Source organism: Perissodus microlepis, chromosome 9 (assembly GCF_051167445.1).
Source record: "Perissodus microlepis isolate ML-2025 ecotype Zambia chromosome 9, ASM5116744v1, whole genome shotgun sequence".
In the NCBI taxonomy this organism is placed as follows: Eukaryota; Metazoa; Chordata; class Actinopteri; order Cichliformes; family Cichlidae; genus Perissodus; species Perissodus microlepis.
The window spans coordinates 28556143-28657442 of NC_140469.1; the positions used below are offsets into that span (position 1 = coordinate 28556143).

Sequence of the window (101300 nt, forward strand, 5' to 3'; positions counted from 1 at the left end):
ACCTGGGTCTGGGTGCAGTTTCCCCCTCCAGGGGCAAGGGTACCTAGACCTGGGGCATAGAGTAAGCTTGGGGAGTGTGATTGTGTGTACAGTGTCTCTCTATGTCTGTCTCCACGTTGGGTGAGTGTTGAGTAATTGCATATGAGAGCATGAGGGTGGGAATGGATGTTTGTTTCTGTGTGTGCCTGTATGTCTGTGTCTATATGTCAGGTTGGGTATCAGACGCCACCTCTCTGGGGACATCTCAGGCCCTCCAAGGTATGGAGGCCTATCTCCCCCCACCACTTCCCCTGCCAGTGGCAGACGCCCTCAGACATCGGTGCGTTGGTGGTTCTTTGTGTCCGGGGATGGGCGTCCAGGTACACACCGGCTCACTCCTGGTGGCTGCTTGTCGGGGCCTGGATCCAGGGGCTCGCTCGGGCCACTTCGGGGGTGGGGTGCCCTTAGCCTCTTGGCCTGGGGCTCAGTCACTCTGGCACAGCTGGCTGACGGCGGAGCTCACGGGCACGTCACTGCAACCCCCCCCCCCCCCTGGCTTCTGCTCCGCGGCTGCTGAGTGACCCCTCATCTGGGACTCTCCTCAGCTCTTTCTGGGATAGTGGCGCGGCTGCCCCTCTGTTGGTCTTCCTTGGTCTCTTGTGTTCTGAGGGCCTCTGGATGTCTGGAGTTTTGATCTCCTCCATACCTGCTCCTCCATACCCAGACATTTCTGGGGTTTACCTGAGTTTTTGAGCAGAGAGGGCAATATGTCTAGTCTTAGCCTTGCAATTTTCTCTTGGTCAACAGAAGACTGTACTGTTATCCCTGATAGAATTTGTTCTGCAAGCTGACCATTTTTTATTAATTAGAATCTGTGTTTATTCAATACAATACATTATAGCTACAAAGACATCACAGAACGTAACAGTCTGGTATTTGGGATGTTTGTGGAAATATGATAACCAAGACAAATTCTACATATCGTTGACTCTTGCTGTCTCGTGAACAGCATCGGCGTGGTGACGAATATTTGTTTGATGTTTTTGCAGTTACCTCATAGATAGGAATACCATCAGGTAAACTCAAGAAAGTTTTTAACATCAAGAGCAATAAGACTCCCAGGCTATGTTTAGATTAACCTCACAAATGAAATGCACAGCATTTATTTTCTGGTTTGTTGGTAGCAGTTCCTGAGAAGCAAGCATCAGTTTGACCGTCACCAGTTAATCTGGAACACCAGTCGCCCGTGTCCATGCCAGTTTAAATGATTTTCTGGGATTATTTTCATGTTGGTTTGAAATAAACAATCTTCCTCTGCTGTCGCTGCAACTTACAGCAATTTCTGCATGCTTCTGATATTAGCAGTGTGTACCTATTTCAATGGCTGGTGAGTGTCGCCCATGATTGTAGTGTGTGTGTGTGTGTGTGCCTGTGATGAGTGAATAGTTTGTGACTGCGGCGGGGCGTGGTCTGCGATGCCGCTGCAGGTGAGATCGACAGACCTGGACGGCACGTGCAATCACCAAAAGCTGTTCTCGCCTGTTGTTGTTGGTGTGTTGAGCTGGCAGTGGGAGAGCTGCAGCTGTGTGTGTGTGTGTACTTACAGCAACCTTGAGAAAAGTGTAAATAAAAGTATGCTGAAAAGTATTAAAATATCATCGATGTGCTGTGGTCACTTACAATAAGTAATATGAACCAAAAGATCAGAGTTCACACTGCTTTTTGTACTGTTGAAAACCCCAGTTCTTTGATCTTCGGGCTGAAGAAAGAACAACACTCGTCGTTTAAATGCTCAATCAACAATTACTTTAATCAATACAATTTTCTTTATACCATACAAAAACTTTGACCAGTACAATAATCCAGATCGGAGATGTGCATGGGAGGACGTTAGCAGATTTCAAAATGTCAGACGGTTACACGAACCCTTATACCCTCGGTGGCCCCCACCTAGTCATAAAAACTTAAACATTCACATTCTTTCTCCCTCAGTGAGCCTTAGTTACGACCTAGGCTTCCTGTTTTTCTCCTTCTGTGTAAGGTGGGGAGAATCTCTCATGTAGTATGCTCTGTTCTCTTTGTAATCAGAAAAGCAAGGCCATGATTCTCTGCAGACAGTATTTCTTTATAAATCAGCAGTATGAAGTACCATAAAACAGTGTGATCCATTCACAGTAGTATAGTGTAATACAAATCAGTCTGATAATTTTCACTTTCTTCTAAATCAGGAGTATAATGCAACCTAAAACAATATAATGATTCTACAATTCTTTAATTAGAGGTATAATGTAGCATAAGACAGTGTAATAATCCCACAGTTCTATGGAGCCTATATGATGCCATCATAGAACGAGGATACAATATGATCACCTCAGACACAGAAGCCCAGTCCACCTGCTGGTCAAACGTCTCTTTTATTTGATTTTATTCTTAGGGATGTGTTCAACTTTATTTGTCAAGATACACAATGACTGCACATTAAAATACGCTGATAAAAGGTCAAGTACTTATTTAACTTCTTTACTCAAGCAGAGATATTTGAAAGATCTACTTAGGTGAGTAACAAAGTATTTGTACTGCATTTCTTCCCACCTGTGAAATGCACAGAAAGAAGTAAAAATATTTTTAACTCAGATTGTTGTATTGGTCCGCTAAGGTTACAATAATATGACTGGATGTGCATGTTTTGAGTAGGTGGGTACTTTGTCCCTGGCCTTCTATAGGATTCAAGCTCTGAAGTCATTCAAGGTAAATTAGAAACAATGATGAAACAAGAACAATGAGGTAAACACCAATGTGAAATTAAAACGTTATTTATGTTTATAAAAAAGATGCACATAATATACAATGAAAAAGCATGATTGAAAATTAACAATGCAAAAACAGAATGTAATCAATTTACTAAATTTAGTAAAATCTGTAAAAACTGTAAAAGTTTCAGTATTAGTTGAGAATGTGAAAGAGACTTTGAGTAAAACATGATTTATATTTCAGAGATTGTCACGGGTCGGTTTGACCCAGCATTTTAATTTATTTATTTATTTTTTATTTATTTATTTATTTTTATTTAGGACAGTGCATGTTAATGAACATAAATGTAAAAAAAATTTACATGAATGTAAACATACCAGATTATAGCCAAGGGCTAATTTCCATCTGTTGTCCTTAAGCATAAAAAATAGACATAATAATTCATAAAAATTCATCATTCATTCATAATAAAAACTCCATCACCAAACTTACACATACACACCATTCTGTTCCCAAATAAAACATTAAAACTATACAACTCATAGATGATCACACACTTGATTTGTCCATAACCAGTTTTTAACCTTTGCCTTAAACAAATTGAGTGTAGAGCATTCTCTAATGGGTTGAGGAAGACTGTTCCACAGATGGCCTCCCTTGACAGAGAGGACGTTCTGCCCAAATGCTGTCCGTCTGTGGGGTATAAACAAGTCTCCTCGGATTGAAGCTCGAGTGGTCCTGTCTGAGCTTTCTTTATGCCTAATGAACTGCTTTAGTGGTGGTGGAGCAAGGGAGTGTAAGACTTTATTTAAGTTCTTATATTTTGGTTTATTTTTTAAATGATGGATCGTATCGTTTCCCTGGTGCCTTGTTGATTATTATTATTATTAACCTATTTTCAGTGATTCTGGTTTAGGGGTTTGTCTCATGTTTAGCATAGTTTGAGTTCCATGTGTTATATTCTGTCTGCCTCTTTGTGTCGAGTCTGCGTCCTTGTGTGATGGTTTCTTGTTTCCTGTTTTATTGTGAAGGTCTGCGTCTCATTTGAGTGTATTCAGTTTTACCTCCCTTGTCTCGTCTTGTTAGCCTAATTTCCCCCAGCTGTGTCTCCCTCCTGTTGCCCATTCCCTGATTACTTCCCAGTGTGTAAGCCCTGCGTTCTCCCTGCTCTGTGTCGGATCCTTGACGTCCGCTTCCTCTCTGTGCTGTGTTTGAAATTCATTCATGCTCTTGGTTCTGTTCCTGTGCATTATCTCGTTTTAGGTTCCAGTGTCCAGTCTAGTGTCTAGTTTCGTGTTCACCATTTATCAGAATCAGAATCGTGTTTATTGGCCAAGTATATGTGCAGACACATACAGGGAATTTGGTTCCGGTAGATGGTGGCTCTCAAGCACAGCAATGTAAATCACACACACACACACACACACACACACACACACACACACACACACACGTGTCTATATATACACATTACACATACATACACAAAGCTGTGTAAACCAACAATAAATAACGAATCTAAACTTATATACATAAAATACAGAAATGAATGAGGTGGAATGAATACTACAAAATGTACATAAGGTGCAGCTGCAGTCTGGCAGTGGGAGCAGTGTGACAGGTCAACTGTTAAGAAGGGAGATGGCGAGGGGAAAGAAACTGTTCCTGTGTCGGGTGGTCCTGGTCTGCAGGCTTCTGTACCGTCTGCCAGAGGGCAGCAGATCAAAAAGTCTGTGTCCAGGGTGTGAGGGGTCTGTGATGATTTTCCGGGCCCGTTTCCTGGTTCTTGAGAAGTACAGATCCTGGATGGAGGGCAGGGGGGTGCCGATGAGCCTTTCTGCTGCCCGTACAGTCCGCTGCAGTCTGCTCCTGTCCTGTTTAGTGGCTGCACCATACCAGACTGTGATGGAGGAGCACAGGACAGACTCAATGGCCGCAGTGTAGAACTAGATCAGCAGCTCCTGTGGAAGACTGTACTTCCCCAGTTGTCTCAGGAAGTACATCCTCTGCTGGGTCTGTTTGAGGATGGAGTTGATGTTGGTCTCCCACTTCAGGTCCTGGGAGATGGTTGTACCCAGGAACTTGAAGGTCTTCACAGTTGACACAGGGCTGTCTGATATGGTGAGGGGGAGCAGAGTTGAGGGATGTCTCCTGAAGTCCACTGTCATCTCTACAGTTTTAAGAGTGTTCAGCTCCAGATTGTGCTGACTGCACCAGAGTACCAGCCGCTCAACTTCCTGCCGGTATGCAGACTCATCACCATCCTGAATGAGGCCAATGACAGTGGTGTCATCTGCAAACTTTAGGAGTTTAACAGCCGAGTTCTTGGAGGTGCAGTCGTTAGTGTAGAGGGAGAACAGTAGTGGTGAGAGGACACATCCTTGAGGGGCACCAATACTGAGGGACCGGGTTCCAGAGGTGATCTCCCCCAGCCTCACTTGTTGCTTTCTGTCTGTCAGGAAGCTGGTGATCCACTGACAGGTAGCTGGTGACACGCTGAGCTGGGAGAGTTTGGAGGAAAGAAGTTCAGGCACAATGGTGTTAAAAGCCGAACTAAAGTCCACAAACAGGACCCTGGCATAAGTTCCCGGGCGGTCAAGGTGTTGCAGGATGTAATGCAGCCCCATGTTCACTGCATCATCCACCGACCTGTTTGCCCGGTAGGCAAACTGCAGAGGGTCCAGATGGTGGTCTGTAATGTCTTTCAGATGGGCTAACACCAGTCGTTCGAAGGATTTCATGACCACAGACGTCAAGGCGACAGGTCTGTAGTCATTCAGTCCTGTGATGGTGGGTTTCTTGGGAACAGGGATGATGGTGGAGCGTTTGAAGCAGGAGGGAACTTCACACAGCTCCAGGGATCTGTTGAAGATGCGAGTAAAGATGGGAGCCAGCTGTTCAGCACAGGTTTTGAGGCAGGAGGGTGAGACGCCGTCTGGTCCGGGGGCTTTCCTGGGCTTCTGTTTCTGGAATAGTCGGCTCACATCCTGAGTGTGTATTCTGAGTTTCAGGGAGGAGGAAAGGGGGGTGAGAGGTGTGGTGGAGGTCGTTGAGTCTGGATTGGAGAGGGTGGTGGTGGTCGTTGAGTCTGGATTGGGGAGGGTGGTGGTGGTCGTTAGGTCTGGATTGGGGAGGGTGGTGGTGGTCGTTAGGTCTGGATTGGGGAGGGTGGGGGTGGTCGTTGAGACTGGATTGGGGAGGGGGAGGGTGAAGGGGGGAGAGGTGGAAGGTGTGTTGGGGGTCAATGTCTGAAGCAATGTCCCTGGGGAGGGGAGGGTGGGGCGTGGGAGTCTGTCCGTCTCAAACCTGCAATAGAAAGTGTTTAACTCGTTGGCCAGGTCTTTGTTTGCTTCAATAGTGGGTGGGGGGCATCTGTAGCTGGTGATTTCCTGCAGGCCCCTCCACACTGACGCTGGGTCGTTGGCTGAGAGCCGTTCTTCCAGCTTCTGGGAGTAGATGCTTTTAGCTGCTTTGATCTCCTTGGTCAGTGTGTTCCTGGCTTGCTTGTACAGGGCCCTGTCACCACTTCTGTAGGCGTCCTCCTTGGCCTTACAAAGATGTTGGAGTTTAGGAGTGAACCATGGTTTATTGTTGTTGTATGTGCAAAAGGTCTTTGTTGGCACACACACGTCTTCACAGAAACTGATGTATGATGTCACAGTGTCCGTGAGCTCATCTAGGTTCTCAGATGCAGCTTCAAAAACAGTCCAATCAGTGGAGTCAAAACAGTCCTGCAGTTCCTGCTTTGCTGCGTTAGTCCACTTCTTCACAGTTTTGACTACAGGCTTGGCACGTTTGAGTTTTTGCCTATAAACTGGAATAAGATGGACCATGCAGTGATCAGAATGTCCCAAAGCTGCCCGGGGCACAGAGCGATGTTTGAGTAATGTTTATTTCTCTGATGAGTTATCCCAGTGAATAAACTGCACTTTAAGTTAACCTCTTGGTTCTGAGTCCGGCGTGTGGGCCCTCCATCCTACCTGCATCACAGCACACTATGACTACTCCGTGACAGAGATAATGTTTCCTGCATTTAGTGTTTTTAGTAAGATATGACTTAACAGCTTGGACAAACAGAATACATTTGCACTTTAGAGAATTAAAAAAAATACTACACTTGTATTTGTGAACACTTCATTACACAGGGTCCTTTGTCACGACTAGCAGTGCAAGCTGTGTGGAAATTATTAAAGGACCAGAGATGCAGGCAGCTTCTGAAGTGAGTGAGATTAAACCTTGAGACATGAAATGGAGATGCAGGGAGACGTAGAGAGGATGCAGGGAAACCACACCAGAAAACACAGGGCTGAAATACACACAGGGCAATCAGGGAATGGGAGACAGGAGGGAGACAGAGCTGACGGGTGTTGAAAATAATAGACTGCTTGGTATACATTGGAGTTAGAGACACTGTAGTTTGTGATTGCTTGCAACATTATAATATGGCGGTTAATGGGTGTAAGAATAAAAAATAGAAAATAGGCCTGGATTGGGAACAAAGAACTGGGGTGCAGGGCAGGAGGACAACCAACCGCCACCCCAGGACAGTAGCACGAGTTACTGAGGGTGAGGGCCGACAATTGCCAGTGGACACTACCTTAAAAGGAGATGGGGGTCAGGGTGTCAGCACCCCTGACCACTGTACCAGTGTATTTCCATTGTGGGGGTGTTTACTGTAGGGGGAGGAGACCAGAGGTTATAACTGTAACTGTTGTGTGGAATTCTTTAGATCAGCCTTTAGAATAGGACTGCAGTGTGCTGATCTCTGAATCAGAGCGAGACCAGTGTTGTCTCCTAACAAAGACTAAGTAGAGAAGTAAAGAATACAATAATCTGAGACACTGACCTTCAAAATATAACAGAAACTCACACATTCAAAGACACAGACTAAGAAACATGGACTTTACACAGAGGAACACAGGCAGGAATGACTAAACACTAAACTGAGGAATGGTCCTTGGTCGGTTACCCAGTGTTTTGAGTTTATTGTTGTTATTTTCTAGTTTCTTCTGATTTTGTGTTAGTTGTTAGGATTTGGTTCTGGTGTTCAGTGTTTTATTATCCCTACCTGTGTTCTTCCCCCTTGTGCTCTGTCCGTGTCCCTGAGTTTGTGTTTGTAAAACAGTTTGTCTTCTTCTTCTTCTTCTTCTTCTTCTTTGTGTTTAACGGCGGTTGGCAACCAACATAAAGGAGCATTACCGCCTCCTACTGTTCCGGAGTATGGGTCTTCTTCTTCTTCTTCTTCTTCTTTGTGTTTTAAAACAGTTTGTGAGTTTTCTGTTTTACTTTGAAGGTCTGTGTTTCGTCGTGTCTAATTAGGTTCAGCTGTGTTCCCCTCTGGTGTGTCATTCCTTCATTACCTTGTGTGTATTTATAGTGTGTGCCTGCCTATGTTCCTCGTCACTCTGTCTGTGTGATTTGGTATTCCCCATGTCTATCTACTCTCCTTTCTCCGTGTCTTTCCTGCATGATTCCCCGTGTCCTTATGGTTTCAGGTTTGTTTACTAGTTTACCCAGTATAGGCTTTAGTTGCTCCCTGTTCCTCATTTCCTGTTTTGTACTGTGTTGTTGCATTTTGGATCCTTTTCTCACTTCACCACACGACTGCTGCCCCAGCGTGACAAGAACAGAGTCAAAAACCAAAGCGCTAGAAAACCACAACCAAAATACATCACAATAATAGAAAACACAAAACGGTGGGTCAAAAGACCCAGGAGCATGTACAAACACTCCTCATTGTCCAGGTATGCTAGTACTAATCATTTGAATTGAACTGGACTTTTACTTTTGCTTTGTGAAGATGTTTTGCCTCCTGGACTATTGTAGACATTGTGTGTGCATCATATTCTAGTGAAATGTTTTTATCCATTATTTACATTATGGACTAAAGTGCAGAACTGACTCTTTTTTTCAGTGTGAACAGCCCGACATCAGTTGGTTCAGAAGTGAATGTCTTGCTTTGTTACTTCTTGAAATTTACAGGAAAGAACGAAGATGCTTTCAGACATACGAGAGAAAAAAAAAAACTGAACACTGGTGCATTCAGGCAACAGTGCCTTACTTTTGGTAGATTCTTGTCTCCATGATAAGAAAGTCACATGTCACATGACTGTTTCACAATATTGTCTTAATTAAAAAAATGTAATTTGTCATTAGAGAACTGGACCTTTCCTGGGGGTTTCGCATTCACAGCATTGCTGTGGTCATCTCTTTGCCTTGGCCTTCTCTGTCTGGTTCAGAATTTTCTCTGCAAGCAAAAAGGTGCTAACGTTTAGCAAACTCAAACTTTTTCCTTTCATGTGTATTGTCGTTCACTAATCAAAAAAACTCAATGAAGCTTTCGTAACAGTTGTTCTGATCTTATCTTGACTTTGCCATACAATTTTTCAGAAGTCCTGCTTCCAAAAAAATTTCAACTTCATTTAGTGAAACTCAGCACATTGCAAGAGGTTTTATGACACCAACATTAGTTTTGAGTCAGCATCTGTAAGCAACTTACCAAGTTTTGAAATAGATCTTTAAACATTTAAAAATATTTAACACTTACATTTAAAAATGATTCTGCAGAAAATAATAATACTCTATATGTTTTTGAAGTTTAAATTCAAGTGATGAAAAAGGCTGCCAAATGATTAGACAGTATATATTGACTTGCTTCAGTGCATTCCAATACAAAAGGAAAACTGCCGGCTTACATCCGAGTCACTTCTCACCTCTTTGCATTTCTCGCCTCCTTGCCTGTCTTCTGATCTGAAAAAGGAGAAAAACCATCAGTACAAACGGCTTATACCTCAAAAGTTAATTCTTAATAAAGTGAAGGGAGAAGATTATTTTACCTTTCATTTTACAGTACCAGATTAGAAGCACTACTAGTAGCAGTACTACTACTATAGCAATGATAAGCCACACTGGAATGACTCTGTTGTCTGAAGATTGGAAGACAAAAATACATTTAAAACAACAGTACCTAGAGCCTGCATGATGCTTGTTTGCTAATGTTTTTATTTTCCACAGATTTTACAGTTAATAACTTTAATACTGACCAAGAGTTGTTAGCTTATGTTGCCTTACCTTTAATACTATCTAACTTGAGAAAGGTGTTTGTAATGTGTGTCTCCACAGCGTCACCGATTTCACACGTGTATGTTCCCTTCTGATCTGAGGATAAGTCCTGCAGTGTGAGGCTGCCTGACTCTGACACATCCTTTACATGCTGCTTCCACTCCTCTGAGACTGTGTAGCTGGCATCAGACCCAGTCTGGCTCAGGATTATTTGACTGTGGTTGAATCTCCAGACAAGATTGGTTAGTGAAGAGTTTAAGCTGGAGCAGGGAATTGTTGTTGTTTCAGAGTAGGTACCCCTAACTGAAACTGAAAAACACAAGCAAAGACAAAAACAAAGCAAATTAACTGGAAGAAATCAGGGATTCAAGGAGCTTTACTGTCATTTGCATCACATGTTAATATGAGGTGGAATGAAATTATGGACACACGGTCCCGGAGTAAAAAGACGCAAAAAAAATTCTGTTTCTTCATTATTAAATCTAAAGTAATAAGTAATAAATAAAATGAAATGACAAGTAACAAAACAATACAATAAATATTACTATAAATACTACTATAACTAGAGTGCAACAACCTTAATACTAGTATGGAGTATGGGTATAGCGTGTATGTATAACTATAGGTGTAGATAAATACTTTAGCAGCAAACGGGCATGATGACCAGCATTGATAAAGTGACAGTGTCAGTAAGTGTCAGTAGTGATTAAGGTGCTACAATAGCAGTTCTTGTCCATTTATGCATTCAGAAGTCTCACAGCTTCTGGAATGAAGCTGTTTCTTAGTCTGGTAGTTTTGCATTTGATGCTCCTCAGCCTCCTGCCTGAGGGGAGCGGGACAAAGAGTGTGTCTGCTGGGTGAGTGGGGTACTTAATCATACAGGTGGCCCTCTTCCTGCATTTGGATGTGTGTATGTCGAGGCTGCCTCCGACAACTCTCTGTGTAGCGTTCACCACCCTCTGTAGAGCTTTCCTCTCTGCCACAGTGCAGTGTCCATGCCACACGTTGATGCCAGAGCACAGAACACTCTCCACCACACATCTGTAAAAGGAGATGAGGACTGAGCTCTCCATTCTTGCGCGCTTCAGCCTCCTCGGGAAGTAGAGCCTCTGGTGAGCCTTCCTGATCACCTTTTTTTCCTGGGTGAGGTTGCTATCTAAGTATATACCCAGGAACTTGTAGCTGGATACTACTTCGACTGCAGATCCTCCAACGTGCAGGGGTTTGTGTGTGTGCGCGTCTTCCCCTCCTGAAGTCCACAATCATCTCCTTCGTCTTCTTCTCATTTAAGCAGAGATTGTTTTTCCTGGACCAGTCCTCTAAATGTTCCACCTCCTTCCAGTACATATGCAAATGTGCTGTTTATAAGATTGGGGAAACCCACAGTCAGCTGAGACTTAAGAAGTCACTCGTATGAGTGACGAAATGTTTCTCCCACAAAACGCTACGTCCAGATGAACAGAATCAACTTTTGGAGCTTTACTTACCTGGATGATTGAGCATGCATCAAGAAGTGGACATCTATGTCACTGCCTCTATTCAAAGATGCTCGTTCACAGTGGACAGAGAGGGCAGTTCACAGTTTGACCCTAGAACTGAAGAAGCTTCTCAGATGAGAGATGAAATGTGTTCAAGCAACTTAAAGAGGTTCAGATGCTTTTCTTTCCAAGCTCCTTAGACCTTTAGCAAAGTTGATGAAAACTTACATAAAGTCCAGAGGGATGAGTCAAAGAAAACAGGAATTCAGAAAAGCACATGAAACGCATAAAGGACAAGGAGCAGAGACAGAAAAAACACATTATGAGAAAGAGAAATATAAATACACGGAATAAACTGGGAGCAGGAATGTGTGAATATAGGTACACAAAGCTGTGATGACGTATCCAAAGAAAGTGCTGACAGTTTCTAATGGAGGAGCGAGCCTGACATGAGGGTCAAACGCCTCCATTGTTTGTATTCCTCTGCGATCAGGTGTCCTCAAAGTGTTTCGCTCAGCTGGCGCAGTACTGAAGACGCAATCAGTGTAGCAGTTCTTCATCAGATGATTATTGTAGCCTTTGTGATCTCAGTAGCACACTAAAACTCTGAAACTTTAAACTTTATTAGTTTAAAGATTTAGCTTTTCAGTTAATTAAGATCTGACACTATTCTATAAACTAAATAAATCCTAAAGAAACCCTAACTTTCCTGTGTGACTTCCATAACATTAGTTCTGCATGTTACATACAGTGGTCCCTTGCTATAACATGGTTCTGTCATGGTCCGGAGTCTGACGACTCAGTGTTTTGTGTTTCTTTATAATATTCTGTGTTCTTGTTTATTCTGTTATGTCTTTGGGTTCCGTTTGCTATTTGTTAGGGTTTTGTTTTGTGCCTGCCTGCTCCCACTGCTCTGAGTTCCCTCTGTCTATGGCATAGGTGTCAAACTCTGGCCCACGGGCCAAATTTGGCCCGCAGCCTAATTACATTTGGCCCGCGAAGCCATACCAAATTACTATTAGAGCTGGCCTACTGGTATTATACAGCTAATATATATATTGTTTAGTATTAAGCTTTGCTTGTTCCATATTCAGTTTTTCAGCAAAACGTGTTTGAGTCCATAAGAAAAGATTCATTCTTATATCTGGAGGAATAAATATATTTCAATAAATATTAACGTTAGCCCGCGACTTTGTTCCAGTTTTGAATTTTGGCCCACTGTGTATTTGAGTTTGACACCCCTGGTCTATGGTGTCACTGTGTCTGCTTGTGAGTCTGTCTGTTCAGTTCAGTGTCTTGTCTGGTTCTCTGTGTCTGTTAGTTTCTGTCACGGCAAGTGAGATGAGCCGTGTGGAAAATAAAGGAGGATCCAAACGCAGGCACTTGTAAAGGTGTGAGGGTGGTTTATTAAACACAAAATAAAAATGGACAAAAGGCGAACGGAACAAAGACTAAACTATACTAGGAACAAACTGACTACAGAACACGAACATGAACATGAACATGAACATGAATGAGAGCGAGCAGAAACAGCTGGCGGTCGACAGCAGGGAAACACACAGATGAAGCAGGGTGGATACACAGACGGACCAGCAACTACAAAGACAGAAGACGCGACTTAAATGCACACAGAGAAACACAGGGAGATTACACACAGGTGGGAGACACAGCTGGGAGTAATCAACGAGACGAGACAAGAGGTAAAACTGAACACACTCACATGAGACGCAGACCTTCACAATAAAACAGGAACAAGAAACCATCACACAAAGACGCAAACTCAACACTGAGAGACAGACAGAAAATGACACATGGAACTAGAACTAAACCTGCAAAAAACACGAGAACACAAAACCTACGAACAACTCCCTAAACAAGAATAACTGAAACATAGATTCATAATCATCATCATCACCATAAGAAAAGAATCCAAAATGCAAAAACACACCAAAACATGACAACTCAAAATACTGGGTCAAACTGACCCAGAACCGTGACTGTTTCCTGTTTTATTCTGAAGGTCCTTGTCCTTGTGCAGTGAGAGGTTTTACAGCCATAAAACATCAATAGTAATTGTAAAAAATGTAACTACCGCGATAAATGAGGGACCACTGTATATAAAAAGTTTTCCTTCAGCAGAAAATTTATAACATGCTGAATGTGTTGGAAAAATGAACACAATGTTTGAAAATACTCACCTTCCAGCTGATGTTAAATTAAATTTGTGAACATAGCATGTTGTGTGTTCAGCCGGGCTAACCACCTTAATAGTGCTGTAAACTCTGACCTTGAGCTAAACTCAGTTAACTAACCCATTAATCTTGGTTCATGGTTGCTCCCATCTGGTTTGTGACGGGTTATTCCACATAATGAAATATAATCTGTTCTTTTTGCATTCTCGAAAGAAAATTTCAGAAGTAAATAGTTTGTGGATTTGGACTCAATACTTACTCAGCTGCCTCCAAGTTGCCCTCCTGTTGTTCCTGTGTGTGCTGACTGTGCAGATGTAGACCAGATCTGTATCAGTGTGTGGAAATATCAGGAAACTGCTGATGTTGTAAAGCTGCTGTTCAATCTGTTGGACTTTTGTGTTCTCGGTGGTGATGCTGGATGGAGGCCTGGTGGACCAGGTGAGCTGAGGTTCAGGGTAGATCCCCTCTGAGCTGCAGGTGAGTCTGTTTCCTACCTGCTGGATAATGATTTGACGCACCAGAGCTGTAAAACAAAAGAGAAACTTGATTCGCCAATAACTGGGGTTTGAGGACAAGGGTGTATGCACCATTCAATAACAGTTGTTGTTTTTAGTTATTAGAAGGCCAAAGTTAGGCCCACTATCTACTCTTCCCAGACTTAAAAGGTGAACTGTAAACAAAAAGAACTATTCTTTAATTCTGTCACTGCACAGAATAAAATGATGCACAGCTGTAATTAGACTCCATTTTGCAGTTAACTAATGCTTCAGTATAGCCAACGCATGTTGTTCGTGATCAGCTATTTCTTCTATTGCATATTACATTTAAACGTCAGCCTCCTCTGGGAGCTGTTACTGATGTCATTGCTGTAGATCCTGGTGGTGTGGTCTGGATCAGTGAGTTGTTTCCAGCCCTGTATTCTCATCCCTTATGTTCCAGGAGCTTTTCTCAGTGTGTCCTGTCCATGTCAACTGACATGGACCTTGTTAATCTAGGGGACATAACTAGTATTGTTTCAGTTACATATCTCTTCTTATTCCGAGGTAGGCTTCAACGGAATGCACACCCATCATGTGGCCCCACTGCACTATCCATCCATTATTATATATCCAAAAAATGCAAGTCCTGAGTATATATTGGTCTGAGGGAGCCTTTTGTGTAATACCTGACTAGATCTAAAAACTTCTGTATGCCTACAAGAGACCTTCTTGACTCTATAGTTTTAAGTTATACTGCATATTTTTCATACCATTCACTTTCAGGTTAACAAATGACTCCTGGTTTCCTTCGATGGTGCTTATGTGGCACTTGTATCTGCCCTGGTCCTGGATTGTAACCCCTGTCACTTGGAGTGAGGCATTTCCAACTGAGATCTGATCCTTGAACAGAGAAGTCCTGTTTCTGAAACGCTGGTCCTGATCTCCAAGTTGGTCTTTGTTGTGGTAGAAGGAGTGGACATGGATTGTTGCTGTCCCCTGAACCCAGTGGATGAAAACATCAGAACCACTCTGGAAACTGCACGGTAAGACACATCTCTCCATAAAAACACAGGACGCCTCAGGATCTGAAACATCTGGTAAGAGAACACAAGTCCACATCAACCTTTTAATACCAATTCAATTTTATTTATATAGCGCCAAATCACAACAGCAGTTGCCTCAAGGTGCTTTATATTGTACAGTAGATTGTACAATAATAGATAAACCCAACAATCATGTGACCCCCTATGAGCAAGCACTTTGGCGACAGTGGGAAGGAAAAACTCCCTTTTAACAGGAAGAAACCTCCAGCAGAACCAGGCTCAGGGAGGGGCGGGGCCATCTGCTGCGAGCGGTTGGGGTGAGAGAAGGAAAACAGGATAAAGGCATGCTGTGGAAGAGAGACAGAGATTAAAAACAGATATGACTCAATGCAGAGAGGTCTATTAACACATAGTGAGTGAGAAAGGTGAGTGGTAAGGAAAAACTCAATGCATCATGGGTAGGGATGGGTACCGGTATCCGGTGCCATGATGGCACCGGTTCTGGCATAAACGGTAGTAACCAGACCGAAAAGCAGCGCACATTTCGGTGCTTTATTTCGGTGCTTTTTTTCCCCTGAGATGTCATACACTTTGAATTGTAGCCAATCATTTTACCATTCTGAGGATAGTAGGTGGGCCCAGGTACGTACGTTCTTTTAGAGCAGAGCTACAGATTAAAAATGCCCAAGGCGAAGCGGTCAAAAGTCTGGCTGTACTTCACAGCAAAAGATGCAAACTCAGCAGCCTGCAACAAGTGCTTTAAGGTGATACTGTGATACTGTCAAAGGAGGTAACACCTCGAATCTGATGAAACACCTGGCGACGCATAGCGTTTTTTTAAAAAGCCGAGAAATGCACCATATTTGATAGCTTGCTGCGAGACCTCACACCGAGCACATCTCCTGCGGGTGTGGTGCCTGTTATCGGACCCGGAGTTAGCAACATCCCCCAAGAATCCGAAGAGGAGAGTCCTGGCCCCTAGCCCTGCCAGTGTAGCAGAAATGATGACGGATGATGATGGCAGCAGCAGCCGTTCTTCTCTGAGTGAGTAGCTTAATGTTGTTCGTGTGTAATTTACGTTGAGTAAGCTAACCACGTCATTAAATTAATGCATGTAAGGTGAACTAGCAAACACTGTCGTAGTTACATGCGACTGTCTTCTTGTTTGATGGCAGATACTCCCTTCACCCTGGCCAAAAAGGCTAAAATGACCAAAGAAAAAGAGGGAAACAGCTAAACATGAGAGGTTTTTGGATAAAGTTTGTGTTTTTTTCCATTGTTTAAGCACTGTTTCCAGCCAAGAGTGATACCATATATCCTCTATAGCTGCAGAAAAGGCTAACATTGTTATCTTTTTACAAAAAAACAGCTAAACATAAGAAGTTTTTGGACAAAGTGTGTGTTCTCCATTCTTTAAGCACCGGTTTGAGCACCGTTTAAGCACCGGCACTGTTTCAAAAGTACCGGTTTGGTACTGGTATCGGATAAAACCTAAACGATACCCATCCCTAATCATGGGAATACCCCGGCCGGACAGATAAAAATGTGATGAAAGTAAAAGTTCAGCTCTGAACTTTCAGTTTTAAAATTACCTGCTTAGCCTACTTCTCTTTCTCCACATGAACTGGTATGCAAATTATATGCAAAATCAGAAAAGCCCTGCACCCACACCTCTCTCACTAACTCCACAGTCTCAGTAAGTCCAACAGTGGCCAGAGCTCTGCTCCAGAAAGCAGATTTACTGAAAACTAAATTTGTCCATCCTGGAGTTTGGAAAATTCAGACAGAAAGCTCATTTAACCTCTGAGCAAGTTACTGGAATAACAGACACTGAACCTAACCTACTGACAGGCCTTTTACTTCCTCATTCAAAGAGTCAACATGAGTAACAGCTGTTAGATGTTAGTGATCATATTTACAGCACAGTGACAAAAGTCACTGGACATTGTTGGTCACTGATGTATTATCATCCTTATTGTGAAGTTTTAAAATGTAAAGTTTGTATCTTGACACATTTTCCTCTGCGCTGCAACATTTACTGTACATTATTGTCTTAATCATTATTTAAATGAAAAACAAGGCAGGAACAAACTCACCAGCTCTGCCAGGAATGATCATCCACAGAAAAGAAAAGACCCTCAAAAACACGGCACAGTTGTTACGGGTCATGCTCCGGCTGCAAGTCACACATCAGCATAAACAGTCACTAAAAGAAGAACTGATACTGAAACAAGTTGTTTTTTTATATCCAGTGAGGCAGGACGGACTCAGATGCAGGAGTCATGAAGTGGAAACTATTTACACAATCTTCAGGCAGGGATAAATCCACAGACTTTATTAACAAGGTCCTTGGAAAGTTTGTTAATGAATCCAGAGTTTTAATCTCACAAAGAGGAACAGAATCTCCTCCACAGCTCTCTCACACATTTCTCCCTCACATGGGAAAATGGCAGGACTGCTGCACAGAGGAGAGAAACAGGTAAGTCATCATCGAGGCAGCTACAGGAACAAAGACTTACTGATGGGAGATGGCTTCACTGACGTGGTTGATTCAACACTCAGGCAAAGACTGAATGTTTGCTCCCAGCATAAACAGTTTCCAACTGATCAGCAGATGATAAAAAGTTGAAGTTGACTGTTTCAGGTGTGCTAGAGAGGAGGGTGGAGATCCTGGAAGAGAGAGTAGAGTGACTGAAACAAGGTTGCCTCTTTCTTTGTTTGCTTAGCTGGAAAAACAAAAACCTGCTAGGAACCTACCAGAGATAAGGGAGGGGCAGGAGGAGGAGCTTTTTCTACCTTATCTATAAGCTGAGGCTGATGAAAAAAAATCTAATTGCAAGGCTCAGTACAATAATTGGTGAAGTCTAGGTGAATTGTAAACATTTAATGAATAAATTGCAATAATGAGTTCTCACATTAAACTGAGATGTCATAAGATGCGTCCTTATGAGGAGCAGCACAGGAAGCTGCTCCTCATAAGGATAGTTCATGCATTCATTACTTCCAGGCTGGACTACTGCAATTCATTATTATCAGGATGTCCAAAAACTCGCTTAAAAGCCTTCAGTCAATCCAAAATGCTGCAGCAAGAGTCCTGACAGGGACTAGAAAGAGAGAGCAGATTTCTCCTGTTTTGGCTTCTCTTCATTGGCTTCCTGTTAAATCCAGAATTGAATTCAAAATCCTGCTCCTCACATACAAGGTCTTAAATAATAAGGTCCCATCTTATCTAATGACCTTGTAGTACCATATCACCCTATTAGAGCACTTCGCTCTCACTCTGCAGGCCTACTTGTTGTTCCTAGAGTATTTTAAAGTAAAATGGGAGGCAGAGCCTTCAGTTTTCAGGCCCCTCTTCTGTGGAACCAGCTTCCAGTTTGGATTCGGGAGACAGAAACTATCTCTACTTTCAAGATTAGGCTTAAAACTTTCCTTTTTGCTAAAGCATATAGTTAGGGCTGGACCAGGTGACCCTGAATCCTCCCTTAGTTATACTGCAATAGACGTAGGCTGCCGGGGATTCCCATGATGCATTGAGTTTTTCCTTTCCAGTCACCTTTCTCACTCACTATGTATTAATAGACCTCTCTGCATTGAATCATATCTGTTATTAACCTCTGTCTCTCTTCCACAGCACGTCTTTATCCTGTCTTCCTTCTCTCACTCCAACCGGTCGCAGCAGATGGCCCCGCCCCTCCCTGAGCCTGGTTCTGCCGGAGGTTTCTTCCTGTTAAAAGGGAGTTTTTCCTTCCCACTGTCGCCAAAGTGCTTGCTCATAGGAGGTCATATGATTGTTGGGTTTTTCTCTGTATCTATGAAGCGCCTTCAGGTGACTTTTGTTGTGATTTGGCGCTATATAAATAAAATTGAATTGAATTGAATTGAATTGAATTGAATTGAATTGAATTGAATTGAATTGAATTGAATTGAATTGAATTGAATTGAACTGACAGACTGATGAGGAGAGACAAAAGGAGCAGCTGGAAAGGAGAAAACTCAAATTGTACTTCTGTGAAAACCAGCCTCACACCTGATGCACTGTGTCTGTTAATTAATTTAACTGGAAAATGGTTCAACGGTGGAAAAATGTAAAGCTCCTGACTGAATATATGATCCAGCAGTTACATAAACATGACTCTATTCATCGAGCTCACCTGCTGTGCCTCCGTGTTCAGCAGCCTTTCCTCTGTTTCTTAGGTTTTGTACTTTAAATAGTACCTGCTTCTGGGGTTCATTATGTGTCAGTCATCATATTTGAGCTTATGCATTTAAGATGTTGTGAATAAGTATTGTGGTTGTATCCTGTAGTTGTGTGTTTGGATCCTTTCTACGATCAGCCTGACTCAGCATTCATGCGTTCAAATGTTGTTGTTTCACAACAGCAGAGCGCACACACACTGTAAGTAAAACTGGTTCTATAACTGCAAACACTGAGCTGTGCTGACTGCCATAGTGGAAAGTAAAGAAGTACTAAGTTTAATCAGGTTGGTTGAATATGTTTGTACATTTCTTAATACTTTACTTGAGCATTTTCTTTTATATTCATTTTTATCACTGTATACCTTTTATTGCACTAATTGACAGTTTATTACTTTTCAGATTCTTCATATACAACATTGTCAGCTGTAATGAGACATAAATTATTCTTAAACCATATAGATGTGATCAGAGTATGAACCATTTCACAATCAGGTTAACCCTCGTGTGACCCTAGTGAAAAATGGGGCCCGTTTGGGTCCCAAGGGCAAAGGATGGGTGTAAATTTTGAGGGATGCTCAAGTAACCCTTGAGCATTGTTAACAGGTTTTTACTGTAGATGTGGTGTTATTGTAGTATGTGGTTTCACCACTATGTGAAGCCACTTTACTTTGTGATGGGTTGGAGCTACAGGTGGGTTTGCAGACTGTAAAATGTCCACCATTTAATGATATTTTTGAAATAAACTCTGGTTTTAAACAAACTGCCCGCTCAAAAGGAGATTTCACTGTCAGCTGTTCCTGATTGTTGCAACATGTAGACAAATTCCATCAATTAAATATGAAAATAAAACTTATAATTTAAAAGTCACTGATTAACCATTTAATATGATCATTTAAAGTCATCATCTTTGCATTTTTTAAAACGTGATGTACAAACACTACATCCAGTAACTGTATGGAAGACAAATGAATTCTCTGTTATTCAGTGCTCATTAAACCATCATTGTTTCTCATCCTCCTGTTACTACAGTCTTCACCCAGAGATCATGCTTCCTTCCAAATTTGAACAACTTGAGTTATTGCTCAAATATATTTATTTTTGTTGCCACACCTTCATTTTCCACAAAGATTTTATTTCAAAAACACTCCTTAATTTTTTAGTAATAAAATCTTTCATCAGTTTATAAATTGTAACACTGCTCATGTCCAGTCATCAGAGGCATACTGGATTTATGTCCTTAAAGTCACCAGTTATCCTGATAGCGTTATTGTTTTATTATTGTTTTTGAAACTGACCTAAACTGACCTGTAATGTTGCAGGGCTCTAGACTAACTGTTTGCCATCGGCGCACCGGCACAAAAGTTTGGCGCACTTAAATTTTTCAACCGCATCGCTTACATGTGCACTTTTTTTGGGGGGAGGGGGGGGATTGCAGTCCATACAGACAATATTCATTTCTAAATTATTAACTAACAATCTTGTGCTTAAAGTGCTTTGTCAATATTGTAGAAAATGTTAAACTTAATCATCATCTCTGCCTCCTCTGACGACTTGTTTGCTGTTGCATGCTGCTGAAAGGCAGTGGGGAGAGGGGACACTTGGGCAGTGCATTTATTGCAGCATATGATGTGTTTCCTGGATACACTGTGCTTTTTCAGCATTCAAAGATTGATGACACCGTGTCAGAGCACTGGCTATGAATTTCAGACGGATCAGGCCTTAACTTAACAGAAAAGTTAGCAATAGTTCTTTTCTTATTACAGCTACATCCACTTCTCTCAGGCCTAGGCTGCTCACTAGGGCTGGGTATCATCACTGATTTCTATAATCCATTCGATTCCGGTTCTCAAAGTCCTGATTCGATTCAATTTAGCCTCAGACAGTCAGAAATATTATAATTCTGATCATTTATCAGTACTGATACATGTGAGACTTCATCAGAATTGTGAACATCACAGCAGATGCCTTTGTGTGAAAGTAACTGAGAATAAAACACAGAAAAACATGAAGGAGATTTTTCTGGCCTGGCTTTTTATAGCAGATAACCTTAAAAAAATTCTGCAATATTCTGCATAATTTTAAAAAGTTTAAATTTCTTCTGTATTGAACAACAGCAGAAAAAATAGGCTTTCTTGTCCGAGGTCATTTAAGTGAAAAAAAAGAAAGAAAAGAAAAAGACAGCGCTGTAAACAACGGTAGACTGATGGGTAATAAGCGAATGAAAAATGCAGAAAACAGATTTGAGACGGGAAACTGTTCTTGAAGTACAGAGAGAGAGAGCTGTGCATGAAGTGTGATTTTTATTGTGGTGGAAGCAAAACAGCAAAAGTCAGAGGGAATTCATGACAACATTGAGCAAATGTGAAGCGTAGTTTTCTGCTTCTTTTGCTGCTGGCTCGGTGAATTTTGGTTGGAGAGAGACAAAACCTGTAGCTCAGAATCAGCGCAAAAAAGACGTAAACACAGAGCTCCGACAGCGTGTCCATCTACGGGCCGTTGGGTGAGAAAGCGGAGAAAGACAAAGCTGATTCTGATGCGTCGGATCCGCTCTGTGTTTACGTCTTTGTGTGGAATCCGTGTACCTGCTCTCATTTGCTGTTTGGTGGTTGTTGAAATAGTTTTGTGAGCTTTAATCTGAGAATCTGGTGTTTCTGGCAAAACACAGTTATATTTAAAAGTCGATTCAGGATTAAATGAATCAATATCGCTTTATTCAAGCTACTCACCTCCCTCTTCCAACTGCACTTTCAACTGGACCACGGCCAATCAGAGAGGTCCCGCCCCTGACTATCTCTGATTGGTTTAGTCCACGATAGGGGCATAATGTGTGTCTGTTGTTGACCACACAGAGAGTTGCAGAGATTTTTATTTTTGTTACCCGAACAGTCACACCACTGAAAAATTTGGTCGCATTTGTGACCAAATTGTTCGCACTCTAGAGCCCTGTGTTGTCTGTCATCACTGTCAGTGCTGTATGTTTAATATCACTGTGGCTTCAGTGTATCTGCTCTGTTTTACAGTTCATAAACTTTTGTCTTCTGTTTACAGTCTTTGGTTAGACAAAGCAGCTATTCAGAGGAGAATGTACTTCCTGAACAACAATGCCCACTAGAGGCTGAAGACAGTACTGCATATATCATGTTGTTTTTGGTTTTTCGTTTCTGCTCATACATAACAGTAAAAGTTTAGGATGTTGTGAGGATAAAAGCAAACACTTCAGTCAACTCACACTTGAACCCTGAAATGTGTGAAGATCTAAATATTTATCAAAGTCAGATTTATAATATGTGATGTATAACTGTGTGTTATAGGGGAAAAACAAAAACAAGTGTGAGTATGGAGAGAAACAACAGAGTAACAGAGACTAAAGAAATATTTCACAGACGTAAAAAAAATCCCTTTTTTAAAACCAGTCACTCCTGTTAAAATATAAGATATTAGTAGAATATTTTTACAAAGTTGAAAATGACCTTTAGCCTGCAATAACACACCTCGGAAACTCCTATTGTAAATAAGTGCTATATATAAAAGGAAATACATACATGCATTAATAAAAAATAAAATCAAAATTGAAGTGAAATGAATATAATTGTCACGGCTGTGGCAGCAGTCGTGTGGTGTTGTAAGGAAAGACCCAAGATGCAGATCAACGCAGAGATGCGAGTGAGTTTTAGTGCAGGATGGGAAAACTGAAACATAAGCTAAACTGGGGAAAAGTAGTAAACAAACCTGAAATCATACGAACACGGGAAAACTACACGGAGAATGTTGGGGTTAGAGACAAAGTGATACACAGACGAACCAACGACAAGCAGAGATAGACACACTATAAATACACAAGGTAATCTGGAAAAGAACACAAACCTAGACCGAGACCTTCAAAGTAAACAGAAAAATTCAAAAACAAACTCAGGGACATGAACAGAGCACTGGGGGAGGACATGGGTAGGTATAGAAAACACTAAACACAAAAACCCCAAGAACAAGAAAACAAGAATTAACCCAAAACACAAGATGATACCTATATTAAACACAAAACTCTGGGTCTAACGACACAGGACCATGACAATAACCATTAAGAAAAAATTACCTCCTATTAAGAGATTAATTTCAGTTCAGTGATGGTGGATTATAACCTCCATTCAAATCATTCAAAAAAGAGAAGAGGAAACTATAGAGCATGTTATATTACACTGTGAGAAGGTAACTGATCCAAAATCTCAGTAACATAAAAATGAAACTGAATCTTATTGATTTACTGCAAAAGGACTCAAGAAGTGAAAGTTATCAGGCCTTATTCCAGTTTTTAAAAGAGAGTAAATTGCTGCTGGTCGACGTTCCAGTTCACACTCCACACCAGGTGGTGGCGGTAATTCACCATTTTGTTGTTTGACAACCACAAATACAATTTGTAGGAAGACGAAGAAGAAGGGGGCGGAACAAAGTAAGAATGTTCCACGAGAGGAGGTGTTTGCACAGAGAGCTGCTTTTCCATTCAAAGAGAATAAACTAGTACCAACGTTTGGATCGATATCTGCATCGATCTGCCCACCCTTGTCTCCTGGATCGTAGCTGAGATCAGCGTGAACCACGTGGGTCTCTGCTCCCTGATCTGTTTCCTGTGTTTGGAAAGAGTTCCAGCTTCATCGCGGAGTTTCTCTCGGTTTGTGGGCTCATCTAAAGGTAAGCACCGAGCTAACTTTACTGTGAGTTCAGTTCATGTTGAGTTTAGCTCCTGAATGAGGTCTTCTGCTGCTCTCCTCGGTGTCTGTTCACAGTTTATTGTGAACACGTTGAGAGAAGAGTGAGAGAGTGTTTGGAGAAAAACACCAACTAATCATTAGCTCAGCTTGCTGGGAGAAAGTTGAGCGTTTGCTGGCAGAAAGTTGGAGCAGAAAAGTCTTTTCATTGTCCCTGCAGCTGTTTTTCTGCATGCACCAAACCTCTACAGCCTCATTTCTATTTGAAGTGATAACAGGAAATGGATGAGAGCGATCTGCTGCAGTATCAGGGTCACAATAAACTTTATTGTCCAGCTGCTGTGGATGAACACATGAGAGGAAGTGAACTCCTACAAAGTCTCATTTTAATGAGTCTGGCTGCTGTAAAGTGATGCGCAGGAAGATGTTAACAAAAACTAATGAAACAGAGATGAAAGTAAACAGTGTTCATATTTGAAAGCACAGAGAATAAAAATATATTGTGGTGGTTAATGTGCAGCTCTTGGTGATTTGGTGAAATCATGTTTTTAATCATGTTGTGGATTGAATGTTGGGTTTTATCTTATTTTATCTTAAGAAGTTTTTCCCACCTGTGATCGTTCAATTCAATTCAATTCAATTCAATTCAATTTTATTTATATAGCGCCAAATCACAACAAAAGTCGCCTCAAGGCGTTCAGATTGATTTGTTGGGTTGACTTGAATCATGTGAAGGTTTAAAGCTGCACTTCCCCCAAAAAGAATAAAGTATAATCGTGAAGAATGTAATAATGTCTTCCTGTGTCAAATACAGCTGCAGTCAAAGCAGGAAGGAAAGCACTGAAACCACTGATCAAAGATCATTAATCAAAGACCGCTGATCAATGGCCATGAGTACCATTCACAGAGAGTTGGGGAGTCGCTGCAATCACAGCATTTGATCAATGAGCTTTGATCAGTGGTTGTTGATCAATGTTCATGAGGATTTGAATATTAATGCTCAATAACAGACCGCCCAGCCCATTGTTCCTTCAGTGGTGCTAGTTTCAGTCATTATGTAAATGTACTGCTGAAGGTTGGGGAAAGCTGCAATCAGCTGTAGTGATGTGCGAATCATGAACGAATTGTTCAATACTCAACAATCACTTTACTGACTCGTGAATCATGATTCACAAGCCCAACTGACTCACTGACTCATCCCTGTTGCTGCTAGAAAACTAATTTCATTAGTAGAAATATATCTAGCTTATAATTAAAATTGTGGAGAAAAACACAACATCCAGCATCTTAACAAAAACATTTCTGCTCTGAACTGGAAGAAAAAACTCTGAGTAGAAGCTCACATCAAGAAAATAGCTCCTCGGTTCACAGTAGCATCGCTCTGCTAACATGCTAACAGCAGAGTTACTCACCCCCTCCCTCCAGTGCTGAATCGTAGCATGAACGAATCACTCAGGACTCGCTGGCTGTGTCCCAATTCAGAGGCCGCACGCTTGAAGTATGCATTTTGTGTGTGATTACGTCACCGCCACGTGGCGACAGCTGTCCCAATTCTAAGTGTAATGCATACTCCAAATGCGCCGTCGATATCCCCAAATATCAAGCATGGTCCGGTGCACGCTTTGTGGTCCCATATATCCCACAATCCATAGCGCGGCAGTGGGTGTGGATAATTTTGCCGCAAAATACGGCAGAAGGGAGCGGCCGAAGAGTGAACTGTCAAAAGTAAGTACTGAATATTATGTCACTTATTTATGTGCGAATGTTTAATAATGAAGAACATTAAAACATTGCTGTTGGCCACATGTCGGCAAAGTTATGTGACATTAGCGATGTTTGTACTGTCAGCGTTAACTTGGTTTTAAAGCCTCTACTTCAAAATAAATATATAGCTGACCTTAATCTTACAGAGGATGTGATGATTTTGTGGATAATTAAAGTCAGTCATATATCCACAAACACAACAAACTGAAAGTCAGTGATGCTGCTCGGTTTGCAGTCCTGAATATCACGGCACAAGCAGGATTCACTGCACTGTTAGCTATGTTATATTGCTGCCTCTGTTCGGTGGTGTCGAGCCAAACGGACTTTAACATGTGTTTGAATGAGCTGACGGTTCACTCATTAAGCTGAAAGAAAGATGCTTTAATCACAGGAGTCACACATGTGTCCACTGCACCATCTGGGAACTCTTCTTGTTTAGCACTCGTAATAACACAAACACTAAATCCTCCTGTTTGTAGCAGTGTGTACACCTGAGACTGTCACCTGTCTGTCTGTCCTGCACTCTCTCTCTCTCTCTTTCTCTCTGATTGTGGAATAAAAGTATGAACATGTATTTATAAGTTACACTTGTGTTTGAATCCTGCAGCTTATCACACATTTGATTTCCATGTGTGACAACTGCAAGTGTCCAGAGTGAGGACAGACTGAGGGACCCACTGCTGCACATCATCTGTGAGGCTTTGCACCCCTGATGATCCACCAGGACAAACTCAGCAGTGTGTGAGGAAGAGGAGGAGGAAGAGCCAGCAGCAGCTGACAGATGGAGAGAATAGACAGACTGTTCCCTGTTTGTGAAGGACTGCTAGAAAAGTTTACAATAACTAATTGTCTGTCCTGAATCAGTCTTATTAGGTAATGTTCAAATAATTTTATCATTCCAGTGTTTTCAGTGTGGGAGAAAGTACTCAGGGCCTTCAAGTTACACACTATGAAAGGCAGCAACAAGTTTAATGTTCAGAAACCTAAAGTATGTATCAGCAGCAGAATGGAGCTAAAAATAAATGTTTGTTTCAGTTCTATGAAGCTTTGAGTATTTTGCATTAGTAGCACTGCTGTGTTTGTTGCATCATATTGCTGTAATTGTTTATATGCTTTAGATATTCTGAGGTAAGTTGATCTATAGTGTTACATCATATTCTATAAGGATGTTATGTGTTTGTGTACTTTCTGCCCAGTTTGACCCATTTAGCAGAAGTCAGCCTGTTTAAGGCTCTGATATCTATTCTGTATGACTTAAAGCAGTTATGACATGGTCTGATTTTCTTACCCAATAAAGGAATATTTAATATATCAGTCTACTCTTCATTCTATCAGACACAGTTTTCACAGCTCGTACATTTTGTTTTTACACATATATGTAAGCATTGAGCCAAATTTACTAATGCCAACAAATTAAACGAACAATATTTGTCTCTTATGTATAATACATCTATATATACACTGTCACAGATACTTGTCTTTGAGTGAAGATTTAAGGTGATAGGAAATATAAATAACTGCAACTTGAATCTTTGACCCAGATTTCAAGCTCACTGCTTGTATATGTATGTATATTACTTGAGTGTGTGTATATATATATATATATATATATATATATATATATATATATATATATATATATATATATATATATATATTATTTATTTTATTTTTTTTTCTCCTTCATTTCTGTCAAACAAAGCTGTATGAAATGTTTCTCGCGGTTAGTATCATGGCTAGACCGTCCCATTTCACAAGCCTCTCACTTCCGCCCTTCTTGTACTTATAGTACGCACCGTACGTAGTGCGCGTACTTCAAGCGTGCGGTCTCTTAATTGGGACACAGCCACTCACCCCCTCCCTCCTGGCTCACAGCTCCTTCTTCTTCTTCTTGGTTGGCAGCCAATGTTAAGGAGCATTACCGCCCCCTGGCACACATCTCAGTGGACATTTAGATGAGAAAATATATATTTGACACATTTTAGGAAAATAATAATAAAATAACAATAAATAAAATGCATGTTCCCTTTAGAAATTTTTTCTTTTTTTTGGCTCTATAAAAATAGTTGTTTTTCATTTTCAATCACTCATCTTAGCAGTAGGATTTACATGAAAAGAGAAACAAATTAAGGTTGAGTGAAAATGTACTTTTTTTTGCACTCTCTGGTCAACTGACTCAGTGATTCAAATGACTCAAAAAACCCGATTCACTTTGGTGAGTGACTCATTCAAACTCGAATCAGTAAAAAGAATCGAATTTGCCATCACTAGTCAGCTGAGACTGCATTGATCCAGTAAAGGGACTCGATGTTATAATTCCTCATAATGCATTGCTTTGAATGGAGAAAATCTTGAGGAATGGCTGTTATGAGGAAAGGCAGCCCAGAAACTACTGAATTGTTGATGGAGTCTTTAAACTTGTAGTTGCTGTTTTCCAGACTGAAGCAGAGTCGTTAGCTGAAAACTGGTTTTAGAGGTTCATTCAGGACACCTTCTCAGGCTCTTACAGCCTTACCTGTATCATAACAAAGGGTATAAACCCCAATCCACCTTTAACATGGTCCTTCTCCCAAACCTTCAAATAGGACTTTCTGGCCCTGTCATAGTAAAGGGCTGCTTAGAATATTAGAGCCAATGTCACAAAGTTCCTCCTGAAGTATAAGTGAGTGAGAGAGTTTCCTCACTTTGCAGCACAACACGTCTCACAAGATTTCTACAAGCAATCAGAGTGAAATTTGTACTTTGTGTTGTCAGATGAACATATGAGACACTTTGACTCTTCAGTGCAGTGTGGAGCCTAACAAAGATCTGTTTTGTGTCCCAGCTGATCAGCAGGAGGGGAAGAGTCTGACGGAGCAGCAGAGGAACATTTTCAGCCATCTGGACTCAGCTGAGTCACTACAGAGGAAACAATGAGCTCAACACAGAAGGTGAGGAAAATATCACAGTTTCACCAAATAATCAGTCACGTCTAAAACTTTCATACTCCCAACCTGTTATATGACTGTGTTGTATATTATTATGTATTTTTAAATTATGTTTACAAACAGTAAGAAGTCACAAACAAAGAAAGACTACACCACAGCACATGTGGAAGGCTTATTCATCGAAATTATTTATTAATCAAATAGACAAAACATTTTTTTCATCATCCCCAAAAATACACGTTCAAAGCATCACAACAGCAGCCCGATATCAGACAGAACTGTCACATGATATTAAACAGAAGCTGTCAGCTGAGCTCTGTAGAGTGGGCAATTATAATGAAGCTCTTTATTATGAAGAATGGTGTTGTTGCCCCAGAAGGGCCGATGGTGCGATATGGCAGCCTCGCTTCTGTCAGTCTGCCCCAGGGCAGCTGCGGCTACAACTGTAGCTGCCTCCACCAGTGTGTGAATGGGTGGATGACTGGATGTGTAAAGCGCTTTGGGGTCCCTAGGCGGGACTAGTAAAAGCGCCATTTACCATATCTTCACATTTTTGGCCAGCAGATGTCACCAAAGAGGACTGTGTTGAAAAGCTTTGAATAATGAACCTTTTTCAATACAAGCTTCAGTGTTTCAGAAAGCTTCATTTGGTCATCACTGATATAAATAATATTATAGAAATTATCAGAGGAGGCAAAAGTACATTTACTCTATACTTAAGTAGAAGTACAGATGCTCTATTGACAACTCTGCAATAGTTGGTCTCATCACTGATGGGGATGACAAGGAGTACAGAGAACTGACCAAAGGTTTTGTTGACTGGTGCCAGCAGAACTACCTCCAGATCAACACTAGTAAAACCAAGGAGCTGCTGGTAGACTTCCGCATGCACAAACATCCCCCACTGCAACCACTCAAAATTCAAGGTATGGACATTGAGACTGTGGACAGCTACGAGTACCTCAGAGGATGCAAAAGTACAGCTATTCTGTACTTAAGTAGAGTACAGATACTAGTGTCAAGAAATTAAAATTAATTCTATTAAAAGTGGAAATTCTGATTCAACTTCTTTACTCAAGTAAAGATAAAAAAAAGTACAGGCTCTGAAATGTACTCAGAGTAAGAAAGTAAAAGTAGCTCCTTGAAGAACATTTTTACCACATGTTTTTATCCAAAGCTAACTGAACCTTGTGCTTTATTAATGTAATAATAAAATAAGATTAGTAAATGAAGTACAAACTATTTCTTTCTAATAAAGGTTCTCTGTTTGAATCAGTTAATTAGAAAATGAAGGAAAATAAAACATGTCTGTATTTTCTGTTGCCTACATTGTAGAGGGTGACTTTGCCTCTAAACAGGAACATGAGCAGGGAAGAGGTTAAAGTGGGATTGAGCAGGTGGGAACCTTAAAATCAGCTGTAGTGGCTCAGCGTGGGGAAAAGAATCACAGCTCACAATAATTTCTATTGAGAGCTCCAGTAGATTTTCTTAAAGTACAGGCTGTGATCAGCTGACCTGCTGCTCTCTGTGGATGTACACAACTGAATTCAACCAGATGTCAGCAGATGTTTCATGAGCTGTCCTGGCTGATTTCCATCCTCTACACTGACAGTACACTGTCTTTATATTAGACACTATACTGTTGGTATGAAGGTGGAACTCAGTGAATGAATGTCAGCATCATGAGCTTCAGTTTAAATGAATCTCTGCTACACTTGATGTAATCTAACTGTGACATGAGCACCACAGTCACTGTGCACCAGTCACACACTGTTCTTTACTTTAAATCCATCACAGTTCAGCAAACGAACCTGTTTATCCTGCACTAACCTGCAGAGGATCTTCATGCAGTCTTTAAATAACACAGTTAATCTGCCTCAGATTGTTTTGCAGCATCTTTCACAACCTGAAAAAACATAATGTCACATGTACAGACCCAATGTCTGATTTCAACACATGAGGACTTACATGTAAGCTTTAATCTCCAGTTGATCAAATCCCACTGAGCAGTCCTTCCCTTTAGATCTAACCTCTCTTCTTCCTCTCCTGTCCTGTGTGTCTTATCTTTCTCCATCTCTGAGTGAAGTTAGCTCTCTTTCTTTTCTCTCCCTGTGATGTACAGCAGCTGGACCTTTAGCCAGCAACACACTGTGAGACAAACTGCACACAAACAGTTTGTGTGTTTGCTGATGTTTGTTGATAGAAACGCTGCATTTGAAATTACCTGTTTGTTCAGGTGCTGTGCAAAAAAGAAAGAACAACGTCTCACTTTAACTCCTGACTATGACTCACAGTTTTGCCTCTTTCATCTCTTTTTATGTTTCATACCCTGGTGATTAGTACACGATCAGGATTGTCTTTCGTGTGGTTTTTTTTTCAGGCTCAAATCAGTTTGATGTTTGATGCCCTTAGTGATGAAATAACTCCCCTCGAATTCCTCAAACCAAAAGTAAAAAATCTGTTTTGTAGATGTAATGAGTAGAAAGTCCAATTTTTTAATCTCGGGAGTAAAAGTAAAGAAAGTAAGGAAAAATAATTTTAGAGTGTTTGAACAGTCATGAATTATTTTTAACACCAGGTTGGATGTAATGTGTTAGAACTACCAGTAGGTGGTGATAAGAGACCTTTAAGGTGTTTGGCGCCACACTCCACCTTCAGGTTTAAAACTAGTGTTAATGGAGGGAGTTTGAAGGTTCAGTTGTTCCACGACTGCATTTCACTCACTGCCTCTGTTTGTATCTCTGTCACTGCAGGACCAACATGGAGCGAGAAGTCAGCGCTCTCAGGAGGCCGACAAACCTCACAGAAGAAAGGGAGAGAAAAAACACACCTGTGACAAGTGTGGGATGGGTTTTACTGGGAAGGCTAAACTAAAACGTCATCAGGTCATCCACACTGGAGAGAGACCGTTCAGCTGTGACTTGTGTGGAAAGTCTTTTTCCTGGAAGAGTGCTCTAAAAAGACACCAACTCATCCACAGTGGAGTTAAAGTGTACAGCTGTGATCGGTGTGGCAAACAGTTTATAAACAACACATTGTTACAACGCCACATGTTTACCCACACTGAAGGGAGACCTTATAAATGCGACCTGTGTGAGAAGACTTTTAAAGCGCCACGTTACCTGAGAGAACACCAACAGATCCACACCAGAAAGAGACTCTACAAGTGCAGTTACTGTGAGGTATGTATTTTTATTTGTATTTTGTCATTTTAGCCTGACTGTTTGGAACAACTCTGCTCATTAAACTGTGTTAGCATGTTAGCAATTCTACTGCATGGAAAAGCAGCTCTGAGTGATTATTCAGATTTTCATTTCAGTTATGATTTTTGTTTACACGATCATGAAAAACTAAAAGTGCTGAAAATTAATATGATGGTGTTATTTAATGTTCAGGCAGTTTCCTGGTATATCATGACATTGTTATTATTTCCGCATAAATGGCCTTTTGTTTACAGAGCCTGATTCCTCTGTTAGGAGTACATGTAATAAAATAAAACACAAATGAAAATAAGTACAAAACCAAACATTGAGTAATCTTCTCTTGTGATTAACAAAGTTGTGTTGTTACGTAATAGTATTGTAGTATAGTAGTAGTGTTAAAATACTCATTTAATATTATAATTGCAGTGTCATGGGGGTAGTAGTATTTGTCTTGTGTCCCATTCAGCTGAGTGTTATAACTACACAGTTACAGTGTCATTAATGCAGTATTAAATTAGTATTATTGCAGTGTTACATTAGTAGTTTTGCACTGTGTTGGTACCCTGCAGATATTAGCATAGTAGTACTTTAGTGCAAGTCAGATGTTATTGTAACATATTAGTAGTATCAGTATTAATGTAGTATTATGGTGGTAGTATTGTAGTTATTGCAGCCCAGTAAACTGAGTGTGTTAACTGAAACAGTAAAATGTAATTGGACGTCTGCAGAGATGCTCTTTATTTCAGGCGACATTCAGGATAAAAATGATGAAGGACTGACTTACACTGTCTTTGTGTCTTTGTTCAGAAGCAGAGCGACACAGATGGATCCAGTTCTCAACCCTGTCATCACTGTGGTGGTGGGAAAGACTTCCTCTGTGACCTTTGTGGAAAAACTTTCAGTCATAAAAAAAACCTAAAAACACATCAACGTAAACACACTGGAGACAAACTGGAATACTGCAAAGAATGTGGGGGAAGTTTCACCACATCAAGTAGATTAAAACGCCATGAACTCATTCACAGTGGGGTTAAAAAGCACCTCTGTGATCAGTGTGGGTCATCCTTCACCACTGCAGGTCACCTTAAAACACACAAACGTGTCCACACAGGAGAGAAACCATACAAGTGCAGACACTGTGACAAAAGCTTCTCACGCTCATGTCATTGTAACAAGCATGAACGTACACACATGGAAGGAAACTACAGCTGTGACCAGTGTGACAAGAGCTTCAGGAATCTCAGTTCATACTCCACACACAAACGATCCCACGTTACTAATAAACTGTTTCACTGTTATCAATGTCCCAAAACATTCACTAAATTATCTGCTCTGTGCAAACATCAGCGTGATCACTCAGGGCTGAAATCACTCCCATCACAGTGAATCTGCAGAGACAGAAAGATCCTCTTCTGGTTTCAGGGTCAGACTCAAAACTCTTGAGATCAGGCTCCACAGAGTTCAGATGGAATCTCCTGTAAAGATCTGATGAGGCAGCTATGAATGAAAATGGTTCCCTAGTTCCATTTTAAGCTTTCTAAACTGTTCTACTTCAGTGTTCATGTTGAGTGGTTTGCTTTGCTTCAGCAGTTGGATGAAAAAATCTGTTTTCATGTTATCAGTGACCTGACCCAGTATGAACCTTCCAGATCCCTCAGGTCATCTGGATCCGGTCTTTTATCAGTTCCCAGAGTCAGAACCAGACACGGAGAAGCTGCATTCAGCTTTTATGCTCCATATATCTGGAACAAACTCCCAGAAAGCCTCAGATCAGCTGAAACACTCAGTTTATTTAAATCCAGGTTGAAGACTCACCTGTTCTCAGCTGCATTTGAATAAAACACCAAATCCACACTAAATTTCAAAACTTACATTTTAACTACTGATTTTATCTACTGTTCTGATTTTATCTACTGTTTTTTTTAATCCATTTTAAATCATGCTTTTTCTTTGTTTTTGTTTTTTAATGTCTCTGTAAAGCACTTTGAATCACCTTGTTGTTGAATTGTGCTATATAAATAAACTTGCCTTATCAAGTTTTTATTGAATGTATTTTGATCCATGAGTTCTGCAGATGTTATTTTGTTCACGTTGTTTGTGAACAACGTGAAGTCTTGCAAATGTTAAATAAACATTTAAAATGTTAAACAAAGAAATAGTTTGAGCTGTGATTTCACTTCCTGTTTTTCAGAGTAAAGACTGAAGTGACAAATGGAAACATGTTTACAGTCAGAGTCAGATGAGCTGTTTTCAGTGGCACAGATGGAGGTTTATCAGAGGAGGAGACTTGGCTGTTCTCCACTCACACTGAAGGGTTCCTGCAGCTTATTAAAAATCTGACCTGAAATGTAAGAAAAATAAAATATTCAAAACCTTTTTTTCCTAATCTTTTTATTTAGTCTTAGACAATAAAACATAAAAGGTAATGCACATACACACCCAACACATACACAAAACTCGTTTGGCTCTCGGCAAAGGCGGTCGCACTTTTTCTCCTCTCCTCTCCCTTATCTTCCCTGCTTAGCTTCTTATGTCCTTTTCTTGTCTGGTGTTTTTACTTTTCCCTGGAACACTCTCTCACAGTCTGTTTCTAAACTCAAGGCTGGAGCTGAACAACAACACCCTGATAATGGACTGTGTTTAGACTGTTCTTCCCATTCTATGCAAGGCCACCTGGGTTGTCTGGTAGACTGTTTACTTTTCTGTGTAGAGGATTTTTTTTGTTTCCTGTTCTCATGCTGTCCTCCCAGGAGCCCAGCATGAGTAGAGGTCTCTTTTTTTCCTCTTGTACTTTCCCATTGTAGTGTATATTTCAGTGTTTTTTCTGTAACGCTACCGATCTCCAACCTGTATCCCTATGTGATGTCTGTTGTGTGTGTAAGGTCGGGGGGGGGGGTCTCATTTCACTGCAGGGCAACCTGCACGTGTCGAATAAAGCATTGATTGATTGATCGATTGACAAAGAAAAAAAACTAAAGCAGACAAACTTTCAGTAAGCACATACTTAATGCCTCATATAACGGCTACACACGTATAGATATGGAAGCCCGTTTCCGCCACTAAATAAAAACAAAAAAACTAGTATCCATAACTCAAAATTTTGAGAAATATAACTCAAAATTTCGAGTTACTTTTCTCAAAATTTCGAGTTAGTTCTGCCAATCAAAAATCTACGTGAATGAGGTCGCTTCCTTGTTACCCGGAAGCATATAGCGCAGAGGAACGCGCACTCAAAAACGGATCCCAACAAATTGGTGCTTTCGCGAGTACGTTTGCTGATAGTAACACCATGTGATTCAGCTAATAACACAGGGATTTCATCATTTGTGAAGCCACACTGAAAACACTCAGCAATCTGTGCATTCACGACTGGATGTAATACCGGTAGCTTAGCTGTAGCATTTGTAGCTGAGGGCTTCAGCTTCTGGGTAACAAGGAAATGACGTCATTCACGTAGATTACTGATTGGCAGCGCTAACTCGAAATTTCGAGTTACTTTTCTCAAATTTTTGAGTTAATAAATCGAAGGGGTGCGCACTCAAAACTAGATTGTGTCGTGAGCTACTGTATAACAACAAATGGCGCTAGGCTCTTCAGCTTTGAATGCCTTCCTACAAATGATAAGTGGATAAAAGGTATACAAAACCGGTGTGACAGCGATTGTTACATACAAAGTTGAATAGAATGCAATGTGAAGGTTAACCAAAGGTACCTATAAGGTTTCTGTTACACGCTAATGACACCTGTTACGTCTGATGAAACAGACGTTTTGCTGAAAGCATGTGTAATAAGTGTACAGCACTGTATAAAACAAAATCACAAATCACCCAAAACAGGGAATATGACTGAAAACTATATAAATAAGGAACAAAACCAATAAAAATGTAACCAGACAAATGAGAAAATGTGGGATTGACTGTATTGTGATGCTGATTGTAGTTACAGTGCAAATGGACACTTAAAAATGCCATTCCCACTTACCCACCATAGTCAGAGCTCATAATGTAGGTAGGCACAGATACTTTGATGATAATATGGTGGCTTTATAATAGGTAATTTTAATTTACATCCTTCCTTACAGCATGGGAGACTTGACTGAATTCTTGAAACAAAGAGAAGTCTCTGAGGAAATTATACAGACCTTGGAGAATGAGAAGGTACTTAATTCCAACAAGATACTGGTTAAAATGCAACTTTTCCTCATCGTTCTTAAGTTAAAAATAGGATTGTATTTTCAAGGCTGGTTGTTTTAATAAATTAAATTATTTTTCCATCTTTAGATTGATGCCAGTGTCATAAGTCTAATGACAGATGAGGAGCTGAAGACTTATTTGCCATCATACGGTGATCGTCTAGCAGTATTTGGATTTTGCAGACGGAGAGGCAGCAGCCGCAAGTCAGCGCTTTTTGAACGGCTGAAATCCAAACTGTCCAAAAGAAAATTATCTGAAGAGGATGGCAGTAGCACACAGCAAGAAGAACATTCCCAAACAACCCATAAAAGAAATGCTCTGAAGAGAAATAGAAAAATAGAAATAGGATGGATGCATTATGATGAAGACACTGAGGTTTTCAAGCAGGTTAGAGCTAGACGAGGAGGAGGAACAAGAAAAATAGACATTTGCAAGGATGCCAAGAAAAGGGACATATTACAGGTTGCAACAGGCCTGTTCTTTCCAGATGGAGAAAACATTCAGGGGCCCTTAAGAGCTGGTTTTCACTTCATGACGAGGAAGTGGTTCGGTGTTAATGCTTGGAGGTCATTTGTGTCCTGTGATAGCTTTTCTGATGGTGCATTAATGCATGAGTCAGTATCTAAAAAGTAATCCCCTTCGAGGTGCACGGCTCTGCTTGTTATGCAAGTGAACGCTACTACATACCGTTTTACAATACTGCGCCCTCTTTTCACAACAAGTGGGCCAAAATAATCTAGACCAACGTTTCTGAAAGGTTGTAGATCTGCAACCACTCTTTCCTCTGGCAGGTCTGCCATCTGTTGTTGGCTGGGTTTTCCTCCTTTCAGTTTACAGAATAAACATTTTGCACAGCTTAAACTCCATTTGTTATCTGAAACTTTCTTTCTAAAACAATATCTGGGAAACATGCTCTTTGGCCAGTCTTCTCGAGAATCTCATTTGCCTTTGTTCTCTATTTTTCTCTCAGTTTAAATGAAAAAGTTTGAATCAGAAATTTAATGTTAGCTGGCATGATTAACTCCTGCAAATACTGCAGTTCCTCCATAGCATTTCAACACTCCTGAATATATAGTCAAGTCCAGTCAAGTCAAATTTATTTATATAGCACATTGAAAACAGCAGCTGTTGACCAAGGTGATGGACATTTAAGATCATAAAAAGAGATAAAACATAAGAAGACATGAAAGAATCATAAAATTAGAAGATTTGAGTAAGAAGTAAGATAAAAGTAGTACAAACTCATCCTGATTTAAAAGCCAAGGAATATAAGTGGATTTTTTAGACGGGTTTTGAAAGTGTCCAATGTTGGAGAGGTCTTCGTGTGACAGTTTGTTCCACAATTTAAGAGCAGTCACAGCAAAGGCCTGGTCTCCTCTGTTTAATCTGGACCTCGGGACAGCTGAGAGCATCCACAGACCTCAGTGATCTTACAGGAGTGTACCAATTTAGAAGATCAGAAAGGTTGTTTTTTTCCTGCCTTGCTTTGTATCATTGTTTGTAGCTCAACCTCACGTGTCTGAATTTATTTGTTTTTTCATTGACATACTGTATTAACACAAGATTTCTGAAATTATACAAAAGACTACCCTAGTAGCATTTTTTTAGTGTAAAAACCACAGACATGTTAAATAAATTATTTTATAATTTGAAATGCAAATATAAATTGTGTATTTTGAAAACTTATGCACACATTGTGTAAATATATACAGTTATTTATCTAAAAATGGAGCCAATACACCAGGGTTTTTTTGTTTTTGTTTTTTTGGCCACAACTAAGGACCTTACACACCTGCAGCTGATCTGACTTGTCAGGGGAGTTACATAGGAGTGTAGCTTAGAGCTCCTCGACGCTGGATCGTTGAGTTATACTCCAAGTTAGTGTGTGTCTAAGTGTAGTGTCATGCTGGTCGTGTATGCCCGTGGGAGTTAGTGTTTCCCTGTAGGAGGAGCATGGACGAAAGAGGAAAGCACAAACAGGGAGTGCGGGAAGACGAGAGCAGAAAGCACGAACGTTTGGGTGAAGACATGACACGGGAGTCTAGGGAGTAGGGATGGGTATCGTTTAGGTTTTATCCGATACCGGTGCCAAACCGGTACTTTTGAAACGGTGCCGGTGCTTAAATGGTGCTCAAACCGGTGATTAAAGAATGGAGAACACAAAATTGGTCCAAAAACCTCTCATGTTCAGCTGTTTTTTTGTAAAAAGATAACAATGTTAGCCTTTTCTGCAGCTATGGGGCATATATGGTATCATTCTTGGCTGGAAGCAGTGCTTAAACAATGGAAAAAAACATAAACTTTGTCCACAAACCTCTCATGTTTAACTGTTTCCAATTTTTCTTTGGTCATTTTAGCCTTTTTGGCCAGGGTGAAGGGAGTATCTGCCATCAAACAAGAAGACAGCCGCATGTAACTACGACGGTGTTTGCTAGTTTACCTTACATGCATTAATGTAATAACGTGGTTAGCCTACTCAACGTAAATTACACATGAACAACATTAAGCTACTCACGCAGAGAAGAACGGCTGCTGCTGCCATCATCATCCGTCATCATTTCTGCTACACTGGCAGGGCTAGGGGCCAGGACTCTCCTCTTCGGGTTTTTGGGGGATGTTGCTAACTCCGGGTCCGATAACAGGCACCACACCCGCAGTAGATGTGCACGGTGTGAGGTCTCGCAGCAAGCTATCAAATACGGCGCATTTCTCGGCTTTTAAAAAAAACGCTATGCGTCGCCAGGTGTTTCATCAGATTCGAGGTGTTACCTCCTTTGCACAGTATCACCTTAAAGCACTTGTTGCAGGCTGTTGAGTTTGCATATTTTGCTGTGAAGTACAGCCAGACTTTTGACCGCTTTGCCTTGGGCATTTTTAATCTGTAGCTCTGCTCTAAAAGAACGTATGTACCTGGGCCCGCCTACTATTCCCGGAAACGTAAAATGATTGGCTAGAATCTAAAGTGTATCACAGCTCAGGAAAAAAAAAAGCACCGAAATAAAGCACCGAAATGTGTGCTGCTTTTCGGTCTGGTTACTACCGTTTATGACAGAACCGGTGCCATCATGGCACCGGATACCGGTAGCCATCCCTACTAGGGAGCTCACAGGGATTTGTGTTCTTGGTATTTACTCCACTGTATATAAAATGCACTGTCTTTATCAAAGAGTCCAGCATTTGGGTCCTTCTTCCCCATAGTTGGCCAGCGCTAACCGTGAGAAATTATGGTAAATTGCCACATGGGAAGGACAATGTATCAAAAGGAGGGATTCCAGCTTTACTCTAAAACTATCTGGTGATTTTTCTACAGTTTTCTACAATCTTCAATAATTTTTCTATGATTTATTTGACAAACAATTCATGTACAGGTATTAAACCCCCACAGGTGGTACAGATAAGTTTTTGATAACCTACAAGTTCACTGAACAGAAAGTGAAATGCTGATTGATGATGGTTGTCATGTTTTCAAAACAGTTAGAAGTTTTTCCTTCTAGTAAGGAGATACAGGTGCAGTATCCAGAGTATTGCTGGGAGAAATCATCCCAAGGGTGGAAGCTCCAGACTGAAACTGGGTGCTGATCAGAAATCTTCAGAGAGCGGGAAGCAGGGACCAGTCCAGGCACAGCTGACAGCCCAGACAGCGGTCAAGGGCCCGAGTCGTGTCATTTGGGGTCCTGCTGCTCATCACAAGAAGATTCTAGAGCCACAGCAATAACCGCAAAGGTTAAGAAAGATCCCTGCGTTAAGACGCTGAGGAAGACAACAAGGGTGTACGACGTGCTCTGCCCTTTCAACCCACAGCTGCATTGGAACGAGAGAGTTAGGGGTGAAAAAGCGCCCTCCTCCAACAAGAGTGTGCCAAGCACCAACTTAGTGACGCGCAGGTTGAGGCTCTGTGTCACTGATGAGGGATCAGCGATGGAACGCAGACAACACCTGATAAAACCGTCAGGCAGTTTTGCCTGAAAAGTTCAGTGTGTGTTCGATAAGGTGGTCATTGGTGTGACTTTTTAATTGTGTCACAAATTATTTAAATTTACATGACTCTCCAATTATCAAAAACACAGGAAAGGTGTATATGAATTGCTTGGTTTCAAACTTTTCTCTAGTTCTGATGTGATTAAAAATAATATGCAAATTTCACAGCCATTTGACTAACAATGACTTGTGCACGTTCTGCATGGCAGGTAGACTGCTTTGTGGGCTGTGCATTAGATCCTAAATACCACAGTAAATATATCAAACAACTGTTTGTTAAACAGTAGCTCCTTTGACATATCTAATTTGTCCTGACACTATATCTGACACCCTAAATAGGATTTTGGGGTCATTACACTTTATTAAGGGATTTTACGAGACCTGAAACATGCTTTGAGGATCTCGAGAATGAACTTGTTCTTTCAGAGCTAAGTGTGACTGATTGTTTTGTTTTCCCCAATAGCATCACTGATGTGGGGAAAGTAAAGATATTTTTAAATCCCTCCAGGATGCTCTAAACTGTTTTAAACAAACTGATTACCTCACAAAAAAGATCAAAAAGCACTGACTAGATAGAATCTAGATCTATCAAACTACTGTAAAATTTAGATCAGAAGTGTTTGATGTATGGTGGTTGTTAGAGTAGGGGGGGGGATTATTTGATTCTTATTTAAAGTATTAGATAAAGCTGTTTTGTTATATACATAATGCGAATGTGCTCATAACTGAGTCGGCGCTCCGTATTTTGAGAGTTAAGAGCTTCATTCAGCGTTACTGTCTGTATTGATATATTGCAGGATGACGTAGAGTGCAGAAGGTTTTTTTTGCAGCATGCTTACACATACACATGATAATGGGTAGAGCAGACACGAGACAAGGTCAGGACGTGGACAGAAGAGGATTAACTAAAGAGTTCAAGCTCTCATTTAGCAGCTGAACAACTAAAGCTCTTTCATATTTCCATGTGTAATCTGTTGTTTTAAAAGTTTTTCCTTATTATTATTACTAATATTTTGCATATAAATTTCAGATGAAGAAGAGACGATAGTGAGAGTAAGGATGACCACTAAGTGTAAAATTGTACCTCTAACACTGGAATGATGCACATAATGAACCTCTCTGAGTATTCATTGTTGTTGATGTTACTTGGTGTTGAATTAAAACCAAACTCTTTTAGTGATTTTTGTATGATAAACAATAATAAAAGTGATGTAATGGGAAAATTATAGTTAATCCTCACATTAAGATTTTGTGTTTAGAATCTGTATGATTGTATGATTTTTGTATAACCTTTGCCTGCTTAAGATGAAGCAAGTATGTGTCCAGACTTTATTTACAAAATTCAAAGACAGACTGTAGCCATGACAAACAGGCAGCGTGATGCCATTTTGCCAGTCATTGGCATCACTCTCTGAGTCATGAGAGTGACTCAAAACCGCCATCTTTGAAACCCAGCAGTTTCAACCACATTGCTATAATGACTCCACCCACATTAGTTGGTAGTTAATTATAATGGAAAATGACCAAAACTGAGTAGGTACTAGTGTACCTACATGTACACATACTTCCCCTAGGTAGTATCATTAGAAGACATAGCATACATTTTCACTGCTATGCTGATGACACCCAGCTCTATCAATCAATGAAGCCATTTGAAGCCAACACACACCATTTAGTTAAACTGCAGGAATGTCTTAAAGACATAAAGACCTGGATGGCCGCTAACTTTCTGCTTCTTAATTCAGAAAAAACTGAGGTCCTGAAAATCTTAGAAATATGGTATCTAACCAGATTCTGTAAGGAGTAATTTTTGACCAAGACATGTCCTTCAGTGCACATATTAAACAAATATGTAAGACTGCTTTCTTCCATTTTCACGACATCTCTAAAATTAGAAATATCCTGTCTCAGGGTGACGCTGAAAAACTAGTTCACGCATTTATTTCTTCCGGGCTGGACTTACTATCAGGATGTCCTTAATACCCCCTAAAAAGTCTACAGTTAATCCAAAATGCTGCAGCAAGAGTACAGACAGGGACTAAAGAGAGAGAGCAGATTTCACCTGTATTGGCTTCCCTTCATTGGCTTCCTGTTAAATCCAGAATTGAATTCAAAATCCTGCTCCTCACATACAAGGTCTTAAATAATCAGGCCCCATCTTATCTTAATGACCTTGTAGTACCATATCACCCTATTAGAGCACTTCACTCTCACGCTGCAGACTTACTTGTTGTTCCTAGAGTATTTAAAAGTAGAATGGGAGGCAGAGCCTTCAGTTTTCAGACTAGAGATAGTCTTGATATGCTAGATAACATGCTTTCTTCCATCTTTAAACAACTTGTGTAATTGCTAAAATATATTTGTTTGTAGCCACAACTTCATTTCCCTAAAGATTTTTTCAAAAAAAAAACAAAAAAAACCCCAAAACACTCCTGCTTGTTTTTAGTAATAAAATCCTTCATTACTTTCATAAATTATAACACTGCTCATGTCATGTCATCAGAGGCATCCTGGATTTATGCCATTAAAGTCACCAGTTATTTTGATCTTAATGAGGACTCATGTCATGATTTACAGTCAGTATCTTTGTCATGTTTTAGCTTTATTGTTGTGGCAACTGACCTGTAATGTTGTAAAGTATAGGAAAGTAAAATTTAACTTATAGCACCTTTCAAGATAAAAATCACAAAGTGCTTCACAGAAGCAGAAATGGACATACACCCTCAAACAAAATCAACCAAAAGCAAGTATAAACAGATACATTTTTAACTGCTTTTTAAAAGAAATAAGTGAGTCCACAGATCTCAAACTCAAAGGGAGTGAGTTCCAGTGTCTGGGAGCCACTGATACAAACGCTCTGTCACCTTTTGTTTTTAAACTTGTATGCTGGACAACCAGCAAGCCCTGGTCACGAGACCTCAGGGACCTGCTGGGGCGATAAGGAAGAAGAAGATAACTGATGTAAGTTGGAGCTACACCGTGCCAGGCCCTATAGGTCATGATTATAATCAGTACCAGTACCAGTAACAATGATTTATCTTTACTTTATTTTATTTTTTGCGGGGGAGATGAATACCCAAAAAGAAAATCACACATGGTGTGTTAGTGGCCAGAAAGGCAATTAAATGACCAAATAACCATTGAAATGACCACTAAAATGATCAAAATTTATATTCCAGTGTGTGCTTCTGTGTGTATGCTCATTAGCAGCATGATGTACTAACCACAGTAGAGTGGTTTTTGTAGGCACACTTTCTACACCTGGTGCAAGGGGCTGCTGTTCCAATCCTGGAGGTGCGCCTTTTGCACCTTCTTCTCATTTCGTTGGTGGGGTGTGGGTCACACTCTGGTTCAGACTACTGTATCTTGAGATCAATGGCAGAAGTGGCTGAGAATCAGGGACAATGTTGTCTTGCAGTTGTTGAGCTCACCAGCATGTGTCCCAGCTCTCCTAGGATCACTCTTCATTTGTAGGTTGTAGAGGACTCCCCCGCTTCAGTGAAGTTGTTTCCGGCTGGACAAAGGCATCGTATCCCAAGACATCCAGGAGATTGGAGAAAAGAGCCATCAGTTAGTTTTCCTTCTACAACTCGAGGTGCCAACATCCTCTCTAAGTTATCCAATCTGTATTTGTGCCTATTGTAGTCCAGGATTGCTTCTTGCTTTCACGCATCCTTTATTCCCCATCACTGACTGGTTCCTTGTGTGCTGCTGTCAAAAGAAGCACATTCCTCCGTTGCTTTGGCATGTGGGATATCGCCGTGGCAGTTTCGGTGAAGCCAAAGACAGACAACAAAATCTTCCTCTGTTGCAACTGGAGGAGCTGGGGAGGAAGCTCTGGGTTGTTTCCCCTGTGCCAGTTTTCATCTAAAGAGTTCTTCTTCCAAGGTGACCGAAGTAAAGACATTGTCCTCAGAGCTCCTCCGTCAGTTGGAGTCTGAACCCTATGCCATTTGTTACTTCCTGAGAACTTCCAGTGTTGTCATCCAACATGCTATGTATTGCTTTCTTCTGGTGTAGTCTCCACTTCATCTATAATCCTCCAATCCTCACACCTTCGCCTCCTGTGCAGGTTTGTGAGGGTGCACAGCAGCTAAATCTCCTTTATTATAAAAAGTTCAAAAGTAGATCTCAGGTGATCCACTCAGTCACCGGCTCCTCGGTCTCAGAAAATGCTCCTATGTTCTTTTCCATCAGCTGCTCGGCCTCCACCTCCATGCCCCCCAACCCCAATCCTCCCCCAAAGAAGAGGATTCAGGCACTGGCTAGTACTCATCATCAGTGGTGAATGATGCAGTCAGCCTCTTTGCAGATTCTCCCCTCATCTTCTGGAGAGGAAGTTTCTTCATCTTGGGCAGATGTCTTTTCTTCAAGGGCAGAGGACTTCTTGCTGTCCTTGCTCTCTGACCAGATCATATAGGCAGTGCTTGAAGCAGTGATGACCTTCTTGCTGTATTGCCAGAATAAATGATCTGGAAGCTGTTAGGCTTACAAAAAGTGTTTGTTGTCATTTGCGCTGCAGCTGCACATTTGAACTCTGTAAAATGTCCTGTGATTGTTGTTTTTTGAGAGTTAATATTTTGGGTATGGTCTCCTTTTTTGAAAAATACACAAGTAGAAGTGCTTTTAGCATGTGCTTCAAAGCTAGGTTTGACTGGGATCCTCAAAGCTCAATACCCTGCACCAACAGAAATTCACTGCAGCCTATGTAATATTTGATGCATCATTATTTATTCCAGTCTATCTTTCAAAAACATGTGCCGCAATGTCATGCACAAACACAAAAAATTAGATCCTTAAGATCAAACCTATATCAAAATTGTTTCATTATTTTGGTCCATTGGAGTGTGGTAAGCCATCAAATGCCGCTACTAGAAATTTTCATGTGTTGAGTTTAGAATGAAAGCATGATAGAATGATAGAGCCCAGAGTGTTAAAACATTCCTTACTGCAAAAGGATTCAAGATGTGAAAGTTATCAGGCCTTATTCTGGTTTTTAAAAGAGAGTAAATTGTTTGTGAGGATTTGAGCAGGTGGTGGCGGTAATGCACCATTTTGTTGTTTGCCAACCGCCAATATAACTGTAAGAAAGAAAGAAAGAAAGAAGAAGGGGCGGAGCAAAGTGTGGACCCTTCAAGAGAGGTGTTTGCGCAAACGAAGCTGGATTTTCATTCAAAGCGAATAAAGTAGTATCAACGTTTGGATCGATATCTGCATCGATCTTTCCACCCTTGTCTCCTGGATCGTAGCTGAGATCAGCGTGAACCACGTGGGTCTCTGCTCCCTGATCTGTTTCCTGTGTTTGGAAAGAGTCCCAGCTTCATCACGGAGTTTCTCTCGGTTTGTGGGCTCATCTAAAGGTAAGCACCGAGCTAACTTTACTGTGAGTTCAGTTCATGTTGAGTTTAGCTCCTGAATGAGGTCTTCTGCTGCTCTCCTCGGTGTCTGTTCACAGTTTATTGTGAACATGTTGAGAGAAGAGTGAGAGAGTGTTTGGAGAAAAACACCAACTAATCATTAGCTCAGCATGCTGGGAGAAGTTGGAGCAGAAAAGTCTTTTCATTGTCCCTGCAGCTGTTTTTCTGCCTGCACCAAACCTCTACAGCCTCATTTCTATTTGAAGTGATAACAGGAAATGGATGAGAGCGATCTGCTGCAGTATCAGGGTCACAATAAACTTTATTGTCCAGCTGCTGTGGATGAACACATGAGAGGAAGTGAACTCCTACAAAGTCTCATTTTAATGAGTCTGGCTGCTGTAAAGTGATGCACAGGAAGATGTTAACAAAAACTAATGAAACAGAGATGAAAGTAAACAGTGTTCATATTTGAAAGCACAGAGAATAAAAATATATTGTGGTGGTGTTCATTTCTCCCAATTCTTTCGATCTTTGGGCTGAAGGAAGGACAATACTCGGTGTATAAATGCTCAATCAACAATTACTTTATTACATACAATTCAACACCTTTGAGCACAAACCATCCGGATGGGGAGACATGCATGCAGAGGGTCACAGCAAATCTCCAACTGGTGGAGGGTTACTCAAGCTCTTATAGCCTCTAGTGGCCCCCACCTAGTCGTAAAAGCCTAAACATTTACATTCTTTCTCTCTCTCAGTGAGTTATGACCTCGGCTCCCTGTTTATCTGCTTCCAACAAGGGGTGAAGCTCCTGTGAAATGTGCTTTGTGCTCTCTGCACAGTATTCTCTTCTTAACTCAGCAGTATGAAATGCCATGAGACAGTGTAACTCATTCACAGTAAATCAACAGTATAGGATAATACAAACCTATCTGATAAATCTAGTGATTCTCACATTCTTTTTAATTCAGCAGTATAATGCAAACTAGAACTACAGCTACATACTAATTATACTCTCTATAATAACAAGTATGATGCGGCTTACATTAGTATAATGATTCACTCATTTCGATTAGAGGCATAGGATAACATATGATAGAATAATAATCTCACAGTGGTTAATGTGCAGCTCTTGGTGATTTGGGAGAATCATGTTTTTAATCATGTTGTGGATTGAATGTTGGGTTTTATTTTATTTTATCTACAGAAGTTTTTCCCACTTGTGATTGTCCAGATTGATTTGTTGGGTTGACTTGAATCATGTGAAGGTTTAAAGCTGCACTTCCCCCAAAAAAAGAATAAAGTATAATCGTGAAGAATGTAAAAATGTCTTCCTGTGTCAAACACAGCTGCAGTCAAAGCAGGAAGGAAAGCACTGAAACCACTGATCAAAGCTCATTAATCAATGGCCATGATTACCGTTCACAGTGAGTGAGTCGCTGCAATCACAGCATTTGATCAATGAGCTTTAATCAGTGGTTGTTGGGGAATAGTGGAAGTGGTGGGACTGAAGGAGTTGAAAGTGTGGGGTGGGGGAGTAACAGGTCTGTCCCTGTTTGTGGAAACCACAGGAGGAGCTGTTCAGGCTGTTGCTGGGTGTGAATTGTTGATGGAGTCTTTAAACTTGTAGTTGCTGTTTTCCAGACTGAAGCAGAGTCGTTAGCTGAAAACTGGTTTTAGAGGTTCATTCAGGACACCTTCTCAGGCTCTTACAGCCTTACCTGTATCATAACAAAGTGTATAAACCCCAATCCACCTTTAACATGGTCCTTCTCCCAAACCTTCAAATAGGACTTTCTGGCCCTGTCATAGTAAAGGGCTGCTTAGAATATTAGAGCCAATGTCACAAAGTTCCTCCTGAAGTATAAGTGAGTGAGAGAGTTTCCTCACTTTGCAGCACAACACGTCTCACAAGATTTCTACAAGCAATCAGAGTGAAATTTGTACTTTGTGTTGTCAGATGAACATATGAGACACTTTGACTCTTCAGTGCAGTGTGGAGCCTAACAAAGATCTGTTTTGTGTCCCAGCTGATCAGCAGGAGGAGAAGAGTCTGACGGAGCAGCAGAGGAACATTTTCAGCCATCTGGACTCAGCTGAGTCACTACAGAGGAAACAATGAGCTCAACACAGAAGGTGAGGAAAATATCACAGTTTCACCAAATAATCAGTCACGTCTCAAACTCTCATACTCCCAACCTGTTATATGACTGTGTTGCATATTATGTTGTTTTTTAGAGACCACAGCACATGTTAAAATAAGGAAGGTTTATTCATCAAAATTATTAATAATCAAATGGACATAACAGTTTTTGTCAGAGTTTTACCCCTGATACTGCTGGATAAACAGAAACTCACTCAGGAACGAGGTCACACAGAGCTAAAGTTTTCACTCGTGAGGGGGAAGCAGTTGTCTCCAGCCCACTTCAACTTGCTTTCCCCCTGCAGGTTGTTTTTATTGGTTACACACATGAATATTCATAAAGCTTGTTGCTGTATTACCTATGAGAAACTACTATAACTGGTTACAAAGTGATTGTGCTGTGCAAGCGTGATTATACATTGTGTGTGATTATATGATGGGAGTGCAGCTCTCCCAGATTGTTGTTGGTAGAATCTGTTCTTCTCAAGGCTGCTTGTTCCCCTTATCAATGTCATGCACGTAGTCATATGCGTAGGTTACCTAGATAGCAAACAGAAGCATTCTAGCTTTCTAAATGGCATTGTGTAGCTTTTTAAATGGCAACCTACGGGTACCTTGGTGTTCATCTGAACAATAAACTGGACAGGTCTCATAATTCAGACGCCCTCTACAGGAAAGGGCAGAGCTCTGTTCTAGGATGTCCTCTGGACCCAGTAGAGGTGGTGAGTGACAGGAGAATGGTGGCTAAGCTGTCATCCCTGTTGGACAACATCTCCCATCCCATGCAGGAGACTCTGACAGCACTGAGCAGCTCCTTCAGTGGCTGCGGCACCTACGATGTGGGACGGAGAGATTTCGCAGGTCTTTCCTCCCCACTGCTGTCAGACTCCACAAGAAAGACTTTTGCAGCTGATCAAACCCACACATGTGCAATAAGACTGCTATATGTGCAATTCTTTTTCTGACGAAGTTGTACTTTTGTATTTTCTTATTCAGTTGTATATAGCATTTGTATTCTATTCTATTATTCTATTTTATTCTATTGTATTTTATTTTATGTTATTGCATTCCAGTGTTTTCTAATTTCTGCTACATAACTTTGCACTTTTGCTGTAACGAAACAAATTTCCCACCTGTGGGACTAATAAAGGTCATCTTATCTTATCTAACTCTGACATGAGCACCACAGTCACTGTGCACCAGTCACACACTGTTCTTTACTTTAAATCCATCACAGTTCAGCAAACTAACCTGTTTATCCTGCACTAACCTGCAGAGGATCTTCATGCAGTCTTTAAATAACACAGTTAATCTGCCTCAGATTGTTTTGCAGCATCTTTCAGTTTATGAAAAAACATAATGTCACATGTACAGACCCAATATCTGATTTCCACACATGAGGACTTACATGTAAGCTTTAATCTCCAGTTGATCAAATCCCACTGAGCAGTCCTTCCCTTTAAATCTAACCTCTCTTCTTCCTCTCCTGTCCTGTGTGTCTTATCTTTCTCCATCTCTGAGTGAAGTTAGCTCTCTTTCTTTTCTCTCCCTGTGATGTACAGCAGCTGGACCTTTAGCCAGCAACACACTGTGAGACAAACTGCACACAAACAGTTTGTGTGTTTGCTGATGTTTGTTGATAGAAACGCTGCATTTGAAATTACCTGTTTGTTCAGGTGCTGTGCAAAAAAGAAAGAAGAACAACGTCTCACTTTAACTCCTGACTATGACTCACAGTTTTGCCTCTTTCATCTCTTTTTATTTTTCAAACCCTGGTGATTATTACACGATCAGGATTGTCTTTCATGTGTTTTTTTTTTTCAGGCTCAAATCAGTTTGATGTTTGATGCCCTTAGTGATGAAATAACTCCCCTCAAATTCCTCAAACCAAAAGTAAAAAATCTGTTTTGTAAATGTAAAAAATACAGATTTTTTTTTTTTTTTTGTAATGTGGGGAGTAAAAGTAAGGAAAATAAGGAAAAAATGATTTTAGTGTTTAAACAGTCATGAATTATTTTTAACACCAGGTTGGATGTAATGTGTTAGAACTACCAGCAGGTGGGGATAAGAGACCTTTAAGGTGTTCGGTGCCACACTCCACCTTCAGGTTTAAAACTAGTGTTAATGGAGGGAGTTTGAAGGTTGAGTTTGTTCCACGACTGCATTTCACTCACTGCCTCTGTTTGTATCTCTGTCACTGCAGGACCAACATGGAGTGAGAAGTCAGCGCTCTCAGGAGACCGACAAACCTCACAGAAGAAAGAGAGAGAAAAAATACACCTGTGATGAGTGTGGGAAGGATTTTACTGAGAAGTCTACACTAAAACGTCATCAGGTCATCCACACTGGAGAAAAACCGTTCAGCTGTGACTTGTGTGGAAAGTCTTTTTCCTGGAAGCGTTCCCTGAAAACACACCAACTCATCCACAGTGGAGTTAAAGCGTACAGCTGTGATCAGTGTGGCAGAGCTTTTACTCACAGTAGCAGCATCTAGTTACCCACTCTGGAATTAAAGCATACAGCTGTGACATCTGTGGAAAAACTTTCAGCCGGATTGAGAGCAGAAATTTACACCTACGCAATCACACCAGACATGATGTGCACTGCTGTGATCAGTGTGATAAACAGTTTACAACAGGCCCACAGTTACAACGCCACATGTTTACCCACACTGAGGAGAGACCTTATAAATGTGACCTGTGTGAGAAGACTTTTAAAGCTCCACGTTACCTGAGGCAACACCAACAGATCCACACCAGAAAGAAACTCTACAAGTGCAGTTACTGTGAGGTATGTATTTATATTTTTATCTTGTCGCTTTAGCCTGACTGTTTGGAACAACTCTGCTCATTAAACTGTGTTAGCATGTTAGCAATTCTACTGCATGGAAAAGCAGCTCTGAGTGATTATTCAGCTTTTCATTTCAGTTATGATTTTTGTTTACACAATCATGAAAAACTAAAAGTGGTGAAAATTGATAATTGATGTGTTATTTAATGTTTCCTGGTATATCATGACATGGTTTTTATTTCCGCATAAATGGCCTTTTGTTTACAGAGCCTGATTCCTCTGCCAGGAGTACATGGAATAAAATAAAACACAAATGAAAATAAGTACAAAACCAAACATTCAGTAATCTTCTATTATGGTTAACAAAGTTGTACCGTTACGTAATGGTTTTGTAATATTGTAGCAGTAGTATCATTGCTTGTTTTTAACTTTAGTACTTTTAGACATTAGTGTAAAAATATTAATTTAATGTTATAATTGCAGTGTCATGGGGGTAGTAGTGTTTTTGTTGTCCCAGTTAGCTGAGTGCTTTAAATGCACAGTTACAGTGTCATTAACGCAGTATTGTCAGAATCAGAATTTATTGATTCTACGGGAAATTATGTTGGTTACAGTGCTCCAGTACAAGCAGTAGCAAAAACAGACAACACAAGAAGAAAGAAATAGCACAATACACACACACACACACACACACACACACACACACACACACACACACACACACACACACACACACACACACACACACACTATTGCCACAAGCAGGAATGACTTTCTGTGCCATTCAGCGGTGCTTTTTGGTAATCTCAGTCTCTCATTGAACGTGCTCCTGTGGCTAGCAAGCATGTCATGGAGTGGGTGGGAGGAATTATCAATTCAATTTCAATTAGATTAATCAGAGATTAATAACACATATGATTCAGTGCAGAGAGGTCTATTAATATATAGTGAGTGAGAAAGGTGACTGGAAGGGAAAAATGCAATGCATCATGGGAATCCAACATTGTCTTTATCCTGGATAACATTCACCTCTCCGACCCTACCAAGGGAGTCCAGCTCCATCCCCACAACATTGCTGGCCTTGCAGCAACTGTAACATGCGCTGGTTGGCGCATGCACACTAATTTTTTAATTTAAATTAGTATTATTGCAGTGTTACATTAGTAGTTTAGCACTGTGTTGGTAGCCTTTAAATTACCCTGAAAATATTAGCGTGGTAGTGCTTCAATGTAACTCAGATGTTACTGTAACATGAAATAAGTATTACTGTAGTATTATGGTGGTAGTATTGTAGTTATTGCAGCCCAGCATGTTAACTGAAACAGTAATGGGACGTCTGCAGAGACTCTTTATTTCAGGCGACGTTCAGGATAAAAATGTTGAAGGACTGACTTACACTGTCTTTGTGTCTTTGTTTAGAAGCAGAGCGACACAGATGGATCCAGTTCTCAACCCTGTCATTACTGTGGTGGTGGGAAAGACTTTTGTTGTGACCTTTGTGGAAAAACTTACATTCGAAAAGACGGGCTAAAAGAACATCAACGTAGACACACTGGAGATAAAATGATAAAATGCAAAGAATGTGGGAGAAGCTTCACCAGATTAAGGGACTTAAAACAACATGAACTCATTCACAGTGGGGTTAAAAAGCACATCTGTGATCAGTGTGGGTCATCCTTCATCACTGCAGGCAACCTTAAAACACACAAACGAGCCCACACAGGAGAGAAACCGTACAAGTGCAGACACTGTGACAAAAGTTTCTCACGATCAAGTAGTCGTAACCGTCATGAATGTACACACATGGAAGGAAACTACAGCTGTGACCAGTGTGACAAGAGCTTCAGGAATCTCAGTTCATACTCCAAACACAAACAATCCCACGTTACTAATAAACTGTTTCACTGTTACCAATGTGCCCAAACATTCACCTCATTGTCTGCTCTGTGCAAACATCAGCGTGATCACTCAGGGCTGAAATCACTCCCATCACTGTGAATCTGCAGAGACAGAAAGATCCTCTTCTAGTTTCAGTGTCAGAGTTAAAACCCTTGAGATCAGGCTCCACAGAGTTCATCAAAGCTATCCAAGTTACATGGTTTATTAAAATAATCACATTACATTCATGTTAGACTACTTTTAATTAACTGCTTTAGCCCACAATGGGAAAAAAACCCCATTTTGTTCATGACCTGTGTAGGATCATGAACAAAATTAACTCGGGATCTCGCAAAACTTTTGCGAGATCTCGCAAAAGTTTCAGACATCTCCGAAAACATCGGAGCACTTTTGCAAGCATGTGATGTCTTGTAAACCGAGCAGATATCTGACGTTTGCACAACTACATTCACGCCTCAAAATATCTTAAAAGTGTATTTTGTGACCCAGAAAGGGTAATATTACATCTAAGTAGCTGCTGCCATTGTTGGAATTCAACTTTTGTTGAAACGTTTTGTTGAAATGTTTCTGAAAGGTTGTAGATCTGGAACCACTCTTTCCTCTGGCAGGTCTGCCATCTGTTGTTGGCCGGGTTTTCCTCCATTCAGTTTACAGAATAAACATTTTGCACAGTTGAAACTCCATTTGTTATCTGAAACTTTCTTTCTAAAACAATATCTGGGAAACATGCTCTTTGGCCAGTCTTCTCGAGAATCTCATTTGCCTTTGTTCTCTCAGTTTAAATGAAAAAGTTTGAATCAGAAATTTAATGTTAGCTGGCATGATTAACTCCTGCAAATACTGCAGTTCCTCCATAGCATTTCAACACTCCTGAATATATAGTCAAGTCCAGTCAAGTCAAATTTATTTATATAGCACATGGAAAACAGCAACTGTTGACCAAGGGGCTGTACATTTAAGATAATCAAAAGAGATAAAAACTTAAGGAGGCATGACAAAAGTTAAAAGGAATCATAAAATTAGAAGATTTGAGTAAGAAGTAAGATAAAAGTAGTACAAACTCATTCTGATTTAAAAGCCAAGGAATAAAAGTGGGTTTTTTAGATGGGTTTTGAAAGTGTCAAATGTTGGAGAGGTCCTGATGTGAAGGGACAGTTTGTTCCACAATTTAAGAGCAGTCACAGCAAAGGCCCGGTCTCCTCTGTGTTTAATCTGGATCCTGAGACAGCTGAGAGCATCCACAGACCTCAGTGATCTTACAGGAGTGTACCAATTTAAAAGATCAGAAAGGTTGTTTTTTCCTGCCTTGCTTGGTATCATTCTTTGTAGCTCAACCTCACCTGTCTGAATTTAGTTGTTGTTGTTAGGTTTTGTATTGTTGATTGTCATTTATGCTTAGAAATATCTACTTATATATGCTTAGAGTTTTATAATTAGTTTTAGATTGGTAGAGGTGTATAATCGATTGTGTAGTGATAGGATGTGTGATCCTTAATAGTCTGCAAACTTTGTGTGCATTCCAGAGCATTCTGGGAGCATGGGAGAGGTCGTACCTTCTCTTATTGTTTTATGGTAGGATAAACGTGGCTATATCTGTTTTAGTCTAAGTGCCTTTTGTTTAGATGAACTGCTGGACTTACAGACCAGCAGGTTTAGGGAAGTCATTTATGGGGTCACACTCTGACTCCACACACACACACACACACACACACACTTACACTTACACAACGCACAGGCAAGGTACTCTTTGTTTGTATGTAGACGTCATATGTTAATGAAGCTATGTATATTCATGTAACCTCAATAAAAGAGCAGTGTTACGGGGGAGCGGACGAGAGTCTGACGGAGGTCAAGTGGTGGAACGACACTTGGCTCCAGGCAGGTCTCCCTCATGCATGAGTAACACGAAGAACTTTGCCTACTTGGTGTTCAGTGCTTTTGCTGTGTAGTTAAATTGTCTCGTTCCAGCGGTGGGCCTGTGCTAGACAGACCCAACAGTTGTACTAACACAACTGATCTGAAATCATATAAAAAAAACATAAAACCTAGCAGTATTTTTTTTACTGTAAAAACCACAGACATGTTCAGTAAATTATTTTATAATTTGAAATGCAAATATAAACTGTGTATTTTGAAAACTTATGCACAGATTTTGTAAAAATATACAACATCCACGTCCAGCATGTCGTCCACGTCACGAACCATCTGCCGTGTTTTGCCACTGCCCATTGAAGCTGTTACGTAGCAGCCCGCCAGAGCTGCACCGCCACTGGACCCGTGGCAGGAGATACAGGTGCAGTCGCCGGAATATTGCTAGGAGCAATGATCCAAAGGGTTGAACTTCCAGACGGAGACTGGGTGCTGATCAGAAATCTTCAGAGAACCAGCGGGAAGCAGGGACCAGTTCAGGCACAGCTGACAGCCCAGACAGCGGTCAAGGTCCCGAGTCGTGTCGTTTGGGGTCCTGCTGCTCATCACAAGAAGATTCTAGAGCCACAGCAATATGTTTTGTTTTCCCCACTGGCATCACTGATGTGGGGACAGTAAATGATAACAATAAACTGTATAGATAAAAGAAAAATACAGATCTATCACTCTGCTTAAAAAAAACATATACACAATGCAAATGTGCTCATAACTGAGTCGGCGCTCTGTATTTTGAGAGTTAAGAGCTTGATTCAGTGTTACTGTCTGTATTGATATATTGCAGGATGACGTAGAGTGCAGAAGGTTTTTTGCAGCATGCTTACACATATGCATGATAATGGGTAGAGCAGACTCCGGGTCAGGCAGTCTGAACAAAATGTCCTGAACTAGCAGTAGGATAATAATAATAATCAAAGCTAGACAGAGAGATGTTTTTCTTTTCTGTCTCTCACAGAGGAGGGGCAGACACGAGACAAGGTCAGGACGTGGACAGAAGAGGATTAACTAAAGAGTTCAAGCTCTCATTTAGCAGGTGAACAACTAAAGCTCTTTCATATTTCCATGTGTAATCTGTTGTTTTAAAAGTTTTTCCTTATTATTATTACTAATATTTTGCATATAAATTTCAGATGAAGAAGAGATGATAGTGAGAGTAAGGATGACCACTAAGTGTAAAATTGTACCTCTAACACTGGAATGATGCACATAATGAACCTCTCTGAGTATTCATTGTTGTTGATGTTACTTGGTGTTGAATTAAAACCAAACTCTTTTAGTGATTTTTGTATGATAAACAATAATAAAAGTGATGTAATGGGAAAATTATAGTTAATCCTCACATTTAGATTTTTGTGTTTAGAATCTCACTGTATGATTTTTGTATAACCTTTGCCTGCTTAAGATGAAGCAAGTATGTGTCAGCGTGACCTTGTAAAGAACTGCTTAGCTAGGTGTAATGATGTTTCACTATGTTATCTGCTAACTGTTTTGCTCAGAAGGATGAAACTCAGGGCCAGCGCCGGGAGCTTCCTGCGAAAAGATAGTGGGAGTTGCTCTCTGCCCAGCCACACTCCGTGGGACAGAAACCTGTTGTAACTAAAAGATGCAGAGAGCTGTGTGTGGGGAGGGGGTATAAAAGAGGAGCTGAGACGTCCCAAGGGCAGAGCCGGAATGACTGTGAACTGTGATGTTTGATCTAACTATATATGTGTATATATATGTATATATATATATATATATATATATATATATAATATATATATATATATATATATATATATATGGTGGTACACCACCTGTAGACCTGTAAACTGCTTCTAAACTTGATATAAAAAGCCGTTTTTATCCCGTCAGGTAATGTCAGTCTCTGAACTTGACCTCAAACACATCCAGGTGTTACCTTTAAGTATTTTTCCTGCAGTTACCTGTGAAATAATCTACACTTCTCAATGTCATTGAGAAGTGTAGTCGGATGGTAACAAAGAGAGGGAAGGTAGTCAGAACAGAGGGGATCAAACTACCAGAAGGCAACATTGCAGACATAGAGGACAGTTACAAGTACCTGGGGATCCTGCAGGTGAATGGGAACAATGAAGAGGCCGCTAGGAAAGCTGCAACCACCAAGTACCTGCAGAGGGTCAGGCAAGTCCTGAGGAGTCAGCTGAACGGTAAGAACAAGATCCGGGCTATCAACACCTACGCCCTGCCCGTGATCAGGTACCCTGCTGGGGTAATAGGCTGGCCAAAGGAGGAGATAGAAGCCACTGACATAAAGACAAGAAAGCTCCTTACGATGCATAGAGGGTTTCACCCCAAGTCCAGCACCCTGAGGCTGTACGCTAAGAGGAAGGAAGGAGGCCGGGGACTGGTGAGTGTCAGCACCACAGTCCAGAATGAGACAAGGAACATCCACGATTTTCACTGTTATGCAGATGACACCCAGCTCTATCTCTCCATGAAGCCAGGTAACACACACCAATTAGTTAAACTGCAGGAATGTCTTAAAGACATAAAGACCTGGATGGCCGCTAACTTTCTGCTTCTTAATTCAGATAAAACTGAGGTTATTGTACTCGGCCCTGAAAATCTTAGAAATATGGTATCTAACCAGATTCTTACTCTGGATGGCATTACAAGATATGTCCTTGTAATGCCTTGATAAGTACCAAATCACCCTATTAGAGCACTTCGCTCTCGCTCTGCAGGCCTACTTGTTGTTCCTAGAGTACTTAAAAGTAAAATGGGAGGGAGAGCCTTCAGTTTTCAGGCCCCTCTTCTGTGGAACCAGCTTCCAGTATGGATTTGGGAGACAGACACTATCTCTACTTTTAAGATTTGGCTTAAAACTTTCCTTTTTGCTAAAGCATATAGTTAGGGCTGGACCAAGTGACCCTGAATCCTCCCTTAGTTATGCTGCAATAGACGTAGGCTGCCGGGGATTCCCATGATGCACCATGAAGTTTTCCTTTCCAGTCACCTTTCTCACTCACTATATATTAATAGGCCTCTCTGCACTGAATCATATCTGTTATTAATCTCTGTCTCTCTTCCACAGCATGTCTTTATCCTGTTTTCCTTCCCTCACCCCAACCGGTCGCAGCAGATGGCCCCGCCCCTCCCTGAGCCTGGTTCTGCTGGAGGTTTCTTCTTGTTAAAAGGGAGTTTTTCCTTCCCACTGTCGCCAAAGTGCTTGCTCATAGGGGGTCATATGATTGTTGGGTTTTTCTCTGTATCTATTATTGTATGATCTACTGTACAATATAAAGCGCCTTGAGGCGACTGTTGTTGTGATTTGGCGCTATATGAATAAAACTGAATTGACTTGAATTGAATTCTGGTGCGTTAAAACTAGCAGCCTCTGTGTCCCACTTTAATCACCATTCCAAAATTTCAGATATTTAAATAAAATAATGAATCGGCTAGTGATGAGGAGCCATAGAATTGCTTTGAAAACGCCTGTGACAGCATAACTGGATGTCAAGACATCCCCACAACCCATAAAAAGTAGTTTAATTATAACAACTAGGTGTTTGATTAAATTAAAACCAGTGGGTAAGCCCCTGTGAACTCTAGTGAACCCAGAACTCGTCTGAGGGGCTGTTATCGGGACAGGTGCACAGGCTTCTGCCTCTCTGCTGATGAGTTCCAAACAAACGATGCTTTCTACATGGCCAAATTAAAGGAAGTGCACCATGAAGGTGCTACCTACCTCACACTGCTTTTTCTGTGGTCCAAAAAAAGTTAAAACAATATACCATACGACCATCTGCCTTTGCTGAGGAGTTTCAAAACAATAGGCCGTATGTTGAGACAAACAATGCTTTCTACACGTACAAAATACAGAAAACGTACCGTGAAGCCGGTAGGTAGTTGCACAATGGAGGAGCGCTGATGTAACTGCACTCTCAAGACATCATACACTTTGCATTTGTGCATATCAGATTATGTGAGCAAATAGGTTTTTCAAAACATAGTTGAAGCTCATGCAATATTTTGTTTTTTGTATGTGATTTTAGACATATCCAAAGCCAGAAGTGACAACCCAACACAGACACATCTGAGTTTCCTAAGACATATCAATGATGCAGCAGGAGGAGCTTCTGCCCAGAATGGTACAAAATACACCCTTGGTTGGAATATTCCCAGAGTAGAGAATCTTGTTACTGCTTTGCTTGCCGGCATTTCTCTCCTCCTGATGCTCCCAAAAGTGTGTTTACTTCAGTTGTTAGATACCGTAATTGGAAGAAATGTTTAAAGACAGTGGGTTCTGTTCTCATGCCAAGTCTCAGAGTCATAAAACAGCAATGATTGCATGGACAGAGAATAAAAAAAATGAGTGAAACAAATGAAACTCTGACGACTGCAATGGATGACCATCGCCAGAAACAAGTGCTTGAAAACCAGACGTACATTAAGACTATAGCAGAAATTCTAATCTTGACTGCTACAGAAAATATTGCTCAGCGTAGACACAGGGAATCCGCTGGCTCAAACAAAAGGGACATTTTCCTAGAAATGTTGAACATGGTAGGAAATCATGACCCTGTGGTTAAAAGGAGACTGAAACAACAAGCCACAAATGCTTTGTACACCAGTAAAACCACCCAGAATGAAATTCTGTCATAGTTGCTGAGGAGATCATGCGCATAGTTAGAGACAGTGCACAATTTGCAGTCATTGTAGAGGAGACTAAAGATGTCAGTAAATCAGAGCAAATTTCTCTTATAGTTAGACACTACTATTATGGTGCAATACACAAGAGTTTCTTGGGGTTTCAAGAGGCAGACAGACTGGATGCTGCTGGGATGACCAGCAAGATTATTGGCTGTTTAAGAAAACATGGGCTGGACTACAGCCAGAACCTTGTTGGCCAAGGGTATGATGGAGCATCTGTGATGAGTGGGTCACATTCTGGTGTACAAGCTAGGATAAAGGAGGTGGCCAAGTATGCTTTCTACATTCACTGTAGTGCCCACTGCTTAAACCTTGTCATAGTAGATGCAGTCCAAAGTGTGCCTGGTGCAGGAAATTTCTTTTCATTGCTAGAACGATTATACACATTCATATCTGGATCATACGTCCATCAGAAATGGCTGACAGTGCAGCAGGAAATGTTTCATGGGGTACCAATAGAACTGCAGTGCATTGACGGAGCGGGGAGGTGGCTTTATGGGCTTAAGCCCGGGTTGTTTTTTCAGAAGGTGTCTTTTGGGATGTCATTTTTTTTTCCATAGTTAGATGCCTGACTGACAACTGTATAAAACAAAAACTACACACAATATTCAAAGCATATAGCGCAGACTGTGGGAATTTACGACTGTGCGTAAATTCCCCTAATTTTGCTATGATCCGAGCTCAAACACTAGGCGACTGAGCACCGCACTTAAACAAGTGAGCGAGGGGAGAGAAGCTGCTGCCTGCAAGTTTGCTGTAGAAACACAGCCAGAGGAGAGCTTAAGTTTGACCAGGTACCAAAGTAAATCACTCGTACTGTACAAATAATGTAAATATGATGGTGTATCACAAAAGATTGATATCAAACTGATCACTTGACCCATATTACGTTACTTGTTCTTCGAGTGAATCAACAAATGGCGAAATGAAAAGCCGAACAACAACAATGCTGTTTTTTTAGAGAGTCTTAGCTTACGTGTGTTTATTTCATATTTTCAGTTGTTACCCTCCACAGCTAAACAAAGCACTCTAAATCGGTTTCAGTTATGTACTGATGAACATACCAATGGACATAAGGGGCGTCTTTCAAAGAAAAAATTCAGGTAAACGTTATTTTATATATTATGCTTTGTATGTTGTTCAGTATATTTCCATGCAAAACAAGAAAATTTTCAAAACACAGCAGTATATTCACAGTTGAAACCAGATATTCACATACACTTTATTTTTTTACTGTTACTGTACAACATCAATTTAGAGTAAACTTGTTTTGTTTTAGATAAATAAATATTGAAATATCTTTTGAATTAGTTAAATGTCAGAATAAAGAGAGACAGAGCTGTTTTTATCACTTTCATCAAATTTAGGAGTACATATACACTAAGTTTATTGTTAGTTAATAAGAAAACTCCAGACGATTCCATTCTGAGCTGAAGAAGCTTCTGATAGGTTAGCAGAGTCCATGTGAGTAAATTGGTGGCAAACCTGTGGATGCATATAAGGCAAAACACAGAGCCTGTTTCTTTAAAATGGGAAAATCAAGAGATGTCAACCAAAACAACAGGAAAAGAATTATGGACCTCCATAAGTATGACTCGATTTTGAATACAATATGGTGCCATTTGCAATTAAGAAATATAAACAATATCTCTCTTTACTCTTAAATTTAACAATTTTTTTTATATTTGTCAATCTAAAAAAATACACATTTAGCCTGATTTGAGGTTTTTCACTGAAAAAAGTGTTTGTGTTTTTAACTGAAGAGTATGTAAATATCTGGTTTCAATTGTATATTTGATGATGTTGGTGTTTGGCTTGATTGTTAGCACAAAGAGAGATGGAGAGGAGAATGAGGACAGAACAGAGATGGAACAAGAGCAGGTGAGAAAGACATGATAGTCAAATGGTTGTTTGCCAAAACTCATCAGAACATGTATCTAGTACCTAGTGTTTCTTTTTAGGTTTGTTATTGTTGGGTTTATCTAGGCACAAACTCTGCTGGAACACGAGACCACTAACTGCACGACAAAACAAGGCAAGACAGAGCTCTTTGTCTTTGTGGCTCATGAGTAGGGCTGCCACGATTAGTCGACTAGTCACGATTACGTCGACTATCAAAATCGTCGACGATTGATTTAATAGTCGACGCGTCGTTTGAAGCTTTGTAAGATCACAAAAGATGCAGGAATAAGTAGTAGGATTTAAGAGTGTAATAACGGACTGAAACAGAAGATGGCAGCACTGCATGTACAAGGATGCCAGCTGCCATTAAACCCCGAAGAAGAAGAAGCTGTGTCCCAGAATTCATAGCGCAGCCCAGCTCAGTTTATAACAATGGCGGCAGCTAGTTAGTTTTAATATTACTCTTATTATTCTTTCTGGGTCACAAAATAAACGTTTAACATATTTTTAGGCGAGAATGTAACTGTGTAAACCTCAAATATCTGCTCAGTTTATCAAGACACCACATATTTTCAAAAGCGCTCCGACGTTTTCGGTGACGTCTGTTACCCACTAGCTCGATAGCTAGCCGGGTGCACGGCTCACCAGAGCCCGTGAGAACACCGGACTCCCGGCAAATAGTTTTCAAACCCACCGCCGTCTTTCTCAGGTTAAATATATATAAGTCACTTAGATAACTTCAAAATGTTATTGTTTGGCTTTTTTTTTGGTATTTTATTTGTTCCTGAGTAAATCGGTTTGGCTGAGATTAAAGTTATAGTTTTTACACAGCTGAATAAACGTCAAGCAGACAACTGATTATCAGAAGTGTGAGATGCTCGAGAATATACTCCGGTGTCCCGTTATATTTTAGATAGCAAGGAGTTTATTAAACTTCACCGAAACAATCTGCAAATTTCATTAAAATTTAATAAACTATCATCTTGTCTTTATTTTTAGTTAGCACATACCATAAACACTTAAAGCTGTAAGCTAATGATAGTTATATAAGAGCAGATGCTGCTGGTGCAATAAGCTGTACGTCCAATGGATGCATGATCTGATTAGTCGACTAATCGCAAAAATAATCGGTGACTAGTCGACTATCAAAATAATCGTTTGTGGCAGCCCTACTCATGAGGGAAGTCAGCCAAAGTTGAGGAAAAGATTCCTTCACCTGAACTCAACCAACTTCAACTGATTCCTTCGCTAGAGCCCTTGTTATTGTCAGCAAGCAATCATTCATGAATATGCAATTACAAATACACAGGACATTCTTAAACAGGCATATCTGAACAACATCAGTGTCTATATTCTGTTTGTGGGTGTGTGTAGGTGCATGTGTGTGTGTGTTTCCAGCCATACTATACATAGACATACGACCTTTCAATTAACTTAAACTGTATGCAGAAAAGCAGAAGTAAGCATCTTGCTAAACTATAAAAACAGGAACTTGCAATAGGTCATTTAAAAGTGTGAACTCCTGCACTTTAAAAAACAGAACAGTCTGGTTTCAAAACCTATAACGGAATTATAACATCGAGACTGCTTCCTCTCATCTCATGGTACACACGTGCACACCGAATCTTATCAGACCTTATAAGGATATGGTTTTTATCAGCATACAAATGAATATATATTTCTAAACATAAATGATTACATGTTTCTCAGCACAAATGACAATATAAAAAAACATCTCACTCTTACAGTTATTTTTCAAATTCTATATTTATTAGAAGTAATAAGTTAATAAGTTATGTAGGCTTGTTTGCACAACAAGACTAAATAGTTATATAGTGTAGTGTAGAAATCCATTATTGTACATAATAATTTCTTCAGAAGTAAGTACTGTATATGGCGCCAGTATTTTCCCCACATTTTCTAGATTCTGTACCAGTACTGTGTGTAAAATGCTATTTAAAAGTCAATTACGTTTTATTCTTTTTCACCTGTCTTTCTGTCTCCTTTCACTTTTTAAAGGTTGCCATGTTAGAAAAAAATATTTTGCCCTGCCATGCTGTTTATTGATGTGGTAAATGAATAGTTTATGAAAATATATCTAAATCTGTCATTTATTATTTTTAATATTCAGTAATGATCATGTCTCACCTCTAGTCTTCTCTGTCTTAATTTCAAGTTTCCACCATATGTTGTAGATAGTTCAGGAGGTTAACTCGACCAAGCAGTCTTTGGGTTTCGGCTAAGTACTGTTTAGAATACCAGAATAGGGAGGATGGTGTAGGTTTAAGTTTATTAGATTGATACATATATACCAACAAGACAGTGTACATCACTGTCACAACGGCGTTTGTTTTCATTCAAAGGCTTTATGGTTTTTCCTTTAATACCTGGTGGGCCGGTCTCTACTCAAATTGCCCGGGCCGATTTCTTTGTCCCAGTCCAGCCCTGGGTGGAGAGAAAAAAACTGATCCAAAACTTCAGTAACATCAAAATAAAACGGGATCGTATTGATTTACTGCAAAAAGACTCAAGAAGTTAAAGTTGTCAGGGCTTATTCCAGTTTTTAAAAGAGAGTAAATTTCTTGGGCGGATGTGAGTGTCGAAGTTCCAGTCCACACTCCATACCAGTTGGTGGCGGTAATGCACCGTTTTGTTGTTTGCCAACCGCCAATAAAACTTAGAAAAAAAAGAAGGGAGCGGAGTAAAGTCAGCACGCTCAAAGAGAGGAGGTGATTAAACATGGATTTTCATCCAAGGAGAATAAAGTAGTACCACCGTTTGGATCGATATCTGCATCGATCTGCCCACCCTTGTCTCCTGGATCGTAGCTGAGATCAGCGTGAACCACGTGGGTCTCTGCTCCCTGATCTGTTTCCTGTGTTTGGAAAGAGTTCCAGCTTCATCACGGAGTTTCTCTCGGTTTGTGGGCTCATCTAAAGGTAAGCACCGAGCTAACTTTACTGTGAGTTCAGTTCATGTTGAGTTTAGCTCCTGAATGAGGTCTTCTGCTGCTCTCCTCGGTGTCTGTTCACAGTTTATTGTGAACACGTTGAGAGAAGAGTGAGAGAGTGTTTGGAGAAAAACACCAACTAATCATTAGCTCAGCATGCTGGGAGAAGTTGGAGCAGAAAAGTCTTTTCATTGTCCCTGCAGCTGTTTTTCTGCATGCACCAAACCTCTACAGCCTCATTTCTATTTGAAGTGATAACAGGAAATGGATGAGAGCGATCTGCTGCAGTATCAGGAGCTCTTGGTGATTTGGTAGAAAAATGTTTTTAATCATGTTTTGGTTTGAATGTTGGGTTTTATTTCATTTTATCTACAGAAGTTTTTCCCACCTGTTATCGTTCAGATTGATTTGTTGGGTTGACTTGAATCATATGAAGGTTTAAAGCTGCACTTCCCCCAAAAAGAATAAAGTATAATCATGAAGAATGTAATAATGTCTTCCTGTGTCAAACACAGCTGCAGTCAAAGCAGGAAGGAAAGCACTGAAACCACTGATTAGGGCTGGGCTATATCATAGCGTTCACGGTGTAATTTTGGGCAACGAAAGGAAAATGAAATATCGTGATAGAATATGGGTAAAACGCGCATGCGCAGTGCCTGTGTCTACATACGCACATGGCGGCGACGGAGAATGAGAAGAACGAAAGTGGATCGTTAAATGAAACGTATGAACCAGAACTGATTTGTAAAAATGCTGCAACTTCAGTGGTGTGGAACTGGTTTAGCTTTCGTCCGTCAGATACACAACAAAGCACTATTTTTGGTAGAGCATGCTAGAGGGCCGTCGTTATTACCGTGTTGTTTGGAAAATACGGCACACTTAAAACCAATCCTTTTTTGAGTTTTGTGGATATTATACATGGTTATGCTGAGGATATGTCGGCCATTTTCCACTGGAAATGCCTTTTGGTTAAACTGTCAGCAAGGAATTTGCATTGTTACATTTTTATATAACTTTAATGCACATAAAAAAAACAGCTGCTTGTTTAAGTGAAAATACATTGATGTTTGTTTGTTTTTTGCACTAATAACGTTGTGGAGTTGTAAAGCATTTTGTCTAGTGTCAATTATATCGTCAGTTATATCGTTATCGCAAATTTTCAAATGTATATCGTGACAAATATTTTTAATCATATCGCCCTGCTCTACCACTCATTAATCAATGGCCATGATTACCGTTCACAGTGAGTGAGTCCCTGCAATCACAGCATTTGATCAGTGGTTGTTGGGGAATGGTGGAGGTGGTGGGACTGGGGGGCTGAAGGAGTTGAAAGTGTGGGGTGGGGGAGTAACAGGTCTGTCCCTGTTTGTGGAAACCACAGGAGGAGCTGTTCAGGCTGTTGCTGGGTGTGAATTGTTGATGGAGTCTTTAAACTTGTAGTTGCTGTTTTCCAGACTGAAGCAGAGTCGTTAGCTGAAAACTGGTTTTAGAGGTTCGTTCAGGACACCTTCTCAGGCTCTTACAGCCTTACCTGTATCATAACAAAGTGTATAAACCCCAATCCACCTTTAACATGGTCCTTCTCCCAAACCTTCAAATAGGACTTTCTGGCCCTGTCATAGTAAAGGGCTGCTTAGAATATTAGAGCCAATGTCACAAAGTTCCTCCTGAAGTATAAGTGAGTGAGAGAGTTTCCTCACTTTGCAGCACAACACGTCTCACAAGATTTCTACAAGCAATCAGAGTGAAATTTGTACTTTGTGTTGTCAGATGAACATATGAGACACTTTGACTCTTCAGTGCAGTGTGGAGCCTAACAAAGATCTGTTTTGTGTCCCAGCTGATCAGCAGGAGGAGAAGAGTCTGACGGAGCAGCAGAGGAACATTTTCAGCCATCTGGACTCAGCTGAGTCACTACAGAGGAAACAATGAGCTCAACACAGAAGGTGAGGAAAATATCACAGTTTCACCAAATAATCAGTCACGTCTCAAACTCTCATACTCCCAACCTGTTATATGACTGTGTTGCATATTATTATATATTGTGTTGTTTTTTTAGACAATGATGTTTGTAAACATAATAAAGTCACAAGCAAAGAGAGACCACAGCACATGTTTAAATAAGGAAGGTTTATTCATCGAAATGATTAATAATCAAATGGACAACTTTTTTTTTCATCGTCCCAAAAATACACATTCAAAGCATCACAACAGCAGCCCGATATCAGACAGAACTGTCACATGATATTAAACAGAAGCTGTCAGCTGAGCTCTGTAGAGTGGGCAATTATAATGAAGCTCTTTATTATAATTTGTAGATTCAAGCTGCTCTTCATATTTTTGGGCAGCAGATGTCACCAAAGAGGACTGTGTTGAAAAGCTTTGAGTAATGAACCGTTTTCAATACAAGCTCAGTCTTGATGCATGCTGTTGCGAATATCAGTTTCACCCCGGTTCTTTTTATTCCTCGAAGCATCCAGAGACGGCACCGGAACTCAGTAGTCATTTCACAAAACCTTTATTCATCTTCATTTAAGCATGCATCTTCTAGAAGGGGAGATGTGCCAGGCCGGTGTCCCTCTGCAAAATCTTCCACCTCTTTGTTAGTTACAGCCAGCTTTATAGAAGTGACCCCATCATAAACCCCCATGGTGTGCTGCAAACTCTGTGTGTCTGTAGCTGTGTCCCAAAATGTCGGCTGCATCCTCCGGAGGCCGCATTTGAAGGCCGATTACGTCACAGCCAGGCGACAAAGGCTGTCCCAATTCGTCGACTCCTTCAAATGCGGCCGACAAATGCGTCCTTCATTTCCCCGAATTTGAAGGATGGGTCGGGTGTGTCCTTCGTGGCCCACCATATCCCAGAATTCATAGCGCGGCCCAGCCAAATTTCAGCTGCCAGCAATGGCGCCCGCTACTGAGTTTTAAAATTAGTCTTATTAATCTTTCTGGGTCACAAAATAAACTGTTAACATATTTTCAGGCGAGAAAGTAGCTGTGTAAACATCAAATATCTGCTTGGTTTATCAAGACATCGCATATTTGCAAAAGTGTGCCGATGTTTTCGGAGACGTCTGTTACCCACCAGCTCGATAGCTAGCTGGGGGTTCAATGGTCACTCCAGCCGGCGAGAGCAGCGGACTCCCGGCTTCATCGTTTTCAGACCCCCGCTCTTTCGCTACTCAGGTTAAACATGATATATAAGTCACTCGGATAACTTAAAAATGTATTTATTTTATTTTATTTTTTTTTACCCTTTTTCAGTGTTTTATTTGTTACGGAGTAAATCGGTTTGGCTGAGATCAAAGTTATTAGATTATTCGATTAAGTAAAACTTTATTAATCCATCAGGTGGGTTCCTCCGGGATTTTCACACAGCTGAATAAACGTCAAACAGAAAACTGATTAAACAGAAGTGTGAGACGGTCGAGAATTTACACCAGTGTCCTGTTATATTTTAGATAGCAAGGAGCAGACGGCCGAGTTAATTAAACTCCACCGACACAGCGGTGACGCAAATCTGAAGGCTAGACCGTCCCATTTCACAGCCTCGCACTTCCGGCCTTCTCGGTCTTCGAAGGACCCGGCCCACGTAGACCGCGAAGGCCGGGTCCTCCGAAGGATGCAGCCGACGTTTTGGGACACAGCTTGTGTGTGTATGCACGAGCACGTAAGTGCCCGTGTGTGCGCGTACCCGTGTGTCTATGTGAGTGCACGTGAGTGACTGTGTGCGCGTACCTCTGTGTAGGTGTGTGGGTGTGTCGTAACAGTCAAAGCACTGTGTGTTGTGACTTCCTGCCGGTCAGAAGTAATCTCCTCACCCAAGCTAAACCAAATTCCTCTACACAACATAGAAAACAGAGTTAACATATTGCAAACACCGAGACCCCCACTCTGCATCCACTGGGCCAGTGGCCTCTTGTTGTCTTACATTTACAGATAAGCATGTGGACAGTCTCCTGCAAACCTACTTCAATTATGCGTTTTTATTAAAGGTACAAGTATCAGCAACCCCCAACTGTAGCTTCCTGTCTCCTTTTATGACAGCATACCCCCAGTGTCCATAAATTCCTTTCTCTCTAAACAATTACACACTCTCAGGCTACAGCTAAGCCAAACTAAAACACAGACTAATTCTTCTTTATTCCTATAATCTAAACAAATTTAACACATCATATTATAATAATTATTTCTTGTACTCACAATGCTCAATGATCCAGGTAAGTAAATCTCCAAAAGTTGATTCTGTTCATCTGGACGTGGTGTTTTGTGGGAGAAACTTTTTGTCACTCATCCAAGTGACTTCTTCAGTCTCAGCTGACTGCAGTTTTCCCCAATCTTATAAACAGTACGTTTGCATAATGACTGAGATCATTTCAGTAATTGTCTTGTTAACTCAGGTGAGAGTGTTGACGAGCACAAGGCTGATTGGGTTACGATGGCAGACCTGACATGTTAAAAGGAGGGTGATGCTTGAAATCATTGTCCTTCCATTGTTAATCTTCGTGACCTGCAAAGAAACGCGTGCAGCCATCATTCCATTGCATAAAAATGGTTTCACAGGCAAGGATATTGTGGCTACTAAGTTTGCACCTAAATCAACAATTTATAGGATCATCAAGAACTTCAAGCCTTCTTAACAAATTCAATTCTTGTTAAGAAGGCTTCAGGGCCCGGATGGCTTGGGGATAGAAGCTCCTCTTGAGTCTCTCTGTCCTCTTCCAGATGATGCGGAACCTTCTACCAGATTGCAGAAGTTGGAACAGTTTGTTGCCAGGATGGGTCGGGTCCTTCAGTATCTGCGCTGCTCTAGTCCGGCATCTCCTGGTGTAGGTGTCCTGAAGCGGGGGGAGAGGAATTCTGCAGCAGCGTTCTGCTGTACGGATCACTCTCTGGAAAGCTTTTTGGTCCTTAACACAGTGTTGGGTCTGTGTTTACACAAGCCCCGCTGGTTCAGAAACTTATTCTCGTTAACAACAAAAACAAGACAAACATCTTTTACTTGCTAGCAAGGGAGGCCCCAGCCGGTGTCTCAGAAAGCACTCTGAATTCTACCTGCAAAATGACCCCAGCAACGGTCTCCGCTTGCTGCCTTTTATTGGGAAAACAGTTCACACAATACACATCACAGCAAAGCACCGCCCACAATAAAACCCCCAAATGGTTCTAAGACAAGGCACTATGTGTGTGTATGTGTAAACATCTGTATGCATGTGAGTGTGTGTGTTATGTGAGAATGTGTGTGTGACCTCCTGCTGACCAAAAGGGTCATAAAAGCAGGAAGCAACATCACACAAAAACGATCTTCCAGATAGAATGTATCTGCAATAAAAGCCTCTCCAGCCAGTGGTCAGAGACAAAGGAATGTCTTGTTCCTATAGATTGAACTCAGACCTTACAAATTTAAGAAGCATAATGACAACATTCAAAAATTAGACTTATCACACAGCTGTTCCCAAATCACGATGTGATGTTCTGTGTGAGGATTCTCTACAGCGCCTGTATAGAAAATCCTGAGGATCTTTGGAGAGACCCTGAACATCCTCAGTTGTCGTAGACGGTACAGGCGTTGCCTAGCCTTTTTGGTCTGGACCTGAATGTGGGCAGACCATGTCAGCTCTGAGGAGATGTGGACACCAAGATACTTGAAGGACTGCACCCTCTCCACTGGAGCTCCATTGATGATAATGGGCTTGTAGTCTCTGTGCTGACTCCTCAAGTCCACCACCAGCTCCTTGGTCTTGACAACGTTCAGCTGAAGATGGTTGTCCTGGCACCATGATGCCAGATTCTTCACTTTGTCCATGTAGGCCGCCTCTTTGTTGTTGGAGATGGACCCAACACCAGTGTGTCGTCAGCAAACTTCACGATGGTGTTGGAACCGTAGGTGGCAACACAGTCTGAAGTGTAGAGGGAGTAGAGCAGTGGCGAGAGGACACATCCCTGTGGTGCTCCTGTGTTGATGCTGCTTTTCGTCTCTCACTCTCCCTCTGCGTGATGCGCACATGATCACTGATGCGCTCATTTGGGTGCGCTTGATTCTTGCCTCTAGACATCCTGAGGCCGAGTCAGCAGGGAATTTGCACAGTGATGCTGTTAGAGACGCATCTACCCACCCTCACCACCTGAGTTCTGCCAGTGAGGAAGTCCCAACACCCATGCACACAGACGGCTGTTGATTCCCAGATCCCTGAGCTTTGTGAACAGTCTGCTGGGCACTATTGTGTTAAATGCTGAACTGTAATCAACAAACAGCATTCTCACATAGTTACCTTGTTTCTTGTCCACGTGGCTGAGGGTGGTGCACAGGATGTGGGCGATGGCATCCTCAGTGGATCAAGAAACCACGTCTCTCCAAAAAAAAAACCCATCAGGGATGGATTGATCTTCTGCAGAAAATATGGTAAATGGACTGCTGAGGACTGGGACAAAGTCATATTTTCCGATGAAACCTCTTTCCGATTGTTTGGAATGTAATGACTAAATAGAGTGCACCTGTGTGTAATCTAATGTCAGTACAAATGCAGCTGCTCTGTGACGGCCTCAGAGGTTGTCTAAGAGAATATTGGGAGCAACAACACCATGAAGTCCAAAGAACACACCAGACAGGTCAGGGATAAAATTATTGAGAAATTTAAAGCAGGCTTAGGCTACAAAAAGATTTCCCAAGCCTTGAACATCCCACGGAGCACTGTTCAAGTGATCATTCAGAAATGGAAGGAGTATGGCACAACTGTAAACCTACCAAGACAAGGCTGTCCACCTAAACTCACAGGCCGAACAAGGAGCATGCTGATCAGTAATGCAGCAAAGAGGCCCATGGTGACTGTGGACGAGCTGCAGAGATCTACAGCTCAGGTGGGGGAATCTGTCCATGGGACAACTAATAGTCGTGCACTGCACAAAGTTGGCCTTTATGAAAGAGTGGCAAAAAGAAAGCCATTGTTACCAGAAAACCATAAGAAGTCCCGTTTGCAGTTTGCCACAAGCCATGTGGGGGACACAGCAAACATGTGGAAGAAGGTGCTCTGGTCAGATGAGACCAAAATTGAACTTTTTGTTAGTTTTCTGCCACACATAGCATTTGCTATGTGTGGCAGAAAACTAACACTCCACATCACTCTGAACACACCATCTCCACTGTCAAATGTGGTGGCAGCATCATGCTCTGGGGGTGCTTCTCTTCAGCAGGGACAGGGAAGCTGGTCAGAGTTGATGGGAAGATGGATGGAGCCAAATACAGGACAATCTTGGAAGAAAACCTCTTGGAGTCTGCAAAAGACTTAAGACTGGGGCGGAAGTTCACCTTCCAGCAGGACGACGACCCTAAACATAAAGCCAGGGCAACAATGGGATGGTTTAAAACAAAACATATCCATGTGTTAGAATGGCCCAGTCAAAGCCCAGATCTAAATCCAATCGAGAATCTGTGGCAAGATCTGAAAACTGCTGTTCACAAACGCTGTCCATCTAATCTGACTGAGCTGGAGCTGTTTTGCAAAGAAGAATGGGAAAGGATTTCAGTCTTTAGATGTGCAAAGCTGGTAGAGACATACCCTAAAAGACTGGCAGTTGTAATTGCAGCAAAAGGTGGTTCTACAAAGTATTGACTCAGGGGGCTGAATAATTACGTACACCCCACTTTTCAGTTATTCATTTGTAAAAAATGTTTGGAATCATGTATGATTTTCGTTTCATTTCTCATGTGTACACCACTTTGTATTGGTCTTTCACGTGGAATTCCAATAAAATTGATTCATGTTTGTGGCTGTAATGTGACAAAATGTGGAAAAGTTCAAGGGGGCCGAATACTTTTGCAAGCCACTGTACGTACGTACGTACGTACGTACATACGTGTGTGTGTGTGTGTGTATATAAACAGGAAATATAAAAAACTTATAAGTCAAGAGAAGTTACTATTCTGGGTGTGTTAGCATGCTATTATTAATATTTCTGTACAAGCAGGATGTGCATGATTTCAGAGTGTTTGAACAGTAATTATTTTTCTGAAGATTCTTTTTTTTTTTTTTCCACAACTGCATTTCACCCACTGCCTCTGTTTGTATCTCTGTCACTGCAGGACCAACATGGAGCGAGAAGTCAGCGCTCTCAGGAGGCCGACAAACCTCACAGAAGAAAGGGAGAGAAAATATACACCTGTGACGAGTGTGGGAAGGATTTTACTTTGAAGGATTCACTAAAACGTCATCAGGTCATCCACACTGGAGAGAAACCGTTCAGCTGTGACTTGTGTGGAAAGTCTTTTAGCCTAAAGTGTTCCCTAAAAAGACACCAGCTCATCCACAGTGGAGTTAAAGCGTACAGCTGTGATCAGTGTGGAAGAGCTTTTACTCACAGTAGCTACTTAAAGAGTCATCTAGTTACCCACTCTGGAATTAAAGCATACAGCTGTGATGTTTGTGGGAAAACTTTCAGCCTGAAACAGAGCCGAAATATACACCTACGCATCCACACCAGACACGATGTGTACTGCTGTGAACAGTGTGGCAAACACTTTGTTACAGACGGAGACTTACAACGCCACATGTTTACCCATGCTGAGGAGAGACCTTATAAATGTGACCTGTGTGAGAAGACTTTTAAAGCTCCACGTTACCTGAAAGAACACCAAAAGATCCACACCAGAAAGAGACTCTCCAAGCACAGTTACTTTGAGGTATGTATTTTTATTTTTATCTTGTCATTTTAGCCTGACTGTTTGGAACAACTCTGCTCATTAAACTGTGTTAGCATGTTAGCAATTCTACTGCATGGAAAAGTAGCTCTGAGTCATTATTCAGATTTTCATTTCAGTTATGATTTTTATTTACAGGATCATGAAAAAGTAAAAGTGCTGAAAGTTAATATGATGGTGTTATTTGATGTTCAGGCAGTTTCCTGGTATATCATGGTATTGTTATTATTTCCGCATAAATGGCCTTTTGTTTACAGCGGCTCATTCCTCTGTCAGGTGTACATAGAATAAAATAAAACACAAATGAAATTAAGTACAAAACCAATCATTCAGTAATCTTCTCTTATGGTTAACAACATGGTATTAATACGCAATGTTATTGTAGTATTCTAGCTAGTGTCATTGCTTATTTATAAGTTTAGTATTTTTAGACATTAGTTTTAAAAATGCTCATTTAATATTATAATTGCAGTGTCATGGGGGTAGTAGTGTTTTTCTTGTGTCTCAGTCAGCTGAGTGTTTTAACTGCACAGTTACAGTGTCATTAATGCAGTATAATCAGAATCAGAATACTTCATTGGTCCCTAGGGGAAAATATGTTGGTTAAAGTGCTCCAGTACAAACAGTAACAACAACAGACAACACAAGAAGTAAGAAATAGCACTTTTTTATAAATATATATATTTATTAGGGGTGCAACGATACACAAAATTCACGGTTCGGTTCGATACTTTGGTGACTCGGTTCAATATTTTTTCGATACAAAAAAATGTTCACGCCTTTTTAATTGATCATTTATTAAAATTATAAATATATATATTTTAACTCAAAAGTACAGTTTTTAAATGTAATGTTGCTGAAACAACAAAATAAAATAAAAAATCGATCTGATCGACAAATCACAGCAGCAGCCAGCAAACTACGAGCTATTCCTCTATCCAATAATACCATCGGCAGGCGCATTTATGTCAAAGGACATAGAGGAGCAGCTTAATGATAAGGTGCGTGACAGCTGCTTTACTCTGCAGATGGATGAAGCCACTGATAGTAACAGTGACTGCTTACTGATTACGTATATCAGATTCATTGATGGAGACGAGATGAGGGAGGAATTACTTTTCTGCAAACAAGTTCCTGCCAGACGCACTGCAGTGGAACTGTTTAAAATCATAGACTCTTACTTGAAAGAGGCAGAGCTGAAATGGGAGGACTGTGCGGGGATTTGCACAGACGGGGTGCAGGCTATGCCTGGGAAACGAGGAGGGCTGCAAGTCTCCCACAATGTGCAGTTAACGCACTGTATGATGCACTGCGAAGCACTGGCGTCTAAACAGATAAGTCCGGAGCTGAGTAAGATAATGACTGATGTCATCGCCACAGTCAACTACATCAAAACACGACCTGTGAAAGCCTGCATTTTTTTCAGCACTGTGTGAAGAAATGGGCTCTGACCACACAACTGTTTTGTATCACAGCGAGTCCTGATGGCTGTCACATGAGAAGGTGCTATCCAGGATCTTTGAACTGCGAGATGAGATCCGCTTCTTTTTAAAGGAAGAGGGCAGTGATCTTAGCGACAAATTTAACTGTGACAACTTTTTGATGAAACTGGCATACCTCAATGACATGCTCCTGAAACTCAATGAACTAAATTTGCAGATGCAGGACAGAAACCTCCCACATCTGGCAGATAAAGTCACATCATTTGTCAGAAGACTTGAAATGTGGAGACAGCAAGTGAAAGATGGAAACGTGGACACATTTGAGAATTTGAAATCATTTGTTGAAGACAACAGATGCAGAATACAGTGATCCCATGCATTAAAGAACACGTCTGCCCTTCAGAAACATTTCCACAGATAATTCCTGGTGCAAGATTCCAAAGAATATGACTGGATCCGTGACCCCTTCAGTACAACACCTCCTGTTGACTTCAGCACATTCGAGGAGGAACAGTTCATTGATCTTGCCTCTGATTCAACTAAGAAGCTGCAGTTTAATTTTAATTGAATTCTTAAGATCTTCTTGTAAAACAAAGAGGTGGCCCAGCAAAAAAAAGTTTGGGAAACATTGTCGTACCAGATGACTGCTGCCTTTTAAACTCTCCTCGAATATCAGGCAGAGGAGGAGGCCTATCGGTTGTTTTTAAGAGGCAGTATAAATGTAAACCACTGTCCTTATCAACATAACCTAGTAGCTTTGAACTGAGTGTGTTTGAGCTAGGTCGCTCTAACACAGTGCTCTGTGCTGTGGTTTACAGACACCCCAAATACAATAAGGACTTATTAAATGACTTTTCTGATCTGTTGGCTGAAATTATGCCAAAATACGATCATGTCCTTATTGTTGGGGACTTTTATATTCATGTGTGCTGCCCTGACAAGCCAATGGCAAAGGAGTTTTTAAACCTTTTTGACTCTTTTGATCTTGTGCAATCTGTGTCTGTGCCTACACAAAATTATGGGCACACAGTGGATCTTGTTTTAACTCACAATTTACCTGTCTCTAACTTAGAGGTTTGTGATATTGTATGGTGAGCTCAAAACAAATTTCCAACATGTGGGACTAATAAAGGTTATCTTATCTTAGTGTTAAAAAAAAAACACTCTAGACAAAGTTGAAATTCTGATTTAACTTCTTTACTCAAGCTAAAATAAAAGGAATACGGGCTCTGAAATGTAATCAGAATAAGAAAGTAAAAGTAGTTCATTGAAAAACATTTTTACCACGTTTTTTTTTTTTTTCCCAAAGCTAACTGAACCTTGTGCTATATTAATGTAATAATAAAATATGATTAGTAGATGAAATAAAAACTATTTATTTCTAATAAAGGTGTTTGAATCAGTTAAGTAGAAAGTGAGCAGAGAAAATGAAGGAAAATAAAGGATATTTTGTCTTTTATCTATTTTCTATTGCTTACACTTTGCCTCTAAACAGGAACATGAGCAGGGAAGAGGTTAAAGTGGGATTGAGCAGGTGGGAACCCTAAAATCAGCTGTAGTGGCTCAGCGTGGGGAAAAGAATCACAGCTCACAATAATTTCTGTTGAGAGCTCCAGTAGATTTTCTTAAAGTACAGGCTGTGATCAGCTGACCTGCTGCTCTCTGTGGATGTACACAACTGAATTCAACCAGATGTCAGCAGATGTTTCATGAGCTGTCCTGGCTGATTTCCATCCTCTACACTGACAGTACACTGTCTTTATATTAGACACTATACTGTTGGTATGAAGGTGGAACTCAGTGAATGAATGTCAGCATCATGAGCTTCAGTTTAAATGAATCTCTGCTACACTTGATGTAATCTAACTCTGACATGAGCACCACAGTCACTGTGCACCAGTCACACACTGTTCTTTACTTTGAATCCATCACAGTTCAGCAAACTAACCTGTTTATCCTGCACTAACCTGCAGAGGATCTTCATGCAGTCTTTAAATAACACAGTTAATCTGCCTCAGATTGTTTTGCAGCATCTTTCACAACCTGAAAAAACATAATGTCACATGTACAGACCCAATATCTGATTTCAACACATGAGGACTTACATGTAAGCTTTAATCTCACGTTGATCGAATCCCACTGAGCAGTCCTTCCCTTTAAATCTAACCTCTCTTCTTCCTCCCCTGTCCTGTGTGTCTTATCTTTCTCCATCTCTGAGTGAAGTTAGCTCTCTTTCTTTTCTCTCCCTGTGATGTACAGCAGCTGGACCTTTAGCCAGCAACACACTGTGAGACAAACTGCACACAAACAGTTTGTGTGTTTGCTGATGTTTGTTGATAGAAACGCTGCATTTGAAATTACCTGTTTGTTCAGGTGCTGTGCAAAAAAGAAAGAAGAACAACGTCTCACTTTAACTCCTGACTATGACTCACAGTTTTGCCTCTTTCATCTCTTTTTATGTTTCAAACCCTGGTGATTAGTACACGATCAGGATTGTCTTTCATGTGTTACTTTTCAGGCTCAAATCGGTTTGATGTTTGATGCCCTTAGTGATGAAATTACTCCCTTCAAATTCCTCCAACCAAAAGTAAAAAGTCTGTTTTGAAAATGGAATGAGTAGAAAGTCCTTTTTTTAATGTGGGGAGTAAAAGTAAGAAAAAATATTTTAGAGTGTTTGAACAGTCATGAATTATTTTTAACACCAGGTTGGATGTAATGTGTTAGAACTACCAGCAGGTGGGGATAAGAGACCTTTAAGGTGTTTGGTGCCACACTCCACCTTCAGGTTTAAAACGAGTGTTAATGGAGGGAGTTTGAAGGTTGAGTTTGTTCCACGACTGCATTTCACTCACTGCCTCTGTTTGTATCTCTGTCACTGCAGGACCAACATGGAGCGAGAAGTCAGCGCTCTCAGGAGGCCGACAAACCTCACAGAAGAAAGAGAGAGAAAAAACACACCTGTGACGAGTGTGGGAAGGGTTTTACTCTGAAGGCTAATCTAAAACGGCATCAGGTCATCCACTCTGGAGAGAGACCGTTCACCTGTGACTTGTGTGGAAAGTCTTTTTCCTGGAAGGATTCCCTAAAAGCACACCAACTCATCCACAGTGGAGTTAAAGCGTACAGCTGTGATCAGTGTGGCAGAGCTTTTACTCAAAGTGGCCACTTACAGAGGCATCTACTTACCCACTCTGGAATTAAGGCATACAGCTGTGACAATTGTGGAAAAAAATTCCGCCTGAAAGAAACTCTAAATACACACCTACGCATTCACACCAGACATTATGTGTACTGCTGTGATCAGTGTGCCAAACAGTTTATAACCAGCACGCAGTTACAAGAACACATGTTTACCCACACTGAGGAACAACCTTATAAATGTGACCTGTGTGAGAACACTTTTAAATCTCCACGTTACCTGAGACGACACCAACAGATCCACACCAGAAAGGGACTCTACAAGTGCAGTTACTGTGAGGTATGTATTTATATTGTTATCTTGTCATTTTAGCCTGACTGTCTGGAACAACTCTGCTCATTAAACTATGTTAGCAATTCTACTTTATGGAAAAGTAGCTCTGACTCATTATTCAGATTTTCATTTCAGTTATGATTTTTGTTTACACAATCTTGAAAAACTAAAAGTGGTGAAAATTAATATGATGCTGTTATTTAATGTTCAGGCAGTTTCCTGGTATATCATGGTATTGTTATTATTTCAGCATAAATGGCCTTTTGTTTACAATGCTACAATACCATGTGAAGACATGTTATTGTAGCAGTAGTATCATTGCTTATTTATAGCTTTAGTACGTTTAGAAATTAGTGTTAAAGTACTCATTTAATATTATAATTAGTGTCATGGGGGTAGTAGTGTTTTTCTTGTCTCATTCAGCTGAGTGTTATAACTGCACAGTTGCAGTGTTATTAATGCAGTATTAAATTAGTATTGTTGCAGTGTTACATTAGTAGTTTAGCACTGTTGGTACCCTGCAAATATTAGTGTGGTAGTACTTTAGTGTAACTCAGATGTTACTGTAACATGAAATAAGTATTACTGTAGTATTATGGTGGTAGTATTGTAGTTATTGCAGCCCAGTAAACTGAACATGTTAACTGAAACAGTAATTGGACGTCTGCAGAGATGCTCTTTATTTCAGGCGACGTTCAGGATAAAAATGTTGAAGGACTGACTTACACTGTCTTTGTGTCTTTGTTTAGAAGCAGAGCGACACAGATGGATCCAGTTCTCAACCCTGTCATCACTGTGGTGGTGGGAAAGACTTCCTCTGTGACCTTTGTGGAAAAACTTTCAGTCGGCAACAAACCCTGAAAATACATCAACGTAAACACACTGGAGAGGAACTAAACTATGGCAAATAATGTGGGAGAAGCTTCACCACATCAAGTAAATTAAAACACTATCAATCACTGGTGGGGTGAATGTTCTGTGGTCAGTCTGATTCTTCAATACTACTGGTCACCTTAAAACACACAAACGACTGCACACAGGAGAGAAACCATACAAGTGCAGGCACTGTGACAAAAAGCTTCTCATGCCCAGGTCATCGTAACTGTCATGAACGTACACACATGGAAGGAAACTACAGCTGTGACCAGTGTGACAAGAGCTTCAGGAATCTCAGTTCATACTCCGAACACAAACGTTCCCACGTTACTAATAAACTGTTTCACTGTTACCACTCAGGGCTGAAATCACTTCCATCACAGTAAATCTGAAGAGACAGAAAGATCCTCTTCTGGTTTCACAGTCTGTTGGGTTTAAGTAAACCCTGCTGGTTAATGCAGAAACGGTTACTGAGAGAAACCACACAGACACTGTTAGATTTATCTAGTTAAAAACCTATTGCTGGAACAGCCGAGACAACCTGCTGCAAATAGCAAACATAAGCCACCAGGCGAAACTCTTTGTGTGATGTCGCGCGCAGGGAGCCAACTGAGGTGAAGCGTCGCTCCACCCACTTCAACGCCATTAGACTCTCAGCCGGCTATTTCCTAGCGCTGCTTTTATTGTGGTTAAATGAATATGCATGGTTTCACTAACATGTGACATCTCAAACAGGCATATGTGTGACCAAATAGTACCAGTCTGTGTGTACATGTAGATATACGTGTGTGTGAGTGTGGGTCAAAATGTGACCCTGTCAATGACTCCCCAGATAGCTGGGCCAGGGAGTCCAGTAGTTCACCTAAACAAAAGGTTCTTATACTTAAACAGATACAGATGTGTTTGCCATACCATATATCAGAAGGAGAAGATACAATCTGCCTCTGTTTTCTTGCTCAGGTTGTTTGTGTTATGAAATCTTGCAAAGGTTAAACAAAAATATAAGATGTTAAAGAAATTGTTTGAGCCATTATTTAACTTCTCATATTTCAGAGTAAAGACTGAAGTGACAAATGGAAACATGTTTACAGTCACAGTCAGATGAACTGTTTTCAGTGGCACAGATGGAGGTTTATCAGAGGAGGAGACTTGGCTGTTCTCCACTCACGCTGAACAGGGTTCCTGCAGCTTATTAAAAATCTGACCTGAAAGTTATGAAAAATTTCCTTGTAACACTGAGTTACAGTAGGGGGACTGCTCCGTAATCCAGTTCAATAACACATCTCCTGACATTAAACATAAGCTTATTTAATAATGTGGATCTCTTTTGTCCAGATTTTTATTCAGAGGCAGCAACTGTGGTAAGAATTGACCCGGATCTTTACAGATCTTACAGTTTAGTAACCAGGCAGCATTTTTCAATCTCCTCTTGTCCTTAACTGTAGCCTCAGTTGTCTTTTCTTAACAAGAAGTTGAACCCAAGTGTGGTCTTCAGCTGTGATCTGGCACATGGTCCACCCAGTCCTCCAGGCCCAGCACCCACCTCCCTCTCTCTCTGTTTGTCCTGTCAACCTCTTTCAGTGGTGGGCGTGGTTTCCAGCAGGGCAGGTGCTCCGGTTTCCGTCTCCAGTCAACGCACTATTTAAACCTGGTAGAGACATTATTTTCTAAACACTGAGTCTCTTTGGCTTTCAAACCCCAAAATATGCTGTGCCAAAAATTGGTCGACCCAAAGGCTCGGGTCCCCCAACACAGACATAGTAATAAAGTGTACGCTGTGAAGTGTCAGGAGGGTTTAAATGTTTTATACATCAGGGAGCCGAACAAACTCTGGCTGAGCCGATGGCACAAAACAGAAGAGCCACCTCGTCAGGCCAGGGCCCTGTTTCAGAAAGCTGGTTTAGTGCAAACTCTGAGTAAGTATACCCTGAGTTACCGAAAACTCTGGGTTTTCGGTTTCACAAAGCGAGTTTAGATTAATTCTGAGTGAGTTACTATGACGACACACTTTAGATTAATTCTGAGTGAGTTACTATGACGACACACTCCGTGAAGCTAACCTGCCCCCTAGCAGGTTTACTTCAACTAACCCTGACTTTCTCCGCCTCTTTGTCGGAAACCTGACTGTAGGAAGTGTCAGACATGGCGTGCCCCTTCCTTGAAGAGTCAGTAGATGTTGAAGCCCAAATTCTCCACAGAGCTCTCCGCCGGGAGAGAGTGATTAGAGCGCGTTTGGACATTTTATCATTTCCTGATGATTTTCTGTGTGAACGTTACCGTTTTTCAGCACAATCTATAATTTATTTGAATAACATCCTCAGGCCTAATATTGCTCATGTGACACATTGCGAACATTCTCTCAGTTCTGTACATATTATTTGTATTGCACTTCGTTTTTTTGCAAACGGGAGCTTTCTGTATAATATTGGTGACGCTGAGCACGTTTCCAAGGCTACCGTCTGTCGGGCAGTCAGGAATGTTACAGTTGCACTGAAACGTCTCCTGTACTCGTTTGTGGTGTTCCCCGGTCATAGACCCACAAAATTTATCAAAGAGGGATTCCACAAAATTGCAGGTATCAGGATGAACAAAACTTAATTCATGATGTGGTGATACTTGAACTACTACTTATATTTTACATTTATTTTCAGGGTTCCCAGGCGTGATTGGCTGTATAGATGGCACTCACATTCCAATCATTGCTCCTTCAGTAAATGAAGGAGACTATGTGAACAGGAAGTCTTTCCACAGCATTAATGTACAGGTACATAGTTCCCTGTAGCATTTCAAACTAACAAATAATTTCATTATAGTAATGGATGCTAATTTGTGTTCTCTGCACTGTGAAGATCATATGTGATGCTGCCAACATTATCACAAATTTGGAAGCCAAGTGGCCAGGCTCTGTTCATGACTCACAAATTTTTCGTGAATGTACACTGAGCACAAAATTTGGACATGGTGAGTTGAAAATACTTTAAAATATATAAAGACCGATTGCTACAGGGACATTTGAACTGAAGTGTATCCTTCTGTCTTAGGAGAGTTCACTGGCTACTTGCTTGGTGATAGGGGGTATCCATGTTTACCCTATTTGCTTACCCCTTACCCTGACCCTGAACCGGGCCCACAGCAGCGATATAATCTGGCTCATTGCAGGACAAGAGCCAGAGTTGAAATGACTATCGGAATGCTTAAGGCCCGGTTCCAGTGCCTTCAAAGACTCAGGGTCACCCCAGAAAGGGCATGTGACATTATTGTGGCATGTGTGATTCTTCACAACATTGCCACAATTAGAGGAGAACACTGTCCTTCTGAACCAAACATCAGCAGTGATCCAAACCATGAACATCCTGACCCTCCCACGGACATACAAGATGGAAGAGCAGTCAGAGACACCATATGTCACAATCATTTCCTTTGACCCATCACCTCAACATGTTGAAAGAAGAATAAACAGATTTTTTGTTCAACTGGCTTTATTGGTCGCCTGTATTTCCTGTACACAAAGTATTAATAAGTATATTATTATGTTGTTCAAACACTGAAATAATTCGTCCATCTCTGACCACTTCACCCACCCTTAACTGATGTTCCAGCAGTAAAATCTCAATCTTGGTCTTTTGGCTCTGCTGCTTGAAGTGTTCCATTTCCAAGTCGCATTTTTTTTATTTTCTTGATCAAATAGGTCTTGTACAGCTGCTTTACAGGGAGCTATTGAAACACAGAAAATAGCATTGACATTCATAGTACATGCCTACTTAGGTTGGTTGTAAATCAGTGCTGAACATCTTACTGAGGAAAGGTTTGTTGGAGAAGTGGCTGGACCCTCTTCCTCTTCATTTCCATCATCACTCTGTTAGAGACATAGAAAGTCCATGGTTTTATTATAGTACCACATTTTATTCAATTGTTATATTTTCCATTGTAAGATGTAAACCTCATAAAGTGTCTCTGTTGCTTCCTCCTCTGTAACAGCTGTCAATGTTTCTTCATTATTTTCCTGTAGTAAAGAAATTAACAACATTGTTGTTCTACTGTAAACTCATATAATCTGTGGAGTATTAAGAGTACTCACAACTGCATGTTGGTCTGGCTCAACAGGAGGCTGCACCAGATGCAGTACACCATCACCATCAACTGATAGAATATGAGGTTTATACAGGTCACTTATAACTTACAAGGGACCAAATGGCAATTAACAAACATATACCAATCACCTTACACTTCATTGTCATTATGTTCTCAAAGACAACCAAGACTGAGGGAAGGCAAAATCAGTAGGAAAATAACTTCACTACAAAGTAATTCATTATGGTAAAGAGTTCATCAAATGAATGAGTAGCACTGCAAAGGTGACTGTGAAGAAAGGATGTATGCACATCATGTATTATTTTGAATTTACCTCTTATGTAGGCACTTGTGTCCTGCGGGGTTATTGACTCAGAGGATGTCCCCGCAGAGATGCCTTCAGCCACAGGGCACCCACTGTTTTGGCTGAGGGCCAACTGCTCAGCCTCTGTGAGTGGTGGTGGTGGAGGACCCCCACCTGTTTTTCGGGCCTCCGCTTTTTTTCTGTTGGCTATAACGGGTCACATTTGAGCATACAAAGTAAGCAAATATGTACTTGTAATGTGCTCAGATAATTTCAATAAGTGCTTACAAAAAGAAAATTAATGTAGCCTCTAACTGCAATTGATTTACATAGGACAAACAGACCAAGCACTATGGCTCATAATACAATTACGCCTTACCTGTTTGGACTATATTTTTATATTTCATTTTTACTTGCTGCCAGGAACGTTTGGGGCCTGTTGGGTTGCACCTGCGCTCACATCACATCACAAAATAAAATGTATAAAATAAAAAATGAAATAAAATATAATAAAATAACGTGTTAAATGGGTGGAAATCCCTAGATCAATGTTTAAATTAACACTCACGCATTGACTCTGTCGGCTATGTTTTGCCATGCATGCTCCCTTTCTTTTGCAGCTGAAGCTGTGTTACTTTTTTTCCGCAAAATTTGCATGTTATCGGCATATGCTGCCATCAGAATTTCGGCCTCAAGCGCTGTAAAATACATTGACCGCGCCTTCTTTCCCTCCATCTCCATGGTGACTCGCTTAATCTGTGCTCCACTAATCAGGGCTTTATGTATCCTCGTGCGCGCGCTTAACTTGGGGTTAAAGCAACTCCGCGTTGATTGAACTAATTGTTATCAGCCTTTCTGAAACCGAATATTCTGAGTTGGACAGTTCGGGGTTACTCAACCCTGAGTATCATTTTTAACTCTGAGTTTTCTAAACCCGCTTTCTGAAACAGACCCCAGTTGATCAAATCCCACTGAGCAGTCCTTCCCTTTAAATCTAACCTCTCTTCTTCCTCTCCTGTCCTGTGTGTCTTATCTTTCTCCATCTCTGAGTCAAGTTAGCTCTCTTTCTTTTCTCTCCCTGTGATGTACAGCAGCTGGACCTTTAGCCAGCAACACACTGTGAGACAAACTGCACACAAACAGTTTGTGTGTTTGCTGATGTTTGTTGATAGAAACGCTGCATTTGAAATTACCTGTTTGTTCAGGTGCTGTGCAAAAAAGAAAGAAGAACAACGTCTTACTTTAACTCCTGACTATGACTCACAGTTTTGCCTCTTTCATCTCTTTTTATGTTTCATACCCTGGTGATTAGTACACGATCAGGATTGTCTTTCATGTGTTACTTTTCAGGCTCAGATCAGTTTGATATTTGATGCCCTTAGTGATGAAATAACTCCACTCAAATTCCTCAAACCAAAAGTAAAAAATCTGTTTTGTAGACGTAATGAGAAGAAAGTCCAGTTTTTTAATGTCGGGAGTAAAAGTAAAGAAAGGAAAAATTATTTTAGAGTGTTTGAACAGTCATGAATTATTTTTAACACCAGGTTGGATGTAATGTGTTAGAACTACCAGCAGGTGGTGATAAGAGACCTTTAAGGTGTTTGGTGCCACACTCCACCTTCTGGTTTAAAACGAGTGTTAATGGAGGGAGTTTGAAGGTTCAGTTTGTTCCACGACTGCATTTCACTCACTGCCTCTGTTTGTATCTCTGTCACTGCAGGACCAACATGGAGCGAGAAGTCAGCGCTCTCAGGAGGCCGACAAACCTCACAGAAGAAAGGGAGAGAAAAAACACACCTGTGACGAGTGTGGGATGGGTTTTACTGGGAAGGCTAATCTAAAACGTCATCAGGTCATCCACACTGGAGAGAGACCGTTCAGCTGTGACTTGTGTGGAAAGTCTTTTTCCTGGAAGAGTGCCCTAAAAAGACACCATCTCATCCACAGTGGAGTTAAAGTGTACAGCTGTGATCGGTGTGGCAAACAGTTTAGAAACAACACATTGTCACAACGCCACATGTTCACCCACACTGAGTGGAGACCTTATAAATGTGACCTGTGTGAGAAGACTTTTAAAGCTCCACGTTACCTGAGAGAACACCAACAGATCCACACCAGAAAGAGACTCTACAAGTGAAGTTACTGTGAGGTATGTATTTATATTTGTATTTTGTCATTTTAGCCTGACTGTTTGGAACAACTCTGCTCATTAAACTGTGTTAGCATGTTAGCAATTCTACTGCATGGAAAAGCAGCTCTGAGTGATTATTCAGATTTTCATTTCAGTTATGATTTTTGTTTACACAATCATGAAAAACTAAAAGTGGTGAAAATTAATATGATGGTGTTATTTAATGTTCAGGCAATTTCCTGGTATGTCATGACATTGTTATTATTTCCGCAAAAATGGCCTTTGTTTACAGAGCCTGATTCCTCTGTTAGGAGTACATGGAATAAAATAAAACACAAATGAAATTAAGTACAAAACCAAACATTGAGTAATCTTCTCTTGTGATTAACAAAGTTGTGTTGTTACGTAATAGTATTGTAGTATAGTAGTAGTGTTAAAATACTCATTTAATATTATAATTGCAGTGTCATGGGGGTACTAGTGTTTTTCTTGTGTCCCATTCAGCTGAGTGTTATAACTACACAGTTATAAAAACCCCTAAAAAGCCTTCAGTTAATCCAAAATGCTGCAGCAAGAGTACTGACAGAGTCTAGAACGAGAGAGCATATTTTTCCTGTATTGGCTTCCTGTTAAATCCAGAATTGAATTCAAAATCCTGCTCCTCACATACAAGGTCTTAAATAATCAGGCTCCATCTTATCTTAATGACCTTGTAGTACCATATCACCCTATTAGAGCACTTCGCTCTCACACTGCAGGCTTACTTGTTGTAGAGTATTTAAAAGTAGAATGGGAGGGAGAGCCTTCAGTTTTCAGACTAGAGATAGTCTTGATATGCTAGATAACACGCTTTCTTCCATCTTTAAACAACCTGTGTAATTGCTAAAATATATTTGTTTGTAGCCACAACTTCATTTCCCTAAAGATTTTTTCAAAAAAGAAAACCCACTCCTGGATGTTTTTAGTAATAAAATCCTTCATTACTTTCATAAATTATAACACTGCTCATGTCATGTCATCAGAGGCATCCTGGATTTATGCCATTAAAGTCACCAGTTATTTTAATCTTAATGATTTACAGTCAGTATCTTTGTCATGTTTTAGCTTTATTGTTTTTGCAACTGACCTGTAATGTTGTAAAGTATAGGAAAGTAAAATTTAATTTATAGCACCTTTCAAGCTTCACAGAAGCAGAAATGGACATACAACCTCAAACAAAATCAACCAAAAGCAAGTATAAACAGATACATTTTTAACTGCTTTTTAAAAGAAATAAGTGAGTCCACAGATCTCAAACTCAAAGGGAGTGAGTTCCAGTATCTGGGAGCCACTGATACAAACGCTCTGTCACCTTTTGTTTTTAAACTTGTATGCTGGACAACCAGCAAGCCCTGGTCACGAGACCTCAGGGACCTGCTGGGGCGATAAGGAAGAAGAAGAAAATCACACGTGGTGTGTTAGTGGCCAGAAAGGCAATTTAATGACCAAATAACCATTGAAATGACCACTAAAATGATCAAAATTTATATTTCAGTGTGTGTGCTTCTGTGTGTATGCTCATTAGCAGCAAGATGTGCTAACCACAGTAGAGTGGATTTTGCAGGTACACTTTCTATATCTGGTGCAAGGGGCTGCTGTTCCAATCCTGGAGGTGCACCTTTTGCACCTTCTTCTCATTTCGTTGGTGGGGTGTGGGTCACACTCTGGTTCAGACTACTGTATCTTGAGATCAGTGGCTGAGAATCAGGGACAACGTTGTCTTGCAGTTGTTGAGGTCACCAGCATGTGTCCCAGCTCTCCCAGGATCACTCTTCATTTGTAGGTTGTAGAGGACTCCCCCACTTCAGTGAAGTTGTTTCCGGCTGGACAAAGGCATCGTATCCCAAGACATCCAGGAGATTGGAGAAAAGAGCCATCAGCCATCAGTTAGTTTTCCTTCTACAACTCGAGGTGCCAACATCCTCTCTAAGTTATCCAATCTGTATTTGTGCCTATTGTAGTCCAGGATTGCTTCTTGCTTTCACGCATCCTTTATTCCCCATCACTGACTGGTTCCTTGTGTGCTGCTGTCAAAAGAAGCACAATCCTCCGTTGCTTTGGCATGTGGGATATCGCCGTGGCAGTTTCGGTGAAGCCAAAGACAGACAACAAAATCTTCCTCTGTTGCAACTGGAGGAGCTGGGGAGGAAGCTCTGGGTTGTTTCCCCTGTGCCAGTTTTCATCTAAAGAGTTCTTCTTCCAAGGTGACCGAAGTAAAGACATTGTCCTCAGAGCTCCTCCGTCAGTTGGAGTCTGAACCCTATGCCATTTGTTACTTCCTGAGAACTTCCAGTGTTGTCATCCAACATGCTATGTATTGCTTTCTTCTGGAGTAGTCTCCACTTCATCTATAATCCTCCAATCCTCACACCTTCGCCTCCTGTGCAGGTTTGTGAGGGTGCACAGCAGCTAAATCTCCTTTATTATAAAAAGTTCAAAAGTAGATCTCAGGTGATCCACTCAGTCACCGGCTCCTCGGTCTCAGAAAATGCTCCTATGTTCTTTTCCATCAGCTGCTCGGCCTCCATCTCCATGCCCCCCAACCCCAATCCTCCCCCAAAGAGGATTCAGGCACTGGCTAGTACTCATCATCAGTGGGGAATGATGCAGTCAGCCTCTTTGCAGATTCTCCCCTCATCTTCTGGAGAGGAAGTTTCTTCATCTTGGGCAGATGTCTTTTCTTCAAGGGCAGAGGACTGCTTGCTGTCCTTGCTCTCTGACCAGATCATATAGGCAGTGCTTGAAGCAGTGATGACCTTCTTGCTGTATTGCCAGAATAAATGATCTGGAAGCTGTTAGGCTTACAAAAAGTGTTTGCTGTCATTTGCGCTGCAGCTGCACATTTGAACTCTGTAAAATGTCCTGTGATTGTTGTTTTTTGAGAGTTAATATTTTGGGTACGGTCTCCTTTTTTGAAAAATACACAAGTAGAAGTGCTTTTAGCATGTGCTTCAAAGCTAGGTTTGACTGGGATCCTCAAAGCTCAATACCCTGCACCAACAGAAATTCACTGCAGCCTATGTAATATTTGACGCATCATTATTTATTCCAGTCTATCTTGCAAAACCATGTGCCGCAATGTCATGCACAAACACAAACAATTAGATCCTTAAGATCAAACCTATATCAAAATTGTTTCATTATTTTGGTCCATTGGAGTGTGGTAAGCCATCAAATGCCGCTACTAGAAATTTTCATGTGTTGAGTTTAGAATGAAAGCATGATAGAATGATAGAGCCCAGAGTGTTAAAACATTCCTTACTGCAAAAGGATTCAAGATGTGAAAGTTATCAGGCCTTATTCTGGTTTTTAAAAGAGAGTAAATTGTTTGTGAGGATTTGAGCAGGTGGTGGCAGTAATGCACCATTTTGTTGTTTGCCAACCGCCAATATAATGTAAGAAAGAAAGAAAGAAAGAAGAAGGGGCGGAGCAAAGTGTGGACGCTTCAAGAGAGGTGTTTGCGCAAACGGAGCTGGATTTTCATTCAAAGCGAATAAAGTAGTACCAACGTTTGGATCGATATCTGCATCGATCTGCCCACCCTTGTCTCCTGCATCGTAGCTGAGATCAGCGTGAACCACGTGGGTCTCTGCTCCCTGATCTGTTTCCTGTGTTTGGAAAGAGTTCCAGCTTCATCACGGAGTTTCTCTCGGTTTGTGGGCTCATCTAAAGGTAAGCACCGAGCTAACTTTACTGTGAGTTCAGTTCATGTTGAGTTTAGCTCCTGAATGAGGTCTTCTGCTGCTCTCCTCGGTGTCTGTTCACAGTTTATTGTGAACACGTTGAGAGAAGAGTGAGAGAGTGTTTGGAGAAAAACACCAACTAATCATTAGCTCAGCATGCTGGGAGAAGTTGGAGCAGAAAAGTCTTTTCATTGTCCCTGCAGCTGTTTTTCTGCCTGCACCAAACCTCTACAGCCTCATTTCTATTTGAAGTGATAACAGGAAATGGATGAGAGCGATCTGCTGCAGTATCAGGGTCACAATAAACTTTATTGTCCAGCTGCTGTGGATGAACACATGAGAGGAAGTGAACTCCTACAAAGTCTCATTTTAATGAGTCTGGCTGCTGTAAAGTGATGCACAGGAAGATGTTAACAAAAACTAATGAAACAGAGATGAAAGTAAACAGTGTTCATATTTGAAAGCACAGAGAATAAAAATATATTGTGGTGGTTAATTTGCAGCTCTTGGTGATTTGGGAGAATCATGTTTTTAATCATTTTTTGGTTTGAATGTTGGGTTTGATTTCATTTTGTCTACAGAGGTTTTTCCCACCTGTGATCGTTCAGATTGATTTGTTGTGTTGACTTGAATCATGTGAAGGTTTAAAGCTGCACTTCCCCCCAAAAAAATAAAGAATGTAAAAATGTCTTCCTGTGTCAAACACAGCTGCAGTCAAAGCAGGAAGGAAAGCACTGAAACCACTGATCAATGACCATGAGTACTGTGGGAAATATAAATGTTGCAATATTTCAATAAGTGCCATATTAATCAAGAGGCAATAGAAGGCTTAAACTGGAAGACATTTAAAGTAGTGTTTTGCTTGTAACTGCATACGTGCCTGCGCAGATTAGAACAGGATGTACTCAGGATGTGTCATATGCGATCATGGGGCCTCACAACGAGAAACAGGAAACAGATGGAGGTGAGAGAGTGCTGAAACCGTTAGTGAGGAACAAACATCAATATTATAAAAGGAGTTGCAGACAACTGCCGTGCATTTTATGTTATCTGCTTACGCATGAAGGGGCGTGAACCCTGACATATAAAACTGTGTATCGAAGTGCTTCCTCTTTGAGATCTACTGGACTACGCTGACGGTGGTGTCGTGTACATCTCCCACATATGTGCTTAATAAATAATTGTTGACTGGACAAGATCTGAGTAATGTTTTTTTGTTCTCAGCCCAACATCAAAGAGTCGGGACAGCACCGTTCACAGAGAGTTGGGGAATGGCTGCACAGAATCAAACTTTTAGGAATGGTGGAGGTGGTGGGACTGGGGGGCTGAAGGTGTGGAAACTGTGGGGTGGGGGAGTAACAGGTCTGTCCCTGTTTGTGGAAACCACAGGAGGAGCTGTTCAGGCTGTTGCTGGGTGTGAATTGTTGATGGAGTCTTTAAACTTGTAGTTGCTGTTTTCCAGACTGAAGCAGAGTCGTTAGCTGAAAACTGGTTTTAGAGGTTCATTCAGGACACCTTCTCAGGCTCTTACAGCCTTACCTGTATCATAACAAAGTGTATAAACCCCAATCCACCTTTAACATGGTCCTTCTCCCAAACCTTCAAATAGGACTTTCTGGCCCTGTCATAGTAAAGGGCTGCTTAGAATATTGGAGCCAATGTCACAAAGTTCCTCCTGAAGTATAAGTGAGTGAGAGAGTTTCCTCACTTTGCAGCACAACACGTCTCACAAGATTTCTACAAGCAATCAGAGTGAAATTTGTACTTTGTGTTGTCAGATGAACATATGAGACACTTTGACTCTTCAGTGCAGTGTGGAGCCTAACAAAGATCTGTTTTGTGTCCCAGCTGATCAGCAGGAGGAGAAGAGTCTGACGGAGCAGCAGAGGAACATTTTCAGCCATCTGGACTCAGCTGAGTCACTACAGAGGAAACAATGAGCTCAACACAGAAGGTGAGGAAAATATCACAGTTTCACCAAATAATCAGTCACGTCTCAAACTCTCATACTCCCAACCTGTTATATGACTGTGTTGTATATTATGTTCTTTTTTACAGACCACAGCACATGTTAAAATAAGGAAGGTTTATTCATAAAAAATATTTATTAATCAAATGGACATAACATTTTGTTCATCACCCCAAAAAATACACATTCAAAGCATCACACCAGCAGCTCGATATCAGACAGAACTGTCACATGATATTAAACAGAAGCTGTCAGCTGAGCTCTGTAGTATGGAAGAGGATTAGGGCCACCGGGAAAAAAATCTGAGATTAAAGTCAGAATTCTGACTTTAATCTCAGAATTCAGGAAAAGAAGAAAAAAAAAAAGACGTGCCCACTTTTTTTTTCCAGTGGCCCTGTATATCCTGCACTAACCTGCAGAGGATCTTCATGCAATCTTTAAATAACACAGTTAGTCTGCCTCAGATTCTTTTGGAGCAAGTTTCACAATCTGAAAAAACATAATGTCACATGTACAGACCCAATATCTGATTTCAACACATGAGGACTTATATGTAAGCTTTAATCTCCAGTTGATCAAATCCCACTGAGCAGTCCTTCCCTTTAAATCTAACCTCTCTTCTTCCTCTCCTGTCCTGTGTGTCTTATCTTTCTCCATCTCTGAGTGAAGTTGGCTCTCTTTCTTTTCTCTCCCTGTGATGTACAGCAGCTGGACCTTTAGCCAGCAACACACTGTGAGACAAACTGCACACAAACAGTTTGTGTGTTTGCTGATGTTTGTTGATAGAAACGCTGCATTTGAAATGACCTGTTTGTTCAGGTGCTGTGCAAAAAAGAAAGAAGAACAACGTCTCACTTTAACTCCTGACTATGACTCACAGTTTTGCCTCTTTTATCTCTTTTTATGTTTCAAACCCTGGTGATTAGTACACAATCAGGATTGTCTTTCATGTGTTACTTTTCAGGCTCAAATTGGTTTGATGTTTGATGCCCTTAGTGATGAAATTACTCCCCTCAAATTCCTCAAACCAAAACTAAAAAGACTGTTTTGTAAATATAATGAGTAGAAAGTCCTTTTTTTCTGTGGGGAGTAAAAGTAAGGAAAATAAGGAAAAATGATTTTAGAGTGTTTTATTTTTAACACCAGGTTGGACGTAATGTGTTTCTACTACCAGTAGGTGGGGATAAGAGACCTTTAAGGTGTTTGGTGCCACACTCCACCTTCAGGTTTAAAACTAGTGTTAATGGAGGGAGTTTGAAGGTTGAGTTTGTTCCACGACTGCATTTCACTCACTGCCTCTGTTTGTATCTCTGTCACTGCAGGACCAACATGGAGCGAGAAGTCAGCGCTCTCAGGAGGCCGACAAACCTCACAGAAGAAAGAGAGAGAAAACATACACCTGTGACGAGTGTGGGAAGGATTTTACTGAGAAGGGTTTACTAAAACGTCATCAGGTCATCCACACTGGAGAGAGACCGTTCAGCTGTGATTTGTGTGGAAAGTCTTTTTCCTGGAAGGATGCTCTAAAAACACACCAAGTCATCCACAGTGGAGTTAAAGCGTACAGCTGTGATCAGTGTGGCAGAGCTTTTACTCACAGTAGGTACTTACGGAGTCATCTAGTTACCCACTCTGGAATTAAGGCATACAGCTGTGACATCTGTGGGAAAACTTTCAGGCGGATAGGGTACCGAAATACACACCTACGCATTCACACCAGACATGATGTGTACTGCTGTGATCAGTGTGGCAAACAGTTTATAACCAACACGCAGTTACAACAACACATGTTTACCCACACTGAGGAGAGACCTTATAAATGTGACCTGTGTGAGAAGGCTTTTAAAGCTCCACGTAACCTGAGACTACACCAACAGATCCACACCAGAAAGAGACTCTACAAGCGCAGTTACTCTGAGGTATGTATTTTTATTTTTATCTTGTCATTTTAGCCTGACTGTTTGGAACAACTCTGCAAATTAAACTGTGTTAGCATGTTAGCAATTCTACTGCATGGAAAAGGCTGCATCTGAGGCGGCAAAGTCAATCTGCCTCAGATTGTTTTGCAGCATGTTTCATAATCTGAAAAAAAAAACATAATGTCACATGTACAGACCCAATATCTGATTTCAACACATGAGGACTTACATGTAAGCTTTAATCTCCAGTTGATCAAATCCCACTGAGCAGTCCTTCCCTTTAAATCTAACCTCTCTTCTTCCTCCCCTGTCCTGTGTGTCTTATCTTTCTCCATCTCTGAGTGAAGTTAGCTCTCTTTCTTTTCTCTCCCTGTGATGTACAGCAGCTGGACCTTTAGCCAGCAACACACTGTGAGACAAACTGCACACAAACAGTTTGTGTGTTTGCTGATGTTTGTTGATAGAAATGCTGCATTTGAAATTACCTGTTTGTTCAGGTGCTGTGCAAAAAAGAAAGAAGAACAACGTCTCACTTTAACTCCTGACTATGACTCACAGTTTTGCCTCTTTTATCTCTTTTTATGTTTCAAACCCTGGTGATTAGTACACGATCAGGATTGTCTTTCGTGTTACTTTTCAGGCTCAAATCAGTTTGATGTTTGAAACCAAAAGTGAAAAGTCTATTTTGATAATATAATGAGTAGAAAGTCTTTTTTTTATGTGGGAAGTAAAACTAAGGAAAATAAGGAAAAAAATATTTTAGAGTGTTTAAACAGTCATGAATTATTTTTAACACCAGGTTGGATGTAATGTGTTAGAACTACCAGTAGGTGGGGATAAGAGACCTTTAAGGTGTTTGGTGCCACACTCCACCTTCAGGTTTAAAACTAGTGTTAATGGAGGGAGTTTGAAGGTTCAGTTGTTCCACGACTGCATTTCACTCACTGCCTCTGTTTGTATCTCTGTCACTGCAGGACCAACATGGAGCGAGCAGTCAGCGCTCTCAGGAGGCCGACAAACCTCACAGAAGAAAGAGAGAGAAAACATACACCTGTGATGATTGTGGGAAGGAGTTTACTGTGAAGGATAAACTGAAGCAGCATCAGGTCATCCACACTGGAGTTAAAGCGTACAGCTGTGACTTGTGTGGAAAGTCTTTTTCCTGGAAGGATTCCCTAAAAGTACACCAACTCATCCACAGTGGAGTTAAAGCGTACAGCTGTGATCAGTGTGGCAGAGCTTTTACTCACAGTAGCAGCTTACAGAATCATCTAGTTACCCACTCTGGAATGAAGGCATACAGCTGTGACATCTGTGGGAAAACTTTCAGTCAGATAGGGAACCGAAATACACACCTACGCATTCACACCGGACATGATGTGTACTACTGTTATCAGTGTGGCAAACAGTTTATAACCAACACGCAGTTACAACAACACATGTTTACCCACACTGAGGAGAGACCTTATAAATGTGACCTGTGTGAGAAGACTTTTAAATCTCCACATTACCTGAGACGACACCAACAGATCCACACCAGAAAGAGACTCTACAAGCGCAGTTACTCTGAGGTATGTATTTTTATTTTTATCTTGTCATTTTAGCCTGACTGTTTGGAACAACTCTGCAAATTAAACTGTGTTAGCATGTTAGCAATTCTACTGCATGGAAAAGGCTTCATCTGAGGCGGCACAGTCAATCTGCCTCAGATTGTTTTGCAGCATGTTTCATAATCTGAAAAAAAAAACATAATGTCACATGTACAGACCCAATATCTGATTTCAACACATGAGGACTTACATGTAAGCTTTAATCTCAAGTTGATCAAATCCCACTGAGCAGTCCTTCCCTTTAAATCTAACCTCTCTTCTTCCTCTCCTGTCCTGTGTGTCTCATCTTTCTCCATCTCTGAGTGAAGTTAGCTCTCTTTCTTTTCTCTCTCTGTGATGTACAGCAGCTGGACCTTTAGCCAGCAACACACTGTGAGACAAACTGCACACAAACAGTTTGTGTGTTTGCTGATGTTTGTTGATAGAAACGCTGCATTTGAAATGACCTGTTTGTTCAGGTGCTGTGCAAAAAAGAAAGAAGAACAACGTCTCACTTTAACTCCTGACTATGACTCACAGTTTTGCCTCTTTTATCTCTTTTTATGTTTCAAACCCTGGTGATTAGTACACGATCAATATTGTCTTTCATGTGTTACTTTTCAGGCTCAAATTGGTTTGATGTTTGATGCCCTTAGTGATGAAATAACTCCCCTCAAATTCCTCCAACCAAAACTAAAAAGACTGTTTTGAAAATATGTGTAGAAAGTCCTTTTTTTAATGTGGGGAGTAAAAGTAAGGAAAATAAGGAAAATGATTTTAGAGTGTTTGAACAGTCATGAATTATTTTTAACACCAGGTTGGATGTAATGTGTTAGAACTACCAGCAGGTGGTGATAAGAGACCTTTAAGGTGTTTGGTGCCACAGTCCACCTTCAGGTTTAAAACTAGTGTTAATGGAGGGAGTTTGAAGGTTGAGTTTGTTCCACGACTGCATTTCACTCACTGCCTCTGTTTGTATCTCTGTCACTGCAGGACCAACATGGAGCGAGAAGTCAGCGCTCTCAGGAGGCCGACAAACCTCACAGAAGAAAGGGAGAGAAAAAACACACCTGTGACGAGTGTGGGAAGGGTTTTACTCTGAAGGCTAATCTAAAACGACATCAGGTCATCCACACTGGAGAGAGACCGTTCAGCTGTGACTTGTGTGGAAAGTCTTTTTCCTTGAAGGATTCCCTAAAAGCACACCAACTCATCCACAGTGGAGTTAAAGCGTACAGCTGTGATCAGTGTGGGAGAGCTTTTACTCACAGTAGCAGCTTACAGAGGCATCTAGTTACCCACTCTGGAATGAAGGCATACAGCTGTGACATCTGTGGGAAAACCTTCAGCCGGTTAGGGAACCGAAATACACACCTACGCATTCACACCAGACATGATGTGTACTGCTGTGAACAGTGTGGCAAACAGTTTATAACCAACACGCAGTTACAACAACACATGTTTACCCACACTGAGGCGAGACCTTATAAATGTGACCTGTGTGAGAAGACTTTTAAAGCTCCACATTACCTGAAACGACACCAACAGATCCACACCAGAAAGAGACTCTACAAGCGCAGTTACTGTGAGGTATGTATTTATATTTTTATCTTGTCATTTTAGCCTGACTGTTTTGAACAACTCTGCTCATTAAACTGTGTTAGCATGTTAGCAATTCTACTGCATGGAAAAGCAGGTCTGAGTGATTATTCAGATTTTCATTTCAGTTATGATTTTTGTTTGTTTTTTATTTGCTCATTATTTCAGGCGACGTTCAGGATAAAAATGTTGAAGGACTGACTTACACTGTCTTTGTGTCTTTGTTTAGAAGCAGAGCGACACAGATGGATCCAGTTCTCAACCCTGTCATCACTGTGGTGGTGGGAAAGACTTTCAGTTGGCAAGCTGACCTAAAAAGACATCAACGTAAAGACACTGGAGATAAACTCACCTAGTGCAAAAATAGTGGGAAAGGCTTCACGAGTACATTAAAACGCCATGATGTCATTCACAGTGGGGTTAAAAAGCACCTCTGTGACCAATGTGGGTCATCCTTCACTACTACTAGTCACCTTAAATCACACAAACGTGTGCACGGGAGAGAAACCATACAAGTGCAGACACTGTGACAAAAGCTTCTCACTCTCAGGTAGTCATAACTTTCATGAACGTACACACATGGAAGGAAACTACAGCTGTGACCAGTTTGACAAGAACTTCAGCAATCTCAGTTCATACTCTAGTTCTTCTCTTGGCTCTTGACTGAGGCGGTCGCACTTTCTTCTTCTCCATTATCTTTCCTGTTTGGCTTCTCATGTATATTCTCGCTTATTCTCTAACCCTAAGAGAGTCTCCTAGACTTGTTCTCTAAAAATATAAAGAAGAATTATGGATTTGATCAACTGGTCCCTTAATGGAATTGACACCCTCCTGGGCTTGGGAGAGCTCGACTGTCCTGCGGAGACGTTTGCTGCCAGATACTCGATGGTCGGTTGCGTCGTGTGTCTGGCGACACTCTCGATGGAGAACATTGAACGACATCTACCAATTCAGAACCACAATAACAGAGTTCTGGCTGATTGGAGCTTGCCCGGACCTGGCTTATGGAAGAACAAGAAGCGGCAACAGCTGTTCAAAATCCCACAAGGTTGGCCAACATGATAGACGATGGGCACGGCTGTGAGTACTCGGACTGTTTTTGTGTTTTGTTTTTTTTGTTTTTTTTACACAATATGGATAAGATCTTGAAGAAAAACTGGAATTGAGAGACCTGGTGACCAGTGACGGACATTAGACCAACTGTAAAATTGGATGCAGTTTGTTCGCACTAACCAAAATAACTACCATCTTCATCTCATGCGGCACCCCTGGCACCAGCTACATGCTCAAGGCAAAGGAATAACAATTCTTCATTAGATAATAAGACTGTTTGTTATGACTTTCTCCCTCCTCATTCAAGGTCACCCACGTCAAATGAAGATTGTTGACTTTTGCTTAACCGGGAGAAGGGACACGTTCTCTTGGCTGAACACGGAACACACACTCACACGCACACATACGCATGTACACTGACACAGACCTACACTCATCCCCAAACGCCTTCGAAGCTTATGTCTTACGTGTTATGAGATGTGATGAGCTATGTGCTGAGGTGGGGTTTTTTTTCTGTTCTCTAAGTGATCTTCCTGTTGGAGCTCAGTCTGGGGGAGTTCTTTTTTTCTCCTCATCTTTCCTCATGTTGTGCATTTTCCATTGTTGTTCGGTTCTGGGTCGCTGCTCATACGGCTGACCGCCCAGCTACCTAGCCTGACCCATCTCCCCAATGTGATGTTTGTGTATTGTATGTACGGTCGGCAAGGTCAGTCTCTTGGGGATAAATAAAGTCTTCTGCATCTGAACACAAACAATCCCACGTTACTAATAAACTCTTTCACTGTTACCAATGTGCCAAAACATTCACTTCATTGTCTGCACAAACATCAGCGTGATCACTCAGGGCTGAAATCACTCCCATCACAGTGAATCTGAAGAGACAGAAAGATCCTCTTCTGCTTTCAGGGTCAGACTCAAAACCCTTGAGATCAGGCTCCACAGAGTTCAGATGGAATCTCCTGTAAAGATCTGATGGGGCAACTGTAAATAAAAATGTGCACCTAGTGCCGTTTTAAGGTTTCTAAACTGTTCTACTTCAGTGTTCATGTCGAGTGGTTCGCTTTGTTCCAGCAGCTGGATGAAGAAATGTTTCATGTTATCAATTTTTTATTGAATGTATTTTGATCCATGTGTTCTGCAGATGTTTTCTTATTCTGGTTGTTTGTTTTGTGAAATTCTGCAATCTTTAAATAACATTTAAAACGTTAAACAAAGAAATAGTTTGAGCCGTGATTTCATTTCCTGTATTTCAGAGTAAAGACTGAAGTGACAAATGGAAACATGTTTACAGTCACAGTCAGATGAACTGTTTTCAGTGGCACAGATGGAGGTTTATCAGAGTAGGAGACTTGGCTGTTCTCCTCTCACACTGAACAGGGTTCCTGCATCTTAACTGAAATCTAAGAAATATAAAATCTTTAAAATCTTTTTTTTTTTTACGTTTTTGGTTAGTTTTAGACAATAAATAAAGAAAAAAGGCACTGCGCGCACGCACACACACACACACACACACACACGTCCTATCTTTACCTTTGCATTGAACACTTTCCTCTCAGGATACTCTCTCTCTCTCCCCTGCAATCAGGCAGGGGAAGTACTCCACCACAGGTCGCCATATGTCCATGAAATCTTCATTGTCGTTTAATTTCGTACTGAGCCTTTCAGATGGTAGAATCTTAAAAACTTCTTTGCAACACTGAGTTACAGTAGGGGGGCTGCTCCTTAATCCAGTTCAATAACACATCTCCTGGCATTAAACATAAGCTTATTTAATAACGTGGATCTCTTTTGGCCAGATTTTTATTCAGATGCAGCAACCGTGGTAAGAATTGATCCGGATGTTTACAGATCTTATAATTTAGTATCGAGTTCATTTCCTTGTTTATGCAGAGCCAGAATTTAGACATTTTTGGGCAATCCCATAAAAGATGCATATAAGTGCAGTCTGCTGTTTTATATTTGAGACAAAAGGTTAAAAGGTCTTTAAAGTATTTTATTTTTTCTTAAACTTGCATTAAAACTAATGATTTTGTGTTTAAGATGTCAAAATGATTAAAAAATTAGTTTCAAAAATTAAAGCTGTGTTTTCATTTGTGGTTTGTCAACGTTTCCTGATACAAAGCAGGGTGGATCTGTAAAGGGCTACTAGCCCCGTTATGTAGGGGTATAGATGTGCACAGGCTGCCTTGAACGACCATGGGGTAGTGGGATCTGGGTCCATGAACTCCCCTACTAAAGTTGACTTCGATACTTACTACTTACTTTTAAGAATGGTTTTAGCTGTCTGGCTGTTTCTGGCGCAGTAGGGGAGGGCTCCAGGGCTCGAACCTGCAAACAATGGCTGCCCAAAGTGCACTATGCTGTCGAACATTAACTCAGGCTAGGCCCACATACCTGTACCCACACATACAACTCGGGTGCCCCTATTCCAAAAGCTACCTGGTTTGACAGAAACATGCTAGAGTCACTTTTAAATCATATGTAACCCTTTTAATTTTGCTCAGCTGGCCCTCGTGAACCTAGATCATCTACCAACGTTAACGGGGCCCTGGAGGACACAAGTAACAGAAAGGAAAACCCCAAAACACTCAAAAGAAATAAAGACACCCCAATAAAACAAATAAAACAGGCTGCTACTCCCCATGGTTGTGAGTTCTCAACTTCTCCCGAACCACTCTAGCTATGGGAAACGGGCCCAAGATCAGAATACAGCAGAACAATTAAGGTTAACACAGAAATTCTGAATCTAGAATGGTTAACACAGCTTCATCAAATTGTTCGAAATGTCCACACAAATAAAAAATAGTTCCAGTCTTTAAAGTAAAGTCCGATCCAGTGAATTGTCCCTGGTATGTGAAACTGTGAAGAGAAAAGTTATTAGAAAGGCAAATGAAGTCACACTCAGATATCTAATTTTTTACATGCGCATGGGCGGTCAGTCCGATCTGCTCTGCTGTCAAAGTGCGCACAACAGATGTGACAGAAAAACCGCGCAGGGCTCTCAGCGCATTCTTTATTTATACTCCAAGTGAGCTTTAAAGGAAGTAGGAGTAGTATGTTCAGTATACAAAAACGTTTCCATAATAGGAGAAACCTTTAGCTTGTCTGTTGAAATAGGAGATAGCTTGGTATGTATAGAAACTTAAACATTTCCTTAAAGGGAGAGTGAGAGAGGGGGGTGACCGTTAACTCAGGATGTAGTATGTATGTCACCGCATTCCTCTACACATCTGGTTCCAACTCACGAGCTCTCCTATCTTAAATGAAGCTACAACTAAACAATAATCACAAAACTAAAAAATCTCTTATCATTCCCTCCTGTTTGTAGCGATTTTAAGCAAATACATCAATGTGTTTCAGACACAGACCCTACATTGTGAGTGCTTTCGGTCTGGTCGTCATAAAATGTGTATCATTCAAACATAATCATTCATCACATTAGTTTCATACTCATCGTCTTCTCCTTCCTCCTCGTCTGGCACAGTGACATATGCAACAAGAGATTGGGATATCATTCTTGATACCATTCCTCTTACACAGGGGATAATGCATGTAGTAAAGATACAAAACATGATAAGTATTAGGCCAATAAACATTAAAACCTTAAACATCAGTGTTCTCCATGAGCCGCTCATAAACCAATTCCACCAATTACTTTGTGAATTTGCCCAATCGGTTACCTGTGCCTGTTTAACGTTTCTAAGTAATTGTAGAGCATTTGTCATATTATCAGAATGCACATTGTCTGGAATATATGTACAACAAGTTATATTAAACAAAACACAGTCCGCGCTTTTCTGCCAAGATCATGTCCAGGGCAACTCGGTGTTGCATAACAGTTATTCTTATGGCATCAATTTCCTGATTTTGCTCTTTGTTGATGCTGGTCGATGCATTTAAAAACAGTCCAAAACTATAGTCCAATAGTCAGGAGGTCGCTGTGGTTTAGGACAATTCCTAAATATTGATAACCTAAACTGACAAAGCTTGCTGCGCATGTCACTTGAATCATGTTCATAAGTCTGCCATATAATGTAGCATGCTGTGTTGTAGCAGGCATGTGTGAGCATATATAACAATCTTTGTCTTCTTTGCGATTATATATATATATCTATACCAGGCGTTGTTCATCCAGGGATGGATGTGGTCCTGTGTCACTTCGGTCAGGTGTGAGTTGTCATATGTCCATGCTCTTCTATGCATGTTGGCTTCTTGATCCTTTAAGTGCATCAGGCTCCATGCTGTAAGCAGCAGGGCCAAGGTGGTAAGCAGAATAATCTTCATGATGACCAGACACACCGATTTACTCTGGTGAGTAGACTACAGGCGAGAAGTAGAAGGCGGGATATACCCAATCAGCCCTCCCTTCACTTGTAGATCACCAAAGAGTCGGGGTGGTGGTGTCTTTAGGTTGTGCTGTCACTCACTTCCATTTTTTGCAATGGCTCTGGTGGATCCAAGAGGGCCTCTCAGCGATTTTGCAAGCTGTTGGCATCGTTAGGAGTACTTGGTATGGACCTTCCCACCGGGATGGGTTCCAATTCTTTCTCTGGAGTACTCGTATAAGGACCCAATCGCCTGGTTTTAATCTGCAAGAGACTTGAGAAGCATCGCACGGCAGTTCAAAACAATATCCCTATTTTCTACTAGTTTTGCCATTCTTTCTACTAAAGTTGTCTTTCTAACAGATTTATCTATTGGTTCATTTTCATCAATTCATGCATCTTTTCACTGAGGTCTGATTCAAACTATCTTACTTCTAATTCTTTCCAAAAATAATTTCACATGTAACAATTTATATATGTGTGTTTTCTATTTTTGTTTACCTCTTTGTTGTGATCTGGTGGACATCTCTAAACACCATCA

At 40.8% G+C, this 101300-nt stretch overlaps 4 protein-coding genes, 1 long non-coding RNA gene and 1 pseudogene across 12 annotated transcripts; 5 read left to right on the top strand and 1 right to left on the bottom strand.

The window, feature by feature from the left end:
- The first annotated feature begins 23630 nt into the window (after nucleotides 1–23630).
- LOC146380705 (uncharacterized) lies at nucleotides 23631–54123 on the top strand. Of its 3 annotated transcripts, none has more exons than XR_014801364.1 (4): nucleotides 23631–23867; nucleotides 47340–47445; nucleotides 49656–50242; nucleotides 51662–54123. XR_014801364.1 is itself a non-coding variant. In XM_084940227.1 (4 exons), the coding sequence occupies exons 2-4, from the start codon at nucleotides 28561–28563 to the stop codon at nucleotides 33162–33164; spliced, it is 1026 nt and encodes a 341-aa protein (XP_084796353.1). In that variant the 5' UTR covers nucleotides 23631–23867; nucleotides 28473–28560; the 3' UTR covers nucleotides 33165–34647. The 3 variants fall into 3 exon arrangements, 1 of the variants encoding a protein (XP_084796353.1); XM_084940227.1 differs by lacking the exons at nucleotides 47340–47445; nucleotides 49656–50242; nucleotides 51662–54123 and adding exons at nucleotides 28473–28578; nucleotides 31329–31757; nucleotides 32586–34647; XR_014801363.1 differs by lacking the exon at nucleotides 23631–23867 and adding an exon at nucleotides 45068–45309.
- Nucleotides 34670–37524, top strand: LOC146380706 (uncharacterized). The gene is made up of 2 exons (XM_084940188.1): nucleotides 34670–35935; nucleotides 36059–37524. Exons 1-2 carry the CDS (start codon nucleotides 35861–35863, stop codon nucleotides 36602–36604), a joined length of 621 nt encoding a protein of 206 aa, XP_084796314.1. The 5' UTR covers nucleotides 34670–35860; the 3' UTR covers nucleotides 36605–37524.
- A 4309-nt stretch (nucleotides 54124–58432) lies between the features above and the next one.
- Nucleotides 58433–59164, top strand: LOC146380707 (52 kDa repressor of the inhibitor of the protein kinase-like; annotated as a pseudogene).
- A 4149-nt stretch (nucleotides 59165–63313) lies between these two features.
- LOC146380708 (uncharacterized) lies at nucleotides 63314–81555 on the top strand. Of its 3 annotated transcripts, none has more exons than XM_084940105.1 (5): nucleotides 63314–63582; nucleotides 65434–65539; nucleotides 71673–72269; nucleotides 76611–77207; nucleotides 77951–81555. In XM_084940105.1, the coding sequence occupies exons 2-5, from the start codon at nucleotides 65522–65524 to the stop codon at nucleotides 78110–78112; spliced, it is 1374 nt and encodes a 457-aa protein (XP_084796231.1). In that variant the 5' UTR covers nucleotides 63314–63582; nucleotides 65434–65521; the 3' UTR covers nucleotides 78113–81555. The 3 variants fall into 3 exon arrangements, with proteins under 3 accessions (XP_084796231.1, XP_084796232.1, XP_084796230.1); XM_084940106.1 differs by lacking the exon at nucleotides 63314–63582 and adding an exon at nucleotides 64225–64317; XM_084940104.1 differs by lacking the exon at nucleotides 63314–63582 and having other exon boundaries at nucleotides 64902–65539.
- LOC146380709 (uncharacterized) lies at nucleotides 78603–98528 on the top strand. Of its 4 annotated transcripts, none has more exons than XM_084940042.1 (6): nucleotides 78603–78691; nucleotides 84173–90259; nucleotides 91597–92193; nucleotides 93168–93764; nucleotides 94776–95372; nucleotides 95611–98527. In XM_084940042.1, the coding sequence occupies exons 2-6, from the start codon at nucleotides 90242–90244 to the stop codon at nucleotides 95689–95691; spliced, it is 1890 nt and encodes a 629-aa protein (XP_084796168.1). In that variant the 5' UTR covers nucleotides 78603–78691; nucleotides 84173–90241; the 3' UTR covers nucleotides 95692–98527. The 4 variants fall into 4 exon arrangements, with proteins under 4 accessions (XP_084796168.1, XP_084796167.1, XP_084796166.1 ...); XM_084940041.1 differs by lacking the exon at nucleotides 78603–78691 and adding an exon at nucleotides 79641–79728; XM_084940040.1 differs by lacking the exon at nucleotides 78603–78691 and having other exon boundaries at nucleotides 83486–88294; nucleotides 90154–90259; nucleotides 95611–98528.
- On the bottom strand, nucleotides 81653–82499 carry LOC146380710 (uncharacterized). Its single transcript, XR_014801365.1, has 3 exons — nucleotides 82483–82499; nucleotides 82156–82217; nucleotides 81653–82080 (listed from the first exon to the last, which is right to left on the bottom strand). It is a non-coding gene; the product is annotated as an uncharacterized LOC146380710 (long non-coding RNA).
- Nucleotides 98529–101300: the final 2772 nt, after the last annotated feature.

Bases quoted from the DNA above. Each gene is read 5' to 3' on its own strand.
- LOC146380706 (XM_084940188.1), top strand. From the start codon at position 35,861: ATGGGAGACTTGACTGAATTCTTGAAACAAAGAGAAGTCTCTGAGGAA. The intron at 35,936-36,058 runs GTACTTAATTCC...TTCCATCTTTAG, and splicing joins AGACCTTGGAGAATGAGAAG to ATTGATGCCAGTGTCATAAG.
- LOC146380708 (XM_084940105.1), top strand. The intron at 72,270-76,610 runs GTATGTATTTTT...CTGTCACTGCAG, and splicing joins CCAAGCACAGTTACTTTGAG to GACCAACATGGAGCGAGAAG. The intron at 77,208-77,950 runs GTATGTATTTAT...GTCTTTGTTTAG, and splicing joins ACAAGTGCAGTTACTGTGAG to AAGCAGAGCGACACAGATGG.
- LOC146380705 (XM_084940227.1), top strand. The intron at 31,758-32,585 runs GTATGTATTTTT...GTCTTTGTTCAG, and splicing joins ACAAGTGCAGTTACTGTGAG to AAGCAGAGCGACACAGATGG.
- LOC146380709 (XM_084940042.1), top strand. The intron at 93,765-94,775 runs GTATGTATTTTT...CTGTCACTGCAG, and splicing joins ACAAGCGCAGTTACTCTGAG to GACCAACATGGAGCGAGAAG. The intron at 95,373-95,610 runs GTATGTATTTAT...GTCTTTGTTTAG, and splicing joins ACAAGCGCAGTTACTGTGAG to AAGCAGAGCGACACAGATGG.